This window comes from Canis lupus, chromosome 25 (assembly GCF_048164855.1).
Source record: "Canis lupus baileyi chromosome 25, mCanLup2.hap1, whole genome shotgun sequence".
Classification (NCBI taxonomy): domain Eukaryota; kingdom Metazoa; phylum Chordata; class Mammalia; order Carnivora; family Canidae; genus Canis; species Canis lupus.
Window position 1 is genome coordinate 33,824,401 of NC_132862.1, and position 124,499 is coordinate 33,948,899.

The window sequence follows — 124,499 nt, forward strand, 5'->3', positions numbered from 1 at the left end:
AGATCGAGTTTCTATAGTTATTTTTAGCTGGAGTTTTAGTGCATACCTGGGACAGGTGAGGCATGAAAAGGAATGTGGGTGTGGATAACCCTTGAATCTCTAGTGCCAAGGTCTGGATCTCTTGTCATTCCAACTGAAGAGATGACTCACACCTTGATTTATTATCTGCCCTGAGGCTAGATTTCACTTTAAAAACTATATGGATCAAAACTTTTTGTATATTCTCTAATTTTGTATTCAAGTTCTTGGAACATACTTTCTGGATGTTATTTTGATACCTGCTTTTGATAACTTGGATGCCTTCATTTTCTGTGACCAATGCCACAGCCTGTAGTTCTTTCTGGTCCCCTTTCCCAGGCTTTGGAGGAGCTGGGGTAGACAGTCTCTGATTTACCTTTTTGGATATCTGCAGGTAGGAAGCTACCCAGAAAACACTTTGGCTGTAAGCCAGATGTTTTTATAGAGTCAGCCAAGTTCTAGGATATTCAGCACATCTTTAAGGGACTAAGAGTAATTGTAAACTAGTTGAATTGAGACCCCTCCTGGCAACTGCTGGAGTATGTTCAGAGTACCCTTAAGTTCCAGAGTACATGGATTTCTGGGCCTGCTTTAAGCCTGCAATGGTCGACCCAACTAAAACCCTATCACTAGGATCCCTGGACCCCTTCATGAGGTAGAGATATTTTCATCTCACTTCAGCTCTGGACAGAGGAAGTAAAACCAGGCTAGCTAGCATCATGAAGCCATGATACAATGACTATATAAAGTGGCTTCGTGACTCAGATGAGAAATAAGGGGAAAACCTTCTCTGGGCCAGCATTACATGACTATTATAAGCTACTTCCTTTATGAAGTCATGCAAGTTAGGTGTGGGAACTGTTTGCCATTGGGGGAAAGGGTGAGGTTGATTGGTTTTTCTTTTTTTGAGAGAGCAATGAGTGTGGGAGTGGTGGGGGGCAGGGAACACAGAGGTGGAGCGGGTGGTGTGCAGAGGGAGACAGAGTCTTAAAAAGGCTCACACCCCAGCGCGGAGTCCGACATGGGGCTCAATCTTACAAGATATCATGAGATCATGACCTGAGCCAAAATCAAGAGTCAGATGCTCAACCAACCGAGCCACCAAGGTGCCCCAAAGCTCTGTTTCTTAAATCAGGAAAGCAGAACTAAGGAATTACACCAAGAAGGAAACAGAAGAAAGGCCAGTAACACCCTCCCTTCTCCTGAAACTAGTGCCTTTGGTACCTTGACTGCAAAGATAATTTATATTTCATTTAAGAGAATTATCATTTTAAGCTTCCTTAAGATTTTAAATAATCTCTACACCCAACATGGGGTTCAAACTTACAACCCTGAGATCAGGAGTTGCATGCTCTACCAACTGAGCCAGCCAGGTATCCTTCATTTTAAACTAGGCTTCCACCCATACTAGCCATTTCTAAATACCTACATTCTGTCTTTTCTCTACTTTCTTTGTTTTAAGATTTTTATTTTTATTTATTCATGAGAGACACAGAGAGAGAGGCAGAGACATAGGGAGAAGCAGGCTCCCTGCAGGGAGCCCAATTCGGGGACCCAATCCCAGGACCCTGGGATCAAGACCTGAGCCAAAGGCAGACACTCAACCACTGAGCCACCCAGGTGCCCTCTACTTTCTTTGTAATCAACTCTATCTCTACCACTTCTATTCCACAAGACAGTCTTAAATCCCAAACAACACAGTAGTTTAAAAAGATGGGCCTGTACTGAATTGAATAATCTCTCCCCAAAATTCATGTCTACCTGGAACTCCAGAATGTGACCTTATTTGGAAATAGAATCTTTGCAGATATAATTAGTTACGACGAGGTCATACTGGATTAGGATGCATCCTAAGTCCAATGACTAGAATCCTTAGAGGAAGGCTAGGTGAAGCCACAGACACATGAAGAAGTTATCTTTATGTAACTAAAGATGAAGGCAGAGGTTAGTTAAATAGCCACAAGCCAAGGAACACCAAGGATTGCTGGCAATCACCAGAAGCTAGGAAGAGGCAAGGAAGGAGACTTCTCTAGAGGTTTCAGATGGTGCCAGGCCCTGCTGACACCTTCATCTAAGACTTCTAGCTTCCAGAACCATGAGCCAATAAATTTGTTTTAAGCCACCCAATGTGTAGTACTTGGTTACGGCAGCCCTAGGAAACTCACACACACCTTGATTGGGGTTTTAGCGGCAAGATCTCGCAAGACCTTGCCTCAGAGGATAAGGGAACAAGGACACATCTGATTAATGGTACAAACCCACTGGTCTGTCCTTATTCACTAACAAATGACAATTATTTATTTCTGTGCCTCCTGTCCTTCACGGTAACATCTTTACTCATCCTATGTGGGACTCTAGCTTATGGTCCGGACCTACTAATATGCTTAAAGACACATCATTCATGTCTTTGCTTAGTGTCCTATCATCCCATCCTAGCAGAGCATAATTACCTATATACTTTAGAGACAACGGCTAAACTTTAGAGCACTAGTTTTTAACCCTTGGTTTCCCCAGAAATAGGCATCACATAGGGGTCTACAGATCCTATGTGAGAGACCTATTTAGAAAGTTCAGACTCCTTCAGGATAATTCTAATCTCTCTTCCTTACCCACCACTCACCCTCCAATTCAATGTCAGCTTGTTTCTGAAGTCCTCCAATGAACTGAAACAGCAACCACCCATTCACTTTTATCCAAAGGCTCAGAGAGAGACAGTTGCTATTATCCTAAGCTACCCTGGAGAGTTTCATCAGGAAAAATACAACATTCAGGAAGAATTAGCTCCAGTGGTACACACAACTCAAAGTCACAACCATGGCCCCACTCATCTACTTTCCTCTCCTTTCCTTATTTCTTTGTGACTCCTGACTTCTCTAACTTAACCTTCGCTCCAATGTACCATAAGAAGAGCAATGAAACATGGAGCAAACTAAACAACAAAATAAGCCATGTGTTTATACAATTAATTACAAATGCCTTATTCACAGGCATTCCTCTTGGATGCATTTGTGGCAGAATGTACCCCTCACCTTATGTTTATAAAGATCTTCCTGCAGTCCACACCTGACTACCACAGAGAATTGTACTGATGGTTATTATTCACTTCTCACCACTCCGACTTAAGAAACACAATCATTGAAAAATGTGCTTTTCATTAAGATATATACAGAAAGTTTCTCTTCTGCCAAACTCATTCTCAATCTTTTTTTTTTTTTTTTTATTTCTTGGGCAGCCTGGGTGGCTCAGCGGTTTAGCGCTCCCTTCGGTTCAGTGCGTGATCCTGGAGACCCGGGATCAGGCCCGTCAGACTCCCTGTGTGGAGCCTGCTTCTCCCTCTGCCTGTGTCTCTGCTTCTCTCTCTCTCTCTCTGTGTCTCTCTCATGAATAAATAAATAAAATCTTTAAAAAAAAAAAAGATTTTATTTCTTTGAGAGAGAGCACATGCATGATCAAGGGGAGGGGCAGAGGGAGAAGCAGGTTACCCCCCTGAGCAGGGAGCCTGACTCAACTTGGGGCTCAATCCCAGAACCCTGATATCATGACCTGAGCTAAAGGCAGATGCTTAACAAACTGAGCCACCCAGGCACCCCCTCATTCTCAATCTTGGATCACTAAATCTCTTCACCCTGGTTCTGCCACTGTTACATTTGACAAAAAAGATTAGGTATCTTCTAGGAGTTAAAAGAACACAAGACTGTTCACAACCATGAAGCTCAGTTATTTCTGAATTCCGTCAACTCTCCCCTATCCCACCCAGTCCTTATAGAGCCATGCATGGTCTATTTTCTCTCCAGGAGCTGATGGTCCAGCTTTACTTCTTCTGAGTAGATGGAAATGAAAGAAAGGATATTAGCCAATGAGCTAATATTCTAGCTTCCAGAACCATGAGCCAATAAATTGGAAATGAAAGAAAGGATATTAGTCAATGAGCACTGATGACAATGTGGTGAAATTGGGTCTTGGAAATACCCTATATTTCTGATGCTTCTTGATTTTACTCTAGCTACTTGGGGATAAGTCTGTATAAGAAACCAGTCTTCCTACCTAAGTGCTTAGTCCAAGAAGCCAGGGGAGTAAATCTATTCAGTAATTTATCAGACTCTACAGTCCTACTTACGAACTTTGGTCCATCACCAAGAAAAACACAACCTCCTTTTAAGCAGGACTTCTCTTTCAAAACCATCCATCATCTTGTTCCTTTGTGGATTTTTTGAAACCATAAATAATGTTTATCTTAATTTAGGACAAGCAATGAATTTGCCACATAACTTGCAACTGCCAGTTTTTTATCTATCAGCAAGATCTCACTTAAATCCATAAAGTCCCTCAACCTATAAAGGTCTTCAAGGAGCCTGAATCTTTTAAAAATAGTATTTATTATTTCACATTAGATCTAATGAAGCATAAGCTGAGATTCTTTAAAGTACCACCATTTTACAGACATAATAGCTTCTTTTCTTTACAATAACAGGCCCAGTACTTCATCAACCTAGTCCTTGACTTACAGCTGAAAAATCAAAAGGTCTGTGTGAGCTGATAGAAGAGCACATCCTAGTCATGCCATGACCAAGGAACTAAAGCTGACATCAGCACTGTAAAAGCCAGTCTGCAGGAATGCTACTCTAAAGAAGGGGAATGAGTACTAAGTTAGATGAGGTTCTGGCTTCATTCTGCCAGATTTCAGTCTAAGAAACTCTGCTGAAGAGGTTCATTCTCTTCTACAATCCCCTTTTATGGAACAGAAGGCTGAAATTGAATCTTTATAAAAGAAATTAACGGCCTTTTCGTTTTTTCTTCATTTTTCCTCCAGCCACCTTGTTCCTGACACCAATAGCACCCTCCGTGTCATCGTTGTCCCCAGCGTCCTCCCGCGTACGTTTCTTCTTTTCTCCATGCTCCCTTAACTCCTGCAAGAAAAGAAAAGGATGGGAGTGAACATTACTCTCACTGCAAGTAACAAACACATCCTGGTCTCCTCTCCTTAAAATCAAACTCTAAGTAACTCTCTAATACTTCATATTAGCAAAGGGCTAAGACCAAAATTCCAATACACAAAAATGTTTATATGAAAATTAAAACAATAAGCTATTATTTTCACATGACAGGCCAGCAAAAATTTAAGAGGATGGTAACACCTCATATTGGTCAAGGTATGGAGACATCCCCATATATTGTTGTTCACAGGGCAAACTGCTATATCTTTTCCGAGGGGAAGGGCAGGAAATCTGGCATTCTATATGAATTTGAATTTTAACTGTATTTACTCCTCTGTCCAACAATTCTACTTCAAGGAATTTATTCTAAAGAAACAAAAAGCTGTGCACGCTAGAATGCCCAACATGGTACCAGTTAAAATACAAAACACGTGAAAAAGTATAAATATGCACTAAGGTAAAATCATGTTATATATTCATAACGGAATTCTCTGTAGCCACTAAGAAGTGATCACATGACTCTCTATTTGTTAAAATAGAAAAATGTTAATCATATACAATTACGTAAAGATCTAAGTATGGCTGAAAAAAGAAAAATAGCCAAATGTTCTCTGTGCTGGGTGGCTTATATGCTTCATTTGTTATTTTAATCTTTTCTGTATTTTCTGAAATTCTTTCCAATGTACATGGAATACTTTTATAAACCAAAATACCAAAGAATTCCATGTGAGCAGAAAAATAAAACAAGCTCACACACCAGCTACTCAGAAAGCATCTCAGGGGCAGAGCTGCCTTATCCCTCAAACTGGAACTCTAGAGAACAGACAGTACTTGCTAGGGTTCTCTTCAGAATCTTCCCATCCATCCTACAACTATTATGACTACTACTTATTATTAGTAACTATGTAGTTCACATTAGCTTTATCTGGTGCCAAAAAAAAAACCCTTTTACAGTATCAATGTAATTATTATTCCCAATTTTCAGGCAAATAACTGATTCTGAGAGGTAGATGCATTGCCCAAACCTGCAATGTCCAATTCACAGTTGGGTCTTCTGATCTCAACTCCAAAGGTTTTCTTGCCACATGTGAAACATGAAGAGTGGCTGAGCATGTGGTCACTGTGGTCAGACTGAGTCCAAACCTTGACTCAAATTACCTACCATCTCCATATTTTAGTATGCTCATCCTAATTTTAGAATAAAATAATACTCAGTTCCAATGGTTCCTTCTGAGGATTAATACAACAGTGTCTAGGACACAGTTAACGTCATTTGCATTTAAGTTGATGAGAAAATAGGTTGCATACCATTCGGGCAAATCTCTGGGCTTCAGTCACACGTTCTGTCAGCATCATAACCTCATCATCCTGTGTTGGAAAGACAGGCAGTTTCTTCCCAATTAAGTGTTCTATGCGCTGAAAGAGTTCCACATCATACCTGAGGAAGGAAATGGCATGGCTTTGGTTGGCTGACAATGCAAATGTCTGTCCATTCCAAAAGTATACATTATGTGATATGATGCAACAAGAGCCAGTTTTAAACACTACTGAATTCATTATTACTCTTCAGAATACTGATTAGATGCAATCTTCTGTACACAGCCCACTAGATAATCACCCATCATATTCTTAGTCCCAGAAAAGTCCTGGTTACATAAAAATTTGTTCCTTTAGAAACAAAACCAAAATAATTACTCTAATACTTTTGAGTTGAGGGAAAGGTCACTGAGCTCCAGCTTCAGCAGCTGAAAGAAACAGCAGGGGGCTTCTTCCTCTGTTTCTATAATGCCAAATACTATACTAGATCCTTTACATATGGATCACCAATCTTCATTAAAACCCTGCTAGGTAGGTATTATTATTTCCATTTTACAAAAGATGAAAACAGCATGAAGGAGGTTAAATGTCTAGTAGAGATAATGGCAAAGTCAGGTGCCAAGTCAGAAGGCTCCAAAGCTGTTCTTTTCTCTCCATTGTTCTGCCCCTGAAGTCAACTCACTTACTGTGTGACAAAGGTGATAGCTTTTCCTGATCGCCCAGCTCGAGCAGTTCGACCCACTCGATGGATGTAATCCTGAAACAAAAAGCATAAATAAGTGTGAGTTATATAAAATACAAACAAAAAACTATGAACATAAAGTCTTATTGCAAACCTTTGAAAGAAAACAGATTCATGTTGAAACATGGAAAAATGGATTAGGCAATAGGTTGAGATAAATCTACTTCCTCTTCTCCTTGCAGCACCAAATTGGTTCTTTTTTCTTTTCTTTTACAAAAAGGCAAATCTAACGTGTATCTACATGGTCTAGAGAAAAACAGCAGTGGATCTAGAGGCAGACTTGGATCATGGCTCTGTCCTACTGTCTACACAACTGTCTGCAAGTCACACAGAGTCTCTGAACTGGTTTCTCTCTATAAAACAGGGCTAGAAATCCATGCCCAAACTCAGAGTCATTGTGAAAATCAAATGAGTTAAATACAAAGCCAATAGATATTAGTTGTTCTGAGGGCAATTCTGTCCTCCCCATGGAATATTTAGAAATGTCAACAAACCTACCTGGTTGACACAATGTCACCTGTGGGGAGAGGCCAGGAATGCCACTAAGCATTCTAAAATGCAAAAGACAGCCCAGCAAAGAATCTGCTGGCCCAAAATGTTAATGGTGCAAAGGCTGAAAAACCCTGAGATATGCTAAGAACCATAAGCTGATCATTCTAAAGAAATGAGACTGACAAAGAATAGCATATGCTGCACCTACCCTTTGGCTATAAGCCCCCAATACCTCTCTTTGGCTACCTTCATTCACATTAATATCACATTCTCAGGCATGTGCAAGATAATGAGAATGAATAAATCAAGAATTTTCCCAGTTTTTGATAATTAATTGAGGGCAAAAATAAAATAAAATAATGTTGCAACTAAGGAGATATAAAAACATTCCATTAAGAAATACACTTTGGGGGTGCCCGGGTGGGTCAGTCGATTAAGCATCTGCCTTCAGCTCAGGTCATGATCCCAGAGTTCCCAGACTGAGCCCTGTGTCAGGCTCTCTGCTAAGTGGTGAATCTGCTTCTCCCTCTCCCTCTGCTCCTCTCCCAACTCACTCACTCTCTTTCAAATAAATAAATCTTTAAAAAAAAAAAAAAAGAAAAGAAAAAAGAAATACACTTTAGATACAATGGAGTATTATTCAGCTATAAAAAAAGAACTGAATCTTGCCATCTGCAACAAAAGATGGAGCCTATGGATATTATGCTAAGTGAAATAAGTCCAAGAAAGACAAATACTGCATGAGCTAATTTGTATGTACAATCTAAAAAGAAAACAACAACAAACTGAGCTCATGATACAGAGACTATATCTGATAGCTGCCAAAGGTGGGAATAATGGGGGTAGGGGATATAAAACTGGATGAAGGAAATCAAAAAACACAAACCTCAAGTGACAAAATAAGTCAGTCATGGGGCTGTAATGTATAGCATGGTGACTATAGTTAGTAACAGTCTATCACACACTTGAAAGCCACTAAGAGAGTACAGTTTAAAAGTTGTCATTCCGAGGGAAAAACAATTCGTACCCAAGTATAGTGACAGATATTAACTAAATTTGTAGCAATCAGTTTATGATATGTGCATATATCATATCATTATGGTATACAACTGAAACTAATGTTATATGTCAATTATACCTCAATTTAAGAAAAAGAAAGAAATACACTGAGACTAGAATGTCAGGTCAGCGACAGGACTCACCTTGGAATGGGTAGGAATGTCAAAGTTAACAACTACATCCACATGAGGTATGTCCAAACCTCGGCTTGCAACATCAGTTGCTAGAAGGATAGAACGAGCCTTTGCCTTAAACTTATTAAGGGATCCTAGGCGTTTGCTCTGAGATGATGAAAAGAAATGAAAAGAACTTTAATCTTGGAAAGTTAAGGAATCTTAGAATCTAAGTCATACACTCTAGGAACAATAAATTTAAGAACAGAGACACATTCACAGGTCAAAAGAAAACATAGAAGCAACAAAAAAATATTTAAGACTAAGGCTAGAAAAATACTAACATGAAATAATGAAAATTTAACATGATAAAGAGTAGAAACACCTGGGTGGCTCAGCAGTTGAGCAACTGCCTTTGGCTCAGGGTGTGATCCTGGGGTTCCAGAATTGAGTCCCACATCGGGCTACCTGCATGGAGCCTGCTTCTACCCCTGCCTATGTCTCTGCCTCTCTCTATGTATGTGTCTTTCATGAATAAATAAAATCTTAAAAAAAAAAAAAAAGAAAAAAAAGCATGATAAAGAGTAAAAAATAATTTATTAAAAATCTTTTGAGACCAAAGAATCACTTATTACCACTAGGGCTGAATAAATCAACTCAAGAGCTTCCATATCAGACAAATAACTATGAAATCTTCTAATCTGGACCTTCTGCCGTCCTGAAAGGAGGAAGTGACCATCCAGAGCAACACTTTAAGGCCCATAAATCAAAATAATTCTAGGAGGATGCATTGACGTTGTTATTGTACAGACTTACTGCTCTATGTTTACTTTTCTCATGCCACCAGTCCACCACTAATGATGCCAAAGAATCTTTACCTGACTCATCTGTCCATGCAGGGGGATGGCAGTGAATCCAAGGTTTCGGAGTAGCAAAGCTGTTCTCTGAGTATTGTTACAGGTACTGCAGAATATCATAAAGGAGTTTCCAGCCAATTCATTAAGAATATAAACCAGGTAGGTATCCTAAGTTACAAAACAATGTGAGTGATTGAACCTGGAGGTCCTGGGCATATAAATTATGTAAGAGCCTAAGCCTATAGTTGTTTCCCAATTATCCAGACCCTAGCTGCCCATTTTGCATTCCTGAAGCAGTGTTATCATCTTTGTGAACCATGAATTTCACTTATAGCCTAAAGCCAAGCACAACTCCCTGTACCCAGCAACCAGGAAAAGCCTTTCCATCAAAGCACAAAACTAGGGTCCCAGGCCTATAAAAAAGGCACATCAGCAGCAGACAAAAGAAAAGCTACTTCAAGAATGGGTTGGAAAGGAATTACATCATTATTGTGGTTTAGCATGCTGTGAATTCCCGGAATGTTTGACTTTATCAGTGATAAATATAAGCACAGTATGTGCTCTAAAACAAACAGTAGCACAGCTCTTAGCTAATCATAAGTGGACACACTTTCAGATGCTTTGCTGAGGAAGGAGAGGGAGAGGCAGGAATGATCAAAGTAAACACTTCACCTTGAATTTAGAGGGAATAAAAAGATAATATTGCTGTAATTTCTCAACTGTCTGGTATTTGGAGGAAACAGCACACTTCACAGGATTCTTCAGTGCTGCTCGCTGAAGTTTTTGCACCTACAGAAAGAAAGCTTGGAATAGTACACAGATTCCTAAATGCTCTATTTTTATTATTGTTATTGTTTTTATTACTTAATAAAGAAGAAAATGTTAAGTCCTAGAAAATTTCACCTTCTTGGTCATGGTAGCAGAGAAGAGAAATGTTTTCCGATCTCGGGGAATCACCTTGAGGATCTTGTCAACCTAAGACACAAAGAGGAAAAGGACAGCAATGTAACATTTACACTGGACACTGGCAAATGCTCTTTGTGAAGGAGACTGAGTACAAAACTAAAAGTATCCCTGTGGGAACTCAAAAATTCAATTCAATTCAGCTAAAATTTACTGAATATTACTTAAGATAATAAGTACTTATATTAAGTACTTTTTGATACCATCCCAGATGCTATCTTTAAAAATGTTATTCAGAGAAAAGAAGTTTAAATTAGAGTAGAGCCAATCTAAAGGAAAAGTGAAGAATAAATGTTCATCAACTAAGACATGATGACTGGGTCGGCTATGACAGAAAATAAAGACTTTTCATGAGAAAGATATACATCAAATCAAATGGAAAGGAAATCTGTTGAAATTTCTCATGTCTGAAATCAAAATCAAACTACATTCTAGAGAGGATGCTGAGGCACTGACAATGTGAGGAGCACCAAGAATGAGAAAAGGTGGCAGAGATGTTTAGCTGATGCTGATACAGGATTCCAGATAAAGTAGGTGTGCAATGAACCAAATTTTGAAACAGGGCACTTGAGATGCCCAAAGAGGAAAAAAGAAATTGAATGCTCACTTCTGTCTCAAAATCCATATTCAATATTCGGTCTGCTTCATCCATGACCAAGTATTTGAGAGCTCTTAAGTTGAAACCTTTTGTATTTTCCAAGTGGTCAATCAATCGACCAGGAGTTGCTATCAAGAAATGTTGGGGAAAAAAAAAAAAGAAAGAAACGTTGGGGGAAAAGGTCAATATTTAAGGACAAGGACAAGAACAAAAAGAAAGTTACCAACCACCGCACTCCCCCAAACCCCAATTTTCAGAAATTAAAAAAATTAAACAGAATCGCAAAAATCCTTTCTTCAAAGTCTTTCCGCACAAATAAGTTACGCCCAACATCAGTAGATTTCCTCCAATTTATTATCACCAGTGCCTTTAACCTTTGTCAATTACTCACCTATTACTATGTGTGGTTTTTTGGCCAGGGCCAGAGACTGGGACATTGAATCAATTCCACCTACAATTACAGCTACAAAAACAAAAAAAAATTTATAGAAGAGAGATCCTTTATTTTTTCCATAGTTCACTGAACATCTTTTAAAGTCAGTGCTAGATTTCTACTTAAATTTTTCTTCCTATATAACTTTCCCCAAAGTTAAAATACCAAATTGGCTCTTAAGGTCAATGAACTCATGTTAATGATACTTCCTTCTATTCTCCTTTAACACTCATTCTAAACTTGTAAAGAAACTGTGATTCTTCTCCTCTTAGTCACTTACCACTTTGCACACCAATAGAAGACCCCAGGGCTTCAAATTGCTCTGAAATCTGAAAGGCCAACTCTCGAGTGGGCGTGAGAACTAAGGCAAACAGACGCTGGGGCGTCTCCAGCAGTGCATTCAGAATGGGCAAAGCAAAAGCCCCTGTTTTTCCGGATCCAGTTTCTGCCAGCCCGATGATATCACGACCTAGGAAGAAAAAGAAAACATCTAACAGCAAAGATATACTCTTTGCATTATTTCCATATTTTCTACAATGACCCAATGTGGGCACAAATAGACAACGAATAAACATTTGATGAAGTGGAGGGAGAGAGAGGCTGAGCAGGAAGAAGACATGGTCTCTGTCCTAGATAAGCTCAAAATCTGGGAGTGACATATACAAAGACTGTATGATGTGATAAGGGCTTTAAGATAAGCCCCTACAAAACAGAGTTAAAACACAAAGGAAGGAATAACTTAGAGCCCAGAGGAGTCAGGAAAGGCTAACAGAGGTGATGGGTAAATCAAATCTGGAAGTAAGCAAAGGAAAGGAAGGACATTCCTATACCAGGACAGAGGACGGAGGCTTTGAAGAACACAGCAGGTGCAGGGAGAGTGAGAAGTACAATGTAACCAGAACACAGAAGTGTTAAGGAGGGAAAGGGAGAAGAATGACTCTAGAAAGGAAACTCATAAGCCATGCTAGGGAGTTCTGATGTCTTCCTTTAAGAGGGAGGAACTGAAGAATTTTAAGCAGGGAACATCAAGATCAATGTTACTCCTCTGGAAGATAAACCCTAGGCCTGATGGCATAAGGAGCCAAGGAGCTCAACAGTACAGGCCATTTCCACTGCTTCTTCTGAGGGAAGAATGCCATAAGTAATCCCTTAAAAAGAGGTCCCCGGGGTTTGTTATCACCAATCAAGCTACAACTATAAAATTTGGAAATTAACTCCCAAAACAAGACCCCCATATCTAGGCTGGTGGGCTGCAGCTCAAAACATAGTTGTGCACTGTAACAGCACCCACTGGGAATGCTTCCTACTGAAAATGCCCTCTCGTTGATGCTCACATTATTCCTTGATTGTATATAACTGCTTGGATTTCCTTACCTAGAGATTAATCCTAAAATAAACTCCTTCTCTCTGAGATTAGCTGAACATGACTCTTCCTTAAGATCTAAAATGACCTAAACAAACAGAAGGGGAAACACACAGGAAAATGAGAGCTCAGTTAGGATACTGGGGAGTTATGATGGTGGTCTGAACTAAGGGAAGGCCATGAGGACAGAAATAAGTGAGATGTAGAAAGTAATGCAAGAAAATGTAGTTGACACATGGGCTTCTAGATTGGGGAACTCAAAGGCCATAAATTGACATCAGGGATAAGGGCTTACAGAAAATTAGTTCTGGTGAGGAAAACAATGACTCTGGTCTGAACATAGGGAACTTGAGGTTTATGCAACAGGCTCAGAGAGAAATATCTAAAAACGAGTTGGACATACTTGTTTGGAGCACAGCAGAGAAGGTAGGCTAGAAACACAGACATGGGAGCCATGAGCATCCTAACAGTGGTACTACCCTAAGGGCAGATGCATTAGAATCATCTATAAGACTTTTATATGTATACACGCCAGGGTCACACATGTAGAAACTGTTTCAGTGGGTCTAGAAATCTCTATTGTTTTATTGTTTTACAAGTTCCACAGGTGATTCTGGTGACCACTGACTGAGATTCACTGATGCAGACAGTGTTAAAGATTCAGGATTGGATGAGAAATCTTACTAGTGTTTTAGAATGAGAAAAAGAGTAACGATAGAATTAACATTGCAAAGAAAAAGGAACCAGAAGAAACTGAGAACGAATAGTTAGAAAGACAAAGATACAGAGACAAAGACATAGAGACCTGTGTCTCTGCCTCTCTCTCTCTTTTTGTCTCTCATGAATAAATAAAATCTTTAAAAAAAAAAAGAAGAAGAAAATACTGACTTGATATTGAAAAGAGAGGAGAGTGAGTGATATCAAATAGAACAGACTCCTCAATATCCGTCTCTTAGACATTAATGACTTAAACTGGGATCAGTCACGCCAGATCAGTCACTGCATATTCTAGTGAATGCCACCCTTCACCCTTCTAAACAGCAACATCAATGCTTTCCATATAAAAGTACGGGTGTAGAGACACCTGGGTGGCTCAACAGTTGAGCATCTGCCTTTGGCTCAGGGCATGATCCCCGTCCAAGGACAGAGTCCTGCACTGGGCTCCCTGTGAGGAGCCTGTTTCTCCCTCTGCCTATGTCTCTGTCTCTCTCTGTGTCTCTCCTGAATAAATAAATAAAATCTTAAAAAAAAATTACAGGTGTAGAGGTGAATTATAAGTCAGACCAGACAATCGAATAACTTTGTAAAGGTCACAGAAACAAATGACAATATAGGGATAAAATTTCTCCTTCATTTACTAACTTTAAGGTTCCTCTTGGTTGTAGGGTAAGTGACAATGGACTACAATAGCATACACCTACTTGTGAGCTAAGGGCTTCCAAAGCTTTTTATTCCCCAACTCTGGGGTTTCTGCCCTCCCTGCTGGGGTACAACAAGCCTTCTGGAACAGGGGGAAAAAAAAGAAAGAAAAAAAAATTAGAGGGATCTCTCCTCCTTTTCTGTCAAAAGAAATCTTAAAATTTCAGAAGAAAGGAGTATACAAGAAAGATTTAGGGAAGTAAGGGAGTTTAAGTCTCTCAATTCACATGGCTCTGAGCAATGCCCACTGCCAGCAGGTAAGGCCTGCACCTGTACTGCTTTTAGTTCTCTATAATCTCTTCAAAACAATATTCACTTTGTTGAGACTAATTTTTCTCTATTATTTCCTTTCTTCCTCTCACAACCCCTAAGCCTTTCCAGTGGTACTATCTGTGTAGAATACACACCCCATAAGGGCACAATAAATCCATTCACCTCGGCCACATTGCCAACACCTAGCACACTGCATGGCATGTGGCAGCTTTTCAAAAAACTGTCTGAAATTCCTAGAGGACTGTGAATGATCTCTGAATTAGAAATAAACTTAATACATGAAACGGATGGGAAGAAAAGCATCCTCAAAAGCAATCAAAAGGGGCACCTAGGTGGCTCAATCGGTTAAGCATCTGCCTTTGGCTCAGGTCATGATCTCGGGGTCCTAAGATCCAGCCCCACATGGGGCTCCCTGCTCAGCGGAGAGCCTGCTTCTCCCTCTCCCTCTGCCTGCCACTCCCCCCTCTCTCTCTCAAATAAATAAATAAATAAATAAATAAATAAATAAATAAATAAATAAATAAATCTTGTTTAAAAAAAAATCAAAAGACTTTGTTCTCTCCATTGTAACACCGTGTTACAGGGCCAAGAACGCAAGCTTTTCTGCTAGGACATCCTATATTCAAATTCTAGCTCCACAAAATAGTTATGTGACTCTAGTCAAGGTACTTAATCTGCTGACCTTCAATTTCACCAATAAAATAATCATTCCTGCCTTTCAGAATCATTACAAGGCTTAAGAACAATGGATATACCCAGGACTCTGTAACTTTGTGGAAAGGGACACCTTTAATAGTACTCAAACTAAAATTTTAAAGCTCATTTAATAGAGAAAAGAAAAACTTTGTTAGATTATTTAAACCTCTTGCTTAGGGCCAGTGTGTATAGGTGTTTTTATTTATTTTTTTTTAATTTTTATTTATTTATGATAGTCACATAGAGAGAGAGAGAGAGAGAGAGAGAGAGAGAGGCAGAGACATAGGCAGAGGGAGAAGCAGGCTCCATGCACCGGGAGCCCGACGTGGGACTCAATCCCGGGTCTCCAGGATCAGGCCCTGGGCCAAAGGCAGGCACTAAACCGCTGCACCACCCAGGGATCCCTGTATAGGTGTTTTTAATGAAGCATTTGTAAATTGCTCATTAGAATGAGATAAGCTCAAGAATAAGAATAATGACATTTTGCATGATGATTATGTCAATCACAGTACTCAGTTCCTAGTAATCTTTCACTGACTCCTATCTTCTCTGCATTCAATACAAACTTTTTACTGAAAACATTATGAATAATTTCAGAATTACCACCACCTAATTTGGGTTCCTTCTGCAAACACATTCTATAGAGTAAGCAAGAAAATGCCAGAATGCGCCAACCCTTCTTTTTGCTCTTTGAAAGCAACTCCAGCAGTGCTGACAGCCAAAACATCTTCCTCGTTCGTGGCCCTTGTAGTCCTTATTCTCCTAGCTTCTCTAAACAAGTTCAAAGTGTTTACTATCACCTCCCTGAAACACTCTCCCTTACCTAATTTGTATGAAATTGTACTCTCACGATTTTCAACCCTCTACTGATCATCCACTTCTCCCCTCTCTCATCTCTTGACCTTACCTGGCAACCTCACCCATGTCCAGTTTCAGCTACAACTTCCCTTTGGACATGGTCTGTAGCCAGTTCTGGCCTCTTAAGCAAGCTCTAATCCCTAGATTCCAACTGTGCATTAGTCAATTCTATCTCTTTGATGCCTGAAATCAATTATTTCCAACCGAAATCTTCTTCCCTAAAATTATTCTTCCTCCTATGTTCCTTTTTACACCAGTAATATGTCCTAAACACACAGGCAATAATCTTAGATTTCCCTACCTCTTGCTTTCCATTAACAAATTCGTTATAAAACCATGATGATTCTTTTTCTATCATTTTCTCTTTTTCATTCTCACTACCACTATCCTATCCTTTATTTGTTGCCAAAACTACTGCAAGGCCATCCTAACTGGTCTCCCAGCCTCTGGTGCCTCATCTCTAAACTACCTTTCAAAGCTATGAGATTAATATTCCAAGAATACAACTCTAAGGATTTCATTCCCCTGCTAAAAAATAATCTCCCAAGGCACTCCACGGCCCATGGAACAAAGACCAAATTCCTTTACTCTGCATTTAAGTCTGGCATAATCTGGCCCCAATGATCTACTAATCGTTCTCTCCATTCTCTGTTAAGTACGCGCAGGCCTGCACATATGCCCATGTTTTCCAGCCTCCTTAGTTTTTTTTTTTTTTCCATGCTGTTCTCTATGCCTAGAAACTCCTCCCTGCCATCATACATGAATGTCTAAATTGTATCCAGTCTTCACAGTTCAGCTCAAATGTCTTTCCAACCCTCCCAGCCAAAAACTAAAGTTTTCTCTAATCCATTCCAATGAGTAATAAACTATTCTCCCTCAGTGCACTTGGAATATAACTTTATGTCCCTTGTAATAGATTTATAATTACCTCCTTACTAGTCTCCAAGTTCTTGGAGAGGGCTGAATCTTAACTTCTGTGCCTTACATTTACAACAGATACACACTATTTATGGAAGGACCAAGTGGAATTTCACAGAGTAAGTTTAATTACTTTTCCACATGACAGCTCTTCAAATCCTGAAGCCAATTATCAGATCCCACCCAGCTCCACTCTTCAGAACGCACTCAGCTCCTTTAGCTATTTAGGACTATTCTTTTTTTCTTTTTTAAGACTTCATTTATTTGAGAGAGACAGAGAGCATGCAAGCCCAATATCCAAAGGAGACACAACTACAAATGCCAGGCACTGCTTAAACATTCTACTGTCAATTTAAAAATTGAACAAGTCTTGTTGGTTTTATTTCCATGTTTCTCAAATCTGCAGTCACCTCTCCCTAGCTAAAATCCAAAACCTCTCTATCCCAGATTACAGGGAGATAAGTAAGATAAGTGGAGAACAGCAAAGGGAGAGAAAGAATCTGAAGCTGACTCTGCACTAAGCATGGAGTCACACAGGGCATGTAGTCCTACTTGGAGCTCAATCCCAGGACCACAGGATCATGACATGAGACAAAATCAAGAGTAGTAAGCTCAACCAACTGCCCCGTTTAGAACTATTCCTTTTTTCTTCTTCTATTTTTTTTTTTAAGATTTTATTTATCTAGTTGACAGAGGAAGAGAGAGAAGACAAGCAGGCAGAGTGGCAGGCAGAGGGAGAGGGAGAAGCAGGCTCCCCACTGGGCAGGGAGTCTGATGTGGGGCTCAATCCTAGGACCCTGAGATCATGACCTCAACCAAAGGCAGACACTTAACTGACTGAGCCACCCAAGCAACCCAGGACTATTCTTGATACTATACCACATCCAGTACCACTCAGTTGGTCCCTCAAAACTGATCCCCAGAACTAAGCATAATATTCTAGGTGTGTTCTAATCAGCACAAGGCACTTTTCTCTCTCTAGAGCTAGTTCAGAAGTTCCTAACATGGGATATGCGGGAGAGGAATTCAGGGTGAGGGGGTAAATTCTATGTAAAGATACATTTATACATTTTTTCCTGGGGAAAAAAACCTTAATGTAGCTATGATTATACTCATTTTCTCTAAGGATCTTAATGAATTTCAGTTAACACTGCTGGGCCTCTTTTACCACCAATCCTAATCCTGTGAAGCTGGACTTCGGGAATATAAAAGCAGCACTTTACCCTTACTCCTAGAAAGTTTATCCTGTTTCGATCCCACTAGTCATCAACCAATGTTAGCCATTCTTCTGAAAATTTGATAAATATGTCTCACAAAGCAAGATCTCTCAACTCCTCTAGATACCAACAGATATTCCAGGCACTCTTATGTAAATCTGCATTTATTAACTTATAATATCTTTTTTTTTTAAGATTTTATGTATTTATTCATGAAACACACAGAGAGAGAAGCAGAGACATAGGCAGAGGGAAGCCCGGTGTGGGACTCCATTCCAGGACCCTGGGATCACAACCTGAGCCAAAGGCAGATGCTCAACCACTGAGCCTTCCAGGTTGCCCCTTGACTCATAATTTCTAACAGGTTTCTTGTTAGTACACTTTAATCCAGTGCTTCCTTAAAGTCAGCATCTATTGCAAACAACAAATCGCCTTGTAGAAAGTAACCTTAGAAGATAGAAGAGCATTACTTTTCCAAAGCCAATAAGCCACAAATTTTGTATCTTTAGAGATCATGTCTTTGTTTTTAATATTTTATTTATTTATTCACGAGACACACAGAGAGAGAGAGAGAGAGAGAGAGACACAGGCAGGAGGAGAAGAAGTAGGCTTCCACGCAGGAGCCTGATGTGGGAATCGATCCTGAAATTACAGAGACAAAGGCAGACGCTCAACTGCTGAGCCACCCAGGAGTCCCTAGTGATCATGTTTTTATATCACTTGAGCTACACAAGAATAGCTTTCAAAAGTAGTAAAGGATTTAATTGAGTGCAATTTCTTATTATACCTGTAGTAAGCCACATATTTCATTTCAGCCTACCTTGTAAGGCCAAAGGAATAGCTTCAATCTGGATCTTTGTGGGCTTTGTCCATCCCAACTGGTCACAAGCTTCACACAACACATCTGTCACACCCTTAGAATTCAGAAAAACACACTTAGGCAAAGAAGAACACACACACTTGCCTCCCTGCTAATTAAACGACTGTCAGAACCACCTTGCGGGTGACGTGGGCATCCCTTACCCTTTGATTCAAAGAGTACTGAGCCTGCTCGGTCTCCTCCTTTATTACGCGCACTAGGAGATCGCGCCTCAAGACGTGGCACTTTCCAGAGAAAAGCCAAGTTCTTCACATGTATTATTAGTTCATGCAATCCTTACAATTCTGTGAAGCACTTATTATTACCCCCAATCTACAGATGTGCAAAGTGAGGCACGGCGAGGTAACATCCCCTACCTAGTAAGTGACTGGGTCGGAATCCAAACCCGTTTCATCTCACTCCGAAGCCCAAGACTTTGGCAGGAGTACAAGCTCCTCCGGGCAAATACAGACGTCGCCACAGCCAGATGGAGACAGACGCAAAGGGGGACCCTCAGGGATGGGCAGCCTCCCACCGTTCAAACCCGGGGGCCTAGGGGCAGCGTCCGAAACCCAAGCCAGGCCCAGCTGCTTTTGTACACCACCAGCCGGGATGCGAGGCAGCTGGACTCCGCCTGAGCCTGCTGCCAGCAAAACAAAGAGAAGCCGGCGCCATCCACGCTCACCAGATCTTTGAACGTTTTCGTTTCCTCCTCCTGCACCGCCGGCTGAGGCTCTTCAGCCGGAGAATCGTGCTCCTCGGGCGCCGCCATGTCTACCGCGGACTCCGGAAGTGCGTCGGCGGCGCGCGGGATGCTGGGAAATGTAGTTTTAGTCTCCCCGGCCAGCATGTTCTGGGCGCCCCCATGCGGGCTCTCTGGGATTTGCCGGCCCGGGGTGGGGGGCGGGGCGGGGTGTGGCTTAGCGGAAACTTGTTTTTTGTTTTTTGTTTTAAAAAAGGGGACGGAGGGATCCCTGGGTGGCGCAGCGGTTTGGCGCCTGCCTTTGGCGCAGGGCGCGATCCTGGAGACCCTGGATCGAATCCCACGTCGGGCACCCGGTGCATGGAGCCTGCTTCTCCCTCTGCCTGTGTCTCTGTCTCTCTCTCTCTCTCTCTGTGTGACTATCATAAATAAATAAAAATTAAAAAAAAATTAAAAAGGGGACGGGATAGCTATAAACGTGTGGACTTGTAAAATGTAGCCGAGTGCAGAAGGGGCTGATGCCGTGGGCCTCCTATCTGTCGTTTAGGACCCTTTATAGAAACTTTCTCCACCTCTCACACTTGTTATGTTCCTTGCTTTTCTAACCATAGAGCTTTGAACAGGTTGATACCACAATACTATTTATTATAATTGTTTCATTCATTTATTCAATAATATTTCTTTAGAGCCTACCATAGGCTAGGGCTACATTAGATGTCAAGTGAACAAGACAGCATCCCCTGCTGTCATGGAGAAGACAGACAATAAAATGATCACAGATAATGTCAAATGGTGAAAAATGCTATGATGTAACAAATAGGAATAAGAATGGTAGAGCGTAATGGGGAGAGTGGGTTGTGGGAATAACTGTGAGATCCAGCAAGGCCTCTGACAGGCAGTGATAGTTGAGCTGAGACCTCAGTGATGAGAAGAAGAAAGTCCCTTCAAGAGCCCAGGGGACAATATTTCAGACTTAAGGAATAGCAAGTGCAAAGGCCCTGAGGGAATATAGCCAATGAGGCTGTTCTGGAAAGCAATCTGCCACTACTAATGCAAATTAATTTATTTTATGTTGCATGCCCTATGTCCAGCAAGCACACTCTTATGGTCCAGCATGCAGGTTCACATGGGATCATGGTATTCACTGAATCATTATTCTGGAGGTGGGGAGTTGGAGGCAACTGGTGTCCATCCTTGCAAGAGTGGACAGTTAAAATGTGTTCACATGGGGCACCTGGGTGGCTCAGTCAGTAAAGCATCTGCCTTTGGCTCAGATCATGATCTCAGGGTCCTGGGATGCAGCCCCACATTAGGCTCCTTGCTTCTCCCTCTCCCTCTGTGCTCTCATTCTCTCTCAAATAAGTTAAAAAAAAACTTTAATAAAAATAAAATATTAATTAATTAATTAATTAATTTAATAAAAATAAAATGTGCTCGCGGTATGACCAAATGTGCCTACAACAATATGGCTGGATCTCAAAAACCTAGTGCAGAGTGAGAAAAGCATAAAATATGTCATGTACTTTTATTTTAAGGATTTTATTTACTAATTCATGAGACACACAGAGAGAGAGGCAGAGATATAAGCAGAAGGAGAAGCAGGCTTCCTATGGGAAGTCCGATGCAGGACTTGATCCTAGGACCCCAGGATCATGACCTGAGTCAAAGTCAGATGTTCAACCACTGAGCCACCCAGGCGCCCCGTCATGTACATTTAAAATACATGCCCACAAAATATCACTTTCTGCTGCAGCACATACACAGGGAAAAATACACTTTAGACATTTGAGATTGGTGATCTGTGGAGCAAGCAGAATTGGAATAAAATTGGGAACTGGGGAACAGGGAATAAAGGAGAATACATATACAAAGCAAAAGAAGGGACTTCTGATGACAATGTGTCTCTATCTGAGAATTGTCAGCTCAATCCCCTGTGCCTGAGGTCCTTTCCACTGCCACGCTGCAAAAAGGTCCCAATTTAGGAATCATGTTGGTGTCTGCAACCACAAAAAGTCAGAAGGGTACAGTCAGAGGAGTAGGATTGGTAAGACCCTGCAGGGGCCCTGTAATAAATAAAATCTTGGGGTTGGATGTTATCCTGAATACAAAACGAAGCCACTGGAGGGTGCTGAGCAGAGAAGCAACATGATCTAACATATTTAAAATATCACTCTGACTCTTTATGAAGATAGATTGTAGAGAGGAAAGGATGGAAAGAAACTTTCTAAGAAGCCAGAGGTGATCTTCTTACCCTCAGCTCTAAGCATACTCCATGAATGCTACCTGGATGAATTATAGCTTAGCAAAGCATTGAGGTTGAGTATGATGGCAGATCAAAAAGGACTTCACTGGTTGTTTGCTGAGGAAGTGAAGTTGTTTCTAGCTTTGAAATTACATCCTGCAGAATATACTGGGGCCTTCAGTCTTTTTAGGAGAGAAGGAAAAAAATAGAGAAGACACACACTGCATAAAACAACAGGTCACCCTGAAATTGGTTCCATTTGCATGTGCTTGTGCCAACAGTCTGAGGCACTCCAGCTCTCCGTTCAGCTCCCTACTCCTGCATGCTCTCTGTTTTCCCAGGACTGGGGATTAGGCCACTCTAGGTGATTTCCCAAGTGGGTAATACTCTTTGGGATGAGAAGAAGTTTACTTATCCCAGAGAAAGTCTCCCAAACTGCTCTGGCTCTTCCTCTCTCTGTACTGTGCTCTGTAGACTTGCTAGAAATGTTGGATGCTTTGTTTGACAAATGAGAAACCCAAGTCCAGAGGGTGAAGAGAAATGTCACACAGCAAGGTAACAAGAAACAAAGAGTAGAACCCAGGCCTCCAGGACCCAGCCAGTGCTTTTACTGCAGAGAACATTGTCTTCCATGATCACAACAGCTTTCTCCTGTGGGGTCACGCTCAGAATTCCTCTGCCACCCCGAGTTTTCTGTAAGAACAACAACAGAGCAGCTAAGTACTTATTCAGCTTCCCTTAGACACATTTTCTGATTTCATTTAGGAGGGGAATAGGGAATGAAAAGTGCTGAGGGAAGCCGGAAGCACCCACTGGAAAAGAAGTGAAGCTAGAGGCCTGGAAAGGGACCCAGATGGGAACAATTGGAAGCACTATAAAATTGTATATCATATAGGGTCTAGAGTTACCCAAGTTTTGTTCAAATGTCTTACAGGAAAGAAAAAAAAATCACACAGAAGATTTCTGGGGATCTGGTGCTGCTCTGAAGGAGAATGGATTAAAACTACTATAAAATAAACTGTCCTCTTCAGCCAAGCAAAAACCTTTTCTGTTTGTTTTTGGATAACTCAGACATCAGCTATTTTTAAAACTTCTTCCCATGCCAGTGTCCCCAAGGTGCAAAGGGATGCCAAGAGGCCACTGCACAGTGGCGGTGGCAGCGACCTGGTGGCACCATTCCATGGTCCAGGGTGTGCCGGCAAGCTTTGGGCCTCAACCAGCACCCATCTCAGTGACAGGATTCATGTCACACTGGCAGGATGACCACAGAGGTTCCCACAGAGGAGAGCCTGCATCAGCTGCGAGAATCAGCTGCTTTTGACAATTCCTACCAGGTCTGGTGTCATTTGGGTATTTATATTCTAGTCGTAGATATAATAGAATCCATTCTAGTAACCGAGCAGTGTCATATCCTCTACTTTAGAACAATGAGGAAGGTTGAAGAGGAAATCTAAATAAACTCTCAAAATGATGAGAGGGAAAAGCAAGTCTGAAACAATATACTGGGTCCAGAAGGAGAGAGGGCAAAGTGACTGGCCCCACCTTACTCTCAAAGGTCTTCACAGGCCCTAGGCACTCCTGCCTTCATAGGCCTCTTTTTTCTGCACACAAAAAAGTTACTAAAAATTACATTTCAAGGCTGTGTTAGTATAAGGACAAATATATAAATATTACCATATTAAGATAGTTTCTTCGATGTGAAAGTTCTTTTTTTTTCCTTTTTTTTTTAAGATTTTATTTATTTATTCATGAGAGGCACAGAGAGAGAGGCAGAGACATAGGCAGCGGGAGAAGCAGGCTCCCTGTGGGGAGCCCAGTGCAGGGCTTGATCCCAGGACCCTGGGATCATGACGTGAGCCAAAGGCAGATGCTCAACCACTGAGCCACCCAGGTGCTCCCTTTATTTTCCTTTTGATTTTAGAAGAAGGTAAAACCTTTTTTAGGTGGGCCGCTGAAAGTATTGTTGGCTCCAGGCACGGTGGCCACTGCACTTGGCAGATAAGGGAAGTGGTGGTGACAAAGCTTTCAGCAGGTCAGGGACACTGGGCTGCTCTGGGATAGGAGCAAGTCAGGACAGCAGTGGATCCTGGACGAAATGTGAAGTGAGTCCCCAAACTTAGAAATAAGACTTCTGCAGAAGACACAACAGAGAATCCATTGTTCATCAGTTTCAGCTGAGAATCCTCCCAGAAGTCGCATTCCCTGTAGTCTATTGTGGAGAAAGCTCCCTTTCTGTTCTGAACTTGTCCTGTATTCATCAAGAAGGAACCAGTGCCACATTTAATCAGTCAGAAAATTATCTTTGGGGCCCCTGAGTGACTCAGTTGGCTAAGCGCCTGCCTTCGGCTCAGGTCCTGATCCTGGGGTCCTGATATCAAGCCCCATATCAGGCTCCCTGCTTGGTAAAGCCTGCTTCTCCCTCTGTGTGCTCTATCAAATAAAGAAATAAAATCTAGAAAGAAAGAAAAAAGAAAAAGAAAGAAAGAAAGAAAGAAAGAAAGAAAGAAAGAAAGAAAGAAAGAAGAAAGAAAGAAAGGAGAAAGAAAATTATCTTTTAACTTACAAATCAAAATCTGCTATGAATGTATATGTTCAAGAGAAGAGGCACACAGATGATTGCTACAATGAGAGAAACAGAAGAGAACCATGTGTACCCAGCATCCAGAAGACAGAGAGTTAACAAATTAGTTACATAACCAATCCAAGCCTAGAGGAAGAAAGAAAGCTAGTCCCAGTTGTTTGCTAATGTCTTCTTTTTGCTTTGGTTTGAAAAGCTTCTTAAAATACAAAGGAATCTGTATTTGTTTTTGTTTGTTTGTTTGTTTGTTTAGTAAATAGTCTCAAACATTATGTCAGGATCCAGACATCAGGATCCAGGAGTAAGCACAAAACCTGTGCTCCAGTTGAGGAGACAGCCTGTTTAAAAAATAAGAAGAAAGAGGGGCTCCTGGGGGGGATCAGTCAGTTAAGCGTCCAACTCTTGATTTCAGCTCAGTACATGACGTGAGTCCTGGGATGGAGCCCAGCGTCAGGCTCTGCTGGAGATTCCTCTCCCTCTGCCCCTCTCTCTTGCTCACTCACAAGCATGCTGTCTCTCTCAAATAAATAAATAAATCTTAAAAAAAAAATAAAAGAGAGAGAAAAAGAAGAAGAAAGAAGAAAGAAAGAAAGAAAGAAAGAAAGAAAGAAAGAAAGAAAGAAAGAAAAGAAAGAAGAGAGAAAGAAAGAAAGAAAGAAAGAAAGAAAGAAAGAAAGAAAGAAAGAAAGAAAGAAAGAAAGAAAGAGGGATCCCTGGGTGGCCCAGCGGTTTAGCGCCTGCCTTTGGCCCAGGGCGCGATCCTGGAGACCCGGGATCGAATCCCGCGTCGGGCTCCCGGTGCATGGAGCCTGCTTCTCCCTCTGCCTATGTCTCTGCCTCTCTCTCTCTCTCTCTCTGTGTGACTATCATAAATAAATGGAAAAAAAAAAAAAGAAAGAAAGAAAGAATCCTCACAGTCAGGTGGGACTTGAAAACAGAACAGTTTTCACACAGTTTTAGACACAAAAAAGTAATCACAAGTGAGATGAATGGTTCTAAGGAGAAAAGCAAGGGGATGACTTAACCTTTATCTGTGAATCATGGATGTTTTCCCTGCAGAAGTGACTTTTAAACTGAGACCTGGAATTGACTAGTTGTGTGGGAATAAGGAATGGCTTTATTTATTTCTTTTTAAGATTTTATTTATTCATGAGAGACCCAGAGAGAGAGAGAGAGAGAGAGAGGCAGAGACACAGGCAGAGGGAGAAGCAGTCTCCAAGCAGGGAGACTGAGGTGGGACTCAATCCCGGGCTCCCTGCATGGAGCCTGCTTTTCCCTCCGCCTGTGCCTCTGCCTCTCTCTCTGTCTCCTCTCTGTGTATTCTCATGAATAAATAATAAAATAAAAAAAAGATGATGATTTAGGATAAAGCTGGCAGTATAGAGAGGGATCTGAATATCTGGGACCCTATAGGCCATGAAAAGGATCTGAGGATTTGAGACTTTATTCCAAGGGCAACAGGAAGACTTTGAAGAGATTTGGGCAGAGTTGTATTTGAAAAAATGGCTCAGTCTCCTGCAATGGAGAACAGATCGGGTCAGAGGGAAGAGTAATATCACTTACTAGGTATTCAAGCTAAAGATGATGGTATTTTGGACCAGAGAAGAGCAGTGGAGGTGGAGAGAAATGGACAAAATCAAAGGGTGTGGAAAAACTGGATAAATCCTCATGAATGATTTAACATGGAGGAGGAAGGCCGGGGATGTGTTGATGATTCCCAGTGTCTGGCTTGAGCAAGAAGAAACCAGCTGGAACCTTTATATAGCTAGGAGACACTGGAAGAGAGGCAAATATGTGGGCAGATAAAGTGAGTGAGGTCATGGTCAGAAGAGAATGGTTATTGTAGGAACTGGGCCTTTAACCCAACCCAGATTGGCTCCAGAGCTCCAACTCTTACCACCATACTGAATTATGTATGTGTTATCCCTAGTACAGCTACAGGAGATAGGAATATAAATAATATGCCCTTAAATTTTTCAATTAGGGGGCAAGCCGGGTGGCTCGGCAGTTTAGTGTCGCTTTCAGCCCAGGCGTGATCCTAGAGACCCAGGATCGAGTCCCACATCGGGCTTCCTGCATGGAGCCTGCTTCTCCCTCTGCCTGTGTCTCTGCCTCTGTGTGTGTGTGTGTGTGTGTGTGTGTGTGTCTGTCTGTCATGAATAAATAAATAAAATATTTTTTTTAAAAAAGGACTTTCTAATTGTGTGATTTCCCACCCGACTATATGCTCTACAAGGGCAGTGATCACAACTGTGCTATGCCTCATTGCAATGCCCAGTGCCTATCATAGAATAAGCATTTAGCAAATAGTTGCCCAGTGAATAAATGAGACTGATTTGTAGATTAGGCTCCTATGAGTGAGGTTAGCATGAATAAATCCCCAGAGCCTACTTATTTACTAATTATATGGATCATAGGAGTTTCTGAAATTCAATTTAATAAGACTGCAAGCAGCCTCTCCCATAATGGGCACCACCCCATAAGCAGTGGCTAGGAGCAGCTCACTCAGTGTGGCAGTAAAGCCAGCTGCTCAGCCAACCCTGCCATTTGGCCCCTTGGACGTTAGCCAGAACCCCTCGGTCTACTACCATCCTTGGGTCTTTCAGATAAGAGAATCCTATGTCCGGGACCTGAAAAAAAACTGGTGTCTCAGACTGAGAGTTACAGTGCAGAGGACAATATTCTAAGATGTAAATAAAATATATAAAGAATAGAATTGACCTGAAGTCAACAACAAGCAGGAAATTCAAATGTTATGCTATAATCCTTATGTAGAAAACCACAAAGGCTAAAGTTTCAAGGTCAGTTCACTCATACTATGGGATGGGTGATAAAGGAAAGGCAGCTATGTCTCATTTCCTGGTTTCCTGGTTGTTTCCTATGCCTTTTACATAAGTGTTTTATTTTTAATCATGCACAATTTTACTTTTTTTTTTAAAGTAGGCTCCACACTCAACATGGGGTTTGAACTCATAACCCTGAGATCAAGAGTCTCATGCTCTACTGATTGAGCCAGCCAGGCACCCCTGCATACACAATTTTTTAAAATTGTTAGAAATGGAGGTGTTTTTGTAATTCCTGGCAATCCAGGTACCATTGCCACAATGAATAGTAACACAGCAGCTTCCAGCCACACTTTCGAATAGAGGCCTGTGAATTTAAGTATAATGAGTTTGATGTCGAAATGTTTAAAATAAATAAACATAAAATAAAACATTAACTATTATCTGGGGCATTTCTCATCCTTCATGATTGTCGAACTACTTTTCGACAACTGTCTGATGACTGACAATGTTTCCCCAGTACGATTTCTTTTCCTTAAGTAGAAACCAGAAACTCACTTGCCCACCCTCCCTTACACCTAAGGCACAAGTCTCTATCAAACAGAGACACCCATGCCAGGGCTTAGTTCAGAACAAAGTGATGTAAGGATGTGGATCGTGGCATTGGCAGAGGTGTCCAGCTACAGAGGGCAGCAGTGGCAAAGGTTCTGGTGTCCAGAGACTGTATTGAACTTATAGATGCCACCTAAGGTGTCCTAGCTTAGTGACAGCAGCAGTGGAGTTTCTGCTGGTGTAGTGATGTCACAGAGTTTGGGTGTTGTTCCCAGCTGCATTACCCACAAGCCTTACTTGTACCTTCTTGGAGATTCTCTGATCTTCCTAAAATACTTTAATAAACTTCTCTGTTAAATTAGTTGGAAGAGCTTCTGTTGTTTGCATCTAGGAACTCTGTAGCAGAACTGCTAAGGAGAAGAAACCATGCTTCCCCGATTCTACATAATTAAAACACACTCTTCAGCTGCCCCTCTGTAAGTGACGCTGCACGCTGCCTGGTGAGCCTAACACATTTCCTGTGTCTGTCTGCTGTCTCCCCTGCTGCCCTAAACATCCTCTCAACCACCCAGTGCCGCCCCTCTCCCATTGTCATTCTTAACCCATGACCTTGCTTTCTATTTTGGGGAAAAATGAAGAGGACTTCCACAAGTTCCCACGCCAAATTTAACACTTGCCTGCCCCACTTCCCCTCTTGTTCTGAGGATCTACTTTCAGTGTCCCAGCAAGTGAAGGGCAACCCCCAACTTCTTACTTTCTCAAGAACACTCTTCCAAAGCCTCCATTTCCTGTCCCGCACCATCACCTTTTTCCCTCTCTCCTGGATCATATCCACTGCTGGACAAGATGAAGAGATGATTTCTCTTCATCTTATAGAATATTTTTCATGATCCTGTACACCCCCCCCCCCCCGCCGCTGCAGCTAGTGCCCACTTTTTTGTTCCCCTTGACAGCAAAACCCTTCAAGAGAGTTGTCTATACAGGCTGTCTCCAATCCTGTCTCTTAAAACCACTTCAGTAAAGTCCCCATTGTTTCTACAGATATTTCTCTTGTCAAGGTCATGGCCTTGCTCTTAAACCAAATGGCCAATTCTCATTCTTCATTTTACTTGATTCTCCAGCAGCCTTTGGCTCTCTCCTCTTTCAGAAATCCTTTTCATTGCCCTCCAAGTCACTGCAGACTCATGGTTTCTCTCCTGCTCTGTTGGCCACTCCTGCCTTCCTAGTTAGCTTCCCCTTATCCCCACCCACTCCTCACTCTGAATGTTGGCAGACCCAGGGCTGAGTCCTTGGAGCTATTCCCTGCCTTCTCTATGTCTACTCACTCCCAAAGTGTCATACCCAATTTCATGCCTCAAATACCACCCATTTGCTAAGAACCCTCACATTCACAACTCTTTTCTGACCCCTCATCAAGCTCCAGACTTATTTATTCAACCATCTACTCATCTTTCCTCCTGAATGTCTCTCGTGTATCAAACTCAATGTCTCTAAAATGGAACACTCCTGATTCCACTCCTCCCCAATTCGTGCCACCCACAGCTGTCCCCAGGTGAGGAAATGGCAATGTCCTCCATCTCAACCACTGAAGCCCGAAGTCCTCTCTTTCTCCCACCTCCCACAACCAACCCATAAGCAAATCCTGTTGGTCTACCTTCACAGTATATCTGTTATCTCATTTCTTTTCTCTACTGCCAGCTACCAACATCTCTCCCCTGCAGTATTGCAATAGCCTCCTAATTGGTCTTCTTGCCTCTACTCTCACCTCTCTGTAGAGAATTCTCCATGTAGCAGCAAAGGGATTCTTATAGAACATAAATCTGATCAGATCAGACTTATGATCAGACTCTGCTTGAAACCTTCCAATGACTCCATTTCACTCAGGGCAAAAGGCAAAGTCCTTATAACAGTCCACAAAGTCCAACCCATGTGGGCCCCACTGCCCTCTGAACTCATCTCCTGCCCAGCTCCCCTTACTTGCTCTGCTGCAGTCCTGCTGAGCTTCCAAGCTCTCTAAATCACATCCAGTATGCTTCTGCCTCAGAGACTTTGTCCTTTCTGGTCCCTCATCCTGGCATGTTCTTTCCTTGGGTACCTGCATGGCTCTCTCCCCCACACCAGCTTTAAGTCTTCACTCAAATGTCTCCTTGTCATTGAGGCCTTGCAACCCCTCTCTGCCTGCACTCTCCTGTCCCTGCTTTGTTTTTCTCCATGGCACTTATTACCATAAGCAGAATAATGGCCCCCACAGATGTGCACATTTCTAATCTCCAGAATCTGTGCACACCTTCTGTTCAGGGGAACAAGGGGAATCAAATTGCAGATGGAGTTAAGGTTGCTAATCAGCTGATTTTAAAATAGGCAGATGATGGTAGATTGTCCAGGTGGGCCCAATGTAATCATAATGGTCCAGAAAAGTAGAAGAAAAGGCAGAAGAGGCCAGAATGATGCAATGGGAGAAGGACTCAACCCATCATTGCAGGCTTTGAAGAGGGAAGAAGAGTTTAAGAACACAGCTTAAGAACATAGCAGCCTCTAGAAGACAGAAAAGGCACGAAAACCATTCTCCCTTAGAGCCTCCAGAAAGGATCATAGCCCCATCAGCTACTTTATTTTAGTCCAGTGAGGCCCGTGTCAGACTTCTGACTGTAAGAAAATAAATGTGTGTTATTTTAAGCCACTGAGCTTTCAGTAATTTGTTACAGCAGCAATAGGAAACAAATACTATTTCACAAACTAGATATTTACTTCTTTACTTAGGTCTGTATTCCCTATCATCACAATCCATGATAGTAGAGATATTTGGCTATTTTGTCTACTACTCTGTGCTCACTGCCAGAAAAATACCTAGTATATAGTGGGTATTCAATAAATACTTTGTTGAATGAATGAATATCTACATATCTGTAGGTGTCTGATGTGTATGAGAGGGAATAAGGAAGAGGAAAGACAGAGCAGTGAATGTCACATGGAAAGGTTATATGCTCGTATGCAAAAGGAATAGTAAACTAGACTGAGATTCTGGAAACTGGGCCCAGATTGGTCATCCCTGGTAAAGAGAAGAGAAGCTCAACAGCTTTCCACATATAAGACAGGAGTGTGGGGACAAAGTCCAACTTGACTATGGTACACAAAGGAAAACTTTTTCCTTTACTAGCTCCTGTACACCAAAGGGAATGGTGTCTTCCCATCCTGTCCTGGGAGGGAAATGCAGATCACCAACTACATGAGAAACCTTACAGAGCTGGTCATGCTAGAGAGATAGAAAATGATAACCCAGACTTCCCCTCTTAGAAGATATCTCTTATTTAAAAAAAAAAAAAAAAAAAAAGATACCTCTAATTAAGGAGGCCACTCTGGGGAGGAAAGCTTTCAGAGATCAGGAAGTTCACTGTCAGCATGACAGATTTATGATTCAGTGCTGACCTAGGGCTGGGTTTAGGTTTTTGATGCCAGAGCCTACGGAGATGAGGCATCAGGTTCAACATAGAACTGCCTTTTCTCTCTGCTCCTGCTTTTCATCACTAAAGGACTTGCAAACATTTGCACTGGTGGCACACAGTGATTCTTCTGATTCTTCTGCCCAGCTCATTCAAAACCACCAGGCCCAATGGATAAAGAAAATGTACTACGTACATTTACAGTAGAATACTATTCACCCATAAAAAAGAAATCTGGCAATTTGTGACAGCATGGATGGATATTGAGAACATTATGATACGTGAAATAAGTCAGACAGTGGACCACAAATCCTGTATGATCTCACTTCCATGTGAAATTAAAAAAAAAAAAACTCATAGAAAAAAAGATCAGTTAGATTTGTGACCCCCACAGGCAGGGGCAGGAGAAGGGGGATTGGACTAAAGTAATCAAAGGGTACAAATGTCCAGTTATAAGAGAAATAAGTAGCAGGTCTAATGCACAACATGACAGCATGACAGCTAGAGCTAATACTGCTGTATAGTGGAAAAGTTGCTAAAAGAGTAGATCCTTAAAGTTCTCATCGCAATGAAAAAAATCTTTTTTCTTTTTCTTTTCTTTCTCTCTCTCTCTCTCTCTTTTTTTTTTTTTTTTTTTTTTTTGCATCTATATGAGATGATGGAGGTTAACTAAACTTATTGTGGTAAGAATTTTGCGATATATTCAAGTCAGGTCATTAAACAGTGCTGTATGTCAATTCTATCTCAATAAAAGAAGAAAAATCCCACCAGACCTGCAGTTTCTTGGAAGATATCCACCTCATAATGGCCTGACCCTGCTTATTCCAGCTGCTCGCCCTCTGATTTCCACCTTCCTCTCTCTCACAAGGCTTCCACCCACCACCACACTTGGGTCCTTGTTTTCCTGTCTCAGCCCTTCTTGTAAAATCCCCAAACTACATCATTGTTTTTTCATTAAAACCACAGAATCAAGTTCATCTTGGCCCTCACAGTCTCACCAATCATAACACCCTACTAAAACAACAACACAGGAACTCAGCACACTCAATTTGAGTTATGTACTCAAATTCAGAGTCAAGTTTTAGGTAAGGTTACATTCCATTAGACTGGAAAGTGGGGAAATCTGTAATTCATGTAAGTAAATCAAGGATTGGAGAGTAGCTTGAATTTGAGCAGAAAGAGCCTGAAATCAGGAGAACCAGATGGAAGATTGTTGCAGGTATTAGGGGTAAAAGCCCAGATAGGTCGTGGTAGCAATGGAATGGATCAAAATGGAAAGGCGATACCTTGGCAAAGGCTTATCAGAGAGATAAGGAGGGGGAAGATTTAGAAATGACAGGGAGATTTCAAGATAGGCATCAGGAATTCCAATGCTCCCTTTGATAGAAGTGTTGTGAAACTGCATCAGTTTTGCCAAGGAGAAGGAGAATATGTTTAGCTTTAGGCATGCTGGGAAGTAATGCCAGTATATCTCTGAGCAAAACAGCACTTGTTCATTTGTTCATTCATGCAACAGATGCTTACAGAGCATGTCCTGTGGTGGCAGCTGGAAAGACACTGTGGGGAGGCTTAATACTATCCTTGATATTGTTTCTGTTCATAAGAGCCTTGGGGTATGTACACATATCTCTAATAAAAGGCATCATGTGCTAAGTCTGTGTGAGACACAGAGTGCTCTTAGACATTCCGTTAAGTGCAAGACCATGGGATGCCTGGATGGGTCAGTGGTTGAATGTCTGCCTCCAGCTCAGGGTGTGGTCCCAGAGTTCCAGGATCAAGTCCCGCATCAAGCTCCCCCATGGGGAGCCTGCTTTTCCCAACTCTGACTGTCTCTGTCTCTCTCTGTGTGTCTCTCATGAATAAAAAAAAAAGCAAGAATGTTAAAAAATAAAACAGGGACACTTGGGTGGCTCAGTGGTTGAGCTTCTGCCTTTGGTTCAGGGCTTGATCCTAAAGTCCCGGAGTGGAGTCCCACGTCGGGCTTCCTGCATGGAGCCTGCTTCTCCCTCTGCCAATGTCTCTGCCTCTCTCTCTGTGTCTCTCACGAATAAATAAATAAAATATTTAAAACAAAAATGAAAACAAAAAACCCAGGTCATCCAGGGGTACCTGGTTGGCTCAGTCGGTAGAGCCCACGACTCTTGATCTTGAGGTTGTGAGTTGGAACCCCATGTTGGGTGTGGCGATACTTTTAAAAATAGTTTTTAAAACAACAAGGGGGTGCCTGGGTAGCTCAATCAGTTAAGCATCTACCTTTGGCTCAGGTCATGATCTCCAGGTCCTGGGATGGAACCCCGCATTGGGCTCCCCACTGAGAAGGGAGTCTGCTTATCCTTCTCCCTCTGCATCTCCTCCCGCTCTTGCTCTCTCTCTCAAATAAATAAAATCTTTAAAAAAAAAAAAAAAAACAGGAACAACAGATTATCCACAAAGTGTTATTATTTTGAATAGTTTCATGATACCTAAGGTCTTACTTGTACTCACACCCATCAGCTTTCCCACAAGCTTCCAGCAGTTTGAGGCCATACCACCACAATGGAATTGAGTACACACCCCTAACGGGAAGAAAACTGACAAGCAGGTTCAGTGGTGGTTTCGATGGAATGACCCCCAGATGTTTCATTTTCAGAGGTTTTTATACAAGATGTGGAAAGGCCTGTTGAACCAGTCATTTATTTATGCATGTCAGTGTGACCTCTGACAATGCCTTCCCAGCCCATCAGTGGTTAGCAAAAAGTTCTTATTAAGCATGTCCTTACATTCAAAATGTTTTGTTCACAAGAATTTTGTCATGATTGAGACATCTGGGGCAGCATTACAAAATATCTGTGCACAACTTTTTATGATCTAAGCTGAAGTTTGATCACTTTCAAATCACATCCACATTGCGTTTTTTGTTTTCTGGGTTTTTGTTTTGTTTTGTTTTGTTTTCAAATACTCATCATTTGCAAAGCTACATTTTAGTTTCTTGTTGATTAGCCTACTGACATAAGATCATAAGATTACCCTGCCTAAAAAAAAAAAAAAAAAAAAAAAAAAAAGATTACCCTGCCTAGTTTACAGGATGGTTAGCACTGTGAGATCTAGAACACTGTCTATCTTGCTCACAGATGACAGTAGGTAATAAAATTAGTATTCAATAACTATTTTCCGGATGAATGAATGAATCTGTCAACCTATTATTAAAAATGTTGTCAAGATTGTGAGCTATCATTTTATATTACAAATATATGTACTCTCAGAAGAGCTAATGAGCATAATTCTGGAGTAGGACTGCCAGGATTCGAATCCTGAGACACCTCTAGCTAACTGAATGACCTCTTACTTCCTTACCTTCTTTATCTAACAGAATGGGGTAATCATATTGACCACCCCATAAGATTTTTGAAAGATAAATGTAATAATACATGTCAAACTGTACTTAGAACAAGTAAGTTTTCAATAAATGTTAGCTATTACTACTATCATTAAATATCCACACCTTTTATATTTATTATCAACATGTCATTTCATTTAAACACTGAGAAAAGTAATGTTCCTCAACAGTTCACCAGTACAATTTTACTAACAAGGGAGGGCAGGATAAATGTCTGCATGCCAACCAGGGAGCCTGGAAAAAGTCATTTTATCTAAAAGAAAGATTTGAGACATCATTACCCCTCCCCCACTCTATCTACAAAAATGTTGGTAAATTTAGCAACTTTATCCACACAAATGCTGGAACAAGCCATACCAAGGCTACTTCTGTGTATTTGGGAGGCAGAGGTCTTGGCTGTGACTCATTGCTAAAGTTCTGGGGCAAATCAGGTCACAAGCCTGCCTGCAGGCCCAGCCCTGGGATTATATTGGAAATACAAAATGGCATTAAACATCATCCTTTGCAGATGTAGCTTGGTAGAGCCAAGCTTTACCTGCACAGGCAAGAGCATTTTGGAGAACCTTCTCCCCACAACTTAATTCTACTACCAGTCAGGATCAGGGGTGTGGATGGGGCCTTAATGTTCCTTTTTAGCCTCTGCAGTGGTCTTGCTTCAGCAGCATGACTTCCCCTCTCCTACCGATCCTCTGGTTGCTAAGGGATTATTTCCAGATCATGAGGCTCTCACTCTTTGTCCTCTTCCAGACCACAACAGGTTTACCTTCTATCATATGAGTTTGCAAAAAACACCATCTGAACCTCCTGTCAACTCAACAAGGAGAGATTTATTGCAATTAACTAAAAGGACACTTGTCATGACAGGAACACCATATGCTTCAGCAAAGATAGGATCCCAGCTTGTGGCTGACTTTTGCAAACAGTCCTTCCAATGCAGCCTTTCCTTCTTTGCTTCTCTTTTCTTTCTTCTTCTTCTTTCTTCTTCTTCTTCTATTTTTTTTCCTGGCTGCATAGTCATTAATAGTGCAACATTCAGACCCAGGGGAATTTCCAAGGTGGAGACTTAGAGGCTGGCACTCGGATAGTGAGATCACCTCTGGGACAGTTCTCAAAAGACAACCACTACAGACTCTTTGAATTGCTGTGCCTTCCACTCAATGTCCAAAATCCTTTTCTTCCTTACAAAAAGAATCCAAGGGTGCTGGCTTTGGCATATACTATATACATATACTAAAATTGGAATAAACAGAATCCTAGGTATATTAAGAACAGCGAATTTGTGGCTAAAAATACTACATTTCCCAACAGGCCTTGCATGGTCAAGACAGTTACCTGCAAGGTAAAGTCTCCTGCAAATTTCCGGGACAGTTTTGCCTTCACCCTTACTTTCTGGCTCTCTCTAGTGTTTGGGTTTTGTGAAGGCTGATTTGGCGGATTCTAGGTTTCCTTTCAATTACTTCCTAGGTTGCAATTATGTCCAAAGATTTTGAAACTGCTGAGACTTCTAGATAATAAGAGAATTCCTGTAACAGGAGTTAATTGTGTTTTTAAAAATTGATTTATACAATTCAACACTGAATATTCTAAGTGAACATGATTACACATCTGCCCCTTTCCAAAGTTACTAATTTATACGCAGGTGGACATAAGATTAGGTAATTAATTACAAAAAGGTCAGAAAGTTTGAGGAATGGGCAATTTATTTCAATGAAAAGAAAGGACTTATTTTGCTACAGTGGGAAAAAATGTGCAGTTCAGAAACAGCTGCATTTAACTGTATCCCCATTTATCTCTGCACAATGTTTTATGCCCATGTCTCACTTCCCTCTACTTCCTTTTCACACTAAGGTATTGAATGAGAAAAATATCAAGTTGACTGATTGTTTGGCTTATCTGATCTAGGGTGGCTTCAACACCACTCTTCTCTTTTTTCTCCAAGTAACTACTTTCCACTTTGACATTTGCCTTCTTGGAAATGACAAGTGCCTGAGGGCAAATGCATCAAAGCAATGAAGATCAGAATGTTTGCTAAGGATCATTTTTTCATAGAGCAGAATGTCATTTTACTGAATCCTTGAAATGCAGAACCAGATAAACCTCGTTTTTGTGGAAAAAAACAATCCAAATGATTATAAACCCAAAAAACTAACAGAAGCACATAAATCTTAGTACAAAATTTTTATTTTTCAAACTTGGACATTTTCCTGGAGTGCATTTGTAATCTAAATATCCCTCTCTCTTCTTCCTTTTACAACATACCATTTCAATCTGTTTGTTTATAGAATGAAGTCCTTAAGGAAAAGCCTTATTTGCATTCCCGCAAAAGAAATAAATAAACATTTGTCTCTAGGACCCATTTAACTGAACTTGACTAAATCCTGGTTAGAAGGCTCCACAGAAAAGGATGGATAATATTTCATTATCGACAAATTCTTTTTAATATAGCTAAGCATTTCATTAAATAATTATCTAAATCCATGTACTGAGCTCCTATAATGTTCCAAGTATTGTTCCAAAGTAGAAACTCTTCCTTAAGTGTAACAGGGGCCATTGAAATGATAAGTTTGGGAGTTTATGACTTTGATTCCCCCAGATACTCTAATGATAGGAAAAGTTTGCTGTTTGCTTCCTGAAATGCCAAGTTTATTTCTAGGGAACCACCGACCCATTGGAAAACTGTAACTCAAACCTCAGCATTAATAAAAGATGGCCTTAGGGAGTAGTTGTACCTTTGTGACATAACACAACCAACAATGCGAGGTACATTCTGATGATCTAAAATGCTGGTATCCGTGCACGGTAGTCTGAGAAATGACACCAGTTTAAAAAGAAACCAGTACCAACTTCAAAAGAAACCAGGATACAGATCAATTGCAATTTATGGGAAAAGCAAAAAATAGAACCGCTAAGCCGTCCTGCCCAGCACTGAAATTAAAGTTCCTCAGATATTCTTCCATCATCAGGAAACATGGGGGTAGAATGGGTCAATTTAAAGCATGTTAGATAATTAAATAACACAGCCTAGTTTTGTGTGCATGGTCCCAAAGCCTTTTCAACATATTTTTCGACATTATAGTTGTAGGAATGGAAATTGAAGAAACTATAAGCATTTTCTTACAGACAGCTTACAGATTCCTTACAGCTCCCAAAGTAAAAACATGACACCTCACACCGTGATACAAGCTATTTTTCTATCACCCATAACCTCACAGGACAGCAGGCTTCCCTGGTCTGAGTGCTTCCTTCACATGCCTCTAGTTGGGGTTCTTTCCCTGCACAAAATAGGTTTGCTTTTCAGGTCAAGTGTTACTTGTTGGTAAAGTACCTTCACGATAAATATGCTTGCATCATTTCTATAGCCCACAAGTCAAACCTCCATTGATAAGCTTAAATTCGGCCCTTGGTCTCTCTATTCAGAACTTCCCACATTTACCTAAAAGGACAGTTTAAATTACTGGGGAATAAAATATCCCTTGCCTGGAGAGAGACTTATTCAATAAGACCGTTGCCATTTCCAGTTCATGCCCCACCTTAGGGGGGAAATGAACTCAACCTCATCTCCTGAAAAGAGCCTCAGTAGTCTCCCATTCAGAAAATCGCTCTTCCTATTGTTTCCTAAATGTGATGTGGTGATTAAATACAACTAAATGCAAATAATAAACAGCAATTAAATAACAAACTTAAAATAAATTAAAAAAAAAATACATGGCCTGGCAGTTTTCAGAGAAGGTAACAAAGGTCAATATGCTTTAAATTCACATTCCTTTGTGTATCAGTTCTTACAATGAGTGGGCAACACTGCCCTCTAGAGGAGTTATTATGTTATAGCCCTTATTTCAGTGGTGGGAAATTGCCCCAGTACCCACTAAAACATGTCCCACACACATGCACATTCTTTCTTTTACTTTTGGGACCCTGTCTGTTCCTGACCTTCTGTGAACAACTCTGAAGACCATGGAGCCTCTGGAGAGGCCTTTGAGACTTTGTGAACGCTCACAAGGGGATCAGAAACAAACATGTGTGGCAGTGCTCTACAAAACTTGGTAGGTATCAGAATCACCCTGTGGGTTTACCAACACAGGTTGCTGGGCCCCACCTCCAGAGTTTCTGACTCGTTCAGTCAACAGTTGGGTCCGAGAATTTGCCTTTCTCACAAGTTCCCAGGTAATGCTAATGTTTCCAGTCCGGGGGCCACACTTCATGAGCCAGACACTGTGCTTGGCACTTTATCTCAATACCTCAATGACAGGGTGACATTTTAGCATCTGTTTCACAGACCAAGAAACTAAGTGTCAGAGAAATTAAGTGGCCAAGTTCACACAGCCGAGACGGCGCTTACAATAAACCCAGGACTGTCTAACTCAAAGCCACTGCTCTCTTCTGTACACTAGGCTGTCCGTAAATGCAATTGTTAGTCACTTCATCTCCCTTGGCCTCAGCTTCTTGTTGCAAGGGGTGGGACTCAGATGACCGTTTAGCTGGTTTCCCTCCCAGAATATCTGGATATGATAAGGTCTGGATATGAAAGTCCTCAGGAATAACTCCTCTGCCCCGAGCTCGATTTGTGAGTGGGAGACACTGAGAGTGGTGCAAGGGCCAGTCGATGGGAGAGGCCCCTCTTGGGTACTAAACCCTGCTACATGGTGCAGAGGGTATCTGATGTGCTCTGGATTCTGGAGTTCTTTGTACTCAGAAACTCTGGAAGAGAAGTTTAAAAGCTAGTGTGTCTCCTCCCATAGGCATTCTGAGGCCCGCAATGCTGATGGAGCTTGGAGAGGCCCCAGAGGGTGGCTGCACCCGCATCCTTCCCAACCTCTACCCAAACCACCGCGTCTGGGGCAGGGACCCTGAAACAGCTTTAATACAGTAGTGCCCACCGCAGTGGAGCCTGAACGGTTCTGATAAAGGAAACATCATTTTCGGCTCACACAGCCCATAGGATTAGGCAAGAAAAAGAAAAAAAGAAAAAAAAAGCCCCTAGCCCTCAACCCCAGGCAGGCCGTCACAGTGATGGGAACAGAGGGGCTCTGAGGACTCCCCCCTTTCCCCGATTTCAAGAACAGTCGAGAACAGTTTTTCTCATCCTTTGCGTTCGGCTCCTAATCCAACTTGGAGTTGTTTTCCTGAGGGAGCTGCAAATCTGGAGCATCCCGTGGGGACGGCTTCTGGCCTCGGTCACCGGGGAAAGGGTGTTCTCAGAGAAACAGCGCTGCGGCCTGGTCAGCAGCGATCCTGGGGTCGCGGCCGCGGCCGCCCTTGGCGCAGAGCTGGACTCTGGCCTCCAGCTGCTCGCTGAGCTCGTCCAGGGCCCCGGTGCAGGACTCCAGGCTCTCGGCCAGTTTCTGAATCTTGGCCTTCAGCACGGCCTGGCTAACCCTGGTGGCCCCCTCCGCCCGCCTGGGGAGGAGGAAGCCGCGGGAGCCGAAGAAGACGACGCAGTAGACAGAGTTGTACAGCGCGACCGAGGCGTTCCGCCCGCACTGCAGCAGCTGGCGGTCCCCGCGGCCCTGGCAGCGGCAGAAGAACTCGAGGCAGCTCAGGATCTCGCGCATCTGGTCCTGGCAGGCGGCGGCGATCTCCTGCACCCTGCGCAGCTCCCGGGAATGGCAGAAGATCAGGGACAGGTCGGACGTGACGGTGACGGCGCCTCCGGCCGTGGCCACCCCCAGCCCGACGGCCGACGCCACCAGCGAGGCCCCCAGCGTCACGGGGCTGAGCGAGAGCCCCACGATCGCCGCCACGGCGCCCGCCGCGCTCAGCGAGCTCCCGGCCACGTTGGCCGCCAGGGAGCGCAGGCGGAGGCGCTCGAGGCGCCGGGCCACGTCGCGCAGGCGCAGTACGTGGCCGTGCAGGCGGCCGCGGCGGTCCAGCAGCAGCCCCTGGAAGCGGCGCAGCGCGTCGGCGCCCTGCAGCTCCCGCGCCGGCGGCTCCATGCCCTGCGGGGACACACACGCGCGTCAGCCCGGGTCTCCGCGCCCGCCCCCCGCCCGGCCCGCGGGCTCGCGCTCGCCGCGCCACGGGGCATCCCACGAGCTCGCTTTCCCGCCAGGCCTGTGCGTGTCCCGCTCGCAAAGACCAGCTCTGCAGGCTGCGCCCAACCACACCAGTTCTCGGGACCCTAAAAGGCACATGCACGCGGGGGGTGTAATGCTCTGCTCTGCTCTGCTTCCCTCCCCGGGAACGGGAACGGGAACGGGAACGCTAAGGGTGCGCTTGATTAACCGTTACCTAAGATGGGAGGTGCTCAGGGAGGAGGCAGTGGGGGCCTTGGAAGTCTACTGCAATTCCGAGGCCCCTGCTCCGTCACTTTACATCTGGTACATTGTACCCAGTTCGCAAAGCCTTTTCCTTACGTGAAGACTTGGATCCTGAGAGTTTTGCAATATGTTTTTTCCCTCCTGGTGAGTGAAAAAGACAAGTCACCCCCCCCCCCAAAAAAAAAAAAAACTCAAAAATCGTATTGTCTTATCAAATGTAAGAAACTAATCTTTCTTAGATGCTTCCCTGAATTAACTCTTCTGCTTGTTTTTCCAGGTTCTTACCTTAGAGTCAAGCCTAAGATGTCCTTTGGGCTATTTTTTTTTTTTTTTTCTAATTCTCACTCTTTGATGGGTGCACAGTTAAAACTAAATCACATTAAAATTAATGCCACTATGTTTTTTTACGAGGAAATCTTCCTTTAAAAAATGAGTAACGGCTGGATAAAACAAAGTGTCTGACATTTTTGTTTAACAACTCACGGAGGGCTACCTTGTACCAAGTTGAATTGAAGCCAGTTGAAGATGACAGAGAGAACTGTACATCTGGGGTAAAAGTACATCCTTCCTTGTTGCCAGAGATTCCCACCTTCATACCCACTGTACTCCTCGTTATAGGAACTTCTTAAAAGTCGCAAATAAACCTTAGAAATAGAGCATTTCAATACTGTGAGACATCAAAGCAGGATCATTATTCTCATCTGAAAGATGAGAAAAATTAAAATACAGACACGTTCTAGATGCAGCTGATTCTTCACAGAACCGTCTAGAATCTTGGTCTCCCGGCTCCTAGGCCTTAATTTTATTTGCACGCCCTCATTATTCCATCCACCAGTGATAAGTTTTCAGGCAAAGACACCTCTTAGTAAAATGAGGAAGAGTCACACAAAATATACAGTGGACCAAGGATACAACCCCAATATTACTATTCCAATGGCCATCCTTTAGACAGAATCCCTCTAGGCTCCCCCACTTACCATTCACTTCTGGCTACCTCCAGGAAAGAAAAAGCTGAGGCTGTTTCTGGATGAGCATGTTTTATAGTTCCAGAGAACCAATGGCTGCCCTGGGAAAGCCTTGTCTCATTCTGAGAATTTGCCATTTCCTGTCCTGGTCCCCTGCTGCCTTCAACCAGAAGGATGTGACATGGTGGAAAATGACCTGCCAGGCACACAGCACATCCCGTTTTTAGGAAACGAACATTGTGTGTTCGCTTTCCCCCCAAAGGCAGGAAAAGAACGACAGGCTCTTCCCCAACTTGAAACAACTGTTGTCATTCTCCCAGGGGGCATACCCTGCCTTTCCTCTCCTGAGAATAGCTAATGACGTCATCTGGGAGGACAACAAACGCATGCCAGGCTGACCAAGTAGACTGTTTCTTGAGAGGACGTCATGACAAAATCCTTTTTTCAAAAGAAAAAGAAAGGAGGGAACCCTCTTATGGCTGATATAGCCACCCACAGTCCACTCCCGGTATTTTTAACAGCATCGTGAATCTGCGCGGTTGCAACGCGACCCACTCAGCGCACGGTCTTAAGAGTGTAAGGCCACACCCACAGGAAGTGCTCCGTGCAGTTTTGGAAATCTCCAGCTGCGGAGAAGATCCTGGAGGTCCCAGAAAGGGCACACTGCAGGCCAAATGCGTCAGAAAAATCAGTGGGGTCAGGCTGCACAAGGAGCTAATTATACACTTTCAACAGCAGCTGGAATTTGGCTTCCTGGGTTTTCATTTGAAGTGGCAATTGTAGCCCTATACAATAGTTAAATGAATGGATTCTATTCCCAGGTTAGTGGAGCATGGGCTGAAGGGCAATTATCTGGATCATTCCGGAGGGAAAAACGTATGGCATCTGTGGATGCTTTCTGAAGCATTCAGATAGGTGGTTGGAGCTCAGCCTGGAAGCCCCAAATACATCATCCTTCTCATTCTTCCACCTTCAAATAAGGAAGGGCAAGTTGGTTTTTCACTTAAATAATGATTGTCTCAACTCTCTAGTTCATCTACAAAGTCTTTACAGCCATATCTTTCTGGAACAAAATTAAGTTCCCCACCTTTATGCTGGGAAAATTGGACAGCCACGTGCAGAAGAATGAAACTAGACCATTCTTTTACACCAGACACAAAGATAAACTCAAAATGGATGAAAGATCTAAATGGGAGACAAGAATCCATCAAAATCCTTAGAGGAGAACACAGGCAACACCCTTTTTGGACTTGGCCACAGCAACTTTTTGCAAGATACATCCATGAAGGCAAGGGAAACAAAAGCAAAAATGAATTATTGGGACTTAATCGAGATAAGAAGCTTCTGCACAGCAAAAGAAACAGTCGACAAAACTAAAAGACAACCTACAGAATGGGAGAAGATATTTGCAAATGATGTATCAGTTAAAGGGCTAGTATCTAAGATCTAGAAAGAACTTATTAAACTTAACAGCAAAGAAACAAACCAATCCTGAAATGGGCAAAAGACATGAACAGAAATTTCACAGAGGAAGACATAGACATGGCCAACAAGCACATGAGAAAATGCTCCACATCACTGGCCATCAAGGAAATACAAATCAAAACCACAATGAGACACCACCTCACACACCAATGAGAATGGGGAAAATTGACAAGACAGGAAACAACAAATGTTGGAGAGGATGCCGAGAAAGGGGAACCCTCTTGCATTCTTGGTGGGAATGTGAACTGCTGCAGCCACTCTGGAAAACTGTGTGGAGGTTCCCCAGAGAGTTAAAAATAGAACTGCCATGGGGATCCCTGGGTGGCTCAGCGGTTTAGCGCCTGCCTTTGGCCGAGGGCACGATCCTGGAGTCCCCAGATCGAGTCCCACGTCAGGCTCCCTGCATGGAGCTTGCTTCTCCCTCCTCCTGTGTCTCTGCCTCTCTCATTCTCTCTCTCTCTCTGTCATAAATAAATAAATCAAATAAATAAATAAATAAATAAATAAATAAATAAATAAAATCTTAAAAAAATTAAAAATAAAATTAAAAATTAAAAAAATAAAATAAACAAAAATGGAACTGCCCTACGACCCAGTAATTGCACTGCTGGGTATTTACCCCAAAGATACAGATGCAGTGAAACGCCGGGACACCTGCACCCCGATGTTTATAGCAGCAATGTCCACAATAGCCAAACTGTGGAAGGAGCTTCGGGGTCCATTGAAAGATGAATGGATAAAGAAGATGTGGTCTATGTATACAATGGAATATTCCTCAGCCATTAGAAACGACAAATACCCACCATTTGCTTCAACGTGGATGGAACTGGAGGGTATTATGTTGAATGAAATAAGTCAATCGGAGAAGGACAAACATATGGTCTCATTTATTTGGGGAATATAAAAAATAGTGAAAGGGAATAAAGGGGAAAGGAGAGAAAATGAGTTGGAAAAATCAGAGAGGGTGACAGAACATGAGAGACACCTAACTCTGGGAAACGAACAAAGGGTAGTGGAAAGGGAGGTGGGCGGGGGGTTGCGGTGACTGGGTGATGGGCACTGAGGGGGGCACTTGGCGGGATGAGCACTGGGTGTTATGCTGTATGTTGGGAAATTGAACTCCAATAAAAAATACATATAATAATACATAAAATAAAAGGAAAAAATAAATTCCCAACCTTTATAATTATGCTTTGTATTTATCAACACAACACTATTTGCTATACTACTCACAACCATAGTCCTTTGGAACTTGATTTTTCTGAGTTTTGTCCATGTCCAAGTATTTCAGTTACAGCTCCTCAGAGTATCAATACTCAAGATGACTTCAATATCTGCCTGCACTTTCCTGGTAAGAAGTAGGAACATATCTTCCTCTGTCCCCATGGATATAATCATCCCAAATGGAATGTAAGCCAGAGTGAATTGGGTCAGGGAGCAAAGTGGGACTGGTTCTTCAGTTCCCAACTTCCCTAGATATTTCCTTGTGTATTTGGGGTTTAGATGACTACGATTAAATTTTTATTTCTTGGATGAGGAATTTTACTGAGATACAGGAGGATCGTCTTCTTCAGAGCATCAGTAATCATAGCATAGACCTATAATTAAGAAATAGAAGAATGGTCAACATAATACCTTGAATTATTTATAATATTGGACCCTGGAGGGGCACCTGGGTGGCTCAGTGGTTGAGCATCTGCCTTTGGCTCAGGTCATGATCCCAAGGTCCTGGGATCAAGCTCCATGTCATGCCCTTTGCTCAGTGGGAGTCTACTTTGCTCTTTGCCCCTCCCCATGCTCATTCTCTCTCACACTTGTGCTCACTCTCTTGCTCTCTCTAATAAATAAAATCTTAAAAAAAAAAAGAATGGACACTTGAATATAACACTTTCATCTCAGCATTTACTTTCATATATTTAAATGCAATAAGAAATTTGAAGAATAATCGAAGGTATTTTGATTAAAAGTTTTATGTGAGCAGTGCCCCTAAAAAATCTGTGGACTGCATCCTCAAACTTCTACTCTAAATTATGCTTGTGGCACTTGTAACACATCGCCCCAGAAATACTACATTGAAAATGGTGGTTGACCCTCAGATTAGCCTTCAGATCTGTTAAACCTATGATGAAGCTAAACAGTACTAGCTTGAATTCCAAGTCCGGGAACCATAAGTAAATAGGGAAGGAAAAAAGAGAGGAAGAGAGCCTTTTAAGCATAGTCATCTACAGACTCCAGTCCTGGAGAATCTAAATCAGGAGGTCCAGAGTGGGATCTGGGGGAAAATGTAGGTGATTCTGATATGCAGCCAGGATTGTGAACCTCTGCTTTAGAAGCTGTGACTTTTCTGACTGCTGGTTACATGGCAGCAAAACAGTAGGGCTGGCTGACAGCAGTTAGTGAGTTAGGTGTTTATACAGTTATTAGTTTGGGGTCTCTTGTTAAAACTATCACATTTTAAAGATAAAGTGATGATTATGACCAAGATCTCCCAGAAATTCAGAGATGCCTGGACCACCTCCATTTTTCTAAGGATCTCAGTAAATTTTTTAAAATGAAACCTTTCTAAAAAAAATATATTTAAAAAGGGTGGTTTCTTTTAATTGCAATGTAATGTATCTTGTAATGGCAATATTTTGCTATTTAAGGTAAGCATAGAATTTATAAAATATTAACTCACAGAGTACTACAGGGGTAAAGCAACAGAAGTTTAGAATTATATAATGATGACTTTTTCCTTTTAATCTTTACCAGTATATCTCAGCTACTATACATAGAACCTTTTTTTGGAGACAACATCAAAAGTATAAACCTGGGGCACCTGGGTGGCTCAGTTAGTTAAGTGTCTGCCTTCAGCTCAGGTCATGATCTCTGAGTCTTGGAATCAAGCCCTGCATCAGGCTCCCTGCTCAGCAGAGAGTCTGCTTCTCCCTCTTCCTCTTCCTCTGTGATCTCTCTTGCTCTCTCTCAAATAAATTTTAAAAAAATCTTAAAAAAAAAGAATTAAACTAAAGAAAATTATTTTGTTCTCTCAAAGAAATGTCATTATTTTCATAATAATTTTATGAGAATTTACCATAAAACTCTCTCTTGAAATATACAAGCTAGTAGGTTACATAGAGCATTTATCCTGCAGAGGACTTTTAGGATATCGATGTTGCAATAATATCTCAACTATTATTGTCATCAACCCATGAAATTCACAGGAAAAGGGATCCCTGGGTGGCGCAGCGGTTTAGCGCCTGCCTTTGGCCCAGGGCGCGATCCTGGAGACCTGGGATCGAATCCCACATCGGGCTCCAGGTGCATGGAGCCTGCTTCTCCTTCTGCCTGTGTCTCTGCCTCTCTCTCTGTGTGTGTGACTATCATAAATAAATTTAAAAAATTAAAAAAAAAAGAAATTCACAGAAAAAAAAAAAAAAGACCCAGTGAACTTTAGCCATCTTCATTTCTCCAAACTGGCCTCTGATCTTTGTTAAGGTACACACTCCTCATTAACCACTATTGTTTAAACACTGGTCTATGTTCTTTTTTCCACTTAACGTTCCTGCAGATACACACTTCTCTATATTGACATAGTCCTCACCTCTATCATTTTTAATAGCTATGTAATAATCCCATTGTTTGCTTAGTCATTTCCCTATTAGACACTTGGATAGCTTCCAGGGTTTTTTTTTTTTCCCCTACTATTATAACTAGAGTTGCTGGGAACATCTGGGTACATTTTATCCATTTGGATTACTTCCTTGGGGAGTATTCACAAACGGGAAAATACCAAGTGAAGGAAAAAGAACATTTTCATAGTTTTTGTTACATGCTGCTATACTGCTTTCCAGAAGAACCAGGAATCCTGGCTGCAGAATTTAAGACAACTTAGTTTTCTTATATTAAAGGTTAATTTCATTGGTTTATTTCAGCTCTGTGAATGTGTATTGAGTACCTACTGTATGTCAGACATCATGCTAGATTTTGAGGATAAATAGCTGAATATGGGACGCCTGGGTGGCTCAGTCATAAGCATCTGCCTTCAGCTCAAGTCGTGATCCCAAAGGTCCTGGGATGGAATTCTGCATTGGGTTCCCTGCTCCATGGGGAGCCTGCTCTCCTTTTGTCTCTGCCTCCCTCTCTCTCTGTCTCTCATGAATAAATAAATAAATTTATTTATTTATTTTTTATGATAGTCACAGAGAGAGAGAGAGAGGCAGAGACACAGGCGGAGGGAGAAGCAGGCTCCAAGCACCGGGAGCCCGACGTGGGATTCGATCCCAGGTCTCCAGGTTCGCACCCTGGGCCAAAGGCAGGCGCCAAACCGCTGCGCCACCCAGGGATCCCAATAAAATATTTTTAAATAAAAAATAAAATACAATAATAAATAAAAAGCTGAATAAGATACCATTCCTGCCCTCTAGGAAATGGCAATCTATTAGAGAGAAAGATACAGAGCAAATCATTTCAATTCAATGTGGAGGGTGCCAGATGTGTGTGCACTAAGGAAGCAGAGGGAAAGTGCATGCCTAGCTAGGAAGGACTAGGAAAGACTTTCTTTTTTTTTTAATTTTTATTTATTTATGATAGTCACAGAGAGAGAGAGAGAGAGAGAGAGAGAGAGGCAGAGACACAGGCAGAGGGAGGAGCAGGCTCCATGCACCGGGAGCCCGATGTGGGACTGGATCCCGGGTCCCTAGGATCGCGCCCTGGGCCAAAGGCAGGCGCTAAACCGCTGCGCCACCCAGGGATCCCCAGGAAAGATTTTCTGAAAGCAGTGATACCCACTTGAGAGTTGAACAGATGTTATTTGTATAAAATTAAGAGAGAGAGGAGGACAGAATAAAGGAACAGAATGGATGAAGGTACAGAGGAGTGTTTGGGATGCTTCAGGCAGTTTCATATTGATTAGCATAAAGTATGACCTGGGGAATGTCCAGAGATGAGGCTGAGAGGGTATGTAGAAATAAATCAGGATTGTTGTCAAATGCCATGTGAGGGAAAGGGAGAGATTGAAGGCTTTAATCTGTGGCTTTAAGGGGTTACATCTGACATCATTCACAGTTGTATGAAGGATAGTTTTCAGAGGTACACGGCTAAAAGGACAGAGATGATTAGAACGTTGTTGAACTAAACAAATGATTATCATGGATTTGGACAGTGTTGGCAAAATGGAATGGAGTAGATAAATATATATATATACATATATAGGAAACAAAATTGAAAAATCATGCTTAAAGCTTCTGCTCAGACATGGTACTCATCATATCTACTTGCATTCTATTGGTCAATCACGTCACATGACCAACCAAAAAATGGGAACAGAGAAGTACACTCCTGCCATAGTCAGAGGCAAGAGGAAGAAATGCAAACCATCAGGCCATCTACCAGAGTGCTTTTCTTGTGGAGGAGATACATATTCTATGGTGAACTGTGAAACCACCAAGCATCTCACACACTCTCTTCCTCCTCAGTTATTTCTTTGGAATTACAGGCTCTATATGAATATAGAAAGAATCTTGCTCTGGCTAGTATAATCAAACTATTGATATGAGTCTGTAGCAACATGCTTGAGAATGAACCAAGGAGCTCTGCCAAACCAAAGCTGAAAGGATAGCTGCTGTTTTATAGCTCGAATAGCCTGTTTGGATGCCACTGACCAACCACTGTTCTTTCCTGTACTGGCATAGGCTTAAACATCAAAATTCTAGGAGTGACCACCAGGTTGGCTGAGCTTAGGTCAAGTGCCCATCCCCTGGCCATACTGGATAGAGAGAGGAAAAGTGAACCATGTTAGCTTCCAAATGCAAATGGTAACAGACCTTCGCTAACACTACATATAGTCAAGGAGAAGAAATTTTACAGTAGGAAATTATGGTAGGTGTTGGGGGAGAGAGAAACGAATGCTTAAGGAAAAAAAAAGAAATAAGAAAAAGAAAGCATCCACCATAAACTCTTCATCTATTTTGAGCCACCTGGAGTTTATTATAGTACATGGTGGGAGTTAAGCTAATTCCTACCCAGATCAATATAATAATTTTGATCAGTTTCATAAAAAAGTAGTATGCTTTCCTAAAAATGTGTTCTATAAAGGGACTAAATTTGTCTTGATTTGTTATTATTGTCTCTATCTACTTCTAGAAATGCTATCCTGTTTCACTGATCAATTTCTCTGTTTTTGATTTAATATAATTTTGAAAATCACTGCTTCAGCCTGGGTGGCTCAGCGGTTTAGCGTCACCTTCAGCCCAAGGCGTGATCCTGGAGACTTGGGATCGAGTCCCATGTCAGGCTCCCTTCATGGAGCCTGTTTCTCCCTCTGCCTGTGTTCCTGCTTCTCTCTGTGTGTCTCTCATGAATAAATAAATAAAATATTTAAAAAAATAAAATAAAGTAAGGATCTATCATCATTGTCTTCTGGAAAAAAAATATAATCTTACTTGTTCTTCTGGACAAACCTGACACGAAGAGCTCTTCAATTGGCCGGTCTCCCTCGTGTAATCAACTAAAGCCAGTTTAATTTTGTTCCACTTTCTCCTCCATAAGTGTGCACACCTGCAGAGCACACCTGGGATCACGTGAGTGAAACATACATTACATCATTAACATAGAAGTATTTGCCCTATGAGCTCTATTACAGCATATCTTCTTTACCACATGCCTTTTCCTATGGTGCCCAAAAGACTGCAGCTGAATCCACACCCCGCCAGTAGCCATAAAGATTCTCTTATCTCCCAGGACAGGACACCAGGAAACTATTACCTTTGCCTCTCCCTTTCCTAAGCTTAGTCATTATCTCTCTGGTTCTCACACATATACAATAATCACTGCACCTTGGATTAGAACACCTGCTGGCTCTGTATGTACAGAGGCATAATAAATCTTAAGCTCTCCCTTAACCTTTAGACTCCTTGAAGAGTTTAATTTTCTGCATGTCTCTTATAGGCAAGAGAATGTTGGATATAGGTTTTCTTTTCTGACTTTGTTCAAAGCCTTTTTTTTAAAGAAGAATGTAATCATTCACATTAAACATTATAGTGAAGCAAGGATGTATCTTCCGATACACCAAAAGTTGATTGCTATTTTTCTGGTTACTTGCTTTAAAAAAAATAGTTTCTATAGTAGGGTTTTTTATCTATTTGCTTTTGAATTAGGTGAGAAAATAACTTATCAATCCATTTTTCCTAAAATTTAGCACTTCAGAAATTATTTCTGCCTTTACTTTGATGCTAAAAAATTTTTTATATTATCTTTGAGAAAGAAGGAAAGCATATTCAATAAGGTAAAGCTCAGCATGTAGAGTGAGAACACCAGGCTTGAGTCCTGAGTCTTTAGTTCCTGTATAACTTTGAGCAAATAACTTCTCTGATCCTTGGTTACCTTTATAAGGTTTTCTTAAATAAATTAGAAAATGAATGTAGAATCCTCTTGAGACCTATAAAATGTGTTATAAATTTTACTAGTACCTTTTTTCAAACCAGTGACTGTGATTTCTGATTATCTGTAACTAACCTTTTAAATGGTTTTAAAAATGTACACTTTAAAAAGTACACTTTATTATTATTATAATAGTATAGTATGTGATTTACAACTGATTTATTTTATTTTGTAAAAGATTTTATTTTAAGTAATCTCTACACCCAACATGGGGCTTGAACTCACAATCCTGAGATCAGACATTGCATGTCCTACTGACTGAGCCAGCAAGGCATCCCACCAACTGATTTTGTTTTATATCAGTGTTTTACCATAACCTTTCTATGGTTCCCTCAGAATATCATTTTTACTCTTCAGCTATGGAACAATGCAAAAGTGATTTTTAACTCATTGATTTATAATGTTCTCTGCCTTATTGGGAACTGTAGTAGAACATATCCTCTACCCTTGATCTAACAATATCTCTTTATCTCCTTCCAGAGGATTCTAGGATCTGTGGTGGTATTATATTGCATGATCCTGCTCCATTGACCATAGCCAACTGGACCAGAGGTGCCAGCTGAACCAAACTTGGCCAATCAGATTCTTTCTCCTGGAAGTTTAGAACAAAAACTTAAAGAGATTATAGAAAGAACATAAACTTAAAGCACCTAAAGAGAGTTAAGTTAATCTTCTCAGGGGTTACAGCTGTAGTATGAAAGTCCAGATCTGTGAGACACCTGCATTTTGGCTATTATATTCCCCAAAGAGCAGAGAAGGTGTGTTTGCTGGGAGCAATAAAGAGACAAGGACCTGGAGACAAATAGAAAGTCTCTTTTTTTTTTTTGCCATCACTATGTTCCATGAACCATCTATATATCCCTAGTTTTTTTTAACTCCCCTTTTATTCCTTGAATGATATTGATTTGAGTTCTCATCTTTGCAACAGAGAACCCTAACCAACACTATATCATACAAAATCTACTCTTTGACTTTAGCATTAAAATAATTAACATGTAGTGCACCTGGGTGGCTCAGTCAGTTGAGTGTCCAACTCTTGGTTTTGGCTCAGGTCATGATCTCAGGGCTGTGGGATTGAGGCCCTCATCAGGCTTTGCACTCAGCATGGAGTTGCACTCAGCTGGAGATTCTCTCTCTCCCCCACTGTCTGTCCCCTCCCCCCCAAAATAAATAAATCCTTAAAATATAATAATAATAATAATAATAATAATAATAATAATAATTAATGTGGATTTTGGGGAATGTTTCTCTCTGCAGTGCCCATGAGTGAATCAACTATTTATTAATCACTTAGGGGTTCTTCTACTTGGTCTTCATCTTAGGTGTAGCAATGCTTTCTTTTCTTTTTTCTTTTTTTTAATATTTTATTTATTCATTCATGAGAGACACACAGAGAGAGGCAGAGACACAGGCAGAGGGAGAAGCAGGCTCCCTGCAAGGAACCCCATACAGGACTCAATCCCAGGCCCCCAGAATCAGATGCTCAACTACTGAACCACCCAGGCGCCCCCACTGCTTTCTTTTCATGGAAAATATAGTTTATCTTGATTTCCCTAACCACCAAAGAAATACTTTTTGTAACATGTTTATATAATATAAAAATGTAGAAAGTTAGAAAGTTTTGTCTCCATCTGTTTTCACCCTCTACAAGTAACACTGAGCTTCACAGTTTGCTCTATGTTCTTACATTATGTTTATGATTATATGAAATGTGTTGTGGTTTTCCTTTATGACAATAGCATATTGTTGTACATATTGCTATGCAACTTTTTTTCCACTTAGAAAATATAAACATTTTGCTAGTCCTTTCCCTATCCCCATATGTCATTTTTTTAGCTTTTCTCTCTGTCCTGCTCTGTGTCCCAGCGGGCTGACCCCTGTGGATGGTTTCACTCAGGCTCCCTTGCCAGATGCCTCTGACTGGGTTCAGCCAATGGGAGGCACCAGCAGGAGATCAGAGCATAGGAGGGAGGAAGTTAGAGTGTTCCTTCTCTACTTTCACCTGCTTCAGCTCTGTCTTTTGCAGTAGATGTATCTCTCTTTGACTATAGTTCTACTTGTGGCCCTGCCTCTATGGTTCCAAATGTCACTGGGCTCCTGTTTCGTCCTCTCCCTTTTACATTAAGCCCTAGGAATGGTAATAGCTTTCCACTAATTGCTAGTCTGTAGGTACTTCCCCATCTCTTCTTTGTTGGCCTAACACTGTTCAACTTTCATAAGCAAATCCTTCCTTAAGATCTCTTCATTTGAACCATGTGGGGTGAGTTCTTTTGCCTGCCAGGACCCTCTTGTATACATTTTTTTCCCAGGGTGATTTATTTACCCATTCCTTTATTGATGGGCATTTATCATATTTTCAATTGAATGCTTATTACAAACAATAGTAGAGTGAATATTCTTGGGTGCAGCCATGTGTATGTTTGCATATACTCTAGATGAGTATTTCTACAGGAGAGATTCCAAAAAGTGTAACTGCTGGAACAAAAGGCAAACATATTTTGAATTTGATGAATATTTTCTCTCCCTCCTGGGCAGAGAGTCAACAATTTCCTCTCCCTGGAACATACAAACAGTGAGTAACAAACAAGCTATAGCTACAATAAATAAAACAGTAAGATCCTAGTAAAACATGCCTGTTTAGACCATTAATCCAAAAGAAATCATGGATATTTTTAAATCTAAAAATAAAGTAAGTCTTTATAAAGGAGTTTCTGAATCCTCCAGCTATTCAGACAATGTAATCCTTCAATCAGCTTTATTTCAAGGAAAGAGAACAATTTCTGACTGTTTGCACTAATCTGACCAGAAAAAGTTCCAGTAGTCCCTAAGTGTATTAGATTAAGCACATGATTAAGAATAAAATCCAAAGAACATTCTGATGGTAAATTGCAGAGGACATTGACATTATATACAACTTCTGTTTGAGGCCCAGACCCCAAGATATCTGCTATCATGTTCTAGGTTTAAGCTTACAACTTTAATATCTCAAGAGCAGACATAGAGGGATGTCCGGGTGACTCAGTGGTTGAGCATCTGGCTTTGGCTCAGGTCGTGATCCCAGGGTCCTGGGATCGAGTCCCACATCAGGCTTCCCGCAGGGAGCCTGCTTCTCCCTCTGCCTATGTCTCTGCTTCTCTCTGTGTGTCTCTCATGAATAAATAAAATATTTTTTAAAAAAAGAAGCAGAAATAGATTCAAGGAGGCAAGATAGATGTCTGCTGAGCATTATATGTAGTAAATTAAAAAGAACGTAAATTCCCATCATATAGAGAAATGGTTAGTTACACTGCAATAAACTCACGCTATGGAATGTTATACTGTAATTTTAAAATGTACCTTCCTGATTGTGAGTGAAATTGAGCACCTTTGATATGTTTTGGTTTTTTCCCCTTTCTATATCCTCTTATGTTTCTTATATCCTTTCGTATCCTCTCTGTTCATATCCTTTGCCCATGTTTCTATTGGGTTGCCTTTTTTCTTATCGCATATAGAAGGTTTACAATGACAGGGGTACTAATTCTTGTTATAGATGTCAGAAATGTTTACTTTCATCCAGTTGTTTGTCTTTTAATTTTATTCATGGTGTTTTGTAGTCCTAACATCATGTAACCAAATTATCAATCTATCAACATGGCTTTTTTACCTTTCTGTGTCTTCTAATAACAGACTCTTCTTCTAGGTTGTTAGTACCCCTTCATTTAATATATATGAATGGTAAGAAGTTGAAATTAAATACCTCCTTCCAAAAGGAAGGCAAATTATCCCCATGTCTTTCCTCAAAGACCCAGTGAATGTGTTCTTGTCTTCATGGATTCTGGTCATGTCCATATCTCTAGAATAGTCACTGTGAACAAGGTGACTGGATAGCCTGAGTGGCGTAAGTTCGTCAAGACAGCAACTAGAGCTGATGATGCCATCAGTTCCTCTGAACACACTTCAGGAAGGCTGAATGAGTAAGGAATGATAGCCAAAATAAACTTTGGGAAACTCTTCCTAGTAAAAAATGCAATAAATGCTGGCAGCAAAAAATATGTCCACTGCATAACCTTACAACTTTATTCTTTATTAAAGAATATTGAATTTATGGAGTATCATACATACATTCTTAACCCCCACCCCCCAATTATCTTCTATCTCAAAAAATAGTATGGAAAAATTCTTCTTGAAGGATTCAAATTAGGTGAGACCATAAAGGGGAAAAAGAACATAATTTTCCTAAAAATCTGATTCAAGTTCAATAATTCTTTACATTGTTAATCACAGCTGGTTTATAAATCCCAGTTTATTCTGTAATGCTACAAACCTTATAAAATCAAAATTAGTAAACTTCAGTTCTCAGTGATTATATTTTAATTAAAAAACAACATGTATAAAGTAAAAAAAATATCTTGTAATAGCTGATTTTAAAGAAAATAAGTGATGAAAGAAAAGCACCTAATCTCTTTTATACCCTTACCTGGAATAATCATAAAGAACCCTCTTAAAAACTTAAGACTAGTAATATTGACATCATATATTTTAAACTATGCTTGGATTTTTACAAATAAATATAGGGTAAGCCATATTGCATAGGTGTGTGCTTTCTGTCTGTGACACTAAAGTGGCACTTGACATGTTTTCACAGTCATAGTAGGGATATCCATTTATGAAACAATTTCTCAGTAAACTTGCCACAACAATGGAAATTAATTTCACTTAAGTTTGAAAGACTATTTGTATGGGTGGTAGGTATGTAATTAATGCTTTTTATGCAGAAAAGTTGCAGTGTATGTCACTACTGCTGGCGGTACTAATTATGAAAATAGTTTATGGGGTAATCGGAGCCAGCCAATCACAGTGCAAATATTACTAGCAAATAGGACTGAGGAGGACTGTTTTGGTGTAAAAATTTCTCTGGAATTTCATAACCTTACAACTTACTAAGTCTCCATATTTCTATTAATTTGCTTGTTCCCACATCAATATCACACTGTTTAAATTACCAAACTCTCTGACATACTTTATAGAAGCTCATCATACCAGATATCAAGAAAGCTATCAAAGACAACTAGAGTTGTGTCAAAGGGACATAGGAGGCAACACTGGCCAAGGTGGGACCATTTGAGCTTCACTAATAATTTGCAATGGATTGAAACTCACCAAATATATTTAAAACCATGAGTGTACAATTGTTTTAAAAAACGAAAACAGGGGATCCCTGGGTGGCTCAGGGGTTTAGCACCTGCCTTCCGCCCAGGGCACAATCCTGGAGTCCCGAATCAAGTCCCAGGATCAAGTCCCGAATCGGGTTCCCTGCATGGAGAGCCTGCTTCTCCCTCTGCCTATGTCTCTGCCTCTCTCTTTCTGTGTGTGTGTGTGTGTGTGTGTGTGTGTGTGTGTGTGTCACGAATAAATAAATAAAATCTTTAAGAAAAAAACCCACAACGAAAAACAGAGACACCTTCCTGGCTTAGTCGGTAGAGCACACAACTATTGTTCTCAAGGTCACATGTTTAAGCTCCACATTGAGCATGGAGCCCACTTAAAAACAAACAAAACAAGACAATAACCACAACAACAAAATGCCCAAAAACAAAAGCATAAAAACCTCAACTAACCCAGTCACCTCTGAAGTATGTAAGAAAGTTAATATCTTGAAAACTGATAAATTAAGGGACAGAACAAACATTTATCCTGCCTTTCTTCTATATAGTGGGTATGAAGAAGTTCTATAAAAGTTAGGAGACGGTTGCACAACTCTGGGAATATACTAGAATCCATTTACTTCCACCCTTCAAATTCATGAACTGTATGGTATGTGAATTATACCTCAATAAAGTAGTTCCAAAAAAATCAAAAGAATGACTACTTGTGAGGGAATGCAGGGGATTGAGTTGGGGATGGGGCACATATAAGAATTTCTGGGGTGGCTGACAAGATTCTATTTCTTGACTCTGGTGGTGGTTATAATGATTTGTTTTGTGTCATATTCTAAACAGTTTTATTTTTCAGTAAAAAGTAAAGCAAATCATTAACGGGTTTGGGGTGGAGGGTGGGTTTTTTTTTTTGTTTTTTGTTTTTTGTTTTGCTTTTAAAGATTTTACTTATTTATTTATTTATTTATTTATTTATTTATTTATTTATTTTTATTTATTTGTGAGAGAGAGCATGAGCAGTCAGGAGGTGTAGAAGGACAGGGAGAAACAGACTTCCCGCTGAGCAGGGAGCAGGATGCAGGGCTCAATCCCAGCATCCAGCGATCATGACCTGAGCTGAAGGCAGATGGTTAACCAACAGAGCCATGCAGGCACCCCATAAATTGTTAATGTTTCAAGTGTTGATGAGAAGAAGGAATGTAGAGTGAACTTGTCAGTGTGCCTCTCTGAACCCTGAGCCTGCTCCACTGACAGATGCCAGTGCAGGTCTGGCTCCAGCTGAAGGTTGTGGAGTGTTCTAGAAAGTGGGGAGGCGTCTGCTGTGGTGCAGCGGGCCAACAGCCACCACAACACAAGCTGGTCTGTGGTGAACGTGAACTCCACAAAGGGGCTACAGACTGCCTCAGAAATGAGTGTCAGGCTTCTCCTGGAGAAGCTTACAACTGTAGTCTGGTTGCCTGAAAACATGAGTCTAAGTTCTAATTTCTGAGTTTTTTTGGAGATGATGGTGTGGGCAAAAATTATTGGAAGATTTTGTGATTTTTTCACTTGGGAGAACTTTTCACTAAGCTAAAAAGCAACTGTAGAAAGGACAAGTATTGGGGGGCCCTGGGTGGCTCAGTTGGAAGAGCATACAACTCTTGATCTCAGGGTCATGAGTTCAAGCCCCATGTTGTATGTAGAGATTACAAAAAAAAAAAAAAAAAAGGATAAATATTGTATTATTCCACTTGTATAAAGTATGTCGACTAGGCAAATTTATTGAGAGAGAAAGGAGAATAGTGGTTACCAGGGGTTGGGAGGAGAGGGAAATAGGGAGTTTTGTTTTGTTTTGTTTTTTTTTATTTTTTATTTACTTATGATAGTCACACAGAGAGAGAGAGAGAGAGAGAGAGAGAGGCAGAGACATAGGCAGAGGGAGAAGCAGGCTCCATGCACCGGGAGCCCGACATGGGATTCGAACCCGGGTCTCCAGGATCGCACCCTGGGCCAAAGGCAGGCGCTAAACCACTGCGCCACCCAGGGATCCCCAAATAGGGAGTTTTTGCTTCGCAGATGCAGAGCTTCTGTTTGGGATGATGCAAAAGTTCTGGAAATGGATGGTGGTGATGGTTGCACAACACGACAAAGGCACTTAATGCCACTGAATGGCACACTTTAAAATGATTAAAATGGTAAAGTGTATTTTACAATTACAAACAAATACCAAAAAACAAAACAGAAAGCATTGTAGAGGAAGGAGGGAAGCTCACTATACAACTTGACAAACTAATTGGAGGAAAATGTAAAATTGTTGAAGAGATTAGTCATATTAAGAAATTAAGATGGTGTGGAGTTATCCTTACAAGATGCCAGCCTTTGTAAAGAGTCATGGGGAGAAGCAAATCTGGAGGCTACTTATGAAAAACCACACAGGTCCAGTTCTATATTCTATGATGAAGCAGATTTGATGGGAAAAAACTGATGAAAAGAAATATGGGAAGTTGGCTGCTGGCATAACAAGGAGGGTAAAAACACCAGAACATACTCAGCCTCCCTGCAATCACTCAGACCTTTCCATCTGACACACAGTATTGTCCAGTATAGTTCTTCAACACAGCCTCAGCTTCATTTAAGAGCAGATCTTTTCATTCCTCTCCGTTCAGTCTTTTCTTTGCTCGAAGAATGTGTTCTTCTGCCTTGTAGTAAAATTCTCCAGAGAAACAGAACCAACAGGATCTACACAGAGAGAAAGACTTATTTTAAAGAACTGGCTCACACAATTGTGGGGCAGGCAAGTCTGAACTTTGTGGAGCAGTCTGGCAGGCGAGAAATTCAGGGAAAAGTTGATGTTGCAATTTTGAGTGTGAAATCTGCAGACTGGAAAGTCAGGTGGTAGTAGACAGTGCAATCTGGAGGCAGATTTGCCTTTTTGAAAAACCTGTCTTTGCTTTTAAGGCCTTCTACTGATTGGACAACGCCCACCCACATTATTCAGAGTAATCTGCTTAACTCAGAGTCTATTGATATAAACGTAAATCACATCTAAAAAATGACCTTCGTAGCAACATCTTGACTGGTGCTTGACTAAACAACTGGGCACCACAACTTAGCAAACTGACCAATAAAATTAACTATGACACACCTCATTCTCTAATTCATAGTTCTATGTTGCCAGTGTGTCCAGGGGGACCTCTTCTTCCTCCTGCTTCTCCAGAAAGCATGTATGGACCACACCAATCCTTTGGCCCTAGCCTACCACATCCTTTAGAAACAACAAGAAATACCGATTCGTCAAAATGTTTGCCTCCTTTTATTCCCTTATGTACTATTTTACTCTATCATCCTATATCCTGCAGTAGTGAGTTCTTTTCAGGGTTGATTCAACTTTCAATCACACCCACTACTGAACCTTTTTTGGGGGGTTTTGTTTTTAAGAGAGAGAAAGAGAGATAACAGTGGGGAGGGGGGCAGAAGGAAAGGGAGAGAGAATCTAAAGCAGGCTTCACACCCAGCATTCAGCCTGATGCAGGAGCTTGATTTTAAGACTGAGATCATGACCTGAGCCGAAACCAAGAGTTTAGGTGCTTAAGCTTAACCGGACTGAGCTACCCAGGTGTCCCTGAACTGCAGACTTGAAAAAAATCTTTATTTTATTTTATTTATTTATTCATGAGAGGCACAGAGAAGGAGAGGCAGAGACATAGGCAGAGGGAGAAGCAGGCTCCATGCAGGGAGCCTGATGTGGGACTTGATCCTGGGACTCCAGGATCACGCCCTGAGCTGAAGGCAGGCACTTAACTGCTGAGCCACCCAGGTGTCCCGAAAAAATCTCTTTTCTAAATAAATTTTGAATGGTTGCTCATTTTTAGTTTAGGAAATTACTATTACTTAAGTGACTGTATTTTTACTTAAATGAAAGATTTACAGAATTCTGATTGTTATGGTAGAGTTTTAGGCAGATACAGTTGAACATTTTTTTTTTTTTTTTGGCTGTTGTTTTACCATTGTTTTTCCCCATTTCCTGTACAGCACCTAATAGGTAATAGGAACTCAATAAACCCCTGCTAAATGAATCTGTTAATGTGGTAAATTAGTTAACAATTTTAATTTAGATTATTCTTCCATTCTAAGATAAATTTTAATTAATCATGATGCATTATTCTTTCAGAACACATCCAAATTAGATTTGCTTATTGAGTCACTGATTCTTCTGTGTTCCTATATAGGACTGAGCCTGTTTCTTCTCTTGTGTTGTCCTTTTCATCAGGATTATAAAATGAATCACATAGCTTTCCATTTGATTCTGTGCTCTGAAATGGCTTGGATAGGATGGGAATCATCTGTTCTTTGACTGCTTGAGAGAATTCATTGTAAAACACGGGCCATGTTTGGACCATGTACCTTTTCAGTAGGTATTCTTATAACAATCATTTCAGTTTCTCTTGTGGTTATTGGCACATTCGGATTTTTCCCTTATTGTGGATCTAATTTTTGACATTTAGGTTATCTTCAATAATTGTCCATTTCATTAAATATATTGGCTTAAATTACATGTGGTATTCTCTAATAACTCTGAAAATCTCCTCTATATCTATAGTGTGTCTCTTTCTATCCCAAAATTAAGTTTATCTTCTTTCTTTGATTAAACTTTCTTTTTTTTTTTTAATTTTTATTTATTTATGATAGTTACAGAGAGAGAGAGGCAGAGACACAGGCAGAGGGAGAAGCAGGCTCCATGCACCAGGAGCCTGATGTGGGATTCGATCCCGGGTCTCCAGAATCACGCCCTGGGCCAAAGGCAGGCGCCAAACCGCTGAGCCACCCAGGGATCCCTGATTAAACTTTCTAAAAGTTTACCTAATTGCTTGTTTTCCCCCCCAAGAAAAAACCTACTTTCGTTTTCTATTTTCATTAATTTTAGGGTTGCCAGGTTAGCAAATAAAAATATAACATGGGACACCTGGTTGGCTCAGTCAGTGGAATATGCAACTCTTGATGTTGGGGCTATACATTCAAGTCCCAGGTTGGGTGTAGAGATTATTTTTTTTTTAAATCTTAAAAAAAAAGTAAGACATATGTTCCCTAGTTTCCCATTTTATCCTTATTATTTTCTTTACTTTACTTTCTTTGGGTTTGCTATTCTTCTAGCTTCTTGGGTTAAAAGCCTAGGCACTTATTTTCTGTCTTTCTTGTTTTCCAAAAAAGTGCATTTAAACCTACTGATTTGATTTCCAGGGCACCTGGCTGGCTCAGTTGATAGAGTATGTGACTATTGATCCAAGGTCTTGAGTTCAAGCCCCACACTGGGTGGAGGCGTTATGGAAAATGAATAAATAAATTTAAAATAAACAAACTACAGATTTCCTTCTTCGACCCCATTCCATAGTTCTTAATATATAGTGTTCTTTTTTTGTTCCATTCTGGGTAATTTGTTACTTCTATTTCGACTTTCATTTTAATCCAAGAGTTTTTTTTAATCCAAGAGTTTTTAAAATGTCTCTTATTATTTTTTAATTTAAAAAAATTTTAAGATTTTATTTATTCATGAGAGACAGAGAAAGAGGCAGAGACATAGGCAGAGGGAGAGGCAGAGACCCCTCTCTGGCTCGCCTTAGAGACCCTGATGTGGGATTCTATCCCAGGATCCTCAGATCACAACCTGAGCCAAAGGCAGATGCTCAACCACTGAGCCACCCAGGCATCCCTTAAATGTCTCTTCTTATTCTTAAATTTTTTTTAAGTGTATAGATTTGAGGATGGTTCCTTTTATCCTCAGTTTCTAACCTTATTACACTGTAATCACTGCATGCAGCTTGAAATTTGTTGAGCTTTTCTTTATGCTTCCCAAACTTTTTGGTGTTGTGGCAAATCTAGAAAATCACATTTGCATATCTTAGGAGGGCAAAAGAATGTAGAGACTCAGACTAGGATGCTAGTAGGAGTCAGGCTACAATCCTCAAACTCTGGCCCATGATATATAGGACCTACATAGTATACAGGTTGGCAAATGGGCTTACTACATTCATGCTCAATTTTTGTGCAAGTTTTATGTGAATTGAAGAAAATGCTATTTCTCTACCTGTTGGATATATATACCAACATATATGGGCTATATATGTTTCCAAAGTTTGATTAAGATTTTAATTGTCTGGGACCCTGGGTAGCTCAGCAGTTAAGCGCCTGCCTTCGGCTCAGGGTGTGATCCTGGAGTTCCAGGATCAAGTTCCTCATCGGGCTCCCTGCATGGAACCTGCTTCTCTATGTCTCTGCCTCTGTCTCTCTCTGGGTCTCTCATGAATAAATAAATAAAATCTTTTTTGAAAAAAGATTTTGGGCAGCCCAGGTGGCTCAGCAGTTTAGCACCGCCTTCCGCCCAGGGCCTGATTCTGGAGATCGGGGATCAAGTCCCACGTCAGTCTCCCTGCATAGAGCTTGCTTTGCCCTCTGCCTGTGTCTCTGCCTCTCTCTCTCTCTCTCTCTCTCCCTTCTGGATCAACAAATAAAATCTTAAAAAAAAAAAAAAGATTTTAATTGTCTGATTCAAATCTTTTATAGTTACTTTTTTGATCTGCTGTTTTCTTAGTGATGACATTCTCCTCTTCTTCTAGTGGCAAACACTGTCCTGCTTATCAGGACATGCATTTTGTTAGGCTTTAAGTACTCTGTATGTATCCTGAAACAATACATATTATTCTTTTGGTTTTAAATTTTATATAAATGATATCTTACTGAATGTATTTCTTTTTTTTTTAATTTTTATTTATTTATGATAGGAACACAGTGAGAGAGAGAGAGAGGCAGAGACATAGGCAGAGGGAGAAGCAGGCTCCATGCACCGGGAGCCTGATGTGGGATTCGATTCCGGGTCTCCAGGATCGCGCCTTGGGCCAAAGGCAGGCGCCAAACCACTGCGCCACCCAGGGATCCCCTGAATGTATTTCTTTTGGACAGTTTTTTTTTTCATTCATTTTTTTACATTTGTAAAAGTCCTCCCTATTCTGAATCTGTAGCTCAAGTTTAATCACAATCTAAACAGATTCATTTATAGTAATCTTTTTATAAATAGAATCCAAGTTAACTACTCATTGCCATATATTTCTAATGTATGTTTCTCATTTTCCTATTTTAACAATGTCACTCTGAACTTTCTTGTCCAAGCGTTGCTGACTTTCTATGGCAAGATTTTCTCTAGAGTGAATGCCTCTGAGTGGAACTCTTCCAGACATTGCCAAATTGTTCTCCAAAGTGAACATACCAGTTAACTTCCCTCCAGAAGTACAGAGGAGGGATAGGTCCTATGACTCTATGCCCTCACCAACAATTGGTATCATATTTGTATTTATTTTTGCCAAAGTTCCTAAAGAATTGAGTCACGTTATCGTTTTTATTTGCATTTTTATGAATCTTAGTATAATGTCGATCATTCTATTTGTCATTTGATTTTCCTTTTCTGTGAATTTGTTTATATTTTTGTCTTTTTCTAATGGGTTATTTATATTTTATTGATTTGTAGGAGTTCTTTATCTAATCTGTATGCCAGTCTTTGTGGATTGTATCTGCTACAAGTCTCTTCTTTCAAGTGTAACTTCTCAATTTTTGTGACTTTTAATAAGCAGACATTATTTTCCTTTTAATGTTGTTGAAATTAGGATGCCTGGGTGGCTCAGTGGTGAGTGTCTGCCTTCGGCTCAGGTTGTGATCCTGGGGTCCTGGGATCAGGTCCCTCATCTGGCTCCCTGCAGGGAGCATACTCTCCCTCTGCCTATGTCTCTGCCTCTCTCTCTCTGTGTCTCTCATGAACAAATAAATACAATCTTTTTAAAATGTTGTTGAAATGATCAATTTTGGGGGCACCTGTCTCAGTCCATTAAGTGACTGACTCTTGATTTTGGCTTACTCATCATGTCATGGTTGTGGGATCCAGCCCTGCTTTGGGCTCCACGCTCAGCAAGGAGTCTGCTTGAGATTCTCTCTCTCTCCCCCTTCCCTCCCCACTTGTTCATGCTCTCTCTATATATAAAGTAAATAAATAAACCTTTAAAAATAATTTATCAGTTTTTTCCTTTATGGTTTCTGTTTTTGGCTTTGTTTTATACTAAAAAGCAAGATCATAAACATATTCTCGTTTTCTCTTCTAAAATTTGCTTTTCACTCTGAATAGTTTTTTTAAAAAGATTTTATTTATTTATTCATGAGAAACACAGAGAGAAAGGCAGAGACACAGGCAGAGGGAGAAGCAGGCTCCCCACAGGGAGCCCAATGAGGGGACCTGATCCCAGGACCCCAGGATCATGACCTGAGCCGAAGGCAGACGCTCAACCACTGAACCACCCAGACATCATTTCACTTTGAATTCTTATCTAGAACTCATTTTTGGTATATCATGTGAGCTAGGTGTCTAACTATGTATAAGGGGTTATCCCAGCATCAGTAATATAATAGTTCATCCTTTCCCTATAGATCCAGAGTGTCCATTTTGAATAAATCAAGTTTTCATAAATGGATGGGTCTGTTCTGAGCCTATGTTTTGTTCCTAATTGCCTAATTGTCCATCCATGCACTATTATCACTCTTTTAATAACAAAAGCTTCATATAAAAAGTGGCTATCTGGTAGGAAAAGATCCCCATTCTTTTCTTCTGTTTTATTGAGTCTTATAGAATCCTAAATTAAAAGTTATTGTCTTGGGGCACCTGGGTGGCTCAGTCAGTTAAGTGTCTGACTTTGGCTCAGGTCATGGTCTTGGGGTCCTGGGATCCAGTCCCAGGACAGGCTCCTCATTCAGCAGGAAGTTTGCTTCTCCCTCGCCATCACCCCATTCCACCTGTGTTTTCTCTCTCTCCCTCTCAAATAAATAAAATATTTTTTTAAAAAACTTATTGTCTCGGGATCCCTGGGTGGCGCAGCAGTTTAGCACCTGCCTTTGGCCCAGGGCGCAATCCTGGAAACCCGGGATCGAATCCCACATCGGGCTCCCGGTGCATGGAGCCTGCTTCTCCCTCTGCCTGTGTCTCTGCCTCTCTCTCTCTCTCTCTCTGTGACTATCATAAATAAATAAAAATTTAAAAAATAAAAATAAAAAACTTATTGTCTCTTCTGAAAGGATAGTGGCTGCTAGGGGCTGGGGGAAGAAGGGAATGGAGAGTTAGTGATTAATACACATCGAATTTTAGTGCAGAATGATGAAGAGGTCTGGAGATGGATAGAAGTATTGGTTGCACAACAATGTGAAATACTCAATGCCTCTATGTACAATTAAAAATGGTCAAAATGCTAAAAGAAAAGTTATTGTCCCTTGAAATTATGAGGAATTATTGCATTGGTATTTTTTAATACAGTGCTATTGAGGACAAATCTGATGTTTTAGAGTCTCCCTCCTTTGCAGGCATTCTATTTGTTTTGTCCAAAAGATTTTAAGGCTTTTTTTCCTTATCTTTTCTATTCATAAATTTCATACTATTTGTAGGTCCCTTCTATCTGAGGAAGCAAGACTCTCTTGAATGACTTATTTAAATGCCTCTCTTCCCCTACTCTATATTCTTTTCTCTGTACTTTTTTTTTTTAATTTTAGAGAGAGAAACAGAGCACACCTGCAAGTGGGGGGAAGGGGCAGAGTGAAAGAGAGAATCCTGAAGCAGACTCCCCACTGAGCATGGAGCCCAACGCAGAGCTTGATCCCAGGACCTGATCAGGACCTGAGCCAAAATCAGAAGTCAGTCACTTAACCGACTGAGCCGCCCAGGTGCCCCTGGAACTCTTATTAGATCAAAATTAGAATTCTGCATCTCTCACATATCTTGACTATATAGAGAATTTTATAGCTCTGTTTTCCATTTCATTTATCTGTTTTTCAGCAAACCTGACTTAGTCCATTTATTATTTCAACAATCAGATACCATAATCTCTAGTTTATTCATACTTATGTGTATTACGCCTTCACATTTATTTCACAACACAAATCGTAACTTATTATAAAGCCCTAACCCCAGGGATCCCTGGGTGGCTCTGCGTTTTAGCACCTGCCTTCAGCCTAGGGTGTGATCCTGGAGTCCCCGAATCGAGACCCATGTCAGGCTCCCTGCATGGAGCCTGCTTCTCCCTCTGCCTGTGTCTCCACCCCTCTGTTTCTCTCTGTGTGTGTCTCTCATGAATAAATAAATAAAATCTTTAAAAAATAAAATAAAATAAAGCCCTCTTGCTTTACAACCCTCTTGCTCTACTAACTCCATTTTCTCAAATGGAAGTTTAACCATCTGTTGCATATCCTCTCTCTTCCAAGGTGGCCTTCTTTCAAGTTAGGCATTCTTAATTTTTTGCTCATCTCTATAGAAGATAGCCCCTGTTAGACTTACATCATTGCATCATTTTTCTTTCTTTTTATTATTTTATTTATTCATGAGAGACACAGAGAGAAAGAGGCAGAGACATAGGGAGAGGGAGAAGCAGGCTCCCCATGGGGAGCCCAATGAGGAACTTGATCCCAGGATTCTGGGATCACCACTGCTGAAGGCTGACACCTAGCCACTGAGCCACCCAGGTACCCCATGCATCACTTTTCTTAGCCTGTTTTGAGGAAGGATGGAAGGTACCACTGGTTATACTTTGGTGGCAAGTGTTCTGATGTGGGTGCTCCTCATTCTTTCCAGATACCCCCAGACCCTGAAGGTGGGGCCCTGCTTTATCTTTCTTACTGTCACCATCCTTCCCATTTTTCTTCCCACTGGAAATGGACACCACCATTATTACATCATCTGGCTGAAGGGGTGGTAAAGAGGGATCAAACCATCTAGATATCCTTGGCTGTGGTACCTGAATTAGTCAATTTATTTGAACTTTGAACATTTTCCTGCTGCTAGCATCTACCACTTTGGGGTGATGAGCATTCAGGGCGTCTTTCCTATATTTTGCAGCAAAAAAAACACTATTCTAGTTTTATCTATAGTAGATCTTCTTCACCTGGTCCTATGTCATGCAGGCATTTTTGTCACAATTTCTGGTCCTTGGAAGGTTCCCCCTCTTGTTTCCCAGGCAGTTGTGATGCTCTTCACCTATCTTTTCCATTCCTCAACGAAATCTGGGGCTGGAAGAAAAGATTGTGTCATTTTTGTTCAATCTATTATCTTCAAGTTCACATTTTTACCATGCTTAAGTTATACACAGAGAGAAATAATCAAAGAAGTGATCCATAGGAACCAAAATATCACCTTTTCTGATAAAAGCCACTGGAGAATGTAGCTTAGCATGAAAGGCAAATGAGCTTACTACTACTGAACCACAGAATTATATAGACTTAACTAGCCGAACCTGGCAGCCCCAAGCGAACCTGGGTGGCCCTGCCCTGCAAGAAGCAGAGCTTGTGCTTTGTTGGGCTGACTGGCTCCCGAAGAAGAAGAAGAATGAAACCAAGCCCATGATGCTCAATTTATTATTCCAGAATTTACCAATCAGATTACATTACCCTCTCCAAGAACACAGATCTACTAAGTTAGGTTCCTTCGCTATGGAAGGTGTATTCATTTCCTGTTGCCACTGTAACAAATTACAACATGCTTACTTACAACACAACTTTATTTTCTAGTAGTTCTGGAGGTCAAAAGTCCAAAATCCATTTCACTGAGGCAAAGTCAAGGTGCTGGCAGGTTTTTTGTTTCTGTTGTTGTTTGATTGTTTTTTGTCATTTGTGGCTGCCTGTGCTTGTTGGCTTGTGTCTCCTTCCTCCATTGCCAAAGCTCATCATTTCCATTCTGGTTTTGTCATCACATCACCTTCTTCTGACTCTTAACTCCTCCTGTGTAAGGACCCTTGTGATTACATCAGGCCAACCAGATAATCCAGGATAACCTCCCCACCTCAGGATCTTAATTTACATCTGAAAAGTCCTTTTACCCCATAAGGTAACATATTCATTGGTTCTGGGGATTAGGACATGGACATGTTTGGGAACCATTCAGCCTATGACAGAAGGTAATATCAAAAGTTGGGCAGCCCGGGTGGCTCAGCGGTTTAGCACCGCCTTCAGCCCAGGGCCTGATCCCACGTTGGGCTCCCTGAATGGAGCCTGCTTCTCCCTCTGCCTGTGTCTCTGCCTCTCTCTCTTTCTCTGTGTTCTCATGAATAAATAAATAAAATCTTAAAAAAAAAACAAAAAGTTCGTTAAGAATTATTCCCCCACTAATATTCCCTTGAATTCTGTTCTCTTAAACCACTGGTATAGACATTAAATCTATGTCAACCAGAGGTGTATCTGACATTCTTAAGAGAGGATCCGAGCAGCCTATCAGAACTGTCCTGCCCCATCTTCCTCTTATATCGACCAACTTTTTCCCCTCCCAAGAACACTGATGGGAAAGAGATTTCACTCACAAAATGTTCCAAATAGTTCCTTATAATGCATTAATTAAATAGGCCAATGCCATTTTGTATCCAAAGCTGAAATTTTCATTTTTCTATCACCCATTTTTTATCCTGCTTGTCCATGCTGTCTGCAAAGCGTATCAGAGGATCAGGATGGAAATTAAATGACAAAACTACACTATTCCAATATTAATATGCACAACAAAACCTCAATAACAAAATGCCAATAGTATTGAGGGGAAACATTTTTTAACATAAACTTCTTCACTTGATCAAATGTCTACAGAAAAATTAAAGTCCAAGGAATGAAATCCAAATCATGAGGCATGAAAGTTCAAAGAAAATAAGGTTCAAAATAAAATGAATCCTATTTTTGTGGGTTAAAATTCAAAGAAATTAAGGTCCAAAATTTGTCTGCCCCAACTTTTTATTCTGCTCTGTCTCAGCAGGAGGGGATTTCAATGTCTGGGTAGAGTCGGAGATCTTTAGCAACTACAGCTTAAGCTGGATCTCACTGGAATGGGGGCAGCTCCTACAGGGCCCAATTAGAGATTAGATTAATTACACCAGCAAGTCTGTAATGTGCTTTTTCCTAGAGTCTACAGATTTGGGAGAGGCAAAATGATCATAGCACCAGCTCTACATATACCATACCCAGATAAGTGATTTTTAGCAGGTATCTCAAGAAAAATACCCAGAATCAGTATTTTGGGTTGCCAGAGACTGTTGCAGAGACAGCAGCCTCACCAAGAAGCAAGTTGATTGAGACCAACAATCCAGAATCTATGGACTATCCATTAAAACCCAGTGGGATCCCTGGGTGGCGCAGCGGTTTAGCGCCTGCCTTTGGCCCAGGGCGCGATCCTGGAGACTCGGGATCGAATCCCACGTCGGGCTCCCGGTGCATGGAGCCTGCTTCGCCCTCTGCCTATGTCTCTGCCTCTCTCTCTCTCTCTCTCTGTGACTATCGTAAATAAATAAAAATAAAAATAAATAAATTTATAAAACCCAGTTAGGGCATGCCTGAGTGGCTCAGTCTGCTAAGGGTCTGCCTTCAACTCAGGTCATGATCCCAGGGTCCTGCCACTGAGTCCCACATCTGACTCCCTGCTCAGTGGGGAGTCTGCTTCTCCCTCTCCTTCAACCCCTCCCCCCCGCTCATGTTTTCTATTTCTTTCTTTCTCTCAAATAAATAATAATTTGGGATCCCTGGGTGGCGCAGCGGTTTAGCGCCTGCCTTTGGCCCAGGGCACGATCCTGGAGACCCGGAATCGAGTCCCACGTCGGGCTCCCAGTGCATGGAGCCTGCTTCTCCCTCTACCTGTGTCTCTGCTTCTCTCTGTGTCTCTCATGAATAAATAAATAAAATCTTTTAAAAATAATAATAATAATAATTTATTTATTTAATAATAATAAGTTTTTTAAAAAATAATAAAACCCAGTTAGAAAACTACTAGCTACAGGAAATTTCCCACAATGGTACCTTGCATTTACCATATCTAGGAAGCTCTACCCGCAGCAAGGCATTTGAGGGGATGTTGCCTTCTTGTAAAGGCAGAAATCTGCAGTGGCAATACCTTCCATCATTACACCTTATTTATGGAGCTGTTCTTTCCCATCCAGATACTTAAAACCTTTTAACTTCCATCCCCTTGTGAACTTTAGGTGCCTGCACTGTAGGGTTGCAATGAAGGTGAATTCCATCCAGTAACAGAGCTCCCACGATAACCAGGAAGCATTTTCTATTCCTCAGCTGCAATGGCTTTTTTTTTTTTTTTTTTAAGATTTTATATATTTATTCATGAGAAACACAGAGAGAAGCAGAGACATAGAAGGAGAAGCGGGCTCCCTCTGGGAAGCCTGATGTAGGACTCAACCCAGGGCCCAGGATCACGACCAATGCCAAAGGCAGATACTCAACCACTGAGCCACCCAGGCACCTGCAGCAATGGCTTTTTCCACCATCTCTTTCTATGAAATTCCTTAGGCCTAAGAAAACCATCACCTAGGGAGGATTTCTCCATCATATTTAAATAACCAGTTTCTAGCAAACTTCAAGACAAGTAGAAGGCATGGTTTTTAAGCCACAAAAACGCAAACTTAGCCTATCCACTTTTGCCCTTGAAGAAGTTCAAAGCAACATAAAAGAGGAATTAAAAAAAAAAAGAGGAATTAAAATCGGGGCTGTTTGTTTACATTACCCACCTAGACCTAGTACTAGCACATTGAAAACCAATCTCTCACTAGTGCTCTGTGGTCCAAAGGGAACCAAGCTGCCCCCACAGTTTAAAAACAGCAAATATTTTTCTACTCCTTTAATATCTAACAGGGCAGTATATGAAAAGACTTTCTTTCTCCCTACAATGAATCCTAGCCTCAGCTTGTAACTGCTTATTAAGGCCTCTTCAGCTTGCTGGCCCCTGCGCCCTTGCCAAGACCCTCTTACAGCTTCTGCGCGGCTCTTCCAGGGTCTTTTTTTCCCAGGCCCCCACTGTTAAGAGCCAACTGCACCACCATAAAAACCTACCTGGCTCAATAGAAGCCTATACAAACTGCCAAGATCGAAATGTCCTGCACACACACTAAATAACAAGACCCCAGGGCCAAAGCCAATCCCTTGCCACTCCAGAAGCCTCAGCCACTCCACGGGTATTCATTTGCTTCTCCCTAATTGTGCATTTTATTTCTCACACATCAGTTTTCTGGCCAGTGCACGAAGTGTTGGAACACTGAAGCAGAACCCAATAAATACCACCCTTCCTCCTTTTCTGAGCTCAAAACAAATGAATTAAGATAAAGGAGTGGAAGAAGAAGGCCAAAGTATGACTTAGCTCCCGATAAAGCTGAGTTGAGTTAGAAGAGCTTCCCTACACCAAGAGCAAGAGCCAGCAGTTCTGGTTCAAAGCCGACTTGCCTCTCAGTGGGTGGGAGCGTCAGCCTGCCCCTGGAGCAGACCCCATGCCGGCAGGATTCCAAGGAGAAAAGTGGATGAGAATGAACTGCGCATGCCCACTCTATTTTCCCCAAATTTGCCAATCAAATCATGCCTTTTTCAGTTCAGGGCTGAGTTAAGAAAGGGCTGAGAAAAGCCTAGAGCAACCGCCTTCACTTGGAAGGCTGATTTTTGCTTGAATTTTTTTTTACTCGTCAAAATATATATATATGTTACTTGAATACTTAAACAACTTGACTTTTTTAAAAAAACAAAATGGTAGAAGCTCCCATCAGGTAGGACTGTGATGCTGTGGTTATAATCTGGAATTCTAAAGATAAGATTTCTGGGCATTGTCAACTAGCTTTAGGAAATGTTTCCCGGGATCCCTGGGTGGCGCAGTGGTTTAGCGCCTGCCTTTGGCCCAGGGCGTGATCCTGGAGACCCGGGATCGAATCCCACGTCGGGCTTCCGGTGCATGGAGCCTGCTTCTCCCTCTGCCTGTGTCTCTGCCTCTCTCTCTCTCTCTCTGTGACTATCATACATAAATAAAAAAAAAAAAAAAAAAAAAGGAAATGTTTCCCCAGTAGTTTTTTGTATGTCTTTATGAAAAAGAAATGTCATTTCATATATTTTTTTTTCAGTCAATTCATATATTTATTAGCTTTCAAAACACGATTTATTGGGACACTTGAGTAACTCAGTCAGTTAAGCTTCGGACTCTTGATTTCTGTTCAGGTCATGATCTCGGGGTCATGAGATGGAGCCCCAACTAGGGCTCTGGGCATGGGGCCTGCTTAAGATTCTCCCTCTCTCCCTCTCCCTCTGCCCTTCCACCCTGAGCTCACTCTTTCTTTCTCTCTCAAAACACCAAAAAAAACACAATTCACAATTTGGAGCAAGATTTAAATAAAAGCTTTTCTCAGTTCTAGAGGCAAATGTTGTCAGCCTTCTCAGATTCCCTCCACTGCCTCTTCTGTTCTTTTCTTCCATCAGAGCCCCACCCATGCGAGTCACAGCACACTTCCAGACTGCAAGGAACCAGCCATGCAGCAATGTGTGAACTTAATTTCCAGAGGGGTCACAGAGGGGCCAGACCACACCACCTGGAAGTTTAGGGAGTTTGGCTCTGTATAGGGGGAACCTTGGCCAAGGGAAATGGAGACAGAAAAGGGCAGGTAAAGGTCCCCTTGTGTCTCTCTGTCTTGGACTGCTCTGAGGCATGGCTTCTCCCTGCAGCCTTTCTGAAGAAACCCTGAGGACTGAGCAAAACCCTGCTGAAAGGCCTGCCACTGGAAAGACCACCTCCTTCTCTCACCTCACTTGCCACCTGAAACTACTTGGGCTGTTTGGGGTCATCCCTCCCTTGCCTTAAGGCCACCCTCAGCACTTACCGCATCCAAACCCCCAAAGAGCCAGCGTTTATTGAGAGTTTCTTAGGGAAGCAAAGACAATAATAATACCTTACACATCATACAGGAAACCTTCCTTTTAAATATGCATCGAGTTTCTCTTTCCTCAAAAGTTCTACAGCTTATAGCTCACCCATCTCTTCTGCCTCTGCAACCTTCTCATAAAAGTTTCTTCCAAGGATCACCCTCAACCTGTGGTGGGTAGAGCAAATTGGTCTTCTCTCAGCATTTTAACTCCCTTCATTGATAGTCATCCCGCTTAATTCAACAAATTAAGAGTGAGCTAAACACACAAAGCATTCAGCCTTCCTGTGGACAAGAAGGGAGGTATTGCCAGTACATCATTATGATACATTTTCCCCCTCTGGCACACAGGCACAAAACAAAATTCCAAGCAGGCAAGAAGAAGAGGGAAGAAAAAGTTATGTCAGGGTTAAGCAAATGTGAGACCTAGGCAGACACAAGTTTGTAATGTAATGTGTAGGAAAAGCAGATCAGAACATGGACCTCGAGGCAGAGGCAGATATAGCATGCATCTGGGTTCAGAATGGGGTCAAGTCCCCTGTGCAAGAGGAGGTCAGGAGCTAGGAAAGTGTTTTTAGGAACACTAGTGTAGGCAACAGGACTGCAGTTGTTTTTGTGTTTTTAATATTTTATTTATTTATTTGAGAGAGAGAGAGCACAAGTGGGGGGGGGGTGCAGGGCAGAGGGACAGGGAGAAAGCAGACTCCCCACTGAGCAGGGAGCCAGATGTGAGATTCCATCCCAGGATCTCGGGATCATGACCTGAGCTGAAGGCAGACACTTAACCGACTGAGCCACCCAGGTGCCCCAGGAATGCAGTTTAATACTCAATCTTATTCTCAATAAATACCCCCATAAGTTTACTGCCAGGATCAGAACTGATACCATTGACAATGAGACTGATTCTAAAGTAGACAAATAGGGCAGCCCTGGTGGCTCAGTGGTTTAGCGCCGCCTTCAGCCCAGGGCCTGATCCTGGAAACCTGGGATCGAGTCCCATGTCGGGCTCCTTCTATGGAGTTTGCTTCTCTCCCTCTGCCTCTCTCTCTTTCTCTCTCTGTGCGTCTCTCATGAATAAAGAAATAAAATCTTTAAAAAAATATAAAGTAGACAAATAGATCACCTGCCTAGAGTTGAGAGATGAAGAACCAGGAAACCTGCTTAACATTAATATTTTCCCCCTATTGGGACACCTGGGTGACTCAGTGGTTGAGCGTCTGCCTTTGGCTCAGGGTGATCCTGGGGTCCTGGGATCGAGTCCTGCATCAGGCTCCTTGCGAGGAGTCTGCTTCTCCTCTGCCTGTTGTCTCTGCCTCTCTGTGTCTCTCATGAATAAATAAATAAAATCTTCAAAAAACTATTTTCCCCCTATTTAAAAGGAAAGTTTCCGGGATCCCTGGGTGGCGCAGCGGTTTGGCGCCTGCCTTTGGCCCAGGGCGCGATCCTGGAGACCCGGGATCGAATCCCACATCGGGCTCCCGGTGCATAGAGCCTGCTTCTCCCTCTGCTGTGTCTCTGCCTCTCTCTCTCTCTCTCTGTGTGTGTGACTACCATAAATAAATTAAAAAAAAAAAATAATAACAATAAAAGGAAAGTTTCCTATATGACATGTAATATATTCCTCTTATGTATTAGTTTCTATTGCTGCTATAACAAATTACCTCAAATTTAGTGGCTTGACACAACACAAACTTAATACCTTGCAGTATTGGCTAGAAGTCTGAGATGGGTCTCATGGGGCAGCAGTCCAGGTGTTAGCAGGGCTGCATTCCTTTCTGGAGCCTCTAAGGGAGAAGCCTTTTCCTTGCCTCTTCCAGCTTCTAGAAGCTGTGCATTCCTTGGCCCATTGTTCCTTCCTCCATCTTCAAAGCCAACCAGGGCAAGCTGAGTCCTCTTCTCCTCTCACTCTGATGCCTTCTGCCCTCCTCTTCTACTTTGCAGGATCCTTGTGACATTGGTCCACTTAGACAATTCAAAATAATCTCCCTGTTTGAAGGTCAGCAAATTAGCAAACATAATTCCATCGGCAAACGTCACTCACCATTAGCCGTGTAACATATATTCACAGATTCTGGGGATTAGGGTGTGTACCTCTTTGGGGATCCATGATTCTGCCTACTACATGGTAGTGAGTGCTATGGAGAAAAACAAATCAGGGATGAGGGAGAAGGAGTGACCAGTCTTCTATACTCATGGCTCCTTCTGGCCATACCTGTTTTTGCTTTGAAGGATTCATTTATTTAGATTGGGCCCACCCGGATGATCCAAGCTATTCTCCCCATTTCAAGATCCTTATCATAAATTGCATTTGGAAAGACTCTTTTGCCACTTCAGGTAATATTCACAGGTTCCAGGGACTAAGTGATAGATATCTTTGGGTAGCCATTATTCTGCCTACCAATCTTATCTATGATAGAATTTTCTAGAGACCTAGGCTTGTCATTGACTCTAAAATTTCCAGCTGGAGCTTTAACAAAAGCCCTTTCAGAGAATTCAACTAGTAGATATAATTACTCCAATTTAGTCAGAAAGCAAAAGATTTCTCATGTTAGCTCCCTAGATTGGAAAAAAAATATGTGTACTCTTCTCTTGGCTCAGAAATGAAGCAGCAGTATTATACCACCACCACCATTAAGATACAGAAGAGTTACATCAGCCCAAATAATCCCCTTATGCTGCCTCTTTATAATCAATACATCTCCTCACCCCAAGTCCCTGGTAACCAATGATCTCTGAGAATAGCAAATAAATGGAATCATACAATCAGTAGTCACTCAGATCTGCTTCTTTCACTTAGCAAAACGCATCTGAGATTTATCCATGTTGTTGTGTGTATAGTTTGTCTCTTTTTACTGCTAAGGAGTATTTCATGGTATGCATATACCACAGTTTGTTTATCCATCCCATTGTTGATGGACATTTTGGTTTCTAGTATCTGATGATTATGAATAAAGTTGCAACAAACATTCATTTATAGTTTTTTTGCGTGTGAACTTAAGTTTTTGTTTCTCTTGGGTAAATACCTAGGATTACTGGTAAGTGTGTGCTATCTTTATAAGAAACGCCCGCACTGTTTCGAAAGTGGCTGTGCCATTTTGCTTCCTAACAGCAATGTATGGGAGTTCTAGTGGCTCCACATCTTCACCAGTGTTTTATCATTTTCAGTTTTTGTTTTGTTTTAGTTTCAGTTGAGTTAGATAGGATGGTTTGGGTTTTTAGCCATTCTAATAGGGGTATGGTATTGTCTTTTTTTTTAAGATTTTATTTATTTATTCATGAAAGACAGACACACACAGAGAGAGAGAGAGAGAGAGAGGCAGAGATACAAGCAGAGGGAGAAGCAGGCTCCATGCAGGGAGCCGGATGTGGGACTCGATCCTGGGACTGCAGGATCACGCCCTGGGCAGAAGGCAGGCGCCAAACCGCTGAGCCACCCAGGCGTCCTGGGTATGGTATTATCTTATTGTGATTTGCAATTCTCTAATTACTAATGATGTTGGACATATATCATGAGTTTATTTGCCATCTGTATATCTCCTGTCATGAAGTATCCAGTCAAAATCTTTTGCCCATTTTTTTGAAGAACAAATATTGTTATAATGTTCATACAACCCAAAGCAATCTACAAATTTAATGGAATCTCTATCAAAATACCAAAAGCGGGACGCCTGGATGGCTCAGTGGTTGAGCATCTGCCTTCAGCTCAGGGCATGATCCCAGGACCCGGGATTGAGTCCCACATCGGGCTCCTTGCAGAGAGCCTGTTTCTCCCTCTGCCTGTGTCTCTGCCTCTCTCTCTGTCTCTCATAAATGAATAAATTTTTAAGAATCTTTTTAAAAAATACCAAATGTTCTTTTTTCACAGAACTAGAACAAATAATCCTAAAATTTGTATAGAACCACAAAAAGACCACAAATAGCCAAAGCAGTCTTGAAAAAGAATAAAACTGGAAGTATCACAATCCCAGATTTTGAGATATACTACAAAGCTATAGTAATCAAAACAGTATGATACCAGCACAAAAAGAGACACATAGATCAATAGAACATAGTAGAGAGCCCAGAAATAAACCCATGATTATATGGTCAATTCATCTTCAACAAAAGAGGGAAGAATATACAATGCAAAAAAGTCTCTTTAATAAATGATGTTGGGAATGCTGGACAGCTACATGCAAAAGAATGAAACTGGACCACTTTCTTACACCATATACAAAAATAAACTCAAAATGGACTAAAGACCTAAATGTGAGACCTGAAACCATAAATTCTTAGAAGAGAGCACAGGCAGTAATTTCTCAGACACACCCATAGCTACAATTTTCCAGATTTGTATACTAAGGCAAGGAAGAGGAAAACAGAAACAAAAATAAACTATTGGGATTACATCAAAATAAAAGGTTCTGCACAGTGAAGGAAACAATCAACAAAATTAAAAGATAACCTATTGAATGGGAGAAGATATTTGCAAATGATATATCCAATAAGGGTTTATATCCAAACTACATAAAGAATTTATACAACTCAACACCAAAAAAACCCCAAGTAGTCCAATTAAAAAGTGGGCAAAGACCTAAACAGACATTTCTCCAAAGAAGACATCCAGATGGCAAACAAACACATGAAAAGATGCTCAACCTCACTTATCATCAGGGAAATGCAAATCAAACTATAACAAGGTACCACCTCACACCTTCCAGAATGATTAAAATAAAAAACACAAGAAACAACAAGTGTTGATGAAGATGTAGAGAAAAAGGATCCCTTGTGCATTGTTGGTGGGAGTGCAAACAGTGCAGCCACTGTGGAAACTAATATGGAGGTTCCTCAAAAGATTAAAAATATAAATAAATAAATAATAAAATATATTTAAAATAATAAATATATTAGTATATAAATATATTATTTATATACATTTATTTATAAAATAAATTTAAATAGATAATTTTAAAAAATTAAAAAAAAAACCTCCAAGACATAGAAAAAAAAATAAATTAAGTAAATAATAGAAAAAATAAAAATAAAATCCATCACTGGGTATTTACCCAAAGAAAATGAAAACAACCAATTTGAAAAAATATATGCACCCCTATGCCTATTGCAGCATTATCTACAGTAGCCAAGCTACGGAATCAACCCAAGTGCCCATCCATAGACGAACAGGTAAAAAAGAGGTAGTACGTACAATAGAATATTACTCAGCCATAAAAAAGAATGAAATCTTGCCTTTTGAAACAACATGGGTGGATCTAGATAATATGCTAAGTGAAATAAGTCAGTCAGATAAAGACAAATATTCATATGTGGAATTTAAGAAACAAAACCAAGAAAGAAGAAAAGAGTCAAACCAAAAAACAGATTCTTAACTATAAAGAACAAACTGTGGTCACCAGAGAGGAGGTGGGTGGGTGAATGGGTGAAACAGGGGAAGGGGATTAAGAATACACTGGGCAGCCCGGGTGGCTCAGCGGTTTAGCGCCCCCTTCAGCCCAGGGCCTGATCCTGGAGACCCAGGATAGAGTCCCATGTCGGGCCCCCTGCATGGAGCCTGCTTCTCCCTCTGCCTGTCTCTCTCTCTGACTCTCATGAATAAATAAATAAAATCTTAAAAAAAGAAAAGAAAAGAGAATAGAATTGTTGAAGCTATATACTGTGTGCCTGAAATTAATATAACACCATATGTTAACTATACTGGAATTAAAGTAAAACATTTTTAAAGATAAAACACACTTTTACAAATTATATCAAATAAGAAATGATGTAAAAATAACTCTGTAACAGTGAGATTTAATAGCAAGACAGAACCACTTTTTTTTTTTTTACTAAGCCGATGTTGATTACTTTTTTGGATTGCTTAGAAAAATATAATAAGTTTCAGAAAGGCAGAAAATCTATATATCCTATATTTTTGCTCTGTAATGTGATAAACAATAAAAGCAGCCTCTAAAATTGCTCAACTATGTGAAATTTTAAAAATTATCCCCTTAATGCCTATGTCATGCAAAAAAATCCAGGTTATAATGATAAAGTATTATTTAAAGGATGTATATATATTTTTTAAAAAAGGGGGCACCTGGGTGGCTCAGTGGTTGAGTGTTTGCCTTCAGCTCAGGGCATGATCCCAGAGTCCCCAGATCGAGTTCCACATTGGGCTCCCTGCACAGAGCCTGCTTCTCCCTCTGCCTATATCCCTGCTTCTGTTGAAAGAAGAAAGAAAGAAAGAAAAGAAAGAAAGAAGAAAGAAAGAAAGAAAGAAAGAAAGAAAGAAAGAAAGAAAGAAAGAAAGAGAGAAAGAGAGAAAGAGAGAAAGAGAGAAAGAGAGAAAGAAAGAAAGAAAGAAAGAAAGAAAGAAAGAAAGAAAGAAAGAAAGAAGAAAGAAAAAGAAAGAAAGAAAGAAAGAAAGAAAGAAAGAAAGAAAGAAAGAAAGAAAGAAAGAAAGAAAGAAAGGAAGGATATACATAGAGATGCCTAAGTGGCTCAGTCAGCTAAGCAACTGACTCTTGATTTCGGCTCAGGTCATGATCTCAGGGTTGTGGGATCATGCCCCACATCCGGTTCTGTGCTCAGCACAGAATCTGCTTGTCCCTTTCGCTGTGGCCCCTCCCCCTTTTTGCTTGCTCTTTCTCTCAAATAAATAAGTAAAATATTTTTTAAAATAAAGGATATATATAATTCATACATAGAATAATGAAAAGAATCTTGCGCATTTTTAATTGGGTGGTTTTCTCATTGATTAGTTTTGAAAATTCTTATATATTCTGTATACTAGTCCTTTGTCAGGTACATGATTCAAAACTATTTCTCCTTCTCTAGGGTTTGCCTTTTCATTCTCTTGACAGTGACTTTCACACAACCAAAGTTGTTAATTTTGATGAAGTCCAATGTACAATTTTTTTTCTTTCAGGATCATGCTTTTAGTGTCATAGCTAAGAAATCTTTCCCTCATCCAAATTCACAAACATTCTCTTCTATGTTTTCTTCTAGAAGCTTTATAGTTTTATATTTTACATTTAGGTCTATGATCCATTGTGAGATTTTTGCATAAGGTGAAAGGTATAGGTTGAGATTCTTTTTCTTTTTTCTTCCTTTTGGCTTTTTTTTTCTTTTCTTTTTTTTTTTTTTTTTTTTGTGTGTGTGTGTGTGTGGTCATTATTTGTTTCAACAGCATTTACTGAAAAGTCTATCCTTCCTACACTAAATTGGTTTTGTGCTTTTATTAAAAATTGGTTGACAGGGATGCTTGGGTGGCTCAGGGGTTGAGCGTCTGCCTTTGGCTCAGGGCACAATCCCAGAGTCCCCGGATCGAGTCCCACATCAGGTTCCTTGCACAGAGCCTGCTTCTCCCTCTGCCTATGTCTCTGCTTCTCTCTCTCTCTCTCTCTCTCTCTGTGTGTGTGTGTGTGTGCTTCTCATGAATAAATAAAATCTTTTTAAAAATTGGTTGACAACACATGAGTGTGTCTATTTCTGTATTCTGTATTCTGTTCCATTGTCTTTGTGTCTATCCTTTCAATAAATACCACCACTCTCAATTACTGTAGCTTTGGTGAATAGACAGATGTATTTATTTTGAATAATCTCTATATTCAATGTGAGAGTGAACTCACAACCCCAAAATCCAAAGTTGCATGCTCTACTGACTGAGCCAGCTAGCCATACCTATGTACATCTATTTTTAATCCAAAAAGTTTCATAACTCAAGATGTGTCATTTTGAGAAACTTATATAACTTCTCTTAACTTCAATTTTCTCAGCTGTAAAAAGAGGGTAGTAGTAGTACCTGTGTGAAAGAATAATTATAAGGACTGACAAGCCAAGACATGGAAGGCATGGTGGTAAATGTTGCTTATTTTGTTTCCAGTACTCCTCCTTTCTTCCCAGATCAGCAACTCCTTCTTTTGGGGAAAAAGCTCCTCTTACTCACTTCAAGCACATGGTCCTATTGTAGTTGCCAATCATACTACCATGTCCTCACCCTGGCCACAGGGAATGGTCAAGGGATGGACGCAGGAGCCAAGCATAGCTAATTGGAGATTTTCTCCCCTTGGTACTACAGAAGGTTGAATTACTGGCCCTAACTTTTCCTCCTCCCTCTATCCACGCACTTTACCATGTAGTTTACAGCTTTTGTCACTCAGAAATTAGTATATTTCCTTGAATTTTGCCTTTGGAGTTGGCCATATAACTTGCTTTGGCAAATAGAATGAAGCAGAGAAGACAAGAATACCAGTTTTGTCTAGAATTTAAGAGGTCATAGGATCCTTCTTGTCCCTGTCAATAGATAAGAAGAAGAGTTTTTCATGTGAATGAAGACTGAATTTTGATTAAGCATCAAATTGGACAATTCTAGTTGCTGAATTGACACTGTGAGAGAGGATTTTTATTATACAAGAGTGAGCTAGTGAGCTAAAGGGGAAGCCTATGACTAAGACAATTAGAGACAAGTGAAGGCTATGCCCACTAAACATTCCTTAGGAGGGTGCTGTGCCACCACGTGGCATTTTGCATTTGGCCATTGAATTTTGAATACCCTTCCCCACATCACACTTGTTTAAATACTTTTTTTTTTAAGATTTTATTTATTTATTCATGAGAGACACAGAGAGAGAAGCAGAGGCACAGAGAGAGGGAGAAGCAGGCTCCTCACAGGGAGCCTGATGTGGGACTTGATCCCAGGACCCAGGATCACGCCCTGAGCTGAAGGCAGATGGTCAAATGCTGAGTCACCCAGGTGTCCCTCAAATACTTTTAAATAGTTGTATCTCCCTATATCTCATTCCCTATTATCTCTATTTTATCTAATGTTAATCCTTTTCAAGAGCTTTCTCTTGACTTATTGACACATCTTTTGTTCTTTTCTTTTTAAATTTTTCTTTTGATCAAAGTCATACATTTTCCTACTGGCAAATCTCAGTAGTAAAGAATGTAGAGCTGAAAACAGCATTCCTTTGCCCTTTCTGTGCACTATTATTCCAGGTCCTCTGAGATGCAGCCACCAAGGTGGAATTAGACACACAAGAAATTTCCTAGGGGAAACATCTGCAGAGGAAGTGAGGAGGAGCCAAGAGAAGTTGGGGAAGCTGTCAAACTATGATGCGTATCTGACCTTGAGTGAAGGAGAGTGGGAAGGAAGGAAGGCTGAGTGAAAGTGTCTTGGATTGCAGTGCAGTTCTAAAGAAAGTTCAGCAAGGCCACTGGGAGTCCTTAAGCCAGTCACCTGAAACCCGCACTTGACTCTGTGCTGGGGCCATGCTTCCCAAGGCTGCTGCCAGCCAATGATTGAACACAATCACGCTATTGAAGACCACACCTGGCAGCCATGAAACTCCTCTGGCTGCTCTTTCCCCCTGACCCAATCCATCATGGCTTTTCCTATCTTAGACCTGTCACTTTTCACACTCCCCTTCCATGCATAGTTAGATGGTCCAGGAGCTGCTTTCACTTATGGAGAAGGCACTGTTCTAGACACTCAGTAAGAATTAGATCAAAACACAGGAGGGATCCCTGGGTGGCGCAGCGGTTTAGCGCCTGCCTTTGGCCCAGGGCGCGATCCTGGAGACCCGGGATCAAATCCCACATCGGGCTCTCAGTGCATGGAGCCTGCTTCTCCCTCTGCCTATGTCTCTGCCTCTCTCTCTCTCTGTGTGACTATCATAAATAAATAAAAATTAAAAAAAAAAAAAAAAGCACAGGAGAAAAGAGATGGGAGGAAACCACTTAACCTTGATCCTGGTCTAGTAATAGGAGTTAGTGTGACTCTGGAAATCCAGCATTATTTACTAAAACAGGTAATTCAAATGATATAAGGTAATTTTATCATAGAACCTATGTGGTTGATTCAGGGTTCAGAATTTCACTCACATCTATCTCCACACAGAGAATTGATTCATAAGAGTTCTACTGATCGTCCATAATTCCACACCATGAAGTAGAGGGAAAATGATTTTGGCCTACAAAAAGTAGATTGTAGCAGATGATTACCACAGCCATGGGGCAATCTCAGAAGCAGATCCACAGAATGTCTAATTATTTGAACCATGCACCCATGCATTAGTAACACTGGAGTACAACATCATAATTCCCCAAGCTTAGCAATACCAGACTATGTATCATGTTTCAATCATGTTCATCCATGTCTCTGGGCCTTTGTAGATTCTGTTCAGCCAAATGGATGGCCCTTCTTTTACTCTTGTTTGTTGGGTTTTGGCCCAGCAAATTCCTATTTATCCTCCAATAGTTAATGTAACATCTGCTCTGCAAAGCCTTCCCAGATTTGCCTTCTCCCATGTGTGTACTCACAGAAGGTTGTTCAAACCTATCTCATTGTTCATACATAACTCATTATACTGTGATCTCACATACACACACACACACACACACACACACATCTGAGCTCTTTAAGGACGTCAGAGCAGGATGCTTTTTTTATATATACCTAATGCTTGGCATATAGTAGGTACTCAATACATTTTTATTGGAAAAAAGGAAAGAAGGAAAAAAGAAAACTGATACAGAAAAAAAAAAAGAAAGAAAACTGATATAGAACTGATATTTTTCTGAACTTTGTAGCAGCATCAAAACTACATTAGTAAGGCAGCCTGGGTGGCTCAGCGGTTTGGCGCCTGCCTTCACCCAGGGCGTGATCCTGGAGACCCAGGATCGAGTCCCACATCGGGGTCCCTGCGTGAAGCCTGCTTCTCCCTCTGCCTGTGTCTCTGCCTCTCTCTCTCTCTCTCTCTGTGTCTCTCTCTCATGAATAAATAAAGAAAATCTTTAAAAAAAAAAAAACTACATTAGGTAATTCTTCCTCATACCAGGTGTGAGAACCACGGTTCATACAGTTATTTTAGCTATCTTGAATAATTCATTTAGGTGACCAAAGAAGAAATTATGCCAAGCACTAATGCAGTTATTTCATACCAACATGACCTGGTTCTCATTTGATTAATTAAGAAATATTGTGCTTGGTAATGAGGCACTGGCCCTAGGAAACAGGTATAAGACACCAGTCCTGAAGAAAACATACCTATTATTCCAAGTATGGGCCATGTTACATCATGTTATTAAGCAGTGTTACAACATGCCCTTGGCTTTGGATTGTCCTCACTGTTCCTGAAGTAAAGAATAATGTGTAGTCAATGTTTGCTTCACACAGAACAGAACAACTAAGGAAACCAAATCCACACTTTAGCTGCTAAAAATGAACAGAAGCATGCATTTGTATGAATATGTTATGCAAATTGGAGAGAGCCGGGAAGTGATGGGAATGGATGCTGAGGAATATCAATGAACAGGTAGGGTGAGGATATATTTTGAAAAGTTGCCACATATATGTATCAATCAACTTCCTCCAATTAGGCTTAATATTGAATTGCACTCCTATTAATAACTGACATTTTGTAGCACTACCATTAGCCACCATTTTCGCACATTATTATAATGTATTTATAAAGCACTTCCAGATACATTATTTCAGTGGCTCATGACAACAACCTTGTGGGGAGGTTATTAGTTTCCCTCATAAGCTAGGCATCCTACACAAAGATGATGACCTCACCTACAAGTCTGCGGTGGCCCAGCTGATGGAGACATTGCCAAGGCCCAGTGAGGAAGATTGCCTTAGATTTCAAATAGTCAGCTCTGCCTCCACCCACCCACTCCACTCCCATCCCCACCTGTGGGTGGATTCCCACCCAAAAAACAACTGGCCTTTCCAGGGCCTAACTGTCAGATTGAAAAGAAAACCTAAGGCTTAATTGTTCTTTACAAAATTACCTTCGAAACAGGACCTAAACTCAGATAAATGAGAAAACTTCCCAAGGATCTCTTTAGCCACACAAATAGGTGACCATTTTAATGAGATCCTTCACTAAATAAAGAAATTAGCAAACATCACTTGGCTCTTACCTTACCACATTTCCCCCAAAACAAGCTGGGTCCCCTCTCCCAGGCCAATGAAGTAGGACGTAGGAAACCTAACACAAACAAGGTTAGCAAAGATAGGACCAGGTCATCTTACCTAATTTGTAAGGTGATCTTGAAGAAACATCAGAATCTATATGGAGCTCAAAAGCAAAAGGAGCTTCTGAGGCAAACTCACATTTTTTTTTTAAACCCTCCCTTAGGCCTTCCAAGCTTTATCCCTTAAGAAGGGGTTTCCTGGGGCACTTGAGTGGCTCAGTTTAGCGCCTACCTTCAGCTGAAGTCATGGTATTGGGGTGCTGAGATTGAGCCCCATGTTGGGCTCCCTGCTCAGTGGGGAGCCTGCTTCTCCCAGTCGTCCCCACTCATGCTCTCTCTCACTATCTCTATCTCTCTCTCTCCCTAATAAATAAATAAAATCTTTAAAGAAAAAAGAAAGGGGGTTTCCTGACCTTAAAATGTCCTGTGGTAGTTGTAGCCACAAAAAGTATCTACTAATCATAACTCAGTAGCATCCTCTGTTTGTCTCCTTCCTAAAGCAACTTTGGAAAGTGATACTGTTCTTCCCATCTTGCCCCAGGAGAGACAGAGACAAAGGTGCAAATACTGAGATTTTCCTGTAGTCATTCCAAAGTTTAGCAGGCGCTTTGTTTTGGTTCTTAATAAAACAATTATTAAAGATTAGGGGGTATCATTTTTCCATAAATGGCAAGATATTGCTGGCCAGAAATATTTAATCACTAGACAGTCTTCCAATCTGGCAGAAAGTAAAAGAGAATGATTTGGGATCGAGTGTCACACTGAGCCAGTTGGCCTTGTTCTCATTGAGATTATTTACAGGAAAAACAGGACTGCCTCTAACCCAGGCAAAAAGTCAGTGAGACCTGGGTCCTGGTTCAGCTGCTTAATGTGACTGTGAGCAATAGTGCCAAGGCCCAGTTTCTTCATCGATACAGTGATTTTTCAGGATCTTCATCAGGATTTTAAAAAATGATATAAACAAGTGACTTGGCACATGCTGAGTGCTCCATAAATGTTAGTTCATGTTATTATCTATTCAACTATAGGAAGAGAACATCTGCTTATCAGACTACAGGGGATTCAACCCAGGCACTTCAGGGAGCTGTAAATCAAAACCTAATATTTGGAATCATTTTTTTTCTGTTTCTTCCCCTTGTAAATGAGGGACAATTATATATGCTATTAAAATTGAGCTGGTAGGGTGCCTGGGTGGCTCAGTTGGTTAAGTGTCTCCCTTTAGCTCAGGTCATGATCCCAGGGGCCTGAGATCAAGTGCCCTATTGGGCTCCCTGCTCAGTGGGGAGTCTGCTTCTCTCTCTTCCCTTACCCCCTGCTTGTGATCTTTTCTCTCTCATTCTCCCTCTTTCAAATAAATACATAAAATCTTTTTTAAAAATCTAAAAACTAAAATTGAGCTTGTAGAAAAGTATGGAGTTTGCAGCAGATAGTCCAGGTACAACTAATAAGTTGCTTGCATTCTTTTTTTTTTTAAGATTTTATTTATTTATTCATGAAAGACACACACACAGAGAGAGAGAGAGACAGAGAGAGAGAGAGGCAGAGACACAGGCAAAAGGAGAAGCAGGCTCCATGCAGGGAGCCCAATGTGGGACTCGATCCTGGGACTCCAGGATCATGCTCTGAGCCAAAGGCAGGCGCTAAACCCCTGAGCCACCCAGGGATTCCTTTTCTTTTCTTTTTTTTTTTTTTTTTTAAGTAGTCTCTACACCCAGCATGGAGACCAATGTGAGGTTAGAACTCACGTTCTTGAGATCAAAACCTGAGCTGAGATCAAGAGTCAGATGCTTAGCCAACTGAGCCACCCAGGCACCCCCAGTTGCCTGCATTCTAATGTATTTTTTTCCAAATGGAGGATAGAGTGGGGAGACATAATTAATGCAGGAGAATTTTCATGTAAGGGCACAGCATGTGAGAAGTATGCGGGCTGGCTATCACTGATCCAGGTAATTCTGATACCATTAGAAGAATGAAAGAACAGACTGGTGAAATGTAAATCACACAAAATTTTTCTTTAACTAGTCAGAGCTTGTGAAAGAAAGAAAGAAAGAAAGAAAGAAAGAAAGAAAGAAAGAAAGAAAGGAAGGAAGGAAGGAAGAAATACTGGGCCCATCTGCCTTCCTATGCACAGGGGGAGAAAGGCTGAAGGCCAGTGTCCAAAGGGACCTTGAAATTCATAGTAGGCTTCCAATTACCTGTTTGAGCCAGGCTTGGAAGGAACAGAGAGACCGAGATATTAAGTTAGCACATCTAATTCACAGGAAAGCTATTCTATATTATAGCTATACTGTTATATGTTTCTAACCTCTTTCAACAAGAATGAAATGTCTTCTGATCTAGGAGGTGTGACATTAACTGCCCAACCTCAAGAGGGAACGTTCACTGGGAAGATATGAAGCTTAAAGCTAGTTCATAAAGTAGTTTTTCCCCTTTGAGAGATTTTTTTTAGCTTGTGAAATGTATCTTTACCCTGCAAGTTGCTCCAAGATATATTTTTAAAATATTATTTACAGTTGCTCTCTAGTAGAGGATACATTTCAAATGTATCTTGATTAGACAGTCCCATGTAACAAAAGTTCCTTTCCTTGAAAATGTCTGCAGGAGTTTGGAAAACATAGTAACTTCACTTGACTGTAACAGTGATACTCTTTTCCCGTGCCAGCTTTTGCCTGCTCCTTTTTAAGACACAAAGAATACCCATCTTCTCAATCTCCCTAGCTTTCGGGCCACAGGACAATAGCACAATGCAAATCACTCAGTAACTACATATTTAAGTAACCACCATATAATAGGAGTTTAGCAGAGGTGTCCTGGGGGAAAAGAAACAAAATCAATGACCCTGTGTGAGATGTGTATTCTCTTCATTCAAAGCCTACCCACCCCCCATCCGTCCACCACACCCGCCAAGCCAACTTTATCTCTCTATGGCCCGGAACACCCCCTCCCGGAATCTATCTCTTGTGTAGCTACCAATCAGAATCAGTCCCTTGCTCAAAAATCCTCAAGGACTTCTATATCAGTTAAGATTTGCATTTGGCAGCTAGTAACAGAGACCAGAAATAATAGTGGCTTAAATAAGATAAAAGTGTATTTTTCTTTTCTTTAAAGGAATTCTGGAGATAAGCAGTGCAGAGCTGGTGTAGCATCGCTTATAGTTTCTGCATCTTTGTGCTCTACAATGCACCTTCTATCCTCAGAAACAAAGGATGCCTCCTCAGGTTGCATCCATCTTATCCACCTTCCAGGCAGCCAGAAGGGGACAGATAGGCAGATGTCAAACTTTTTTTCAAATGTCTTCAAGGGCCTCAGTACACCATACTTTATGGGTTACTCCTTCAGTAACTGCCAGATCCATGAATGAATGAGTTCTGCACGAGTTCTGAAGCAGGAGGATTTATCACTTACAGAACTAATGAATGTGGGATGTCTGGGTGGCTCAGTGGTTGAGCATCTGTCTTCGGCTCAGGTCATGATCCCACAGGCCTGGGATCAAGTCCCGCATCGGGCTCCCTGCATGGAGCCTGCTTCTCCCTCTGCCTGCGTCTCTGCCTCTCTCTCTGAGTCTCTATGAATAAATAAAATCTTAAAAAAAAAAAAAAAATCCAAGGGCTCTGGGTTCCAGTTCTGCCTCAGCCACCCACTAGCTAGGTAACTCTTGGTAGCTGACAACCTCTTTGGGTCTCAGTTTTCTCAAAAGAGAGGTTTTGACTAGATCGTGTAAGGTCCCTTAACAGCATTAAAGTGACCATTACCTGATACTAATAGCTCCTGCATTAGCCAATGCTGAAAAAAGGTTGTTGGAACCTAGGAGAGGGGCTCAGCGGTTGAGTATCTGCCTTCGGCTTGGGTCATGATCCTGGGGTCCTGGGATGGAGTCCCAAATCAGGCTGCCCGCAGAGAGCCTGATTCTCCCTCTGCCTATGTCTCTGCGTCTCTATGTCTCTGTGTCTCTATGTCTCTCATGAATAAATAAAATCTTTAAAAAGATGAAACCTAGGAGAATGTTTAAGGGGTAAGAGCAGGTTAGACAGGACATGGAACGATCATGTGGAAATAAAGTGCCACACTGAAGAGACCCTTCTGGTGCTCTCCACCACAGGCCCAGAGGTATTACCTTGGAAGTGAATTTAGGATTTACTCCAGGGAGCACAAGCACAGGGAAAGTCTCTTCTCATACGCAGGGTGGGTGTGGTATACTGCAGAGTCAAAAAATACTAATAAAATAGCAAACATACACATAGTTATTAGTTTTGTGCAGGTTTTGTTCTAAATTCTTTACCTATTTTTAATTTTTTTTTCTAGAGAGAGACGGTTTTAAGATTGTAAAGACAGGGGTCCCTGTGTGGCTCAGCAGTTGACTGCCTTCTGCCCAGGGCGTGGTCCTGGAGTCCTGAGATTGAGTCCCACATCGGGTCCTGGCATGGAGCCTGCTTCTCCCTCTGCCTGTGTCTCTCTCTCTGTCTCTCTGTCTCTCATGAATAAATAAATAAATAAATCTTAAAAAAATATAAAAAAAGATTGTAAAGAGAGAGGCAAAGCAAGAAACAGAATTAAGGTATGTAAAGCACTTGGCCTTGGGCACTCATCATTGTCATCATTGCTGACAAACAAGAAGGCACAAGGAGACTTCTCCCTCCCTCCTCCCACATCACCACCCTCTGCCTTCTCCAGAGGAGCATCAGGTCTCTGGAGTCCCACTGCCTCATGCACAGGGTTCATGGTTCTGCTGGGGTGTATCACCCAACCCTGGCCCCCAGCCACCATAGTCAGTGGATCACTACAGATAAGCGGTTAGTTCCTCCCTCTCCCTTTCACCAGCACTAGCTCCCTTTTGAGTGAAGATTTGTTTTATTTTGTTTTCCCTGGCAGAAGGATGGCAAGGAGGCGATGGGCAGAAAAGAGGAAACAAAAGAGAAGATGTAGGAACTATTTCAGGCCTGGGTTTTCACCAGTTGTTGATATTTAGAGCTTTTGTTTTCTAGAAATATGCAAAGACTATCTGACGCTCTTCCTAGAGACTGGAACAGAAGCAAGATGGCCCGGCCTGGGAATTACAAGTGACTTAGATTCACTCCAAAAGCACTTGATTTGATTGCTGAGGAGATGAACAGTGAGCTGGGAATTTGCAAACACCTGTACCCACTGAACGGACAGCTTCTGCTTGGGTCACAGACCAAATGCAGGTCATTATCTCAGTTTAGCCAGCAGAGGTCTCTCTTTTCCTAAACTTCAGTTAAACACCACTCCCCACCACCACCACCCCACCCCCGCCAAAAAAAAAGAACTCCGGGTTTGCCCATTTTTCTCATCCCTCCTCTGAAGTCTCCCTCCAAAACCAAATAAATAGTGAATCCTTTGGCCAAAGTAGCTGTAAACATTCCAGCCAGTTGCCCAGTAAAAATGGAAGACAAAAACGTTGAGCTATTTGAAGAAAACGACGCAGTATTCACCCCTAAGCTGTTTGCCTGCTTAGAAGATTCACACCAACTCTCCTGGCAAAACATGGGTTGGCCCCTAAAATGACACAAGCAACCGGCTCATCATGGCAATGAGAAGAGAAGGCAAGCTGAACTGTTAGCAGGTGGAGCCCAAGTGGTGAGATTCACTCCTTCAGCTTTCATGGCTCAACAGAAGACACCAGGAGGTGGGACTTGCAGGGGAGGGGGTGCCCCCCCAACCCGTTGAACCTGCAATTATCAATTGTGGCCAGTATTCGCCCTGATGGTCCAAGGACTTCATGTCCCCTTCATTTACTGAAACCAGAATTTTATTTATTTATTTTTAATATTTTATTTATTTGACAGAGAGCACAAGCAGGGGGAGCAGCAGGCAGAGGGAGAGGAAGAAGGCTGAGCAGGACCCCACTCCTCCCCCCCACTCCCCGCCCCATGCCGGGCTCCATGCTGAGCTCACTGGGTCCTGGGATCATGACCTGAGCCAAAGGCAGACGTGTAATCAACTGAGCCACCCAGGCGCCCCTTAAACCAGAGTTTTAAAACATATTTTCTGTTGTGTATTTTTTTTTAAGATTTTATTTATTTATTCATGATAGAGAGGGAGAGAGAGACAGAGACACAGGCAGAAGCAGGCTCCATGCAGGGAGCCTGACATGGGACTTGATCCTGGGACTCCAGGATCAATCAGGCCCTGGGCTGAAGGCGGTGCTAAACCGCTGGGCCACCAGGGCTGCCCTCTGTTGTGTATGTTAAACAGCATCACAAAGGAACATAAAGGTGCCAGCTTAAACATTCTTTCCCACATCCTATAGAAATGATCCTGATCAAGACTAAGGGCTTTGACTAGAATTACATAATATGAGGAAATAAGCAAGTTTAATTGAACCTGCACAAGTCATTTGCTTAAGAAATGGCTCCCTGGGGCGCCTGGGTGGCTGAGTCCTTTATGCATCTGCCTTCAGCTCAGGTCAAGATCCTAGGGTCCTGGGCAGCCACGGTGGCGCAGCGGTTTAGCACTGCCTGCAGCCCAGGGTGTGATCCTGGAGACCCAGGATCGAGTCCCACATCAGGTTCCCTGCATGGAGCCTGCTTCTCCCTCTGCCTGTGTCTCTGCCTCTCTCTCTCTCTCTGTCTCTCATGAATAAATAAATAAAATCTTTAAAAAAATAAAAAAAAAAAGATCCTAGGGTCCTGGGATCCAGACACATGTCAGCCTCCCTACTCAGCCAGAGAGTCTGCTTCTCCCTCTCCCTCTGCTCAAGTTCTCTCTCTCTCTCTCAGGTGAGAGAAAGGAAGGAGAGAAAAAAGAAAAAAAAGAAAGAAAGAAAGGAAGGAAGAAAGAAAGAAAGAAAGAAAGAAAGAAAGAAAGAAAGAAAGAAAGAAAGAAAGAAAGAAAGAAAGAAAGAAAGAAAAAGAAAGAGAAAAAGAAAGGAAAGGAAGAAAGAAGAAAAGAAAGAAAGAAAGAAAGAAAGAAAGAAAGAAAGAAAGAAAGAAAGAAAGAAAGAAAGAAAGAAAGATGGTTTCCCATTGCTCTTAAGGTCAAGTTCAGAATTCCTAACATGGCTTGAAAACCCCCTCACGTCTGGACCTCACCACGGCTCCATCCGAGTACTTATTCCTGCTGGCCTTGTTCACTGCTCTAAGCCATAAGCACCTTCTTTCACTTCCTCAAAGTCCTTCTCCAACTTGGGGCCTTGGACCAGCTCAGCCTGTGTCACTCTCCTTCCCCTCCTCCCTTAGACAGGTTAATTCTCCTGCTCAGTCTCCAGATCTGAGCTGAAGGTCATTTCCTTAGGAGAGATTTCCAAGCTACCATCCCTAGGTTAGGCACCCTGTCTCAAACTCTCACAGCATCCTATAGGAGAACCCACTACAACCCGGGGAACTTTCAGCAGACTGCAGAAGGCCCCATGTGGAGAGATGGATTTTTAAAGGTTTGTTTCTTTTTGGCCAACACAGGGAGGCTTGAGGAAAGAGTCTGGATTTCAGCCCCTGCTTTATACCCTCAGCTAAACATCTTTTTATGGGGCCCAAACTATTGGAGCATAAAACAGAAGCTTTGAGATCCCTTCATAACATTTCCGAATGATCAAGTAAATTGCATTTAATAATGATGGCTCAGATTCCCTGTCCATCTCCTCCAACAGCCTGAAGAGGGCAATACTCCGGCTTGTCTCAGACACGGAGCCTGGCCCCTAGCAGGGGTTTCATGAGTACACATGCAACAGTGAAGAAGTACTGAGCAACCAGTAAGTTATCACATGCTTTTTTTCTAGTAAGATAATACATGTTCACTGTTCAGTCTACACTATTTTACTATCATCTTCCTTTGACTCCTGTGAGTATGTGGTTTTCAGCCAAAAATCAGGAATCTAGCTTCCCTGGAAAATAACCTGATCCACAGGGATGGACTACGTGATTCTGAGTAGGAAACAGAAATCACAGAATCATAAGCCAGAAGGAACCTATAAATCATCTTGTTTAACTTCCCCACTTTACAGGAAATCAAGGATCAAATATTTTTGCCTATGAGATGAACACTGGATGCAGTGATCTCCCACACCTGGTATTCTGAGATTCTAAGATTTGCCCCATGTCAGTCCCATGGAGAGTGACAGCTAAAGACGGTCTGCTAACTAGAAATTTAAAACAATCTCTGCAGCACTCCATCCTAAATAATAAAACTAAGACAGGGAGTTAATCTGTTGAATTCTGGGCAGCATCCCTGGGTGTGCCAAATGCCAAAGACCAAAGAATGTGAGGTTTGGGATAATGTTATCCACAGGATCTCTTGTGCCAAAAAGATGGAAGAGGCTCGATTTTCCATGGCTTGTTAAGATATTCCTTAGTCAATGGGAATGATATTCATACCTCATTTATGTGTCCTGGAAGCAAAACCATATACCCAAACACATACACTCCTGGAAATTCATATATGGATTTAATGATATATAAAACTAAATAAAGGGCAGCCCGGGTGGCTCAGCAGTTTAGCGCTGCCTTCAGCCCAGGGCCTGATACGGGGGGGGGGGGGGGGGGGGGGGGGGGGGGGGGGGGATCGAGTCCCACGTCCGGCTCCCTGCATGGAGCCTGCTTCTCCCTCTGCCTGTGTCTCTGCCTCTCTCTCTCTCTGTCTCTCATGAATAAACAAATAAAATCTTAAAAAAAAAAAAGACTAGACAAAAATAGAGGGGAAATGAATTATAGAAATGCTTGTTCTCTGCTAATGTCTGAGAAAAGAGAATGTGAGACACAAAGAGAAACTTCTGCATTCAAGAATTATAAAGATAGGGGCACCTGGGTGGCTCAGTCAGTTAAGCGGTTAAGCGTCTGCCTTCAGCTCGGGTCATGATCCCAGAGGTCCGGGGATGAAGCACCATGTCCAGCTCTCTGCTCAGCGGGTAATCTGATTCTCTCTCTCTGCCCCTCCACCCACTTGTGCATGCTCTCTCTCTCTCTCTCTCTCTCTCTCCCAAATAAATAAAAAATTTAAAAAAAAAGAATTATAAGGATAATTATTTTTCAAATTTGAAATATCTTTGTGGTGGTTTTTTGTTAAAAATTTTTTACAAAAAATGGGGTCATACCAAAACATTGCTCTGCGCCTGCTTTAATATTATTGACAACTTTTCCTATTAATGTAGATGAAGCAACCCCAGGGTGTTTTAATGGCTGCAATCTGTGTAATTCTTGGATATACTGTAGTTGATTCAAATAATCCCGTATTCATATATCTAAGGAGTTATTGTTCAGTTGTTTACTTTTTTGTTTCTTTTTATAATCAAATATGTAACTTCACAAAGATCATTCTGGTGAATATATCTTTAGTCATACATCTAATTATTTCCCAAAAGTAAATTTGTAGAAGAGGAATTGTTAAATCAAAAAGTAAACCTGCAGTATATAATATAAAATACAATATGTGTATATATGTGTTTGTAGGAGAGATTTAACATTTTTCCCACATTGTTGGCTTTAGCCCTATAATCTAATGCCATTTATTCCATAACACGGTCTCTCTGCTGGTTCGACATTTTGTGTTTATCATATAATAAATTCTGCTTGAAGCTTTTAAGAAAATAGAGAACTTGTAAGAAAAACCAGGATAAGGTGGTGATTTTGGAGAGGCTCAGATTATCAGCCAATATGCAGGAATTAAAAGTGGAAATGGATGAAATGTGTCAAGAAAGATGGTTGTACTCACTTTAAGAGGCTGATTTGGGGGATTTCTATGGGGAAAAAAAAAGTGACACTAAGCCAAAGATTAGCTGGTTTGGATGAGAGGAATTTTACACTGAATTTGAAAGGTAGTCATGGCTTCCACACATGCAAACTCTTTGCTTCTCTGGTCACCAATGAAGCTGGTGAGTTGGGGGGGGGGGCGGGGGGGGCGGGGGGGCGCAGGGGGGATCACTCAGCCTTGGACAGAAAGGAGGGAAGCAAAGCTTAAACTATCAAGGAAGGAAAATGACCGCCTTTGTATCTAAGTGAAATTGTGACTTTTTTTGCCTCAACTTATGTGTTGTGTATATAATTTATAACTCTTATAGTTTTAAACTACCAGTGGAGCATGTTTTCATATTTTAAGAGCCTTTAATATTTCCTTTTCTGAAAACTATGTTCATATCCTTTGCTTATTTTTCTGTCAGTTTGCTTTTTCTCATTGATTTGAAGAAATTTTATATTTATCAGAGAAATTAGCCCTTCAATATATGGGTTGTAAACATTTTTTCCAGTTTGCATTCTATCTGTTTGTGGGTGTGTTATTGATTTAGTTCCACAAACAAACATCTGTACCATGTTCTTTCTGAGATAATTAGAGATGGCCCTAAACTCAGCAAATGCCTTATTTTTAAAGCTTTTTTAAAAAATTAGCGTTAAATATACATAACATAAAATTTACCATTTAGCCATTTTTTGCAATATATTGTGTTTATCAAATACTCAATAAAAATTGCCCTTCTTAAGGGTAATTATAGCAGTAATTAAAACAGAAACATATTTACAAGGTTAATATACTGCTGATTGTGGTTGGTTACTTGAGAATCCAAAATATGAAGTGGATGTTATACTGTTTATAAATATATATAACGATTAGTATTTATTATATAACAGGTACTGTGCTAAGTACTGCAATACATTATCCAACTGAATAGGTTAATAAACACTATGAGAGAGCTAAATGCATCCTTATTATACAAAGAAATAGAAACTTTAAAAGGTGAGGTAACTTGCAAAAGGTCATATAGGCAATGAATTAGGTAACCCAAGTAATCTGATTCAAGCCTGAAGTGCAACTAGTGTCTCAGAAACGAAGGGCCCCACAACACTGTGTGTGAGACTCTTTTAGAACATAGACAAACTTTAAAATTTTTCCAGTAGTGTGTGCATATATATATGAATGTATGTAAGTATGTATGTATTTATTATTAAATACACATATAATTTACCACTTTAACCATTTTTTAAATGTACAGCTCAGTGGCATCAAGTATAGTCACATTGTTCTGCAACTATCACCCCCATGTCATTGTGTCTAACTTTGCTATGATAGCTTTTGCCATGCAGAACATTTTCTTTGTCATTGAATTTAACATTTTAATAGATTCTGCTTTGTTTCATACCTAGCATGACCTTCCCAACTCTGAGATTATATTTTTTTAAAAATCCACTTGTTTCTTCTGGTAGATCTATAATTCCTTTTTTTTTTTTTTTAAATTTCATTCTTTAATCCTCCAGGAATTGATCCTAGTGTAAAGTATGAGATAAGGATCCCACTCCATTTTTTTTAATGCCAATAAAAATTATATTTCCAACTAGACAAATTCATTTTAAATCTAAATGGGAAAAAAGCCAAGCAAAATGGGCCAGGAAAATTCTGGGGGGGGGGGGGGGGGAAGAGTAAAGGGAATGGTTGGGTATGGAGAATTAGTGCTACCAGAAATTAAGACAAAATTCTAAATCTGCAGTAATTAAAGTAATATAGTCCTAAATACATAAACTGATAGAACAATGGAATAGGATAATCAGAACTTACCAGAATTTAGTGTAAAAGTATAATTTTTTAAAGTATAAATTTAACTGCCATCTTTATCACATTGAGTATTTCTATCCAAGAATATGGCACACAATTTCATTTGTTGAAGTCCTCTGCTAGAGATATATCCACAGAGAGAACATCGCTCTGTCTGCCCACTGCCTTCCTGTCCACTGAAGAGTGGTGGTGGTGAAAAGCTACTGGGGACACTTTGTTTGGAGTCTAAATTGTTTTCCAGGGTCATTTCTAACATATTGGACTCCTCTATTTACATAATGTGGAAAGCTGTTATCAAGTCTGATTTAATCAGACACATATCTGTACCATATTTCCATAGTCTGGGCTCAAACCCAATACCAAGTGTTAAAGATGAAATAGTAGGTGTTAGGTGTTGGCAGACTTCTTTTTAAAGTTTCCAGAGGCTGTTTGGGCCACGATTTCAGTTGGAAAGTTAGAATGGCAGCTGGAAGTTACCAGCTACTCCTCAGTATTATTAGTTACCACTCTCAAAGACAGTGCTTCAAGTTAGCAAAGGTGTTGGTCTAGAACATAGGTGTTCAATGTCCAATAGACATATAATGGGAGGGACGCCTGGGTGGCTCAGCAGTTGAGCATCTGCCTTTGGCCCAGGGTGTGATCCTGGAGACCCGGGATCGAGTCCCACATCGGGCTCCCTGCATGGAGCCTGCTTCCCCCTCTGCCTGTGTCTCTGCCTCTCTCTCTCTCTCTCTCTCTCATGAATAAATAAAATTTTTTAAAAAGAGAGAGAAATATAATGGGAGTCACATATGCAACTTAAAATTGTCCATTTAACCAGGCTAAAAAAAGTAAAAAGAAACAGATGAAATTAAACATTTTTATTTAATCCAATATACCAAAAATACTATCACTTCAACATGTAATCGATATAAACATTATTGAGATAGTTAACATTCTTTTTCATACTAATTCTTGGAAACCTGGTGTATATTTCAGTTACAGCACATTTCAACTTGGAATAGCCATACTCAAAAGCTCAAGAGCCACACACGGCTTCTGGCAGGCTACCATACCGGACAGTACAACTCTAGAAATGGTAATCACCAGGGAAAATTGCTTAATTTACTGGATATCCATAGCATTCAAGATTGGAAATACAATATCTCAAGGATTTAGAACGGACTTTGAAAGGGACTAGTTCTCACACTCACTTGATATATGGCCCTTGTCTACAATGTCCTTATCAAGGGGTCATCCAGTCTAGTGCCCGATTCACACTTCCAGGGATGAGGAACTCATTACTTCCCGAGACTGCCAGTCCATCTGGAGGACCTCACCGAGGGCACAGGTGGGTTGGTTTACGGTGGTCGCAGGAGCTTTGTTAGGTTGAGTAAGCACAGGGTTAGTTGGGTCAGGAAGGATTGGAGGAGTTAACTAAAAAAATGGCTGGGGAAGTTAGTAACTGTTAGGACTGGGCTGAAGGCTGGGCTGCACGTCTGCTTAAAATCGTTAGCTACACTGCAGGAAGAGTAACAGACCCCCAAAACATATGTATATATGCTGGCTTCACTAATCTGAAGATAGAGTGATTTGAAGAATACTTTGAATCATAAACTTCTGAGAATTTCACAGCATAGTAAAACCTAATTGGGTTACAATTAGTAAGGGATATCATTTCTATTAGACCTGTAATACAAATAACATTATCCTAAATCTTTTTTTTTTCATTATCCTAAATCTTAAAGGACTTTATCAAAAGATTGAACTTCCAGACGCAGAAATCAAAGGCACTTTAAAAAGTCATATTCCCTTTTTCCTCAATTTTATTTTCACATTTGCCTTAAGCAAAAAACCTCTGGGCATCAAAGACAGAAAACTTAAAAAAAAAAAAAATCCAATAAAAATGACAGCGACTGGCTGAATTATGATGGATTCTAGCTGAGTAGCGCTTGAAATAATAGACCTGAGCTATATTTACATCTCCCCAGCCAGTTTCTTTCCTCTTCCCACCCCCCCTTCCTTGGTTGTGAGGAGGTGTTCTTTTCCGGGCCACCTTCACCCGCAGCCCCAGCGCTCCCCAAGTCTACCTTTCCAAGGCAGGGGACGGTGCATCCTCCTCTCCCGGGCTCCTGTCAGCGCTTCCCTAGCACCTCTGGCCGGCAGCCGGGGAAACGGCGCGCCCTGGACATCCATTAACGTTTTATACTACATCTCTGCCCCCGCCGAAGCTTCTCGGTTTGTTTACCGCGGCCCCACGCTCCCCCCGCCCCCGCCCGCACAATGTCAACCGCACTTCGGGGCAAAATTTTTGCACAGATGCTCCGCCCACCCGCCTCTCCCCAAATCCAGCTAAAACACCCCACCTCGGGCCGCCAAAGTGGGTTCCGTTGTACGATGCGAGGGACTGTATTTTTTTTTTTTTTTTTTACGAGAAAACAAGCATCCAAAAAAAAAAAAAAAATTCAAACTGCTCGGGCGGGCCAATGGGGAAGGAGCGGGAGGTGGGCGGAGGAAGAGCGCGGCGGGCGGGGCGGGCGCGCGGGCTGGTACCGCAGGGGATTCGTGCAAACGCGCCGGGCGGACGGTTTGGGGCTTTTTTTTTTTTTTTTTTTGCTTTTTTTTTTTTTTTCTCCTCTTTCCTCCCTTTCCTCCCAAACCAGCCACAGCGCGAGACTCCGCCTGAAGCTGCAGCCTTTTGGATCCACCTTAAATCTTCGGTGGACTCGGCGCAGGGGTCAGTGGGCGCAGCCAATGCCAATCAAGTTTACAACCACCAGCACGGGAGGGAAAAAAGAGGAGAAAAAAAAATAATCTTCAAGTTCTCTAGTCCTACACACACTCAGACGGACGCACGCACTCACATACAGAGGCACACAAAAGGAGGGAGGGGTGGGGGGGCAGGCGCCCGGGGGAGGGGGAGGGGCAGGGGGGCAAGGTTTGCAAAACGCGCGTTTGGGGCTCGGTGCCCGCGGCCCGAGCGCTCGGGGAAGGCGCGCGGGAAGCGCGGCCCGACCCGAGCGCCATGATGGTCGCCGCGGTTCGGAGCCCATTTTCTGCAGGGGGAGCTGCAATGATGCAATCCCCCGGCCCCGCGTCCCCGCCGCGCGCCCGCTCCCTGCCTTTTCTTCGCGGCCCTTTGAGGCGCGTCGACGTTTCGCGCCCAACACGCACCCATTTATTTTTGCATTTTGCGCCTTCCGATAACTGCCCCCTGTATGTCCCCACGCGAGACGGGCCTGGGACGCGGACGGCCGCACGGGGACTTGGGTGTCGGTGCAAACGCTGCACTTTCGCTTCTGCAGGGTCTGCCTGAGGCTCACCCCACCCCACCCCACCCCACCCCCACGCGAGCCGAGATCCGGGAGGCGCTCTCCCCTCACCCCCAGGGTGGGGGCGGTGGGGGTCTCGCAGGACCGTGGGCGCGCCTTCCCTGCCCCCTCCCCAGTGCGTGTGCAGGATTTTACCTTCCTGTTGGCGGGGAGGGAGGGAGGGGAGCGGGCGCAGGGTGTGGCTCAGGTGAAAGAACTGGCACATTTAAAAAAGAAATGCACGCTCTGGGAAACACTGACGATCCCAGATGTGCTTTTAGGACACCTTTTCGGTCCGAGGGAAGCTTGCGGACAGCAAGTGCGTACGCTCGCAAGGATGAAGATGAAATGGCGAAGGCAGCGTTGCGCGGCCGCGGAGGAAGGTCGCTCGGCGCGGCGGGGCGGTGGGCGCGCCCCTGTCCTGTGGATCCGCGGTCCCTTACGTCCTCCAGTCACAGCCCCAGCCCCACGTTTGCCCATTTCTTCCCTGCCCCGGTGCCCCGCGCTCGACAGCGGGGATGCGATGGCGGGGGGGGGGGGGGACTCCGCCGGGCGGCTCTAAGGTTGGAAGGGACCCCGCGAGCGGCGGTGGCGCTCGGCCCCTCCTGCGCGCCGCCGCGGTCCTCCCCGGCCGCCGGCGAGCCGGGCAGCCTTTCGAAATGCGCGGGGCTGCGGATCATTGGAGCCCAGGGTGGGGGTGGGAGCGGGCGGCTGCCCGGGAGGGCCCACGGACTCGGGAAGGTTCTCCCGTTCGCTCAGCTCCCCGGCCCGCCACCGCCCGAGAACTGGCAAGGTGCTGGTGTGCAGGGAATGCCTGTGGAAAGGAGCGGGGGCTTCCGCTTCTTCTGACCCCAGAGGAGAGGTGATGAGGGGGGACAGTTTGTGAGAAACCGCCCCGCGCCGCTGCGCGGGCCCGGGCGCAGCCGCCCTGCACGGCCTGCGGGCGCCCCGGGCGCGGGAACTGCGCGCACCGACCCCGCCGGCGCGGGCGCTGCCTGTGGCGGGCGGAGAGGCGAGACTCGAGGGGCTCCCGGTCCCGGGGGCGCCAGCCTGCCCGACCCCCGCAGCGGCCCGGGCGGGCGGGTGCGGGGCTTCGGGGCAGTTTGCGGAGCCGGCGGCGCACTGCCCCGGGCAGCGGGGTGGGGGCTGGGGCCGGGGCCGGGGCCGGCGGCCGCATCCCCGCCTAGGGACGCCCGCAGCCAGCCCCGCCGTCCGGGGCCGGGGAGAGGACGCCCGGGACTCGAGGACGCCCTTGGAGAGTTGACACCGACGTGTAAAGGATCGACCCGGTGACTCCGGGGGCTGCGTCCCTGTGAACGTGCCTGGCGCGGCGAGCATCCACTTCTTCGCCCAGCGCTCCTAACACGCAGTCTCTAAAAATTCACATCGAAGATGCCTCTTGAGGAAAGGAAAATGGGGTGCAGGCAGCAATTAAGAGGATTTTTTTCCCTCTGTTAGAAACACTTCTAGAAGTCCTCTTTGGTTCAGAGAAACTAATTTTATTTCATTATTTCCTGATCCTCATTCCTTCCCCCCCCCCCTTTTGTTTTTCTTGCTTTTTCAGTATCTTCCTGAAAAACACCCCGTCTGCGTGTTTTGAATAGAATCACAAAAACACCTTTAGCCTTTAATTAAAATAATACCTACTTGGAAGATGTAGCCCCGTCACCAAATGATCTTCCTTTCCCTTCCCCGCAGCCGAAGAGTCCCTTTTTTTTTTTTTTTTTTTGAAAGTAACTTCAGATCAAAATAAGCTGAAACTATCTTGTTTAGAGCCCCCTTTGGGGTGCAATAATGTAAATTCAGGTATTTGACGGAAACTGCTTAACCCAAATTCAGATTTTCGTGATTTAACCATCTGCAGATTCCTAGAAAAAAACAATTTACTTTTTACACCTCAGCTACATTTGTAAGAGTGTGAAGTAACTAATTGTTTTTTGGGTTTTTTTTTTTTTTTTTAAGAAAATTTGACTTGAAAATGCCTTGTTTAAATTTTTCTTAAGTAAAAAATATCTCTGCCATGTGGATGTGGGGCCCCAAACACTCAGATTTGGTTATTGACATTAACCAGTTTTAGGTGGTGTAGATTATAACCAGGAAATTTCGGAATTGAGTGATTTGTCATGACCAGTTTAATTTGGAGAATACCTGTTCTATCTAAATTAGTGTGTAATGCATGCAAATTTCTAAAGGACCTGTATATAAATATTTTGGACAAAGGTGTAGATTAGATGGTCTGAACAATTGCTCTAATTTCTCACAACACTTGCAGTGTGTAAATACAGAATTTAGAGAAGTCACCATGTTACTTTCATTTTCAATCCTGCAAATGTGTGATCAGCCTACACTTATGTAAAAATTTTTGGTTCTGATATATACCCTATAAGACCTAAATATTTGAACTATTGGAGATTTGACAAACTTTTATGAAAATGTGGCTTTTCCACTTTACACGTCTAAAGTTTTGTCCACTCAAAAGTAGCACTTTCCTAAGTGGAAAACAGTGACTACTATATTCAGAGCCACATAAACATCATCTCAGACGTGGGCCTAAATTATCAAGATATTTGCTACTTTGTGTTATATTTGTGCAAGTATGACTAGTATGCCAGGTCAAATACCCCAAGCTTAATAAAGCACATTACAGTTCAACTCAATGAATAGCTATGGAAGTTTTCTTTATTGATTGCTTGATGTGTAACAATAATTGGCATCTTTTTCACACATTACAAAAAATTATACTTGGCTCAGTATGCAACCTTTTAAGCATAGCCATATTATTTAACAGAAGAAAGGAAAAAAACTATTCTACCCAATACAGCATTTACAAATGCACAAAACATGCCACTTTGGCTTGTATATGGTCTAGATTAAAAAAAAAAAAATCTCTTTTTAACATAAATAAGTTAGTATAATTTCTCAGTGTCTTTACAGAGTTATGTACACAGGTACACTTCAACCGGTTTTGTTTCATACATACACAGGCAATGTAAAAATACTGTTTAAAGATGTAGTATCCATTTCAGTAATTCCACGTGTGCTTTATACACACTTTCTTTTAAAAACATTTCCTTTGGGCAAATTAACCAACAGAACGAGAAGCTTTAAATTAAAAATTATTTCATTATTTTTTTATGTGAAGTTACAGATCTTTAAAATTTTTCCCAAGATTTAAAATTATTTTGACTGTGTCTACATAGCCCAAAGTCCAAAGAAAATTTCTCAATAAACCTGATAAAAATTTGATGGTGGATTCTGAGCATTCAGAATTACCATCACCCCCCCCCCCACACACACACACACACACACACATATACCCCAGAATTTTGCCCAGAATTACCTGGAATGATTACCTAACTGCTGAGTAATTAACTGGTAAATTCCGATTTTATGAAAAACCGGGGGGGGGGGGGGTACTGAAGATAGTTTTTGCTGTTAAAGAAAAAAAGCCATTTATTACTATATAACGGAATCTTTGAGCTCCCAATAAGAAAAAGCTTCATGTAAAAATAATTAAAAATAATTAGCAATTATTTGCAACCAGTGTTCAAATTCGGATGATTTTTTAAAATGAATTATCAGTTTTCACTGAAAGAGACATTACATCTTTAAAGAAAACAATTCAAACCCTTCCCCAAAACTGCTTCTCTCCATGCAAGTCATATACTTTTCTCCTTGCTCTAAATGGAAGCAAGCTCTTCATAGCCCCCCATGCCAATTCCTCAGCCCCACCCTCCCCTCCCTTCCCCCAAAGTTTATGTGCTACATAAAAGGTAAAAACTATATACACAGGTAGTACAATGAAGCAAATAAGGAAAAACCTAATTGCACAATGCTACATCCAATGCTTTTAGAGGCAGATCATTTAAGAGTGCCTAAAATTTTAGTGTTACTGTGTTGGTTGTTTTTCAGTGCTTATTTAGGATGTCCATTCCATGGAGTCAGCGATATGTATTTAAAATTTTTAATTTATATCTTCCTTGCTTCATCGAGCAGTGATGTATCTGATAAACAAGGAAACATGCTCTTAATTCTGCAGAAGAAAAAAGAAGAAGGAATTAGGAGAAAAGCACCAGAATAACATTATCAATAAAGTACAGGAATTCTTTTGTTACTCTCTTAGTTGTGAAATACCTGAGCAATGGAAAAGAAAGTGTGTACTAAAAGTTGATGACTACAGTCTTCTCCATCCAATGTTTCCTTCACTGGATTTTTACTCTCCTCTGTGTGTGTGTATTCTTGTTGAGAGCAGTGGGTCTCAATAGTGGGCAGTTTTGTCCCCCAGGGGACATTTGGCAATGTTTGGAGACATTTTTGGTTGTCACACTGGGGGTGAGGAGGGTGCTACTGGCATCTAGTGGGTAGAGGCCAGGGATGCTGCCAAACATTCTACTAATGCACAGGATGGCGTCCCACACAAAGAATTATTCAGCCCAAAATGTCAATAGTGCAGAGGTTGAGAAACCCTCGTCTAGAGAATCGGGGTCAAAGATACTAAGAAAGAGAGGAGAATTAAGAAACTGTAATACTCAAGAGCATCTGAGTCTTCTAAATCTGAAAACTAATCGGAACTCTAACTCATAAATGTTCTCTAAAGAAAATTCTATTAATACTTCTTCAAAACATTCTAGTTTCTTAGTCATATGCAAAATATACAAATGAATGCTTCTTAATAGGTTCTTAACTACTATTTCTAGAATTCTCTGAACTGGCCATATTTACTAACAAATGCCTCTCTATGTCAGAATGGGGTCAGATCAAAATCCAGTAGGTGTGATTCACAGTGGCTCATCTGATGAGCTAAGCTACAGGTCAAAAACCACAAGTCCCAAGCTGCAGGTTGCTTCAGAAATTTTTTTTCATACACTTTTCCCATTTCATATACAACTGTAATATAGACATTCTACAGAGTGATGTTTTGTATAAGCTTTGAAAACCGTCAGATGTGGGTGAAGAAGTTCATATATATGTTACTATGGTCTAAAAACACAGCAAACTGGAATCTCGCCTTAAACTCTATGTTCTTTATTCTTACCTTTTTATAAATGAGGATTTTGAAAATTAGTATCAACATCTACTAAAATCTCTACATGCGAAGCTGTGAGTGTGTTTTCTGGAGGAAAAAAGAGGTCATGGTCCTTGTTGGTAAGTTTTCAAACTATTAACATATGCACTTTGATCACTATGGCTAGCCAATCTATGAAAAGTTGAGTGCTGAATTATTCAAATTAGCTGTTCATACTGATCAGATTTTAGTAGATGGAAAAAAATCTCCACTTCTCCAGTGTGGGGTAGACCTACCCTCGCCAGCCCGTGTATCTATTATACATTTCCCTACTAATATACAAATGATCCTTTTGTAGCACAATTAGCATACACATGGTGACGTGTTCCTGGACTGCTTACTCCAGCAGAGTTAATTTAACTTCTGCTTTGCAACTTCAGTGTTACCAGAAATTCTGTAGGAACCTTAGTATTTTTCCATACTATAGCTTTCCTTTAAAAAAAAAAAAAAAATACACAGGGTTCCTTTCCTGTTCCCCAAATTTGTAAGCAAACAGGGAAAGTGACAATTTAAGAAAATGATAAAGATCATGTGACGTACCTCACTATTCACACTACTAACCATAGGATCAACCAAATATGAGCCATCTGCACCCTTTCCCTCAAATTTTAACTTTTATCATTTATTTGCCTTCTTCCCATGTATGGCTCAAAATCTGTTACTGACTCAACTTGAAACCTCTGGGAAAAGAATTCTTATGAAGTGGGACTGAAGCATATCCCAGTTCTTGCTCAGATGGGGGGAAAGAACCTATTGTTCCCAACGGTTTTGGTGGGATTCACAGGGAATTGACCTTCCCACTCATCATCCAGCCTCGGTCACAAGTACTTTGGCTAGGACACTTGCTCTGGTTATTCCGTGTTTTCAAGGAAAAATGACCTCAGGACGTAGACAGTGTGAAAAAAATTACAGGATCCCCACCAGCGATTCCCAGCCTTCCCCATTCCTACTTTTCCACCTCACAAAATAGAAACAAAAACCCACAAGCTCCATTCTGCCAGCAACCACCAAGATTGGGTATCTCGGGGTGTGAAAGCCCATTTCGGAGTGTCAGTTTCTTGCTCCTAGTCATCAACCCACCGAGCAGTTTACGTTTGACGTCTTCTGAGGCCCGGCTTCTTGGGCGTCTGCTCCACTGAACCCGCGTTCGGGGAACCGTCTGAGACGTTTTCTTCTGTTCTGTTGGCTCTTTTGTTTTGAGGAGAGGAATCTAAGGGCAGGAGGGAATTTTAAAAAGAACACACACAATCTTTATTAGAAAAACAATGGCTGACACAAGTTGGCACAATAGTCAGGGGATGAAAAACCCACACCTCCACCCACCATCCTGGATCCGTCATTCCCGGTGGCCTTTAAGGGCACAGAATGAGGTTGTTTTCACATAACAGAAAGTGTATTCTATGCCCCTAGAGCTGTCTCGCTGTCTCTCTCTCTCTCTCTCCCCACTGCAAAGAGGGAGGCCGTTGATAAACATCCCAACGTAGTCACAGACCCAGCGCTGGCCAGCCGGGAGGAACTGCGATGTTTTCGGTTGGAGCAATGATCAGATAACAGCATCTCACTGACTTAAAAACAGGCTCCTGACTTAAAAATCATAAGCAGCCAGGCAGCCAGGCGGACAAGCATTTAAAACCCAAGAGGAGGGCAGTTCGCTCCCCCCACCCACCTCCACTACATCGGAATACTCTGGAAAAGCAAGCTGCGGTTAGGGTCCTGGGCACCCAGACCTTCTCTGCTTGGGGAGGGGTCGTTACCGTCGGTCGCGGGTCGCTTCCTGATCCCAGTGCACTGCTCCGCTAGCCCCGTCTGGCTGTCGGGCGCATCAGTCTTTTGGTCTACCAAGTGTGTGTCCTCTGAGTTGGCCTGAGACCCCAGTAAAGGCCCCGCCTGGCGGGTCCCGCTGACGTCCTGGCTCTCCTGCGCCGGCACCTTGCAGGCGCCTTTGGGTGGCCGCGGGGGTCTGTAGTAGAACTCGGGCAAGCTGGCCTTCTCCACCTCCTGCCACTCGTATTTGCCCTCCAGGGGCTTGTGATTCTGGAAATCAAAATTCCACTTGCGCTGGCTCGCCTCTTCCATGTCTCTGCAGTGCTTCTCCAAGTCCCGGGTCAACTCTTCGTGGTTGACCGGGCCGAAGAGGTTCCTGCAGGCGGAGGGCTTGGGGTACTCGGCCTGTCTGGCGTCCATCCGCTCGAGGCTCGGGCTCCCGTTAGACACTCGCACGTTTGACATCCTCCTCCCCGGTCTTCACGACCGCCGCGAGCGCGCGCGCTCTCTCCCTCTCTCGGAAAACAAAACTGAACAAAACAAAACGCCCCGACCCAGCCCGAACCGCCCCCTAGAAAGCCCTGCGATCGCGCTCGGAGCCAAGAGAAACAAACACGCGCAAGTAACTGCCCGAGCGTCAGGGGCGCGCTGGCTCGGGGGAGGCGGGAGGCGGGAGGGGCAGGGGTGAGGGGTGAGGGGAAGCCCCGGCCCGGCAGCCGAGAGCCGCCGCCGCTCTAGCGGACCGGCGAGCGGGAGGGCGGGGCGGGGAGGGGAGAGGAGAGGAGAGCAGAGCAGAGGCGAGCAGAGGCGAGCAGAGGAGGGCAGAGGAGGGGAGGGGAGGGGCGGCAGAGCCAGTCCAAGCCCGGGCTGCCGCGAGCCCGCGGGTCCCGCCAACCGAGCGGCTCTCCAAACCTTGCGGACGTCGGCGTCGCGGAGCGGCGAGGCAGTGGGGACAGGGGAAGGGGAGAAAAACACCCCGAAAGGACGAGCCCCCTTTTTTTTAGTTGCCCAATATGGCGGTGGAAGGGAGGCTGACGAAGAAGAAAATGATTGACACCGCAAGTCTATTTAAACAGAGGAGGAGATCCATTGGTTGCGGCGCCGGGAGCCGCCCCGCCGAGGCTGGCGAGCGCGGCCTTAAGGTGGCCCCGGCGGCCGCGACGCCTCCCGCTCGCCCCGCCCCGCCCCGCCCCGCCCCGCCCCGCCCCGCCCCGCCTCCCCGGGCGCGCGCCCGCCTCCGACTGCGCCGCCCGGAGCCTGGCTGGTCGCGTGACTCCGGAGGTGCGCGGCTGCCAGCAAACCTGCTCCGGCTGGCCTCGGAGAAATTAAAAACGAGACAAACAAACTAGCCAACCGGCCGGGAAGCCGGGGAGGGCGGGGGCGGGGGCGGCGGGGCCGCGGGTTCAGGTCCCCGCGCTGCGCTGCCTGGCGCGCCCGCTCCGCGCGCGGGGAGACGGAGGGGGCAGGATCAGATGACCTCCTAGGTGGCCCGGTGGCGAGCTCGTCTTCCCCGCGCTCGCCGAGCCGGGGGTGCGGGCCGCGGGGGGCGGAGGCTGGCGTGGGAGCTCTGCGCCCCCAGCTGCGCTCTCCCCGCCCCCCCCCCCCCCCGGCTCCGGCGCTGCGGGGAGGCTGGGCGGCCTTTGGCGCTCGCGGAGGGGCCGGGAGCCGCGCCCCCGCCCCCGCCCCCACCCCCACCCCGACCTGGGTGCCTCTGCTAGCGGGGAGCAGTGGTTAGCTCCCTCTGAACCTAGGAGGCTCTGCTGTTCTGGGGGAGGCGGGAGCTCTGGGAAGACGCCAAGGCGAACGTAGGCGCAGCACTTCTCATGTATTCTGAACCCAAGCTCTCCCCGCAATAAAAATAAGAATTTCAAGATCAAAAACTCCACTGGCCTCCCAAGTCCCTAATAAACTTTTGTAGCTGCCTCAGACACACTTGGGTTTCAAAAGCGAGGTTACACCCTGACCCGGGTTCTTGCTTCCCGAGCACAGCGAAAGCCATTGACCTGGGCTGCGTGTGGGAACCCGTCCCCTCTTTATAGTTTTCAATTCTTTCCCGGGTTGTAGCAGTTTCCTCTACCTGAGTCCTGCCGCCAAATACAACAGCTCCTTCCTTCCTCCACCTTTCTCTCCCACCAGATTCACTGCTCCAACCCTCCCACAACAAAATTTAGATGCAAGGGAATGCCTTTAGAGGGCTACAAGTCTCTGAAGGGTGAAAGTAATCGGAAAGTCCAGATTATGAAATGATTCATAAACCCACCACGACCGTGTCCTCACGTCTGATATTCTTAACTTGGGCGTTTCTGTACTCCACTTTGCAACTTGAAAGGACCTACCGATTTGATCCTGAGCAGGATGATAGATAGGACTTAACACGGTAGGGGGAGGGGGGAGGGCTGTCCTATCCGAGACACAGCTCAAAGGGTCTTGTACTGTCTCCCCACACCACCCCATCCCACCCCCATTCATATAATCTTGGTCTGGGCCAAAGTTAATACATTTTACTGGAAACTGCTCTCCTTCTGTTCTAATAGTGCACAGCACAGCAATGTTTTCTTATGCATCTGTGCTACAGATGACTTTGATTCTTAACCTGTTTTCTTAACCGCGTATTGTGTGTTCCATTCTGTGTGCGTGCCTCACCTCAGCACTCCAGAATGTAAGAGCTGGCATGGCCCTTCTGAACCCTGTGGCTCAACCCTCTCTTTTTACCACTGAGGAAATTGAGAGCAGGAGAGGTTTCCTGTCCAGGGACACACATCCAGTGGATAGCAGAGCCAGGGCTAGAGGCGGGTCTCCTTAACTCTCAGGCAGGTTCTTTTTCTCTTTCTTTCTTTCCTAATGGTTCAGGTTTTGTCTGGATTGGCCTGTGCTGCAGTCTGGCTGGTCCTCCTCTCTTACAAGGGATTCAAAATGGCCCCTGCTCATTCCCTGGGCTGCCTGCAGATGTTTCCTTGATGTGGCCTGTGGTCACTGATATTTATATGCAGCTGTCACTGGCCTTTTGTATCACTATGCACTAGGTTCAACTAAAATGCAGATTCCAAACGGACAAGGGTGATACCCAGAGAGCAGAGAGAGAGAGAGGCAGTGTCCAAAACTTGTTTCTAAGTCAGGACTTCCTACGTAATTGACAAAGATATTTCACCTGTGATCCAAGTAACACCTCTCATCTTTTTCTAACAGGGAACATGCTATTTAACTTATTGGACTGGAGGAGGGGGGAGAAGGACAGGAAAATGAGGGTAGGCCTCCATACCATGATTTATACTCTATTTCTGAAATTAGATTCCTGTTGACATTTTTACACAACTGCTAGACTACACAGGAATTCTATGTTATATATAAGAATAAATTCAGATGTCTAAATGCAGAGACCATTTACATATTATGTAAATGGAGATATTCTAGAGTATCACAACATACAACAAACCTTTTATTCGTGGAATTAATATCTCAAGTAATAATAGGAAATTAATATTTCTGTCCCCTACACACCTTGAATCTTTCTGCAAGTAACATGTAGGAACACCATTTTGTTGCTTCGTTAATCTTGCAAAGTAAACGAGTCACAGTCACGCCACCTTAAGACGACTGGCTGCCAGCAGAAAGGCTGTGCTTACATCGACCTTGCTATGATCTAAAGTGTTTTGTTTACAGTCCGGGCACCGGAGATCGGAGATCGGTAGGGCAAATAATGAGAAGGCAGGCGTCTGCAGCGGTAGCGTCGAAGCGTGGAAAAAAAAAAAAAAAATGCTATGGAGCCCCCAAGGGAAGAGGGAATGTGCAGATCGGAGCGCCATCCCCCTGCGGAAAGTGGGCCGCTGCCGAAGAGTAATAAGCCAGGGAGAACATTTTCAGAAAAACAGTGTGAAGGCGGAGCTTGGGTCGCAAAGGCAGAAAGTTCCACTCCCGCTGCTCTAAAATGGGCTCTGCTTCCCCAAACCCCAGTATCGAGTCCGGAGCGGTGTTTTTGTTGTCGTTTACACTCGGGCTAGATTCCTACCTAGAACTGAGAGGTGTCACGAAAGCCAATCAAGGTTTCCGTGTCCTTCGCAAACCGAAAGAGGCAGACCCTAAAATAACTTCAAACACCTGTGTGATCGACTAGCGTCCAAATGGGGAGGTAGGGCGAGCTGGCCTCCCAGATGCAGTCCCCGGGGGGTGGGGGGAGGAGTTATGCACCCCCCAGCGTTTCTGCGAAGGTACTGGATTCCCGGCCCAGTTGCCGCTCCCACAAGTACCCAATTTTAATCCTTCCTGGAGGTTGTTTATAATGACAGCTTTCGCTCAATTTCACTGTTTTCCTCAACCCACATACTTTCAGAATTTGATGATTTCACAGTCAAGTGTTTGTGACGTTTTCATTCAATTTAAGAAATATTTATTGGGCACCTCTATTAACTTGCTTATCCCCCACCCCCTCCCCCGCTTTCAACAAATGTTTACTGACAGCCTTCAGTATATCAGGCATTATCTCTCTGGAGCTAAGGAAGTAAACCAACAGATTTAAACTAGGATGACAGAAAATAAGCACAAAAATAGACGAATGAAAGATATACTGTGTAAGGAAGTGATAGCAGGGCCAAGGAAAAGAGAAGGCTGTGAGGTCCCAAGTGACCAGAGTGGCCGAGAAATGTCTCACTGAGGGGAACCCTGGGTGGCGCAGCAGTTTAGCGCCTGCCTTTGGCCCAGGGCGCGATCCTGGAGACCTGGGATCGAATCCCACGTCAGGCTCCCAGTGCATGGAGCCTGCTTCTCCCTCTGCCTATGTCTCTACCCCTCTCTCTCTCTCTCTCTCTCTCTCTCTCTCTCTCTGTGTGACTATCATAAATAAATAAAAAAAAAAAAAAAAAAAAAAAAAGAAATGTCTCACTGAGAAAGTGGCCTTGGAGAGAAGCCCTGAGGACTGTAGAAAGCAAGTCATGCTAAGAGCTGGGGAAAAGGTATCCCAATAAAGGGAACAGTCAATGTAGTACCTTTGAAGTGAAATCTTGTGTGATGTGTTCCAGGAACAGTAAGGAGCAAAAAGAGTGGTAGCAAGAACTCCCATCATCAAAGACCAATTAGGCCTATGTGGAGTTTTTATCACGGACCCAGTGGTATGGGAAGCCACTGGGACATTAGGAGGTTTTAAGCAGCAGAATGATGTGATCTTACCACGTGTGAGATACTCCCCACAGCATTGTTCTCAGTGGCGTGGTGCTTAAAAGGATGACTTAAATCACAGTCCCTGCCTTTAGGGAGTATACATCAGGTGTGAGGGAAGCCACCATGTACATAAAAAACTACAGGGGTAAGGGACATCTGAGTGGCTGAGTGGTTGAGTGTCTGCCTTCAGCTCAGGTTGTGATCCTGGGGTCCTGGGATGGAGTCCTGCATTCAGGCTCCCCACAGGGAGCCTGCTTCTCCCTCTGCCTATGTCTTTGCCTCTCTCCCTGTGTCTCTCATGAATAAATAAATGAAATGTTAAAAAAAAAAAAACACTAGAGAGGTAGAAAGCAATACATGGAAGAACAGGGCATGAAGATGAACTACAAAAGAGGGAGAAAGAAGAAGCCTTCAAGGAAGTGATATATATGTCAGATCTTGAAGAATGAAAAAAATGGCAAGATTATCAGGCTGCATTGGTAGGGGTGGTAATTGGGGAATGGGATCTGACAGTTGGCAGGCCATGGATGGTATGCTGAAAAAAAATTTTTTTTTCCTTCAGAAAACAGTGGGAACTGATAGAGCTTTTGGTAAGTAAATAACATGATCACTGTCCAGGTTTGTCTCTTGAAGAAGAGCAAGCCTGGGCCCTGAGAGACAGTGGCAAATGGAAAGAACAAAATGGAAAGCTAGGTAGACAGTCCCATTACTGTGTTAATCCAAAGGAAGCTGGTTGTTAGATGAAGTATGGATGTGAGGCAAGAGAGTAGAAGCATGGGTCACGAGACCAGGATGAGAGGATTTGGAACAGAGGGTAAGAGGCGATCTGGCATGACCACCTGAGCTACAAAGTAGCTGCAGATGTTTTGTATGTGGTGATTGCGGCCTTGATGGTAGGTGGAGAGGTAACTGGTAAGGGGTCTAGATTGTCTTGGAAAACTGGATCTTTGTATTAGGAAGTGGCATCTGGGGATGCCTAAGTGGCTCAGCTGTTAAGCGTCTGCCTTCAGCTCAGGGCATGATCCCCTGCATGGGGCTCCCTTTGAAGAGTGCTTCTCCCTCCGTCTATGTCTCTGCCATTCTCTCTGTCTCTCATGAATAAATAAATAAATAAATAAATAAATAAATAAATAAATCTTTTTTTTTTTTTTTTTTAATGGAAGTAACATCTAACAACAGAGTAAAAGATGGGTGATAAGCCTAGAGAGGCTGACTCAGGGAGGTAATTTTGGTTATTTTGGAGGTTGGTTGCAGTTATTCAAGCAAGGGATACAACAGCATTAAGCAGTGCTGTGGAGGAGGGAATGAAAAGCACAGAACAAATGTAGGATTGCTTAGGTAGTTAGAAGAGCTAAGGAGGGGGTGCCTGGGTGTCTCAGTTGGTTAAGCATCCACCTTCCACTCAGGTCATGATCTCAGGGTCCCCGCTCAGCAGGGAATCTGCTTCTCCCTCTCCTTCTGCCCCTCTCCCTCACTTGTGTGCTCTCTCTCTCTCTCTCCCTCCCTCCTCCCTCCCTCAAATAAAGTCCTTAACAACAATAACAACAAAAAGAGCTAACGGGATTGAGGAAAAATGGAGAAATGGAGGAGGACTTTAAGGACTCACACTTGGATATTTCAGAGAGTAATGCCGTTAAGGAAGAGCAGTAACACAGAGGCAGGATGTTACAGAGACTGCTAGCTGTCCCCCCAAATCCATTCTTGGTTTCTCCCTTAGGCTCATAATTATAACTGGGTTTACAGCTGCCCAGCCACACTAAATTTCCCAGCCCCTGCAGATAGATGTGACCTTGTGATTAGGTATTTTCCAACAGAATATAAGGAAAAGTGATATGTGTCTTCCAGGTCCAGTGCATATAACCTGTCACATCAGCCTCCTGCTTCTGCCTCTCTTTCCCCTTTCCCATGGGCTATAAGGGTGAATACTATTGCAACTTTGGAAGCCACATATTTTTCATTTTGTTTCTGTTTTAAGCTCTACACCCAACGTAGGGCTTGCAGTCATGACCCCAAGATCAAGAGTCCCATGCTCTACAAAACAGAGCCAGCCAGGTGCCCTTGGAAGCCACATGTTAAAGGTGATAGAACGACGTCAACCAGAGATCCCTGGGTGGCTCAGCGGTTTGGTGTCTGCCTTCGGCTCAGGTCATGATCCTGGAGTCCTGGGATCGGGTCCCGTGTCGGGCTCCCTGTGTGGAGCCTGCTTCTCCCTCTGCCTGTGTCTCTGCCTCTCTCTCTCTCTGTGTGCCTCTCATGAGTAAATAAATAAAATCTTTAAAAAGAAGAAAGAAAGAAAGAAAGAAAGAAAGAAAGAAAGAAAGAAAGAAAGAAAGAAAGAAAGAAAGAAAGACGTCAACCTGGGTCCCTGACCTGACTTGAGAGAAAAAACACATTTCTATTTCATTGAACCATTATGTTTAGGTCTATTTGCTATAGCATTTTACAGTCAATTGTAATTAATATAGAGGGGGAAATTGAGGAGATAAAGAACAGGGAAGATCAAGAATTTGATACAGTCAGTATACACATTGAGACTGGATCCAAGAAAAGAAAGAGAGTCAATGTTCGTTAAGAGGGCAAAAGACATAGTATTAGAAACATGAATCTGAACCATTATGTGAAGGGACGTCACGGTTAGTGGGGCTCTGTGAGGCCTGTCCGTATTTATAAATGTGCCATTAATCATACAGCCACATCAGATACTTAGTAAAGTTTACAAAGGCATGGAAATAAGGATGTACATAGTGTTTTCAATCCTTTTATGTTTATGTTGTGTGCTCTAGGTATGCAAATTCATTGTTTCTTCACCATCCCATGCTCTCTTCTCAGAGAGTCTGTTCCCTTAACCTCTTTTGCTGAGGGACAGTAGAGTAGATGACACTGTTCCCATTCTGTTCCTGAAGTTGACCAGATTAGGGAAGAAGGGTATCCTCTCTGACCTAAATTTGGCCAACCAAATTCTCTCTCCTGAAAATTTGGAACCAGGTTTCAGAGTCCTTCAGTTCATAAATTGGAAGTTAAAGATTAATAAGGTAATGCAGATTTGGAATTGAAAGAGCTGTTTTAAGAAAGGTCTCTTTGGCCCATATGTGTTGGATTTGCAGATAAAGATTGCAAAACTTTATCTGTAGAGTGTCAGCAGAAAGAAATGGACATGCAAAGAAGGGCAGAGAAGAGAAACTATGGGTTTTAGAAAGACAGACAACACTTAGCAACCAAAGACTCCCCAGTTTCTGGATCCTGCACCTCAACTCCCTGGACTTAAGTTTTTTTGGGACAGCACTGTGTTTATAAAACAGTCTCCCCTGCTTTTTTCCCAGCTAGTTTCTTATGGGTTTCTGTTAGCTGAATCCAAGATGTTCCTGATGAACACAATAGTTTACATATTTGAAAGCAGCTTTTCTGATGTCATCACATTTGGCCCTCATAAGACCACAATTATGAGATGAATGCTATTATGTACTCCTGCAGATGAAGCCCTGAGACAGAAGGCTGAGTGTTCCAAAGCCACGGAGGAAAGCGGAAAAGGCATGAAGACTAGTGTGCCTGCGCTTGTGAAGCACAGTCCAGAGTCCATGGTGAGGACACTTGAAGAAGATGCAATGATGTAGTGGATTTGTAAATTTTATGATTGAGGCATCATTGCCTTAATTTATGTACAATGCACTCTTCATAAAAAGTTTCGTTGGTGGGATGGGGCAACGCCTGGGTGTCTAGGTCAGTTGAGCCTCTGACTCTTGGTTTGGGCTCAGGTCATGATCTCGTGGGTCTGGGATCCAGCCCAGAGCCGAGCTCGGTGCTCAGTGGGAAGTCTGCTTGAAATTTTTCCCTCTGCCCCTCCCCCCACACCCTCAAGTGCTAGCTCTCTCTCTCTCTCTCCTTCTCTTTCAAATTAATTAATTAATTAAAGAAGAAGAAGAAGAAGAAGAAGAAGAAGAAGGAGGAGGAGGAGGAGGAGGAGGAGGAGGAGGAGGGAGGAGGAGGAGGAGGAGACTTTTTGTGGGGGGGTATCGAGAAATGAGATTTAAATTCCTGGGAAGAAAATTAGTATCTTTGAAAGAAACTGAATTCAAGGGTTTCAAATTGATAAGTGGGGTCATGCTTTAAAGAAAAAAAAATCCCTCAAGCATTTCTACTAAGAGAAAAATCATCATTTTCAAGTAAATATAGTAAGCAAATGCAGATTTACTAGTATTGCTGGTTTCAAAAGAATGGGAAATAAACAGAAAAACTTGGATTCATAACCACATGCTTGATTTATGTGATTTATTTACCCAATTTATTCAATTTCCAAGATTGAAATGTAAGTGGACAAACTTGGTGACTAGAATGTGGAATTTGGGACAATAAACATGTTCACTACCAATTCACTGTTTTCCACGACATTCTATTCTTTAAATTGAGAAAACATGAAGGAGAAAACCTCCCTTGATTAGGATCTCAGTCTTCAGTTTATGCAAACTTACACCTAAAAGACAGAGAGAGAGAGAGAGAGAGAGAGAGAGAAAGTGCTCATTTTCTACTCCTGACCACTCTCTGAATAACTGTTCACATGAATATTTGTTCATTCCTTTATTCATTAAATTTTTAATGAGCCCTTACCAGATGCCAGCCTTTCTGGGGACACAGTAGAAAACAAAGATAGCCAAAGTCCTGCTTTCATGGAATGGAGCTTACACTCAAGTGTGGAAGGCAGACAATACACAAACAAATAAGCATAGTATGTCATGTTGTTACAAGTACTAAAAAGAAAAATAAACTACTTCAGGGTACCGAGAGTAATGATGGCAGATGCTATATTAACAGGAAAGGATTCGTTGATAAAGTGACATTTGAATAGGACCTCAATGAAATGAGGGCATTGACTATGTAATTTTGTATGTTCCAGGCAGAGGAAATAGCAAATCCCAGGGCCCTGAGGTAGGAATGTGCCTGGAATGGCTGAAGAATAGTAAGGGAACTAGAAAGCCAGAAATAAAGTAGGGGCTGGGAGGTAGGAAATGAAATCAGACAAGTAGGGGCCCAGATTATGTATCCTTTATAGGTCATGCTAAAGACTTTGGATTTTATTCCAGTTGAGATAAGCTGTCTTTGAGCAGAGAGTTTTGAATGAACTTTGGCTAACTTTGATCACTTTACTGAGTGGGAAGTACTTCAAAGAAGCAAGAGAGAAGCAGAAAGACCAGTTAGCAGGTCACTGAAGTAATCCAAAAGGAGATCATGTCGGCTCAGACCAGGATGGTAGCAATGTAAGCAGAAAAAGGATAGAATTGATAGATGTGTTTTTAAAGACATAGCCAATGGGATTTGCTGAAGGATTGGAAATGTGTGCATGAGAGGGAGGAGTCCATAATGACTCCAAAGCTTTTTGGCCTAAGCAATTGAAGAAAAGTTTGGCCATTTACAGAGATGGGGTTGGCTGGGAGATGGACAAATTTTGCTTTGACTGTGTTAAGCTTGAGATATCCATAGACATCCAAATGGAGATGTTGAGAAAGCAGATGGATATATGAGTCTGGAATTCAGGGGAGAGAGATTTGCACTGCAGACACAAATTTGGAGATTGTCAGCATTTAGGTGATGGGACTAGAAGCTATGGGACCAGATAAGTTCACTAAGGAAGTAAGTTTAGACAGAGAAGAAAAGAGGCCTGCGAACCCTCTTGCACTGTTGGCCAGAATGCAAGCTGGTGCAGCCACTCTGGAAAACCGTATGGAGGTTGCTCAAGAAGTTAAAAATAGAGCTACCCAATGACCCAAAAATTCCACTACTGGGTATTTACCCCAAAGATACAGATGTAGTGAAACGATGGGACACCTGGATCCCAATGTTCATAGCAACAATGTCCACAATAGCCAAACTGTGAAAGGAGCCATAATGTCCTTTGACCGATGAATGGATAAAGAAGATGTGGTCTAGGGATCCCTGGGTGGCGCAGTGGTTTGGCGCTTGCCTTTGGCCCAGGGTGCGATCCTGGAGACCCGGGATCGAATCCCACGTCGGGCTCTCGGTGCATGGAGCCTGCTTCTCCCTCTGCCTGTGTCTCTGCCTCTCTCTCTCTCTCTCTCTGTGACTATCATAAATAAATAAAAATTAAAAAAAAAAAGGAAAGGATGAATACCTACCATTTACATCCACGTGGATGGAACTGGATGGTATTACATTGAGTGAAATAAGTCATTTGGAGAAAGACAATTATATGGTTTCACTCATATGTGGAACCTGAGGGAAACTGAGTGGGGAAAAATTAGAGAGGAAGACAAACCATGAGAGACTCCTAACTCTGAGAAACAAAGGGTTGCAGAAGGGGAGGAGGATGGGAGGATGGGATAACTGGGTGATGGGCACTAAGGAGGGCACATGATGAGATGAGCACTGGTGTTAAACTATATATTGGCAAATTGAATTTAAATAAAATTGAATTAAATAAAATATTTTTTGAAAAAAAAAAAGAAAAGAGGCCTATGCAGTAAGCCAACTTTTTTTTGCATTACAACTTTTAGAAATCAAGAACATGGGAAGGATCTAGGAAAAAGAGACTGGAAAGGAACCATTGATTGGATTGGAATAGAGCCTAGAGAGAGATGACCAAGAGACCAAGCTAAAGAGTTTCAAGGAGAGAAAAGTCATGGTTCAAGTGCTGCTGATAAGAAATATGAAGACTGAAGACCTACCATTGGATTCTATCACGGAGGTCACTGGTATCTTGATAAGAATAGTTTTGGTAGACTGGAAGATATGAAAACCTGACTGCTATGTACCCACATGAATAAAATATGCACACATGTACCTATTGTAAGCAGAGGGTGGGAAGGTTCTAATATCAGGCAACCAGTCTGGAAGCAGGCCAGGGTTAAGGTCTGAGCATTGGCAGATGGGGAGTAAACACATTAAAAAGGTGCCTCCCACTGATTACCTTCTCTACTTGTTTCTTTGTATGGTTTCACAATGCTTCTTTCAATATCTTTTCTGAACTTTCCTAAAAATTGTCATGTCAACAAACTTCCTTAAACCTCTTTGAAAGGAATCGCTTTTGGAGAATGTGCTAAGAGAATTAGCACAGAATTAGCTTTCCTTGTGAGTCTCATATTTCAACTAGCTAATGTTCTACTTAGAAATTCATTGTAGAACAGCATCTTCTGTTCCCACCATAACAGTCTGATTTACCAAATAAACAGTGTAAGGCTCTATTATAAATTCTTAGTGTATTAAAAGGGCAATTAGTTGCATTTTTATTTATTCTTGATAAAAAGCCTTTCCTTACTCTGTCAGGATGGTATTCTTCTACAAACCTCAAAAGTCTGTTTAGGATCTTCCTATGACAGTGGAACAGTTAGATCTCCAGCATCAAATGCAATTTGTAGCCTTTTTCCTTAACGCGGGATTAGATTTTCTGACCTAGAATGTTTCAGAGTAGTTTTCCATCTCTTCCTTTACTAAAGAAACAGGAACATCCAGAAAAGTTAGGCCCTCTGTGGCCACATGAGGACAGAAGAGGGTTAGTAATAAGATAGAATTCCCCGCCAGAGCATTCATCAGGCAGGAATGTATCTGACCTGCTGAGTTGTTTAAACAGCACAGGAGGGCAGCACGAGGCCAGAACAGTCCACCCTAATCCCGCAACTAAGTCAAACCACAACCATATTTGTAACCTACTTTTTAAAATGCATACATAAGAGTTTTAATCCCCTCCAAATGTATATGAACTCTAAATTTGCATAGATTCTACCTATTAAACATTTCCAGATTGTCTTATACATTAATGTACATTAGTACATTACTCATATACTAATCTGAATTTAAAATTCATTTGATCATAGCAGAGTGTTTTAATAACTGTGCATTCAAGGTATTATTATAACCCTTAACAAGTAAGGAAGTAGAAATACAGATAAAAAGTGATTTGTCCATAGTCACACACAATTAGGTGTAAAGTCAAGGTAACAACTTCAACCTGATTCTTTTCTTCTTTTGTTTTTTTTTAAAGATTTATTTATTTATTTATTCAGATAGACAGAGAGAGAGAGAGAGAGGCAGAGACACAGGCAGAGGGAGAAACAGGCTCCATGCTGGGAGCCCGACAAGGGACACGATCCAATCGATCGCGCCCTGGGCCAAAGTCAGGTGCTAAACCACTGAGCCACCCAGGGATCCCCAACCTGATTCTTTTCTACTAAACTTTTTTTCTACTATCTTTCAGAAAGATAACCCCTCACCCACACAAACACATATACTGCCTCCGTGACATATTCACCTTGACTTCAGATATAAATCTACTACAGTCTTTAGTGTTTTTTGTATCTCCAATGAGGCCAATTCCAACCCTCTAAACAAAATAAATGCAAAGTATGTAGCACCCAATAGATATTAGCGGCCAATATATATAGTTACGGAATAGCTAAGAGATAATTCCCATTGCATTCTATTATGGGGTCTTAGATATGGCAGTCAGAGAACCCATCAAGTCTACAGCCCCTTTCAAGACAAAGTGCTTTACCTACAGGCTATGGCATTGGCTCCTGTCCAAGAGCTGTGGTTTATGATGAGGTCTGATACAGAGGGCCCTGTACAAAAGCAAGATGGTTATTAGCTAATTCAATCTTATATACTGACTCAAGATTTAGAACAGGGAAGTATAGTAAGAATCAGAAGGTCATTGTGAAAAGAGAACAGACAGATACAGAGAGAAGACATGCAGGCACCCTACAGTCATTATGTGCTAGAATGACAGGCCATGGACTTCCATGGCAAAAGTGTCTGGAACTCCCAACATCCCAAATGAATGTTTGATTCCTGTTTACCTGGGACTCTTTCAAGGCTCTATCATTTGGCTTTCTATTTTCTTTCTTTCTTTTTTTTTTTTTAAGATATTATTTATTTATTCATGAGAGACACAGAAAGAGAGAGGCAGACATAGGCAGAGGGAGAAACAGGCTCCCACGCAGGGAGCCTGTTATAGAACTCGATCCTGGGACTCCAGGATCATGCCCTGGGCCGAAGGCAGGCACTCAACCGCTGAGCCACCCAGGCTTTCTATTTTCTAAGGACTTGGCAGTATGGCTAAGATTCCTATAACACATGTGAGCATACATGCACACATATTCCACACATTACTCAAAGTAACAAATGAGATTGTTCCTTACAATCATCACCCACAGATATGTTCCGTAACCAGAATAAACACACAATTCATCCCAACCAAACTCACATAGAGCCATATGCTTATATGATCAAAGCTGTACTTCATTTACTCAGTATCTATTAGTTACTCATCACGTCAGGCATTATATGAATGCTAGCTAGAGTCAGAGAAACAAATAAGCAACAGAGGCAAATAAGACAAGATCTCTGTACTTGGGGGGCTCTCTCAACTCAGTGGGAAAGGCATAGGAACATTATATAAGAAACAAATTATAGAAAATTTAGAAAAACTTTATACTGATTGCCTAAATGGTATTCTCTTTTGCTTGTACGTCATTCTGATAGAGCTTGTGTCTCCAAGTCCAGTTTATCAGTTGACATGAGATTTGTGTCAGCATACTGTATAACCAAGTGAAAAGATGAGAGCAGAATTAAATCATCATCCTTTAGTATCTTGATCACTCGGGTATAAAATGGTGTAATTAGATGAACAGGGTTAATAATTACTAATTTCATCATGACCATTATTTAATATGAATGCTAGCTTCTCAGGATTTTAAATATGGTAAAGATGTTTTAGATTTAAGAGTTAGAAAACCCTTGCTGATTTCTTATTTTGAGTGATTGTCAGATTAGAGAAGTAAAGAAAACATAAGGAGTTTAAAGACAAGGAAGGGTAAAGGGCATTGAGGAAAGGGAGATCAGAAAACTAGAATCTTCTAAAACATGAGTCATCACTATATGGATGAATTCAGATTTATCATATCATTTATATTTGCTGTGGTTTAATCACCTAAAATAATTTTTAAAAATTCATTAGTACATACTCTAATATGTTTCGTTTGATTTTCTTAAAAAAAAAATAAAAGCTTAAAATAATGATGTAAGCAAAGTGTCATGGAATTTTTTTTTTTAAGATTTTATTTATTTATTCATGAAAGACAGAGAGAGAGACACAGGCAGAGGGAGAAGCAGGCTCCATGCAGGGAGCCCAGCAGGGAGCCCTCCAGGATCACTACCTGAGCCCAAGGTAGGCGCTAAACCACTGAGCCACCCAGGCTGCCCTGTAATGGAGTTTTTAGAGGGGAGTTTGAAGGCTTCAGAGGTTGATTTTGAAATGGGTCTTTTTTTTTTGGAGGATTTTGTTTGTTTATTTGAGAGAGAGAGTGGGCACAGGCTCCAGCGCTGGAGCATGGGGGCGGGGAGGAGGGGAGGAGGCGAAAGAGGAGAGGGAAGGGGAGGAGGAGTGGGAGAAGCAGACTCCTCAATGGGCAGGAAGCCCAATGTGGGGCTCCATCTGTGGACCCCAAGATCATGACCTCAGCCGAAAGCAGATGCTTAACCAACTGAGCCACCCAGGTGCCCCTTGAAATGGATCTTAAAAACTCAGTGGATTTTAACTGGGGGAGGGTGGTAATTCAGTTAATCAAATGGGACAACTTACTAAATTTTAACTTGGTAATCAGAAGTCATCGTATTCCCCTGTTATTGTTCACTAGCACTGTCCAAGAATAGCCCATAATCATAAATCAATCCTTTAAAAATATAGGATCAAAATTCTCTGTCCCTTTTGCCTACTGGCAGTTCCATCTCCTACCATAAAAGCTTTATGTGCCAGATATAGTCACTATTAGCACATACGCAGTTAGTAAATGGGGGAAATAATGTCAATATAATTCAGAAATTACATTGGTTCGTTCATTTTTTCTCCTGGTGTACTTATATTTTGAAATGAACGGGGCAAGACTTCTTTTTCATTAAGTAGAAAACCTTAGCAATATAAAGATTTTAAGAAAAAAAGCAGTTCCTCAGGAATGCCTCTTTGTGCAAATGGAGGCTTGTTTGATAGCTTCAAGAACCTTTAACCTTTCACAAAAATAACTTAAATGGTGAAGTTGCACAGTGTAAATGAAAGTTTCTCCTATGTGTGTGTGTGTGGGGGGGGGAGGATACTGATTGAGAAGGGTAATTCTTGGGTCATGTTTTTTATTTTGATGAAACTGCTTTTAATTGGAGACAAATGCCCTCCAGGACCTATATGTACAAGAAGGAAGCATGTGTCCTACGGTTAAAGGTTCTAAAGCAGTACCATCCAATGGAAATATGAGACACGTATGCAATTTTATGTTTTCTAATAGCCACATTTGAAAAAAGTAGCATAAAAAGGAACAAGTGAAATATTTCAACACATGATTGATATAAAAACTATTAATGAGCTATTTTACATTTTTTTCTTACTAAGTTTTTGAAATTTGTTATTTTATGTTTAGAGCACACTCCAATTTGTTTTTTGTTTTTTTTTTTTAAAGATTTTATTTACTTATTCATAGAGACACAGAGAGAGAGAGAGGCAGAGACACAGGCAGAGGGAGAAGCAGTTTCCACCCAAGGAGCCGGATGTGGGAGTCGATCCCAGGTCCCCAGGATCACACCCCAGGCTGCAGGCGGCACCAAACTGCTGTGCCACCAGGGCTACCCTAGCACACTCCAAATGGAATGAGCATATTTAAATGCCTCAGAGCTACACATGGTTAATGGATACCATCTTGGGCAGCATAGCTCTAAAGGATGACTGAAGTTGAACAAGAATACCAGTGGAGATTTAATTGGCATTATTTTTTATTAGCATAGTAAACTTTATTGTCCTCAAGTAACAAAGTTGCATAGGTTTTGATGGACTGCTCCTAAGCCTGTATTTTCTGTAAGTCCTGTTATTTTTAGTGCACCATTCTAAAGAACACTTGTTTTTCCTGTACATACTTTCTTAGCCTTCCTCTCAGCCATGGGTAGTCAGTCATATGATATAGTTCTGAGCAATGTAAAGGGAAGTCTGTGAAGTCATATGGGGAAATTTTTCACCCTGATAAGAAGGCCACAAGGAGTTAGCTTACCCCCACCCCACACTCCTGCCTTTCTGTTGATATAAGAACAAGATGTCTGAAGCTATTGCAGCCATTTCATGACTATGATAGAAGACTCTTTATGTTGAGGATGGCAGAACAGAAAGGCATCTTGGCTTATCAGAGATGAAAACGCAATGAAGCAGCTAGACATGCAAATATGGCTCAGTCCCCTGAGGGATGGGAGGGAGACTGGGGCAGAATTCACTAGGAGAAGGAAGGGTGCTTCCGTGGAGATGTCCTCAATGGGTTTTGCTTAATAGTCAACTGAAGCTCACCCTTTTTTCTCCTCTCTTTCTCCCCCTTGCTAACTGAGGAGAATATTTTCTTTAGGTATGACAAGAGTGCTAGAATTACTCCCAACACATAAAAGAGTTCAGAGTTAGAAGCAGCAGTAAAATTTCCTTTAAGTCCCTTATCAGGTTTTATGCATAAACGCTGCACTTTGGCTGTAAATATGTGTTTAATACTTTTTTTTAAAAAGATTTTATTTATTCATGAGAGACACACAGACAGAGACAGAGACATAGGCATTGTGAGGCAGGGAGCCTGATGTGGGACTTGATCCCAGGACCCTGGGATCACAACCTAAGCCAAAGGCAGATGCTCAACCACTGAACCACCCAGGTGCCCCTGTGTTTAATACTTTTAAAAGATGTTTAAAGTTATCTATCTTGAAAAAAATTTCCATAACGCAGTTAATAAGATCACTGATTCAACCAATTTTGAGTAATTGGTAATGTGTATCAGATTCATTGCTCAATAGTTTCTTGTCTCAGGGTCACAATAATTCAAGAACCCAGATTCACATAAATATGTGGATTAAAATGGCAACAAGGGCAGCCTAAATGGCTCAGCGGTTTAGCGCCGCCTGCAGCCGGGGGGTGTGATCCTGGAGACTCAGGATCGAGTCCCGCATCGGGCTCCCTGCAGGGAGCCTGCTTCTCCCTCTACCTGTGTCTTTGCCTCT

General features: G+C 42.1%; 3 protein-coding genes and 2 long non-coding RNA genes across 10 annotated transcripts; 1 reads left to right on the top strand and 4 right to left on the bottom strand.

Annotated features, from left to right (window-relative positions):
• Positions 1-4,375: 4,375 nt before the first annotated feature.
• Positions 4,376-22,746, bottom strand: DDX47 (DEAD-box helicase 47). The gene is made up of 12 exons (XM_072798967.1): positions 19,815-22,746; positions 19,091-19,184; positions 11,807-11,995; positions 11,485-11,556; positions 11,103-11,221; positions 10,436-10,507; positions 10,205-10,321; positions 9,554-9,700; positions 8,706-8,843; positions 6,956-7,026; positions 6,261-6,390; positions 4,376-4,925 (listed from the first exon to the last, which is right to left on the bottom strand). Exons 1-12 carry the CDS (start codon positions 20,256-20,258, stop codon positions 4,791-4,793), a joined length of 1,728 nt encoding a protein of 575 aa, XP_072655068.1. The 5' UTR covers positions 20,259-22,746; the 3' UTR covers positions 4,376-4,790.
• Positions 22,747-36,966: 14,220 nt separating this feature from the next.
• On the bottom strand, positions 36,967-42,515 carry APOLD1 (apolipoprotein L domain containing 1). 4 transcript variants are annotated; one of them, XM_072798968.1, is made up of 3 exons: positions 42,038-42,499; positions 41,554-41,704; positions 36,967-40,739 (listed from the first exon to the last, which is right to left on the bottom strand). In XM_072798968.1, exons 2-3 carry the CDS (start codon positions 41,653-41,655, stop codon positions 39,999-40,001), a joined length of 843 nt encoding a protein of 280 aa, XP_072655069.1. In that variant the 5' UTR covers positions 41,656-41,704; positions 42,038-42,499; the 3' UTR covers positions 36,967-39,998. The 4 variants fall into 4 exon arrangements, with proteins under 4 accessions (XP_072655069.1, XP_072655071.1, XP_072655070.1 ...); XM_072798970.1 differs by lacking the exon at positions 42,038-42,499 and adding an exon at positions 41,032-41,201 and having other exon boundaries at positions 41,554-41,692; XM_072798969.1 differs by lacking the exon at positions 41,554-41,704 and having other exon boundaries at positions 42,038-42,515.
• A 15,712-nt stretch (positions 42,516-58,227) lies between these two features.
• On the bottom strand, positions 58,228-98,624 carry LOC140617468 (uncharacterized). Of its 3 annotated transcripts, none has more exons than XR_012017695.1 (5): positions 98,564-98,624; positions 74,467-74,753; positions 67,604-67,833; positions 67,002-67,125; positions 58,228-58,782 (listed from the first exon to the last, which is right to left on the bottom strand). It is a non-coding gene; the product is annotated as an uncharacterized lncRNA (long non-coding RNA). The 3 variants fall into 3 exon arrangements; XR_012017694.1 differs by lacking the exon at positions 98,564-98,624 and adding an exon at positions 98,288-98,478 and having other exon boundaries at positions 74,429-74,753; XR_012017693.1 differs by lacking the exon at positions 98,564-98,624 and adding an exon at positions 98,288-98,475.
• Positions 98,625-102,169: 3,545 nt separating this feature from the next.
• CDKN1B (cyclin dependent kinase inhibitor 1B) lies at positions 102,170-107,439 on the bottom strand. Its single transcript, XM_072798973.1, has 3 exons — positions 106,328-107,439; positions 105,654-105,783; positions 102,170-103,541 (listed from the first exon to the last, which is right to left on the bottom strand). The coding sequence occupies exons 1-2, from the start codon at positions 106,800-106,802 to the stop codon at positions 105,662-105,664; spliced, it is 597 nt and encodes a 198-aa protein (XP_072655074.1). The 5' UTR covers positions 106,803-107,439; the 3' UTR covers positions 102,170-103,541; positions 105,654-105,661.
• Positions 106,392-118,400, top strand: LOC140617470 (uncharacterized). The gene is made up of 3 exons (XR_012017696.1): positions 106,392-106,959; positions 114,960-115,066; positions 117,992-118,400. It is a non-coding gene; the product is annotated as an uncharacterized lncRNA (long non-coding RNA).
• The last annotated feature ends 6,099 nt before the right edge of the window (positions 118,401-124,499 follow it).

Excerpts from the sequence above, each read along its gene's own strand:
- DDX47 (XM_072798967.1), bottom strand. The coding sequence starts at position 20,258 with ATGATAGTCACACAGAGAGAGAGAGAGAGAGACAGAGACACAGGCAGA. Across the intron at positions 11,996-19,090 it reads TATTCCTTTGGCCTTACAAG|GTCGTGATATCATCGGGCTG; the intron begins GTAGGCTGAAAT and ends TTTTCTTCCTAG. Across the intron at positions 11,557-11,806 it reads TTCTATTGGTGTGCAAAGTG|CTGTAATTGTAGGTGGAATT; the intron begins GTAAGTGACTAA and ends TTGTTTTTGTAG.
- APOLD1 (XM_072798968.1), bottom strand. The coding sequence starts at position 41,655 with ATGAAGGTGGGAATCTCTGGCAACAAGGAAGGATGTACTTTTACCCCA. Across the intron at positions 40,740-41,553 it reads TCAATTCAACTTGGTACAAG|GGCATGGAGCCGCCGGCGCG; the intron begins GTAGCCCTCCGT and ends GTGTCCCCGCAG.
- CDKN1B (XM_072798973.1), bottom strand. The coding sequence starts at position 106,802 with ATGTCAAACGTGCGAGTGTCTAACGGGAGCCCGAGCCTCGAGCGGATG. Across the intron at positions 105,784-106,327 it reads GAAGCGACCCGCGACCGACG|ATTCCTCTCCTCAAAACAAA; the intron begins GTAACGACCCCT and ends TCCTGCCCTTAG.